Here is a 121896-nt window from a genome sequence, read left to right as displayed (position 1 = left end):
AGACCTCCATAATCATGATGAGAAGATCTCTTAAAACGGCATGCTCAGTCCGTACGCGCGCGCACACGCATCCCGTTTCAAATATAATGACCGTATTTAAGCAGCGGCTTCTGTCTGTCGGTGCGAGGGTGAATGTGTCACTGGTGGGTGAAGTAGGCTAAAACACATGGGTCGGAGGTTTGTAATCTAACAATGAAAAGCAGAGAAAAACAATGCTAGTTGCTACTGACTAGTGACTATACGATTGTGCCTAGTTAACGTTAGAATAGCAAGCTTAGGATAGCAAAGAAAAACAGGGTTCAAACTTGTCATTATCGACCAGATTAATTGAACTCGTAGAAATATAAAATTACACTTCTGTTGTTTATCTACAAAAGCAGTTTTCTTTTTCAGTCTATTCTAATAATTTTGCATATTTTCTTGTTTTCAATAAAATTTTTACTTACCTTTGTACAAAAACAAACATTATGATACTGGGCTGCCATATAAAATCTAGGTCTCGAAGCAAAGCCGGTCGAGACCCATTTGTGTTTGATGTCAGGGTTTATGGGTTTAGCAGTAACAGACCATCAGTTATAATTGCTTCATAAATCACCAGCGCCCTCTGCTGGCTCACGCCACCTCTTACGCGACAGCAGCAGGCCTTGTTATGTATTTCTAGAGAAGTTACATAACAATTACCCACTTGAAATGATAAATAGAGCACATCAGCATTGTAAGATAATCAGCTTATGAGAACATGCTGGCAGGCAAATGATGAAATTTGAGAGGTGCTTGGTGTCCGTTGAAAATAATATTGATCTATAAAAGCATCCACGACCAGCAGGGTTGAGTTTGGAATACAGTGTTCTTTCTGACAGACAGTAGAACACAGCGTTCATCTTTATTCTCTTTGCTTAGACTGTGATTATTGCCATGTACTGCAGAAATAGTGTTGCTGTTCCATTTTGAGTGCGAGATGTTTTAGTTCTCACTGAATAAATATTAGTCTTGTGACCTTCATGATCTGTGTGAGAATTTATGCAAAGAAATAAATATCTATTCATCCATCCAATTTCTCACTATGATTTTAATATTTGACATGGCCTTACTCAGTTGAGATTAAAGATATCACAGTTACATTTTCACAGTATGTTCTTTACCTTATAAAGGATGATTTTATGTAGAAAACAGTAATTCACAAAAAAAGTACTTTAGCTGGGTTTTCAAAGCCAGGATCATATACAGGTGCATCTCAGAAAATGAGAATATGGTGAAAAAGTTTTTTTGAGATGCAGGGATCATGTTTGTGACCGATCTTATTAGAGATACGCCAACATCTCCGACACCATGCTGAAATGCCATAGCGCCAGAAATGGACGTAATCACTACATTAACATATTTGGCAACTGGAAAAATGCAACTATGCAGCAGTGATTATTTGGGTCTGTTACAGCACTTATTAGGCTTATATGTCTCTGTTCATTTCCTATAAAACACGGTATGACAGCATGGTAAATAAAAAATAAAGAATATATATACATATATAATGTGTGTGTATGTGAGAAAGAGCGAGAGGAAAAATTACGCCTGTAATTTCAAAGTGAGGGCTTATAATATACCCTACTCTTAAAAGTGCTCTTTTATTTCCTCTTTAGACAACCAACCAATCACAGTCTTCAAAAGAATGTGTCATTCCTAGCAATAGGGTCAGTCCCGCCTCCTCACTAAGATAAAAGTTTTTGTCTTTTCCTCGCTCAGAGTTGCTCTCAGATTGGTCCTGAATCACTCTTAAGCTAAGACTCCTAGTTAGAAATTTTTAAGCTAAAATAGGAGCTCTGAGAGGATTCTTAGAATCTTTAGGAATACGGGCCCTGTTCTTTTTCTCCACAGCCCAGGTAAGATGCTTCTGACGTTGTCTCTGGTTCAGAAGTGGGTTGGTAGCCCTTTTCCTGAAGATGTCTGTGTGTGGTGACTCTTGATGGACTGACTCCAGCTTCAGTCCACTCCTTGTGAAGCTCTCACAAGTGTTTGAATCAGCTTTGCTTGACAGTATTCTCAAGCTTGCAGTCATCCCTGTTGTTTGTGCACCTTTTCGTACCCAATTTCTTCCTTCCAGTCAACTTTGCATTTAATATGCTTTGATACAGCACTCTTTAAACAGCCACACCTTTCAGTAATGACCCTCTGTGACTTACCCTCTTTGTGGAGGGTGTCAATGATTGTCTTCTGGATCATTGCCAAGTCAGCAGTCTTCCCCATTATCGTGTTTTCAGAGAACAAGAGATACCCTGAATTTATACTGTAGGGATGGTCATTAATTGAAACTCAAATGTAAATATTCTAATATTTTGAGATACTGATTTTTGACTTTCATGAGCTGTAAGCTCTAATCATCAAAATTAAAACAAAAAAAACATTTGAAATGTTTTACCTTGTAATGAATCTAAAATATATGAAAGTTTCACTTTTTAAAATAAGAAAAAAAATGAAAATAACTTTAATTTCACGATATTCAATTTTTTTTGTACCTGTAAGGCATATTTTCCCCTTTCCTCAGAAACCCTATAGAAATGTGCCTACCAGCTGGAAAACAACATTTAAAAGCCTTCATTTGCCATCGTTAGAAGCCTTTTTGTTCAAAATAACCCCAAAGCTGCTAGTGGATAAGTTTAAAATCCTTGAGTGTCCTGTTTGGTGAAAATACACAAGTGTTGCCAGCACTGACCACATTGGTGTAAATGCTTTATTAGTCTGTAGAGCAACAATTGTCCTGGCATCTGAGAGTAAAGAAATATGGATAAAATGAACAGTTTCTGCACAATTTTTCCTTTTTATTCACAAGGCCTAATAAGTAGGCACCCTCCTCATCACAGTTCTCAGGTATGAATTCACTATAGTTACTGTGTGACACATGCAATGAAAGCAAGCACCTACATTTTTGCTTGGCAAACAGTGTGTATGCTGCGTTATTGACCTACTCATAGCTTATGCCAGCTTTACTTAGCCTGAGCATGATTATTTTCCCTGTGAGGAACTTTATGCAGACAGCCAGCAGTAATCAGCACATTTATGGGCTGTGCTTATTTTGCAAAGGGGAAAGGTTAATGTTGCTCAAAACTGTGGGAAAGGAATTGACCCTAGGACAATCAGGCTCAGAGTGGGAACATTTCTGACTCATGTACTCATGATGCACGAAAAGCATGTATGTGAGTGAGAATGTGTGAGACAACCACTCAGGGCAACACACTGAATGAGCTGACACTATTAAAAGATGTTGCTGCGGGGTCCAGTGGTGCTGAAATCCTGATATACGTGAGCAGGCTGACCCATATATGAGTCCACACACATACAACTTAATATATATTAAACTGATCGAAAAGAGATGGTTTTGTAATGTTACAAAATATTTCAAATTAATGCTATTCTCTTTTTTTTTGTGATCAACTTTTTCAGTTTCAAATATTAAATAAATGCTATTATTTTAAACATTCTACTCATCATAGAATCTTGAATAGATGTAGTTTCCACCAAAATATCAAGCACAACTCTGAAGACTGGAGTAATGATGCTCAAAACTCAGCTTTTCCATCACAAGAAAAAAAATACATTTTATAATATATTAATATAGAAAGCAGTTATTTTAAATTGCAATTTAAAAATGACACTTTTTATTGTATTTCTGATCATAAAAGACTTCTTTCAAACACAATAAAATACAACAAATAATATTTAAGATGTAAAAGTAGTTGTGAATTGTAATAATATTTTACAATATTACTATTTTTTACTGTATTTTTGATCATATAAATGCAGCCTTGGTGAGCATAAGAGACTAAAAATCTTTTTTTTAGAAAATTTTGTCCCCAAATTATAGCTGAGTATTACACCCACACCCACACACACCAACATTTATTTACAGCCCCATATATTTGCACCAGCATGTGACCTCCGGACATGCACAGAATGAAATATGAACAGACAAATAAAATGCGTCTATGTATAATAATGTGCATGTGCTTACTGAATGTTTTTTTTTTCCAAGATGATTAATAAGAACAAGACTCATAGTAATTTGTATCCCTTTTAATATTGCTAGCGTTCGCATTAGATTAGTGATGGTGCAGAAAATACTGCCCTGATCCAATGTAATTTACTCGCACTACAGCACAAACAAACACTGTGCTCATTTGCATACATTTTCTTTGGTTAGACTGACATCTTAAAACAAAAGAAATACACAAGAAGAGACCATAATGGGTCCCATGGCTATCACTTTAAAGTGGTGTTGATTAGTACTGCCTTTGTGTAGCTAAAATTACTAAATGTGTGACATTTACAAGCAAGACCAAAGTGGATAAAATAGCATATTATCATACCTATTAACACCTTGCGTGAAATTCGCAGCTGTAGATGACATCATAACCATCTGGCCCCTTTTACACAGGCATCAGATATAACGTAATTCTCATCAGAAGAAATATGTCACTGATAAAACGTAAACAAGCAGTGAAGTCTTTGGTGTGAGACATTGTCCTTAAATACTCTGTAGGTTCATGCAAGCATCAAGACAATACAGTTCATATTCTCTATATATATTAGAGGATCTCGGTACCTAATCATATTATAACGTATGAAAATCTCTGCATTTTTCTGATTTAAAGCTACAATGTGACACACAATAAACTATAACATTACAATGTTCTCAAGTAAGATCAAGGTGAAGGAACTTTTTCTCATTCTGATCCCAACTTAGCGCACTCACTTCAACTCTAAACCCATACCTGTGTGCCATCCGTTCACAGAAAACAAAGCAATCTTCAATAAAAATGGCTGTGTAACAGGCTTAAACCTGGGCGCCTGTAGGCAGTTACGGACCCCAGAGCTGGAGCTCGATGCGGTCCTGTGGTTTTACACCACCTCCACGTAGTTAGCAGGGTAAAGGCCCTCTTTCCCTCCGTCCATCATGCCTCTGCACCAACCCTGATCATCCTCATCCTCGATCTTCAGAAACTCCTCACCTGAACACACACACAAACATAAAGCGTCAGATGTGGCACACGTACATCATACAGACACATAATATATTAATACACAAACATAAACATGGGCAGCTTACCTGCTTTGAAGGACAGTTCATCTGTCTCCTGTCCAACATATTCATAGAGAGCTCTGACTCTCACTCCTCCAATCATTACACTGAGATGAGGAGGGAAAACAGACAGTCAATAAAATAAGCCCCTTCTTAAAGATGTTACTGACCACTCCCTACCTTAGCAACCATCACGATCCACTAAATCAGCAGACAAGCCTTTGCTCTCTTCTAATGCAGATCTTGCATGTGTGGATAGTTTAATCAAAACTTGTTGCCTTTTGTTGGATAATTATGGAGGCCCATTTTTGCCACATAAGAAAATAATCATGCTTTGGTTAAGAGATAAAAGGTAGAAATTGTGACATACTAATTCATTAGACAGACACAATAAATCGAAATTATGACACTCGCAATTATGAGATTAGAAGTCACAATTATTACACAAGTCAACATTAAAACAAAAAACATAAAATAAAGTAACTAGACTATTACTGTCCTTGGATAGGTTTAAACAGAATGTTTCCATAAATGCCAAAAAAAATAAAATAGTTGTTAGCCAGAGCTCTTACAATACACAATAATACAGTAATAAGTCATGAAGTCTGTGGACTACATTGTGTCACCTATCATTCTCAAATCATGCAGAAGTACAAAGAATGTATAGCATTAGTAAAAATGTGCTCCAAGGATGTTGATGTTACTAGCTTAGCATCATTTCATTTACATAATTGAAGAGTTCAGATGCAAAAGCTTTTAAGTGCCATCTGAAATTTTCTTCTAAAATGAGCATTTTTCTCAGGCTTCTATTTATGTTCAGTTATTTCACTTTAACGGCAATGAAAAGAACCTATTCATAGTCATTAAAGTGAAATTACAGAATCTACACATAGGAGCCTGATAAAAATGCTCATTTTAGGAGAAAATTTAAAACGACACTTAAGAGGCTTTTGCATCTGAACTCTTCGTATTGATTCAGATTATTGGACTGTATTGTTGATAGCAATTAAAGGGTTCACAGTACCGTAGTGAATGTGTTGTAGAAACATTAAGAACTAGTGTAATGTTATCACTTGCAATGTCTTTTAAATGAAAGGTTTTTTTCTTTTTCAGTTGACTGTTATCAGCATTTGCCTCAATTGTGATTCACAGTCTTATTCACAATACTGCATAAATTATTGATTTTTGTAAAGAAAAACAGCCACACTGTTTTGCAATGTCACAATTCATTTCAGTATTGGATGTAATGTCCAATCAAAGTTTGCTTCTATATTTTACTGAAAATCACTGTTCAATCCCCAGCTCATCCCTTGTCAATCTTGTCTGAGCAATGTTAACCAAGGAGACTGCGCTTTGCAGTGGGTCAATACACAGCAGCAAACAATAACAAGGCCTGAAGTTCAAAAAGGCCCAGTTTGGTTTGTAGTGAATAACAATCAGGCAGCCTAGCGCTGTGAAGCCCTACAGCAAATATCACTGTAGTAACTGACCTTCTCTCCATCACTACTGCTTTCTGCTCCACCTCCTTCTTTCCCTTTTTATGCTTCTTGTCTGGAGTCCACTCCTGAAATAGAAAGAGCGAGAGACAGAGTGAGTGAAGGAGTAAATGTGGGTTTTGGCACAACAGAACGCAGTCTATTTTAAGTTGGGCCTCTGTGAGATACATAAATATCACAGATAACAACAAAGACGTCACTTTAACACCCTCAAGAATGCATTAACCTCAAAACTATACTTTAGTTTAAAACAAACCTTAGGCCTAAAGTGTTACAGTTTGTTTTTGCTACGGACATGAGTGATACTGTATCAATGTGACTGCACATTTCTCATCGCAGATAATCCACCTTATTTTTACTATAAGACCAGGTGCAATCATTTGTTACTTGAATGTGTGAGGCTTCCGATGTCAGTTGCTTCAAGCTGTACAAAAACAGCCACTTATGTTGCTTGATCCTGCAAACTGATATTTGTTTCACACATTGACAGAAAAGGCTTTACTTCTGTATTTCATAATAAAGTGGAAGGGTAAAGGTAACAGGTTGGGCTCTTTTAACAAACCAGCCAAAGCACCCTAACAACTGCATAGCAATATAATGGCAAACACCCACAACATCCTAACATTTTCTTTAGAAAATGTAAAAAAGTAAGTTTTAGATAATGCTTGTCAATTTAAATGTATTTGCAATATAAACTGCATGTATTTACCTGAAATTGAGGCCAGTCGGTGGGCATTCCTGGCCCGTGTGAATTCTTCCACCAGCGCAAATCTTCCTGCTCGCTGATGGACATCAGAGTGTTATGGAGCTCATTGTACACAGCTTTTACGCTAACAGAGCGGGAGAGAGAGAAAGAACTTGTATGATTTGCTCATTGTAATACTGAAATGGACAGAAACTGAGATTTGACCAGTACAGTATAACCCTTCTCACACACCTCTCATTGTTGGTGATATCCAAGTGTCTGTGGATGGACAGGAAAGCCTGTTTCAGGAAGCTTATCCTCTTTCTCTCCTCCTCTTGCGATTGATCAAAGATCGACTCCATTTCCTCCATGTAGCGTGGAGCATAACGTGTCACTTCCTCAAGAACCTTCTCATAGCGGGCTCGCACCTGCAAACAGGAATTTGCAGCCAGTTAGTCAGATGTGTTATGTGTATGTGCCACTTCAGATTGAACTGGATTTCGAATGCAGCTTCAAAACATTTTTTAAATTGTCCAAACAGTTATTTTTCAAACAATAAATACAATAGTTAAATTCTATACATAATTGTAAATATAATAAATTAATACAAATGCTGTTCTTTTGAATGTATTATTCATTACAAAATCATCACTGTTTTAAATATTGATAATAAGAAGATTTTTTTCTTGACTACCAAATCAGCAGTGAATAAATTACATATTAAAATACATTAAAATCGGAAACATTTATTTTAAGTTGTAATAATATTTCACAATATAAATTTACTCAAAAAATAAAATATTGGTCCCTATAATAGGTCAGATTTCAAACCGGGTCTTGAATGACTATCAAAAATGTCACATGACAAATAAGACTAGATTTACACGTACAGTATTAGGAATTACTAAATAGTTAAAACACAAGTACAGTCATCTTTTTTTTTTTCCCTTGCACCTGAGTTGCTTCTCCACATCCTCTCTTTTCTCTTTTTTGTTGCATGCCGTAGATTAAATTCTTGGTCATTAATGTGTGCAATATGTTGCATGATTTCACTGCATCATTATGAAGCTTGTAAATATAAACAAAGTTTTTTCTGCTTCCTTTTCCTGACTCGGATGATAAGACTATTTGACTATAACTCTGTTATTTTCTTTTTCTCTTTTTGTTTCTTTCTGACAGTCTCCCCCACACAGCACTCACTTTCTCTGTTTCCTGGTGAGCCAGTTCAGTCTCTTCCTGGATCTTCCTCTGTTTCTCAATGGCAATGTCAGGGTTGCCTTGGGCATGGGCCTCCCGCTCACGAGCTATGTGTTCCTTACGGCAAGCTTTGTGAAACGCTGACTTAGCCTTCTCTAGCTGCCACAAAAAAAAAAAAAAACACACACATTCAGGTCAGATTCATGTAGCCAGGGGTTAGTATTGCACACTCTATACATTCATTTTCAAAAATTCATTATTCAACAATTACCATATGTAAGCATTTATATAGAAAAATGTTTTTTGGTTTTGTCCCTACAATACTGTGTACAAATAAAATGAGTGAAATCTTAACCCCAGAACTGCAATGCTTGCATTACCTTCTTCAGTCTCTTGGCCCAGGGCTTCTGAGCACGTGAGAAGCCAGTTTCAAAATCCTGGGACTCCTTGAAACCTCCAAATATCTTCTTATGGAAAGTCTCCTTCTGCCATGTCCGGATGCGATCTCCATCCTCTGACACCAGAGCACGACAGATGGATGAGTGCAGCGAGGAGAGGCGGTCAGCAGAAGAGAGGAAGCACTGCCATGCTCGTAACAGAGAGCCATAGAGAGGACCTGGACAAAGATGAAGACAAACATATTCACGAAAGAAATGAGAGGAACATTTAAGGTCACAAAAAGAAACTTCTTCATCAGACACTAAACTAAAGATCTCATATAAAACACAGGTCACAGCTCCTTAACTATATAGTCTCTTATATTATGTTTGAAATAGCATACCACTCATACTAATCTTTTTTCAGTGTGTAGTATGTATACACAACAGTATGCATTAAAGACTCACATTTGCTCAAATGTGGTAAATACTGTAACCCACAATGCACTGCAAATTTGATTATTCATTTCCAGTGTGGTGTATAAAATATCACTTTCTCCTTCATATTATTTGCTTATTATTTGACCATTCTGTCAAAACTGAACTCATTCTTAGACAAAATCTGATCAAATAAAATTATAAATAATAATTTTTATTCCTAAAGTCACATTAGTTAATTAATTAAATGTAAACATAACCTCAATAAAATAATTATTGTTATTTACTGCACACTATATTTAAATATAGGATGCACTAGACAGTAAGCAATATGCTTAAAAAGGAAGCAATACATTTTTTGTTCAAAACATCTTGATCAAAACTGCAGTGGGCTACTCACTGGCATCCACTAGAGGTTTCCACTTGGTACTCCACTCACTAAGCTGCTGCGCATACTGTCTCTCGACCCTGGCCCTCTCCTGGAAACACACCACTATATCATTACATGCCTGGAAGGCATCTTCGGTCCTCTTCACTGTCCGGTGGTAATTCCCTGGCTGAGACACAGACAGACAGAACATGGATAAAACTATAAGGTTAATTGTAAAATATCAAGGGAAAAGAAAATGAAAGACCTGGCGCTAAAGGTTATGTTTCTAAATGAAACATGGCTAGAAGACAGCTGCAGTGCAACGGTCCTCAATGAAACTGCCCCTCCTAACTTTAATTTTATAAGTGTCTGCAAGACTGTTAGGAGAGGTGGAGGTGTAGCTGCTCTGTTTAAAGATGTTTATCAATGCAAGAAAGTGTCATTTGGTCAGTATTTGTCTTTTGAATACCTAAGTATTGTGCTGAAAGGAGCTCCACGCACTCTGTTTATCATTATTTACAGGCCTCCAAAATATTCTCCAGCCTTTGTTGAAGAGCTCACAGAACTGTTATCAATGATTTCCTCTGAGTTTGACTGTTTTGCTATTGCAAGAGATTTCAATATTCACATAGATAATGCAGAAATCAAAACTACAAAAGAAATTATGACCGTTTTAAACACTTTTGACCCGAGTAAGCATGTGCATGGACCCACACACAATCGTGGACACACTCTAGATTTACTCATCAGTAGAGGTCTAAGCATTTCATCCATTGTTATTAAGGATGTAGCACTGTCTTATCACTTCTGTATTTTATTTGATATATTAATCTTTGTCACCACTGAAACTAGATCTGTCTCCGTCAGAAAGAGATGCATTAAAGAGAACACCAGTGCACTATTTATGAAGGCAATATCTTTAACACCAAGCATTTCTGCAGATTCTGTTGGTCTTCTCCTGCATTCTTTTAACTCAAAAGTTAAGAATGTTATGATGATATTGCTCCGATAAAGGTCAGCAAGAAGACTGGCAGACAAAAATCATTTTGGAGAAAATCAACAGCAGTTCAGAGTATGAAAAAGACAATGCAGAAAAGCTGAGCGGATGTGGCGGAAGACGAAACTTGAAATTCACCATAGCATCTATAAAGACAGTCTTCCTGCTTTCAATGTAGAACTAGCCACAGCTAGACAGACCTTCTTCTCAAACATTATAAATAATAACTTAAACAACACTTGCACTCTTTTTGCGACTGTTGAGAGACTGACAAACCCTCCAAGTCAGATTCCCAGTGAAATGCTCTCCGACAGCAGTTTGCTTCCTTCTTTTCTGAAAAGATCAGTAATATCAGAAAGGAGATTGGTACATCCTCAAGTTATGCAGAAGTCACACAGTTTCGACTGCAATTTCAAAAAGTGACTGTCTGTTTTTGAAGCAATTGATAGCAAAATGTTGGAAGAAATAGTGCAGCATCTTCGTCAATCGTCAAATCATCAACCTGCTATCTTGACTCACTTCCCACATCTTTTTTCAAAAGTGTGCTTAACTGTTTAGAAGCTGATCTCTTAGAAGTGGTGAATGCCTCACTTCTTTCTGGGACTTTTCCAAACTCCCTTAAAACTGCAGTTTTCTGAAAAAGCGCAATCTTGATTGCACCATGTTGAGCAACTATAGACCAATATCAAATGTTCCTTTCATAGGTAAGATTATTGAAAAGGTAGTTTTTAATAAGCTGAACAACTACTTAAACTCAAATGGATACCTGGACAATTTTCAATCTGGTTTCCGAGCGCATCACAGCACAGAGACTGCACTCATTAAGATAATAAATTATATTCGCTTGAATTCTGATTCCGGCAAAATATCAGTCCTTGTACTATTAGATCTTAGTGCTGCGTTTGACACTGTCGATCATACCATACTTCTAGAGAGACTGGAAAACTGGGTCGGGCTTTCTGGGATGGCACTCAAATGGTTCAGGTCATACTTAGAAGGGAGAGGTTATTATGTGAGTAAAGGAGAGCATAAGTCTAAGTGGACGGCCATGACATGCGGAGTCCCACAAGGCTCAATTCTTGTACCGCTCTTGTTTAGCTTGTATATGCTCCCACTAAGTCAGATAATGAGGAAGAACCAAATTGCCTATCACAGCTATGCTGATGATACCCAGATCTACATAGCCTTATCTCCAAATGACTATAGCCCCATTGACCCCATTGCATTGATGAAATTAACAGTTGGATGTGCCAAAACTTTCTTCAGTTAAACAAGGAGAAAACTGAAGTCATTGCATTTGGATACAAAGATGAAGTTCTCAAGGTGAATGGATACCTTGACTCTAGGGGTCAAACAACTAAAAATCAAGTCAAAAATAGTGATTCTGGAGACAGACCTTAGTTTTAGTAGTCATGTCAAAGCAGTAACTAAATCAGCATACTATCATCTCAAAAACATTGCAAGAATTATATTTTTTGTTTCCAGTCAAGACTTGGAGAAACTTGTTCATGTCTTTATCACCAGCAGGGTGGATTACTGTAATGGTCTCCTCGCCGGCCTTCCAAAGAAGACCATTAGACAGCTGCAGCTCATCCAGAACGCTGCTGCCAGGATTCTGACTAAAACCAGAAAATCTGAGCATATCACACCAGTCCTCAAGTCCTTACACTGGCTTCCAGTTACATTTAGGATTGATTTTAAAGTATTTTTACTCGTTTAGAAGTCACTCAATGGCATAGGACCTAAATACATTGCGGATATGCTCACTGAATATAAACCTAACAGACCACTCAGATCATTAGGATTGAGTCAGTTAGAAATACCAAGGGTTCACATAAAACAAGGGGAGTCCGCTTTTAGCTATTATGCCGCCCACAGTTGGAACCAGCTTCCAGAAGAGATCAGATGTGCTAAAACATTAGCCACATTTAAATCCAGGCTCAAAACTCATCGGTTTAGCTGTGCATTTGTTGAATGAGCACTGTGCTATGTCTGAACTGACTGCACTGTTTTTTATGTATAATCATTTTCTCTTAACTGCTTTAAATTTATTTTAAATCAATTTCTATATCATTTTAAAATTCCTTGTTTTTATTGCTATTTTTAATGACTATTTCACTTTCTTTTATGTAAAGCACTTTGAATTACCACTGTGTATGACATGTACAATATAAATAAACTTGCCTTGCCTATCGGCTGTTTAAGTGGTGAAGAATGAGGAATTTACTATCAGACACAGTGAAGATGTCCCTCTCTCCTCTGAGGGACTGGCCTCATTTCTTTTCCAGAAGGGTCACGGGGTTTGTTTGCTATGGATTGGACAAGTTATCAGTATAGCGCAAGGTTTGTTTCTAATATAAACGCCTGAAGACAACATGTGGTGTGGAAAACCAGAGCACAATTCAAACATTATTCCCCTGAAAAACCCCCCCAAAAAACCCATCTGTGACTAGACGAGTACGAGCAAGTCGAGAGAATTCAGGCCACAGTAAGTGGGGCATCACATGGACAGCACAGTGAAAGGGGTTGATTAACTGCCATAACACGATAAATGAGAGAGAATGAGGGAGGAGGGCAAACATAATGCCATTTCCAGAATGGGCGTCTTGTTTGCTGATGTGGCACGTGTTCTTCCATTTTGTTAGCAGCTCCCCCACAATTTGATCAATTCATCTCTCTACATCTTCTTTCTGTGCTATTCTTTGTCGGTTCTTTCTCTTTCCCTCTCTCTTTGCTGTTAGGGTTAGGGTACCACGTATTTTCCCCAGTCTGAGAAAAAAGTAAAAACAGCTGAGGAATCTCAACTCCGGCCAAGAGCGGTGCAGAGCAGCACCTGCCAACCAATCAGAGAATCACAGAAATCAAACAAATAACACAATCCCTGTCAAACGGAATATAACATTTGAGCTGGACTCAAAGCTGCACATTATTTAAACAGAACTGTTTTACCGAACAGACAAGCCTATTTAAAAATCAACTCCGTTCAACTCTGGACGAAATGTTCTGCATTTCATCACTGCAATCTACAGTCAGTGCTGTAGTTGACCAATCACAGTGTCTAGGAAGAACACAAAAACCCTACAGCACTCAGTTCTGATCAGCGGCCAGCCAATTACACGGTAGGACATGCAACAAAACCCTTGCAGGCGATAGCAGTGTGGTTGTTGTAAACTGACTGAACATCATTGGTCGGAGCATTTCACCCCAAACCGTAGCACTGGCCAAGCTCCAGATGGGATGGCAACTCAGCAAAAAGAGCTGAGGCTAAATAGAGAGCTGAGGAGAATCTTAAACAGCTTCATACGGCTATCAAAGAGCTCTAGATGTCATTGATAATAACAACAAACCACCACAGAAAACGCCATAAATATTCATCAGATAAAACTCACCCCACAATGTTTATGTGGGATACTATTACATGCATATTCAATTACTGTAGATGCAGAATTACTTTTCAGCAATACTTTTGTTAATGATCATTTAGTCACAAAAAATAGTAAAACCCAAAATTACATTCTTTATGGGGACCAGCCAACTGCCCCCACGAGAATGAATATAAATCTATTTAATAAACAGATAAATAATATAGTAGTAATGAAATGGTAATGAAAATCTGGTTTCTTTTGGGTTTCCTAGGGGATAGAAAATAGCATTACTTTAAAATAAAGACAACAGTGGTGAAGTCTTTTTTCAGTATGATGCAGTAACAAGTGTAACTAACATCAATTTGCCCCAAGGGGGCCATCTCTGTAATAAGTATACTGTAAATCACTTTGGATAAAAGCAACTGCTAAATAACAACTCGCTATTTACTTTCTTACCGAACATGACAGCTAAGTGCCAATATGTAATTATATATACAGCATCATTGCATAATCACCATTATTAGTATCACAAGGACCTACATATTAGAAATATGTTAACTACTGCAGTAACATAAAACAGAAAACTAAATGTTAACATTTTGACGCACAAACAAATACACCTCATTTTTATCCATAAGGTGTTTTAAGGTTAACACAGAAAGACTTCTGAACATGCCAAATGTGAAAATACTACATGATTGCTACAGTCTAAAAAATACAACATTTATAAAGGTATTAAAAGACAAGGTTCTGCATGATTCCCAGCAGCACTGGAGGGCAGAACAGCAAACCAATTAGGGAGCTGAGAGACAAAAGCTGAGCTAATTGAAATGGGTGGAGGCACAATGGATGAAATTTATAGACTGAGATTAAAGGTTAAAGAACAATAAAACATGCTGCAGTAGTCTCAAAGAAGTAAAATAGACTTCACTCGAATATCAATCTTCATTTGGTTAATTTAGGGTGTTCAGAAGCTTTTGTGAAGCGGTCCACTTAATGTCCAAACAAATCTTGTCATCTGTTGTTGCTCCAACTGTTCTAGCTGTTAAAACCAAGTCAAGCTACATCACCCTCATGTATTTCTTTCTGCTAACACATACATAACAAAGCAGAAGTGGATGGTATTTTCTAGAGGTCCACCACCCTGTCTGAGTCACTGCTGTCCTTCCTCCCCCTCTCACTTACCATCCAGAAGCTCTGATTGTTGGCATCCTCAGGGCCCGTCTCTGCCGAGAGCGTTGACATGACGGAGTCTGGAATAGAGATATGACAAACAACATTTAAAGGTGCACTCATTTTCCTCATTAAAAACAGTTTTACAGAAAAACTAGTTAATAGTACCTTTGAAAAATGTTTAACGTTCTATATTCACATGAGATGACCACTGAAGTGTTTTAATTCACATATGGCGGGTCACCTCATGGAAGCTGCTATGTTGAGATCACATGACAAGCTAAATACTAATCACTTTACCTCAGTAGCCGCCTTTTACTGCATACTTTCATTTGTGGAATAAATGTATTCTTGCTGACTAATGTACAGGCTATTGCATTTCTACAGTGGCATCGATAACCAAAAACATTTGTTTTTGCGTGATGCTGCATCCACACCACCAAGTGTCAGTATAAGTCAAAAATGCCTGGTGTATCGAATAGTGCAACAAACAAAACAAAGTTACCGAAACGTCTTTAGAGCAAAATTTACTAGTAGTTATTTTTCTTCATTTAGCTGTGAGAATTAGAGGTCAGTAGTTGGGCTAGTACTCTCTAATCGACATGCCAGAGGGACAAATGGCTGGAATTTATTTCTAGCTTGTCTTAGCAGGCAGACAGTAGTCAGATATGTGTGACAGAGCTGAATCGCGTATGGTGTCTAATAGCATGCTTGGAGGGCGTTGTGTTTTACAAGCTTTCTTCTATTTAAACTACAGTTTACGAACTGTGTCGGAAAGCGCGTGGCTCCAAAAAACAAGTTTAATGGTCTTGAAGTCTAGTTCTTGAAGGAGGATAGTTATATACAAGGTTGTTTACAGAGGATCAAAGAGCTTTCTGTATGAAAAATGTGTTATTGACTAGTTAATGTGTGAAAAATGAAAAGGCTCAAAGCAGATGCGAGTGTTGAAGTGGGTTATAGACAGACAGATAGTGCTTAATACTCTCCACTGCTATCTGCCTTGATCCAGAGCGCTGGGCTTTGACATTTGAGCCATCCCAAAAATAAACAGGGGGTGAAAGTTCATAACACCAACACATACTCAAACACACACAAATACACTAGTTCTCTTCTGAAACCACACATGTTGAGCTCTTTGACACGTATGCTTGCAAACACAGGCACGTGGCTGGCTGACATGCCCACACAGGCACATGTCTGGGCTGCTCTGAACACACCCATGCCAGAAACACACGCCACAGACAGCACAACATGCTTGTGGCCATTTGTTTCTGTAAATGTAATACACCACATTTTGTCACAAGACATGGAGAGAGAACAAGATGACAGAAGGGAAGTGCATGAACAAGCTGTTATTTGTCTGTCTTTTCTACTCTCTCTCTCTCCCTCTCAGAGGGTTCATGGACCTCAGTGCATTATCCCACATTTTCTCTTCCCACTGCATGGGTAATGGGTATAGTAAATCACTCTATATTTGAACTTTAACCTCACTTCCTGTCCCCCCCTCTGTTCCTCTCCCTCCAGACAGTCTTGTGCTCTCAGAGAATATGAGCAGGGACGAGCTTAAAGGGACAGCCCACCCAAAAATGTAAATTCTCTTTAATTTCTTACGCTCTTGTTCTTCTAATTCTGTTCGATTTTTTGTTTAAAGGGGTCATCGGATGCAAAATTCACTTTACAAGTTATTTGAACATGAACGTGTGTTGGGAGTGTGTGTACACATCCACCCTATAAGGATAAAAATCCACCTAGTGTTTTTTATTTAAAATCCCTATTTTAAAATCCCCTTTCTCAAATCAGGCTGTTCTGAGGTTCCTGTCAGAATGACGTAGTTCTGTACAGACCGCTCCCCCGATAGTTGATTGACAAGGTTGTCTTACCTTAGACCCGCGCTGAGTGCTGTCCGCCATTGTGTTGACTCCAGTGCAGGGGAAGACAAGATGTCTCTGATTAAACAATTGAGGTGTTTTGTTGTTGGATGTAATAATGAACATAACAGTCGTCTTTAACTTCCGACATCTGAGCAGCTGAAGACGCAGAGGATTAACGGTACTTTAGTTTTTGAAGGGAATGCGACAATCTGCCGAAATGCGTTTGTGTTCGCGCGACTCATTTGTGATCCTGCTTCATCTGCAGAAGAAGTGAGTATAAGGGGTTTTTATGAATCTTTGCAAATCGCCTTTCCTAATAACGTGCTAGTTAGCAAATTTCGCAGCTGAAGTTTATAGTCTGCTCATCCCTCCACGGAAGAGAGGGGCAGGGACAGCAGAGCTCATTAGCATTTAAAGCGACATGGACTAAAAAACAGCTTGCTGAAAACAGAGCTGTTTTTGACAGGGTAAAAAAGGTGTTGTTTAACACTACCATTGACAAATCTTAACCAAAGTATGTTATAGACTTTTCATTAAGACCATAAAGAATATCAATTTGTGGAAAATAGGCATCTGATGACCCCTTTAAGACAAAATATGTGGTTTGTTGAACAGGCAATGAAGCTTTCAAGCTTCCAAAATGATGCAAAAGCACCATAAATGTGGTTCATATGGTTCTTACAGTATATATTCAGTATCGCCGCTCCCTATACGCAGAGCACACCGTTTTCGTTGGGCACCAACTCCCAGGGGGGCACATCCCAGTTGGTCAAAAAATAACCGTTCTATATTAATATTAACATGTACATATACATAAATAAAAATATAAACATATGGCATTTCACGGTGAACGCAGTAGGCAGTAAGCTGAGCCCGTGAAAAAACATCAGCAATCCGGCGTCGGAAAAGGAAAAATGAGGAAGCCCGTGCATTACATTCAGGTACGTTCATAATCCTGTGAAACTTTTTTGGCTGTTGACGTTAACAACGTTTTTTAATGTCTAATAATTCACCACCACCTACACATCTAATATTCTCTCAGAGTTTCCATGTTCTCTTATGAAAATTAGCCATGGTTTTACTACAAATAATACCAAAAATCATGGTTCTTGTAGCCATGGTAACCACAAATTAACCATGGTTTTGTTACTTCAAATAATAGTATTAGGCTAAGATAATGTTTTTTTGTGGTTATAAAAACAGACCTAAGCCAACAGCAGCCTTTAAAATGACTAAAAATGCATTATATAAAAGCAATGAGGCAATAATGATTAGTTAATTAATGGTAAATATAGTTTTATTGAATACCACTGTTAAAATACATAATGTAATACAACATAAACAATTTAGGCTATGTAAATTATATATTATTACAAATGCCTGTAAAGGGACCTCAAATCCTTGTTTAATATTGACCAAATATTTCATTCAACTATCCACTTAATCTTTCATCTTTGGCCACCTTTTAGTGATAGATGACACAATCTCTATAATTTCTTCAACAAAAACATCACAAACCTTACAAAAGTTAACCATGGTTTTATAGTAGTAAAACTGCTTAATTTTCTTGTGTGTGATTTCTGAATGCTTGAGACCATAAAATCAATCAGACAACTGTATTAATAAAATCATAGCCATAGGTAACTGTCTAGAGCTATAATTGTAATTTGTAAATAATACAATTTAATTACGCTTTATTCATTTATTTACTTTTATATTTAATTAAAGTTCTATTTTGACCCCTATAGTAGGTGCTTTTTTTTATATTTGTGGGAGGGGGCAAAACAATACATTTCTGCTTAGGGCACCCATTTGGCCAGCAGCGGCCCTGAGTATATTTCAAGTCTTCTGTAGCTTTGTGTGAGGAACAGACTGACATGCATGTTATTTTAAGTTGGGTTTTTAGAATAAATTGTTAATTTAGTTAGGGGGAGGGGCATCTGAATCAATCGTTCATAAACCAGACAGATCCAGTTCTAAAAGTTTCGATGTAACGGAAGTAATGACATTTCATTTTAGAGTGAAACAGATTATATAAAATGAAATAAAAAAAAAGTAGGATGGAGAAATTTTTTATCCACCAGTTGTTGATTAGATGGAGGCAGATGCAAATGCAGGTTTTTGGTCAACTGTAAGGAAGAAGTGAGGTTTATGCAGACTCAATGATTGGAGAAATTCTGCCATTTCACCAAAAGATTTAGATATGACATTTTGATGGATTAATAATTTAATACAACGCGTTTAGAAAATAGATATGGCGAATACTAAAGGGGAAGATTTTCACTGATTTCACTCATTTAAATTTCAATCCGTTTTTCACTCAAAACATGAATTCAGAAGACGAATAGAAAAGATATTGCACAAGCCAATTTCCTATACTTTTGTGAAGCTCTTCTACGTCAGTTTAGAAGATTAAATGATTTCCTCTGCATTCACAACTGCATGAAAAATCAACTACATTCATCAAAAGTTTCCCTGTTTTGTTCCAAAGAAGACAGAAAGCTATGCGGGTTTGAAGCAACTATGACTATGTGATAACAGTATTTTGATTTTTTCCACTGTCGCCTGTTTTCTCCAGGAGAGTTTAATCTTCATAACCCATGTCTGTTTAGTCTTCATAACCCAGAATAAAAACACAATTTTAAACAATTAAGAAGGATGAACACATCTTTTTGACTGAATTAAATGATCACTTGGAGAATGAACTGTAGAGGTGCTCGAAAACATCGAAGAAAAACACCATCTAGAATTGCACGTTATAAAGAACTGCATTTTGGAAAGGACAAAATAGTACATTCAAAATGGAGATCTGAAAGTTTTGAAAGATCATGTAACTGGAGAGGAGGGAATGACCCATTTCTCTGAAAATATCATCATGACGTTGCTGTGAATCTCTCTCTTCTCTCCTCTTATTTACTCTTTTCTCCCCCTTTTCAAAGCCCCTCAAACCCCCATACCCCTCACCCACCCTGGCTCTCTTTTTCTCTCCTCCCCCTGTCCCCATTTTTGAGCGTCACACATAACTCAACACACACCCACACACTGAAGAAATATATAGCAACTTATGAATCCATCAGACAGAAATAGTCTATGAATTCTGCAGGACTCATCAATGCAATGTGATCTAACCTGACACAGACACATGAAAAAATAAAGTAGGATAGAGAAAAAGGACACAACAGACTCACCTCTAACTTTTTCAGGGAAACTTTCCTTACAGTTCTCACTTTTTCTTTTCTGAAGTAACAGACCACCCCTTTTCTGCTGGCTCTTCCACTTCTATGTCCACAATATGGTTATGGTGTGTTCTGGACACTCTCTTTCTTCTCCTCTCTGTCTTTGACCCGCTGTCAGTGTTTAATGAGGTGGCTTCCTGTCACTTTCTTTCTCTCCTCTCCTCCCTCTCTCCAGATCCCCCTCTTTCCGAAGCAGCTGCAGGCGACCAGACTTTTCGCTCTGTCAACACTCCTCCCTCTCTCTCTCTTTCTCCCTCTCCCTCTCATTTAAACACAGAGTTGCTCCTTACAGTAAAGTGGTAATGAAGTGGGTTCAGTCCAGACAATTAGTTTGGATGCGTTTCATTCAAGAATGAACCTACAAAGAAAGATACATACCTGTTGCACATTTTTTCACTTACTCCCCTAATTAAAGATTTCATGGTAACAAAAATAAGGTTAAAATAAGGTCTCATTTTGTTAACATTTGTATTTTGTAACCATTACATTTATTACTATCACATTTTACCCACCTTAATAAATGCTTCATCTCACAGTTCCCATGGTCTCGGGAGGTCCACACAACAGCTGCCTGGCACTGGTATACATCCAGTGGTTCTTAGGGAGGGAGGGGAGATGAGATGAGAGAAGACCCTCAGATTGTGTTGAACAAAGCTCTGTGACTCAGTATTACAAACATGGCAGCTGTTGTACACACGGACAAGAGCCCATCCCAAATATCTCTGCATGCTCAGTTATATTTTTATAATCTCAGGAATAGTAATAGCATTTTGAGAATTAATAATGAACCATCTCTGTTCTATCGCTGTGCTATTTTTAAAGACAATGTGGTCATAATCGGGGTCAAATACCTTACCCTCATCACTTTCCATAGAATCAAATAATAACCTATTTATCTCTTTCCAGTATTTTACATATTTACTTTTATTACATTTAGCTGCTAGAAAACAATAAAAAAAGAAAAAAAATCTAAAAATGAATGATATGAAAAATATAGCCTACACTAAACAAAAATATATATAAGTTCAAATAAAGTTTAGAAATATCATAAAAGCCTCTGTAGTATCTGTTGATCCAGTGATTTGATTCTTGCTTTAAAAGGTCCAAAACCTGTCCGCGTATACAAATAGTTTTAAAAGTATACAGCTCTTGATGAACCAAGCAAAACTTTAAATCTCAAACTACTAATATAAAGTAGCCTACTAGGCCTACTACCCCAAATTTACAATTTCATTTGGAAATGTACAATTTAGAGAAAAGGCTGTGAATTACATTAACAACAAAGCCAAAATATCTAGCAAGAAAAAAAACAACAACTTCTTCTTTTGTTCTTTTGGCGAGTTACGAAAAAAATATCACTTTTAAACGGGCATGTTTATAACTGCACCACAGCTGTCTGCTTGAATTTTGTAAAGGCGCTATTAGCGGACGCCTAAAGGTAGGTCCTACTCAGAATATATAAACCATCACAGCGGGCGGAAAAGCCCTCAGTCTGTCGTGGTAGAAACTGATGTGCAGGGTGTGGGTAAGCGGCTGTTTGGAATTGGTTTTTTTATTGTTAAATATGCAACGTATTTATTGTTTTATCAGGGATTTATGTCGTAATAATCATCAGCATAAGACTACTATAGATTAATACATCTTCTATTCAGGTTTAGTCCGCTCTACCATCGCCACGTGCGCGTAGATGTGCCGCATGTGAGCGTATGGTGTGCTTGGTTATTTATATGATTAAGATATTTGCCTTTCAAATTGTTTTTAAGGTGCGTTTGCGGTGAGTATTTAAAAGCTTTTGTTCATGTTTGCCTTACCTGTGGACATCTGCTCTCTTTTTTCCCTCAGATCGAGTAACTTATAGTCCAGGACGCTTCCCTGCTGCTTTGAGGTGAGATGCAGCTGAATCGCTTTAGGGTATACGTTACTATGGTTTGTGAAGTGCTTCTGTGATGTTTTAGCACTGGGCTCTGAACTCCTGTGAAGACACAGTGCAGCTCTGCTCCTGACATGGCAGAATCTGAGAAGCGCTGTTGAAATTAAACTTTAAACAACAACAAAAGAATAACGTTAGAATGCGACCTGAGTAATAGAACTCTTCTCTTTTTCCTTACAGAGTGGAGTCTGGTGACGTGTGTGGCCTGTAGAGCTTCCGCGTTTCTACAAGCTGTTAAATGTGTGAAATTACTTCACTACTTTTGACAATACAAATGCTGGTAATGTGTGTAAAAAATGTATAGGTCTTGTGTACTTTTTGTGACTCTGCTCTTTTACTATTAAACGAGACTTTGAAACCAAGCTTGCCGTTTTCAGATTACATGATTTGGAAAATGCTGTTAAACAAGTGTTCCCACGAAGATTGTCAGAGCTCATAGTTTGCTACATTAAGTGCTGTAATTAGCTAAAATTATCTAGAACGGGTAACAGGCAACGTCGGTTCTGGAGTGCCAATGTCTTGCAGAGTTTAGCGCCAACCCTGGAAAACCCTCACCTGCCTGTAGCACTAGTGATTCTGAAGACACTGATTAGCTTGTTCAGGTGTTTGATTAGGGTTGGTGCTAAACTAACTCCGCTGGACAGCGGCATTCCAGGACCAACGTTGCCTACCACTGATCTAGAAAAACGTATGACTACGGTGAGAACCCTGTTAAACTTGGTAGTTTAAATTTCAGGTTTTACTATTGTTTTTACAAAATACATGGCTGCCTTTTCCCCTCACGTGATCTTAATTTGGCGGTCATTTAAAAAGGACAGGTTTTTTTCTTTACAGTCTGGGTTAAAGCTTAACTCTCGAGGAGCAGGCATTGATACCCCTGTTGCAAATAATTAAATCAATTTGACTTGTATAGTCCTTTTCATGCTTCATTGTATTTAGAAAATGTTTGAAAGAACCACTGAGCACGTTATTTGTTAACTTAATGAAGTCTCGGTATGTTTAGCTGAGGAAAGTAGGAGAAATTGAGCAGCAGGGGGAGCCCACTCTCCGGGCAGTCGACCCGCATTAAGATAGTAAAATATTTTTGTAGGAAAAATGTAAACATCTCACCATTAAGAATCTGCGCAAGACACGCATTAAAAGACGAAAATAATTTAGTTAATCTTGTGAATTGCCTTGAGCATCTATGAATGTTTTCCTCTTCTGTAATAGTTGTTTACGAGTCACTCAGTTCAAGTGTGAAGAGCTGACTCAAAGTCGGTTTTACATTCCTGTTGGAAATGCGTACAAGATGCTGGGATGTGCAGGACCTGGACGACAGCTGGCACAACGATCACAAAACATGCAAAAATCCTTGAGAACGCCACACACCATGTTAAGAAGCGGCTAATTTGTGTAAAATTAGTTATGTTTGCTTGTGTATTTTATGCAAACACTTATTTAAAATGCCCTATTAATAGAATTAACATTTTTTGCTATTACTTACGTCCATATAATATAAATGCGCTAGTAAACAAACCACAAGCCACTCAAAGTAATTCCTGCATCTTTTATTATAATTCTAACCTTTAGTCATTTCTTAAAACATTTGTATTTCATATGTGTATATGTATAAGCGTATACACATATGTATTCTGTTATCACATAATAACCTCTTATCTGTTCATAGTTAATTTTCTTCAGTTTAAAAGAAAAAAGATGCTTTCTGCACACCCTGGACAGCTACTGCATCAGTTGCTCCTGTGTGTGATCCGTGACCTCTTCCTAGGTCACACTGCCCAGACCCTTTAATGGCTATGTGATCTTCAATGTGCATGTATCCTCAGCATGATTATATCTCTGCAGTGTGAAAGCGTGTCTGAATACTGCTCTATTATTAGAAGCTGTAATATTGATAATCTGAGATGCAGAGCTTGAGGACTGAACAAAGACTTAAATATTTCCTTTTGCCAACCAGAAAAACAACTTTTTGTTTTTTTGGCATTTGTCTTTTGCATGGTCCAATCCTTCATTCAGACACTCGAATGAAACTGTCAGAGAGGTGAGAACTGTGTGACTTTTACTCCACCTAGTGGACAATATTGGAAAGTAAGAATATTTACCATTCATCAGAGTACACCAGCTGCTATTGAAGCGAATTAGGTAGATGAATTTGACTATGGAAAGATGAGACAACAGGATGTGTAGAAAGCATGATTCGATTACACGTTAAACTCATGTTAAACATTTGGAAGACAGAGATTCTTTAAAACTTGGAATCCTTTTTTTTTCCATCTCAGAATGATAAATTCTTTCATTGTCCTTACTGTTATCAACATCACTATACTTACCAGTCTTAAACATCAAAAATACAATGAGTTCTTCAATGGTTTTATCCAATATGAGTGATTAAGGTAAAGCCAGCACTGTGATGAATGATGCATGAATCCCACACTCATTCTGAGAAGACGAACAGATGCTAGATGGACAGAGGGAGATGAAGGGGGCAAAATCTTTACCGATGGTCCTGAAAGAGACATAGACAGGAAGGTAACAAAGGTGAAGGTGTTGGTGGGTTGGACTCGAGGTGACTGAAGATGAAAGGAAGAGAAAAAAGGATGAATAACTCATGAAAGGTGCAATGCGATGATGAGGAGCCCTTTTAATTGATTGAGCAACAATTTGTGATGTGGGAGATGAGGGCTGGGGGTCACTAGATTTACTTATAAATTCATGTGATGGAATTTGAATGTAAAGGGTATATCTACTGCCACACACAATACACTTCTTAATAGTCCTTGCATACAAAGTGATGACACAATAATTTTGATTTGGAAAGGAAAAGCAGGAGGGTGAGGGACACTGAAAGATATGAAAGTCTCATCTCTAATTTAAGTCCTAGAGGTACCAAAAATCTGAACATGTGGTCAAAAAAAAAAAGTCAAGCATAATCACCTGTCCAGCATATGCGCTCAGAAACAAACAAGAAACACTGCAGCTTATAGCGATAACAGCAAGGACGATGAGAACAGTGACTGCAATTAATAACATCTCTTGTTAAATCAACAACAGAACTCCAGACCCACTTAGAGTTTAAAAATTGTTATAGGAACAATCATCGTATTAAAACAGATATTAGCACATATCCCTCACCCATGTCAGAGTGCATGTTCGTCTTGCCTCGCCTCCATAGAAAGAGTTTTTTTGGAAGGAGAGAGGGAGAGTGACTTGGAAAGAAATACAGGCAGTTTGGTTTTCCCTCTCCCTCATCTCCATTTTGTCTCCTCTTTTAAAATGGAGCCTTGATATCGTTGATAGGTTCGTTGAAGTCGTAGTCACCTCTATATTTTGAGAGTCTGTGGTAAAAATGTTGATAAATTTTCAGTATATATATACTTTTCTTTTTACAATGTTGTATCATCTTCCGTCTTTAAAAGATTTTTTGCGTTATAACTATCTTCATCTTGTATCCATACATAGATATTTTATTGTGTCCCATTATGTGTTAAATAAATAAAAGAGATGAGTGTATCGTCATCGACAGGTATTGTCGTACGTTTGTGTATGTTGCTATCAGTAGCTGAGGATGTACTGAGTGCATGTGTGTAAGTGGTAGAGCGCTTGTGTGTCTGTTATGTTGGTCTGGGCACTTATTTTTGCTACGGGTTTGTAATACAGTGACCAGTCTGTATATGTATATATATATATATATATATATATATATTTATGTATATATATTATTTCATTATAAGACATGAGAAGGTAAAGAAGTTCTAGTGAAATACAAGATAAGCACAAGCCCCAATCTGGCTTCGGCAAAATAGAATCCCTCCACTGGTGAGGTAAAAACACATAACAAATCACGGTCATGCCTCTAGTGATAACCTTTCACATTATCAAGTACGCGCACACACGCATTCACACACAAACAACAGGAACCCAGGCATAAACACAGTCTTACCAAATAAGTGCCTGCCGTTAAATTGACCTCTATTTTAAGGGCTTCCCTAGTCATGCCAGACAGGACGTTTGTCAGTACTTGCCCTCCCTGCATTGGTCTCCATTGAACCTACTCTATAAACGAGACCATTAGTAAATATTTGCCAGTAATACAGATTCAGCTGAAAATCTGAGAAAAAGAGAAAGATAGCAAAGGAGGTTTCAATATCTCTCTTTCTCCCTATCTCTTCCTATAGAACTACAGAAAACAGGAAAGCTAAAGAGCATTTTGATTGTTTCCCTCAAATTATTTGGCTCAGTTATGTAGTATGTTACTTCTCATTCTGAACTTGGGTATCCTCGTAGAGTTAGTTTCCCCGATCTATTTCCATTTTGATCACCTTGTGAGTGCCTGCAAGCTCAAACTAAGTGTGTTCTGTTTAAATGTTGATATGTACGGATGTGCATGTGGGTGTTCATGTTTTCATTGTGTGAAAACACGCAAGCGCAGGCATGTTCACAGTTCGACAGGCCTTCAATTCTCTCCGTTTCTCCTGTATCTCTCCATCTGCGAGTCGGCAGTTTGATGTTGAAGTCACTTCCTCCTGCATTTTTCTTAATTCAGGGAATAATTTCTGATGGCAGCAGTTGTCATCTCATCTTTCCTGTCCTCTCAACTCCGGTTGGCCTCATCTCTCCTTCTGTCTGTCCGTTCATCTCGAGAGGCGAGGGCATAAATGGGGAAAGTGCTAGAAGACAGCCTGATGATAGGGGGGAAGGTGGAAAATATAAGGAAATAATTTTTCTCTCGTTCGCCCGCATCCCCCTTTCTGTTCTCCTCCTCTTTCCCCATGCCATCCTGGACCTCATGCAGCAGTCCATTACAAATGTTCCCAGAAGTTAGCAATCAATAGCAAATCAATGTTTTTACCTCATCTGTACTAGCTTTGTTTGTTCATGCACTACCCCTTTCTCACCCTAATCCCTCTCCATCGCTGTCCTCCCTTGTGTCTCTCTGCTTCCCCTTCTATCCCTCCTCTCACCTGTCCATCACTCTCCTGAGTGCCCTCTCTATGTTCATGCGATGGCCAACCCTGGTCACACCCAGGTCCAGGTAGTCGTCCTTGGTAAGAGAGGGCAGGTGCGTGCCATCAATCTCGTTGTCTAGGAATCGCTCCCTGTGCTCACCCAGGTTCAGGTAACCCAGCCAATCCGCAACGTCATACTTGGTCCAGTATGGGAGTGGTTTGGAGGCGAAGGGTTTGGTGGGTGAAGGGGGTGGGAGGTGGGGGTAACTCAGGCAAGTAGGTGGAGGAATGGGGTGGAGTGGTGGGGACGAAGTCCCTGACAGGAAGTGGGTGGGGGACAAGGAGCGAGAGACCACTAGAGAGGAATTTGGAGGAGGTGGAGCCCCCGAGGGAGCAAAGAGAGGGGGAGAGGGGGAGAAGTAGGGGTCCCCAAGAGGATTGGCAGGTGAGGGTGGAGTAATAGAACCACGGAGGTCATACAAGCTGCTATAGAGGGGCGTGGTGGGGAGAATGGGAAGGGAAGAGGGGCGTGGAGGGCCAAGCTTGGGGCGGTCAGAAGGAGAAATTAACGGGCTGGGTGCTCGTCTGCGCTGAGCGTGATGCGACTCTGCCTTTCGTGACTCTCGGCTGGGGATAAACTGGAACTCTAGGGCTTTGGTGCGGTAAACGGGCCGGTGTTTGGGTGAGGTGGGGTACGGTGAATATGAAGAGGGAGAAACAGGTGAGTGGGATCGGGGAGGAGGCTGGGATGAGGCAGCAGGGGGCTGAGGGGAAGGAGATCGAGCCCAGTTTGGGTAGAGCGGCTGGGAAGACGGGGTGGGGGAGGGAGACAAGGCAGGCTGAGAGAGCTGAACAGGAGATGGGGAGCTAGAGCGGACAGAGGGAGGACTCATTGCACCTGTGGAGTCCTCTGAGAACCTGAAATGAGAGAAAATGCAACACAAATTAAGGCAAACAAATAAAAGATAGGACAAAAAGAGAGAAAAAGGAAAAAAGAGTTTTGACAGTAAAGAGAAAGAGAGAGCGCGGAATAGTGCAGCAGTTACCTGTGTCTGATGTGAGACAAATAGACGTATATGGACAGTGCGATAAAAAGCAGAAATCACAAAAGAGAGGAACAGTTTAACAGATACAGTTAGACAGTACACACACAAGAGTTAATTGGTATTTGAGACACTGATAAAAAACAGGAGTTCCAAAACTATTTTCACGCATTCATGTTACTCTGAATATGCCAGGAGTATTTGCTGAATGGCTCGTATTTTGATTATGACTCATGGCACACCAAATCACACAATGCTCGTGCAGGTTAGAGATTTCCCATGCCACATGCCTCCTTTCAAGGCCACCATGCAGACATTAACACATAGTCATGCACATATACCTATACTGATAACACACAAATACCTATGTCTGCTCAGTGATCTCTGAACTCCCCAGTTCTCCGTTCCTTTGCTCCTCTGCTGTAATTTGGTGCTGAGTTCATTGATGATGCTTGCCTTCATACCAGACATGGGAGGATGCAGTTTACGTGCCTCCACATATGTCCCCCCAGTCTGGACCCCTCCCTCCCCCATGGACTGTGCTGCTCCGGCCGACCCATCACCCCACAGAGGTTTAATCTCTGGAGTGCGGGGCCGGTCAAAGTACATTACAGAGGAGCGAGCGATCCCTGGCCCTTCCCTCATTCCATAGCCATCGCGGAAATTCACGTCCTCCTCCTCTCCCTCTTCTGCCTCCTCCTCCTCCTCCTCCTCTTCCTCCTCCCTACGACGGTGGTATGCAGGGGGTGCCGTGCTGGTTTGGCGTCGAAGATCTCCAGCCCGGCTCCCTTCTCTGTACCTCTGTGTTTTTGGGTAGGTGGATGCGGTGCTGGCGGCTTTGGCATTGTGCATTTCAAAAGTCTGTCCATCAAGATAGCTCATGTAAGACTCTAAAAAGTCTGCCCCACTTGTTCTGTCGGCCTCTGTTGCTCCACCTCTCTCTCCAACTCCACCTAAGCTATCCATCCCTGCTCTTTCCAACCTTTCTCTGACCCCACTACCACTGAGTGCAAGGATGTTGTCTAAGTGATGGTCGCTGCTGCTTCGGCTGTCCAGCTCCTCAATACCAGAATCCACCACTGTCTCCTGGGACTCGCCACTCTTAGCTGCAGCTGCACTGGGTAGCGGATGATGCTCTGTGCTGGGCCGTCTGCTACCCCCTGTAGCCACTGTGGAGACAGTTGCAATGCATGTGTGTGGTGTGACAGCGGCAGCAGCAGAAGAGACGACAGTTGTAGAAGCAGTTGCGGAACAGCTTGCGGTCACAGTTGAGGCGCCTCTGAGAGATACAGAAGTTGCTGGGGTGGATGTTGCTGTTGGAGGGCCCCGGTAGGCAGGTGGAGCTGGAATAGAGAGAGGAGGTGGTGTAGGAGAAGAGGAGCGTCCGGCTGAATTTGTACTGTTGTATAAGTGTTGTGACTGAGATAGGCCAAACGGTCTATGGTAGGAGGTGGGTGGTGGCGGAGGTGATACAGAAGGAGGTGGAGGTAGCCCAGAGGGCTGCAAGGTGGAGGGGAAGGGAGGCGGTAGTGGGTTGGGGGAAGATGGAGAGGGAGATGGGGCTGACTGGGTGAGGTTGGCGACCTCACTGTCATAAGAAGTAAGGCTGGAAGTTGTGGAATCTCCTGCCTGGGGTGAGGGCAGCGGTGTATGAGGTGGGAACCCAGACATAAAGGAGTCTTTTGGAGGGGGAGGAGGTGGCGGGGGAGGTGGTGGTGGAGGTGCAGGATGAAGCTGCTGGCGGGCTGTCACATTGTGGGACATCATCGCAGAGTAACCCAAACCACAATCAAAACTATTGGCAAACTCCAGAGGTGGAGGGAGAGGATCAACAAACACAAACTCATCATCTACATCTACTGAGGGAGCTGGGGGAGGGAGAACCATCAGACCTGTGCCACTTGCACCTTCACCTGCAGCTCCTGCTGAAGGACGTGTAGGGGCTGTTATTGGAGGTGGAGAAGGTGGTGTCAAGGAAAGGATGTATGCCCCAGCCTCACTCTCCATCCTCAAGAACGAGGGGCGTCGAGGCTGCTGGGGCGTTGGCTGTGTGGACTGCTGCTGTAACTGGGTCTGAGCTTTTTCTATCTCTCTTTCCCTCTCTCGTTCTCTCTCTCTTTCTCGTGACCTCTCTCTCTGCCGCTCTCGTTCGCGCTCCTTGTAGGTGGGTTGATAGTGCTGAGACTGATAGTGGTGCGTGTGGACAGTTTTATCCTCAGAAAAACGAACCCTTAGGCCTTCTCTGGGAGCAGAGGTGCCAGCAGCCTCCCTATCTGCACGCTCTCCAACCCCTGCTTCCTCACCCCAGCTGCTTCCTGCTCCACGCAGGATCCTGGGAGATGGAGGCCGAGTGGATGTAGTGGTGGCAGCGAGTGATGAGGAGGTAACAAGGTAGGAGGAGGAGCTTGAGGACTGAGCAGCAGAGGAGGTTGCAGAGGAAGACGAGGCCATTGAGTAGGAGATGTGTGACGTTGGTTGTGCAGTGGACGAGGGAAAGGCCCCAATACTGGACAACTGACGGGTAAAATGATGTTCAGTGGTCCTCTCCCTGCGTATGCGACCATCATCTTTCAAGGCACGTTCCCTTGCAGCCAGCGCCAAGCCTAGTGGGGATGAAGGGTCCAGAACTTTCCCTGTTAATGGGTGAATGAAAGTTGTGGTGGAGGCTTGCTGCTGCTGCTGCTGTTGTCTGCCTCCTGCCCCATAGAAGTCAGCAGGTACAGACTTAGGCTGGTAATCCCCAGGAGGAGCAGGTGAGGAGTACTCAGGCAGGCCGAAGGCAGGAGGCATACTGCGTGTGTGGTGGATAAAAGTATCACCTGAGAACATGCCTTCATCTATAGATTTAGACGGTCGCAAGCGTGGTGAAGCCTGGGAACTCAGCTGCTGTTGGGAAGTCTGGGTCCGTCCTCCCGCTTCTCCTTCTCCACCCAACTCTTCCTCAGCAGAAAGAAAAAAGGAGGCACTCTTCCGTCGTGCTTCATGGAATCGTTCTCGATCCCTGCGAGCTGCCCCTACTATGGCAGCACCAAACTGGCTGATGAAGTCCAAACTCTCTTGAGTACGAAGTGATGGCAGTGATGGGGGTGGGGGAGCAGGTATAGTGGGTGCAGGTGGGGGAACAATAGGTTGGGGTTTAGAACTGTCACTCTCTCCTGGAGGAGGCGGTTCAGCCTCCATGCTGCTGCCTTGGCTACTTCGACCACTGCTGCTGGTGGAAGGAGCTTTAACGATGATGGTTGGGATAGGAATAGAGCTCTTCTCCACTGACCCCTTCCCTTCCAGTGTGCCCTGGCCCTGACGCAGATCCTCCACCTTTGACTGCTTCACCAAGGGCCCCTTCCCTCTCCGGGCACCACCTTTTGGTACGCCACCTGCCCCCATCGCACTGCGGTCCATCCTGGAAGGTTGGCTCTGAGTAGTCTGCTGCTGTTGTGGAATTACAGTAGCGACACTAGTGGGTGGGATTGCATTGCTGTAGCCCCTTCTCAATGCTGCTGCCTTGGCTCCTGGCGCTCCTCCAGCCCCTGCAAGGTCCCCTGTGTACCCAATCACCTTTCTGGAGGCAGTCCTGCTTGGCACAGAGGGGTGGGCTTGAGCATGGGAGTAAGAGACATCCCCGGTTCCGGACCCAGCAGGTGGTCCAGGGGACCTGTCCCTGGGTCCATGTGTGACATGTACTGACTGTGAGTAGAGCTGATAATGTCCAGAAGAGGAAGTGGATTGGGACACAGAAACAGACGGCTGCTGGGATGTCTTGCCCCTAAAGCCAAGAGGGGGAGCTGAGGAGAAAGGGGGCTCAGGGGGAGCTGTAGTAGGGGGAGGAGGGATGTCATCTGGGCCAGGTACTGAAAGACTGCGGGCAAACTTCATGGCTGGAGGATGAAGTAACTGCTTCTCTTCCTCTGGCACCCCTGCAGAAAAAGAAAACCAAAAAGAGAAAGATGAAATACATTTTATAGGAAATAAATAAAGGGAGAATGTATAGAAAGGAGTGTTAAAAATCAACAAAGACAAAAGAAAAATATGTTTGAGAGAGAAAGAGAATATACAACAGCAGGAAGTGAGAAAAGAGAAAGAAAGGAAAATATATCTTTATTTCCTAAAAATGAGCAGAGGGCAATACAATGGGATACAGAAATGAGACCATCTTTTAGTATGTCTGTCTGTCTGTCAGCTTGTCTGTTATTACCATAACTGGGCAATCTCACAGCAGTAATATGTACATATGTAATATGTAAGCCATTCACCTCTCTACTTCTGCAATGCTCTTTTGTGTCAGTGCAGACCAGTTTTAGTTACAGTGTGTTATTAAGTGTTATTACAGTGTTGTTAAGGACAAAAGCAATACACACATAAAATCTACCTGAGGACACAAGAAATTACACATACACAATAGCTTTATCTAATGCAAAATAAATAAATGCTCTTGTTTTTTATTTTTAATGTAAATAAAGTTAGCAACTGTGCAACCCAAGAAAGTGAACATGTTCATATTGAAAATCTAATCACATATTGACATTGACAGCATTACATATTTAAGGCATGGGACAGAAAGCATTTGTTATCATACAGACAGTATGCTAATAATCTTGGGGGTTATAAATGGGCTGTAAATTAGTAATCCAGTCAAACCCCTGACAAGATTCTTATGGACCGTTTAAAAAAACTGACATGTATGGTCTCTATTCTAGAGCAATAAAGCATTACAGACAATAAGCATTAAAGCAAACCCACAGCTGCACTATTTTGAGTGCTCTAAACGCACGTACCATAGACGTACAGCAGTATGGTTAGACAGACAGGTGGGCAGACAGACAGATGGACTAACAGACAGCCTCACCGATGGACTTCTGTCGCAGCATACCGTGCGGGGGGCCGTGGCCAGACACAAATTGACCACGGTCATAGCCTAGCCCTGCCCCAGATGATGTCATTCCCATTCCCGATTGGTCGAAATTTGGCTGCCAAAATACATGGAGAGAAATAACATTATGAACCGATTTTTAAAAGAATGCAATTTTGCTAAACATTTTCTGCAAAAAATATTGCTCAGAAAATCTTGAGTATCATCTAACAAATTTCATCTCATAATCATTATGATCTTAGCCATCTTTAATAACTGCTTCAGTCGTCTCACACATAAACACACCTCATTATAAAAGCCTCTGCCCCGTTCTCTTTTTACCCCCTGAACCCGGGGCCCTGGGGCCTCATTGGTACTGATGGTCTGCTGTGCTGCTGCTAAAATCTCATCCAGTTTATCTGCCATAGAATAAAAGAGAGAGAATTAATTAATTAATTAATTAATTTACAAACTATTTCTATTTTTAGCTTGAATTGATTTAAAAGTGATGTTTACCAAACAAATGATAATTCCGTCATCAGTCTCACCCATATATATATTTTATTTTGAAAACCATTTTTTCTTCCATGAAACACAAAGGGATTTATTTATAGCAGAATAGCAAAGCTGTTCTTTTTCCATACAATTAAAGTAAACTGTGGTCATGCCTGTCAAGCAAGATTTTCAATGAATAATAAAATAAAATTTCAGCCTATACTACACCTCACACAAAACTTTCATATGGTTTAAATCACTTGGAATATGGTTGAAAAGATTTGGAATATGACTATTTTTATGATGTTTCTTTTTTTCTTTTCTTTTTTTTTGTCTACATCTATTTTGTATTCCGCTAAATATCTCTTTGGTGCTCAGTCATACAATTTTTAATTGCGTAACTGAATAATTGATGACAGAATATTAATTTTTGTGAACTATCCCTTGATTTTTTAACTTTAAGTATGACTAGATGCATGACAGTCCCTCTGTATAAAACCAATGACTCTCTTACTCAAAGCCATCTGATAAACTGTCCTCTTCTTCTCTGTAGCTTGTGAAGACTCGAACTCTGTAACAGATAGACAGGTTTCATTCCATAAGAAATATTTGCAGACTCATTAGGTCAAGTGTCTCATACAAGACAGACAGAGCGGACAAAAAGCTTTACCTGATTTTTTTTTCCATGGGGCAGAGGCTGTGATCAAGCAAACAGAGAGTCAATGTAAGGTGGAACACCATCAGCCTGTGGTAATACTGTATGAGCTGTTAATGCTGTAATCACATTCCCATCAACTAACAAGTAGCAAGAGGTTAAACATTTTTTTAATTAGGTCAGGCACAAACAAACAAACAGAAAAAGCACTCTTTTCCAGGATGCACACAAAATGCATGAACACACGCAACTTTAGCAAAACACTTAAAATGAAACTGAAGTGTCTCTTACCTCTGTCCACTTTGTATGGAATGCCAGGACAGACAGAAAGATTAGGGAGGCTATAAGATAGGTTAGTTAGGGTTTCAATCAATCAACTAAAAAACAACCCGTGCGACAAGTGTGCAGGAAAGGTTCATAAAAGTGTGTAGGGATTGTGTATGTGTGTAGGTGTTTCTGTATGCATATAAAGCTGAGGGATTCTAGGGGAATTAGAGGAGGGGTTCATCTGCTTGCCTGTTAAAACTAATCATCTGCCCTTTTGTCTTCCTAGAGTTGTTTCTGTCTTTCTTTTTACATTTAGGTGCTGCTGCCTGTATCATACCAGTGCAGCAAGACATTCAGGCTAGAGTAATCTCGGCTATCTTTAGAGCATGGCAGTCACTGAGGTGTTACACAGCACCAGGTGGAGAGGTGAATACGTCTGAAAAGGTGAGAGTCCTTCACATTAAATAGCTGCATTTGAATAGACTTTGGGTATGAAATAACATAATACCTGCACACATTAAACACCTGAGACACCTTCAGTAAACTGAGAAGATACAACAGTAACACATTAAAAGCACTCTGATCCAGTTATCATAATGGAGTATTAACTTTAAAGCATTAAATGTAACAGCAGACATGATTACTCTTGTGCCCTATATTAGTCTCTGGACTTTTGGCATTAAGTCTGTTCTACACAGTAGCTTATTCTGGACAAAAGATAAAAAAACACCCACTTAGACAGGAAGGGGCCACTTTTTACTACATGTAAAAAAAATAGCCATACTTTTCCTTTTATATGTTTATATGTTTAGGGATGGGTAAATCTGATGATCCGTTGACGCAACAATAATAAACTGGTATGAAACAAAGTGGTAGTTCATTCAAATAATTCCATAACAATCCCTGTAAATGGTTCTAAAGTCATCAACAATGAAACTGTGGAAAATATTGTCTGAAAACAAAAGCTGAATACTACTGATGCATAGATGAAGGCATTTTGGTCAATGACATTTGCTGATAATTATATATATCTAGAATCCAATAATTCCAAGAATATATATTATTGGCCAATATAACATGAATCTACACAGCTGCGGAAACTTTCCTACAACATTCTACTAATATATTATAAAAAAAAAATTAACTATTGATAAAGAAATTAAACATACCTACGGTCAACTTTCTTTAATAAAAGCTGTTCTATTTATAAATGTTCTATTTATAATATATAAATGTAATTTAACTCCAGTAAATCATTCTAATAAGCTGCTTTGGTGCATAGTAAACATTTCTCATTATTACCAATGCTGAAAACAGTGGTGCTGCTTCATATTTTTGTGGAAAGTAGGACACTTGTTTTTTTCTTTAATAAACTCAACATAATAGCATTTATTTGAAATATAATGTCTTTGTAAAAATGAGCCAAAAAAAGACCATTGTGATCCTTTTTGATGAATTTTGATCACATTTTGACCCCTTTGATATTACTGACCCCAAACTTTTGAACAGTAGTGTGCATTGTTGGGGGTAACGCATTACAAGTAACGCAAGTTACGTAATCAGATTACTTTTTTTCCAGTGACTAGTAAAGTAACATTACTTTTTTAATTTACAAGAAAATATCTGAGTTACTTTTTCAAAAAAGTAACGCCAGTTACTTTGTTTTCCCATTTATTGACTGACAAGTCTCCTGTTCCCATGTCGGGAGAAATCGGAAGTACAGAGGCGTTGTGTGCGCTGTGTGAACATGATGTTACTGTAGTTCTAGACTAAATGTGAATGTGCATTAATTCATCTCACTGGCAAAAAACAGATTCAGTATTCATCAAAATGAATTAAAACAGTGAAATGCAAACTCAGAATATGACGCAAACCTACAATAATTAAATGTTAAATAACACAAATATATCTAATCTAATTTTATAGACCCTTTTAGGGCCGACGTCACAGTTACGTTGTTATTAAGCCTCTCATTAAAAAACCACAACTTGACCCCAAAGAATTAATTAATTACAGACCGAGCTCGAATCTCCCTTTTCTGTCAAAGATATTAGAAAAGGTAGTATCATCACAACTATTTTCCTTCTTAGAGAAAAATGATATATGTGAGGATTTCCAGTCAGGTTTTAGACCATATCATAGTACTGAGACTGCTCTCATTAGAGTTACAAACGACCTGCTTTTATCATCTGATCATGGTTGTATCTCTCTATTAGTGCTACTGGATCTTAGCGCCGTGTTTGACACTATCGACCACAACATTCTTTTAAATAGACTAGAAAATTATGTTGGCATTAGAGGAAGTGCACTGGCATGGTTCAAATCGTGCTTATCTGACCGCCATCAATTTGTGGCAGTAAATGATGAGGTATCATACCAATCAGTGCAGTATGGAGTACCTCAAGGCTCAGTACTTGGCCCCTTACTTTTCACGCTTTACATGTTACTCTTGGGAGATATCATTAGGAAACATGGTGTTAGCGTTCACTGTTATGCTGATGATACCCAGCTCTATATTTCTTCGCGACCTGATGAAACTTACCAATTTGCAAAACTAACGGAATGTATAGTTGATATCAAAAACTGGATGACCAGCAATTTCTTACTGCTAAATTCAGAAAAAAACAGAGGAGTTAATTATTGGACCAAAAACTTTTGCATGTAATAACCTAGATCACTGTCTAATACTTGATGGCTGCTCTGTAAATTCTTCGTCATCAGTAAGGAACCTAGGCGTACTTTTTCATAGCAATCTTTCCTTCGAAAAACATGTTTCTAGCATTTGTAAAACTGCATTTTTCCATCTTAAATAAAATATATCTAAATTAAGACCTATGCTCTCAATGTCAAATGCAGAAACATTAATTCATGCATTCATGACCTCGAGGCTAGATTATTGTAATGCTTTATTGGGTGGTTGCTCTGCACGTTTAATAAACAAACTCCAGCTGGTTCAAAATGCAGCAGCTAGAGTTCTTATTAGAACCAGGAAGATCACATTAGCCCGGTTCTGTCAACACTGCACTGGCTCCCTATTAAACATCGTATACATTTTAAGATCTTGCTAATTACCTATAAAGCCCTGAATGGTTTGGCACCTCAGTATTTGAGTGAGCTCTTATCGCATTATAGTCCTTCACGTCCACTGCAATCTCAAAACTCTGGCCATTTGATAATACCTAGAATATCAAAATCAACTGCGGGTGGGAGATATTTAGAGCCCAAACTCTGAAACAATCTACCTAACACTGTTCGGGAAGCAGACACACTCTGTCAGTTTAAATCTAGATTAAAGACCCATCTCTTTAACCTGGCTTACACATAATACACTATCGCATTTCTATAATTCAAATCTGTTAAAGGATTGTTAGGCTGCATTAATTAGGTCAACCGGAACCGGGAACACTTCCCAAAACACCTGATGTACTTGTTACATTGTTAGAAGAATGGCATCTATGCTAATATTAGTCTGTTTCTTTCTTATTCCGAGGTCACCGTAGCCATCCAGATCCAGACTGTATCCAGATCAGATGGTGGATCAGCACCTAGAGATGACCTCTACAGCCAGGACACCTAGATGAGCCCCAGAGACTGATCCCCAGTGAAAACCCTGTCTCCAAGACAGCCATCGGGACAAGACCACAGGAACCAGGTGAGTCCTTTGCACAATCTGATTCTGCTTTAGCCTAGATTTAAACTGCTAATTTTGTCTGGCCAGAGGAGAATGACACTATTTCGACAAACTATTTCCTGTCTAAATACTGTAAAGCTGATATAAAGCCACCCAGCTTTATATCAAGCTGATGTAAAGCTGCTTTGACACAATTTGCATTGTTAAAAGCACTATACAAATAATATTGACTTGACTTGACTTACGTCACAGCACTAGCTGGAGGCAAAACAAAGGGAAAACTGGAGGCGGCCAATTCAAAACAGCGCAGATTCTGCTACATAAGGAGCTTAAAATATCATCTTGTTGTGATGTTGGGTGCCAGATTCGATGTAGTAGAGGCTCCAATTTGACATTTTAACGCATACCTGCTGCCACTGCCAGACAAAAAAAATGACGACAGCTGTGGTTCAACGAGATAAACTGAGCGGACTGGACAGAAACTATCGTCAAAAATGCTCGCGTTTGCAGCGCACTTTTCTTATCAGAAAAGGTTCAATAAAGTATTGTGTTTTGTTGTTATGGGCGCGTCTAAAGATTTCTTATGCATCTCACCACTATGTCGTGTATGAAATAATGTCTGTGTGCATGTGTGTAAAATAACAAACTGACAATTTATAAGCTTAATCATATGTAATTGTATACATTGTTGTGATTAACTGTGGCTACAATAATAATGTAGCAGTAAAAATAGTTGCCTATTGAAATATATACATCTTCACAACTAGATAGACATGGTAAGTTTGTCTTAACTATACAGGTTAGATGTGAGTCACTCAACCGAAGGGAATCCTGCAAGATCGTCCATCCTTTGAGTAAAAGCGTGTGCGGGTCAGCCAATCTGGTTTCGTCAATTAAAGTTAACCTTTTCAAATAAAAATCGCGGTCCAGTGAGTGACGTTACATATGCAGGTAAAATTGGAATTTATCCAGTTACTGTTAAAAAAACAAGCTAACAAACTTCATAGCTAGCATTAGTGAAGCGGTCAGGGGAATCTTTCTGCCTCCAGCTAAGCTGGAAAACATCACAATGTTTACCAACAGCAAAAGGGTCTATTAACCATTGTCTTTGCTGCTGACCTTTGATGGTCCAGTTCAACCATACTAACAAGCAAAAATGACTTTACATAAACTAACAATTGTGCATCATTGTTTTTTAGTGTTGAAGAGTGTTGAACCTTCTTCTCCTGCGTTCTACCATACAGACGTGAATTTACTTTTCCTTCAGCCTGAGGTTTATTCATTACACTTTTGGGTGTGAAAGGGCTTTTACATTTGCTATGATTAGAACTTCTTGTATTAAAAACCATCAAGCCCTGCTCATATTTAAAAAGTAACGCACAAGTAACGTAACATTACTTTCCATAAAAAGTAACTAACGTAATTAGTTACTTTTTTAGGGAGTAACGCAATATTGTAATGCATTACTTTTAAAAGTAACTTTCCCCAACACTGGTAGTACGTATATACACTCACTGGCCACTTTATTAGGTACACCTTGCTAGTACCGGGTTGGACCCCCTTTTGCCTTCAGAACTGCCTTAATTCTTTGTGGCATAGATTCAACAAGGTGTTGGAAACATTCCTCAGAGATTTTCCACATTGACATGATAACATCACGCAGTTGCTGCAGATTTGTCGGCTGCACATCCATGATGCGAATCTCCCGTTCCACCACATACCAAAGGTGCTCTATTGGATTGAGATCTGGTGACTGTGGAGGCCATTTGAGTAAAGTGAACTCATTGTCATGTTCAAGAAACCAGTCTGAGATGATTTGAGCTTTGTGACATGGTGCATTATTCTGCTGGAAGTAGCCATCAGAAGATGGGTACATTGTAGTCATAAAGGGATGGACATGGTCAGCAACAATACTCAGGTAGGCTGTGGCGTTTAAACAATGCTCAATTGGTACTAAGGGGCCCAAGATCTGCCAAGAAAATATCCCCCACACCATTACACCACCACCACCAGCCTGAACCGTTGAGACAAGGCAGGATGGATCCATGCTTTCATGTTCTTTACGCCAAATTCTGACCCTGCCATCTGAATGTCGCAGCAGAAATCGAGACTCATCAGACCAGGCAACATTTTTCCAATCTTCTATTGACCAATTTTGGTGAGCCTGTGTGAATTGTAGCCTCCGTTTCCTGTTCTTAGCTGAAAGGAGCGGCACCTGGTGTGGTCTTCTGCTGCTGTAGCCCATCTGCTTCAGGGTTCGACGTGTTGTGCGTTCAGAGATGGTATTCTGCATACCTTGGTTGTAACGAGTGGTTGTTTGAGTTAATGCTGCCTTTTTATCATCTCTAACCAGTCTGCCCATTCTCCTCTGACCTCTGACATCAACAAGGCATTTTCGTCCACACAACTGCCGCTCACTGGATATTTTCTCTTTTTCGGACCATTCTCTGTAAACTCTAGAGATGGTTGTGCGTGAAAATCCCAGTAGATCAGCAGTTTTTGAAATATTCAGACCAGCCCGTCTGGCACCAAAAACCATTCCACGTTCAAAGTCACTTAAATCCCCTTTCTTCCCCATTCTGATGCTCGGTTTGAACTTCAGCAAGTCATCTTCACCACATCTAGATGCCTAAATGCATTGAGTTTCTGCCATGTGATTGGCTGATTAGCAATTTGTGTTACCAAGCAATTGAACAGGTGTACCTAATAAAGTGGCCGTTTGAGTGTATATTGGCCTATTTTACTTATCATAATGGTATCAATATGACATCTGATTTATTTATACTGTTTACGTTTGCACTGTCTACTGTACACCTGTTTACATTTGCACTGTTTACTTTTCTGTATCATTGTTTATATTTTGTTAAATGCACATTTTTGTATGTATGTGTGTACTTTCAATGTGAGAGCAAAAAAACATTTGTTGTACAGCTGTACAATGACAATAAAAAGCTATTCTATTCTATTCTATTCTATTCTATTCTATTCTATATTGTCCATCTGTACTGAATATGCAGTTGTGCACAAGGATGTCCTTTTTACATGCTACTAAGCGCATAGGATAAACTTTTAAAAATTCAATACCAAGAACTTAGCAAACTTGTTACGTCTAGCTCTTGTTTAGAAGTGTTCTTTGTAAACATGACTGTTTATGATTCAAATCTGTTCACCCCGATTTCCAGAACCTGCGTAGAAGCCGGCCAATCTGATTGAGTGCTATAATCAGTACTCACTATTACTGAATTGCATTACCCTCACACTAACCCTGACTACTGAATTATGGGAACTGGGCTGAGGAGAGCATTGAGCATTTACAGTCGACACAGTGCCACTAGGGACTGTGAGCTCTGAGAATATTGCTTGGGCAAAAGAGAAGGGAGAAGGGAAAACATGCCTCAATGGACTACAGAGGTGATTTTTGTTTTAAAGGTTGGATAGGGAAGGTGTATTCATCGATTTGGATGCAGATGACAATAAGCAGTGTTTGTCTTGGTAGTGGGCCGCTGAAATGATCTAGTCTGATTCTCTTGACGTGATATAAGCTTGACTGGTAAACTAAATGATTGTCAGTGATGGTGACATCTTGAGCCAGCACACACTGTGCCTTTCTAGCAATGCTACAATACTTCATCAACACACGCAGTGCTCAGAAACCTGTTTCTCTGAGAGCCAGAGGTGGTTTAGATTGAGGTTTAGGGTTAAAGCTAACAGGGGTTGCAGGTGTAGGATTGAGGGATAAGGTGGAAGGCGGGGATATAAGGTTTGGGAGGGGACAGTTTTTGGGGGGGTTACCTGTAGTGGGGGTGCTGGTAGTGACAGTGTGGAACTTCTGAAAGAACAGTGAAAGAACATTCTTAATGCTGTCTCTCTCTCTCTTTCTCCTCCTCTCTATCTCTATGCCATCCAGTTCAAACACTTCCCTCCATCCTTTCTACTTCTTTCAGTGCATGACTGTGATAGTTTGTTCTCCCATTCACTCCCTCTTCTTCCATCCCTCCCCCTTCTGACCGTTCAAACAATTCTATTTGGCTCTTTCATCCTCTCTTGAATTTCTCTCCTCACTGTCCGCTCTCTCTCTCTCTCTCTAAACCTTCTGGTTCTGTCCTCAAGTGCAGTGATTCCCAGCCGAGGGTATACAAACCCCAGGGGTTACATAAGCAGATTTTGCTTTTTGCTAAACCCATATGATAGAAATTACTCCTTAGAATATTAGGGCTGCTAATAGATTAAAATAATTGTTTACAATTAATCATCATGATTTGATTTGTACTTTTTGAATGTTATAATGCTAAATACACTACTGTTCAAAAATTTTATTTTCTTTTTTATAATTTTTTTATACTTTCATTCAGAAAGGATGCATTACATTGATCAAAAATGACAGTAAGACAAATACTTTTACAAAAGATTTATATTTCAAATAAATGCTGTTCTTTTGTACTTCCCATTCATTAAAGAGCCCTGAAAAAATGTCACATCTTTTTCCTCACACAAATATTAAGCAGCACAACACTATGTTTGATTTCTTAACTTTATGTATGACTAGATGTATGACAGCAAAATGTTTTCAACACTGATAATAATAAGAAATGTTTCTTGAGCAGCAAATCAGTATATTAGAATGATTTCTGAAGGATCATGTGACACTGAAGACTGGAGTAATGATGCTGAAAATTCACCTTCACTTAATTCATTTTCTAAATATACTAAATACAGAAACAGCTATTTAAAAATTTCATAATGCTTTACAATTTTCATGTTTTTACTGTATTTTGATCAAATAAATGCAGCCTTGACAAGCATATGACACTTTTTTTTTTTAAATATTCCTGATGAGCTCAAGCTTTTGAACAGTAGAGTATGTACTGATTAAGCTTAATATGAATTCAAACTAAACATTTCTAGTTTGTGTTGATTAAGGGGTAATTGAGCCGTAGTGAGGGGGCTGTAGGGGTCAAAAAAGGTTGGAAAACACTGCACTAGTCCCCCCCCCCATTCTTCTGTCCTCTCACTTCCCAAATCTTACCCATCTCTTCCAGTTCTGATGTCATGGATTTGGAGCGCAGAGCGATAGCCGGTGTGCTCAGCCTTTTACTCTGCTGTGGGACTGTATGGAGAGAGAGAGAGAGAGAGAGAGAGAGAGAGAGAAAGAGTGTCACCGGTGTCTGATGATGATCATCATGTAACGCTTCACTGTTGTCTCTGCTGTGTGAATTTGTATCTCTCACTTTTCTTTCGGACCCCTTCCTCCATATCAGGGTTCCGGGTAACCATGACAACCTTGACCATGAGGCTGTTGCCGCCTTGCCTGATCATATTGACCACCTGCCTGTGTCCCACCTTAACCACATTCTGACCATTCACCTGGAAAAGAGAAAGAAACAATATACAGAAAGATACAGAGAGACCTTGAGTAATGAGGACACTTCTAGAGAGATTGAAGTAATGATAAAGAGGGAAGAACAAAATATAAGTTCCATAATGCAGTTCTGCAGACACCTCGATAAGGAAGTCTCCCATTCGCAGACCAGCTCTCCAAGCCACGCCTCCCTCATCGACAGACTCAAGGTACTGCAGAGCTGGAAAGGCTGGGGTGGGAGTGAACTCTTCTATAGGGGTCTGAGCTACAAAGAGAGGACATTTATATAATCAGTGTAGCGTGTCTGTCCAGAATGTTCTATTGAGGTTGACAATACATGGACAATTATGAGAAAACACGAGAAAATTAAAAAGAAAAGATGAACAGTGATAAAAGATTGTGTCAAATGTTCTCATTCCAGTTCTGGAACGCATTAGTATAAATGTGTGCGTAGGAGATAAAGAGCAAGAGTGAACGTGCCCTCTTATGCAGTGTGTTCTTATTCAATGTGCAATTATTCAATGACTTTCAGGGGGGTCGATTTATTCAAATATTTTTTGACAGTAGTTTTTGGGGCACAGTCTTTTTTGGGTAATGTCACACAACTGTTTTTGTCACCTCAAGCCATCGAATTTAATAACATTAGATAGGGTTTAAACAAAAACAGAGATTTTTAGGGTGCAAATACGGCACTTTTAATTCTGGGACTTTCTGAACATATGCATTCATTATCAGGAGCACAACACAAACTGCTTGCATACAGTTTAATTACAGCCAAGAAGTTACTACTGTTATTCTGGAAGAAAAAGGAGTGTCTTTCATGTAAGTTATGGCTTGGAGAGATGATTTCTACTTTATTTATCTACTGTCTGAAGGGTAAATTTGAGCAGTTTGACTAAATCTAGCACCCGTTTCTCTGTTATCTTGATGGAAACTCTATGGACTAATGCATCATTTGTTAATATTAATAAAATGTTTTAATATATTTTCATCATACTTTACAATTTAATGCAAACAGGTCTGGTGGACGGGACAGTTTGTGATGTGGTTTTTTTTCTTCTTTTTTTCTTTTCTAATTTTGATTGTGACGAAATATGTAAGATTGCAAATTCATCTTCAAAATCTTTGTCTTTCAATAAAACTTATTTGACAAAAAAAAAGATGACAAAATTTGATGTGATATATGATCCTGTTAATGAGTGTCTATTTACCGCATAATGACAAACCTGTGATCTAACATTGTGGCTGATGAAATGCTGAAACATAAATTAATATATAAAAAATATTATGAACCCTGCACTTACCCTTGGCTCCTCTCAGCACAAAGCCAAAACCTTCATTGTCTTTTTTCTGCAGGAGGACTGTCTTCTCCTTGATTATGTAGTCACTGAATGAAAGAAAGAAAGGTAGAGAATAGAGAGATTTTGAGGTAGAAGAAGCAGATAAAAGAGGAGAGAAGACATGGTAAATATCTCCACTGCGTCAGGAAAACACTTAAATCTTGTACAAGCTATTGAGTGAAGGAGGTGGCTGGGGGAGGGTCAGAGGCCAGAGAAAAGCGGAGTTCAGTGTATGAACACATACATTACAAGACAGCCTGTACTGACTCTTTAAAGGTGAAGTGTGCAATTTTTTTCATTGCTAAAATTCTTCTATGCCAGTTTAATGTGCTTTTTAACAGTGGGGAGGCACAGATGTCACATATGAATGGAGAAAAAATATATATATGCTTACTATTTTGTTTTTGTCGGCAATGTTGCTTCTAAAAGCTGTTTTTCATGGTTATTTCAACTACATGCTGAAATTACCTACCTAAAAATACCTAAAAGCCAAGCTCAGCACTAAATTTGTGCAATATTTCCAAATAGCAATATGCAAGATGTAAAACATACAGCTTTGTTTTAAAATTAAAAAAGTGCCATATAATAATTTTTGCTATCATTTTCTAAAATATTAAAATATAGAGATGTACTATAAATATAAATTAATATTTAAATATATGTCCTCTCAGTAAGATTTTTTTAAGAGTGTTTTACAAAAGGTTTCTATTTCAAATAAATGCTGTTCTTTTGAATCTTCTATTTAACAACAATAACGGTTTATGACATGGCACAACTGTTTTCAACTTTTATAAGCATAAATGTTTGAGCACCAAATCAGCATATTAGAATTATTTCTGAAGACTGAAGTAATGACTGCTGAAAAGTCAGCTTTGCTATCATAATTATATCAAATTATATTTTAAAGTCTATAATAGAAAACACTACTTAAATGTAATATTAAATATTAAATTGTAAAATTATAATAATATTTTACAATATTAGTTTTTACTGTATTTTTCATCCAATAAATGCAGCCATGGTGACCATAAGAGCCTTCTTTCAAAAAAAATAAAAAATATCTAACTGACCCAAATTGAATGTTAAGGTAAGTTTAATACATACAGTGGGTGAAAAAATTATTTGATCCCCTGCTGATTTTGTACGTTTGCCCACTGACAAAGATCAGTCTATAATTTTAATGGTAGGTTTATTTGAACAGTGAGAGACAAAAAATCTTAATGAGTTAAATAAGTATTTGATCCCCAATCAATCCGCATGATTTCTGGCTCCCAGGTGTCTTTTATACAGGTAACAAGCTGAGATCAGGAGCACTCCCTTTAAGAGAGTGCTCCTGATCTCAGCTTGTTACCTGTATAAATGACACCTGTCCACAGAAGCAATCAATCAATCAGATTCCAAACTCTCCACCATGGCCAAGACCAAAGAGCTGTCCAAGGATGTCAGGGACAAGATTGTAGACCTACACAACGCTGGAATGGGCTACAAGACCATCGCCAAGCAGCTAGGTGAGAAGGTGACAACAGTCGCAAATGCAAGAGACACAAAATAACTGTCAATCTCCCTCTGGGGCTTCATGCAAGATCTCACCTCATGGAGTTTCAATGATCATGAGAATGGTGAGGAATCAGCCCAGAACTACACGGGAGGATCTTGTCAATGATCTCAAGGCAGCTGGGACCATAGTCACCAAGAAAACAATTGGTAACACACTACACCTTGAAGGACTGAAATCCTGCAGTGCCCGCAAGGTCCCCCTGCTCAAGAAAGCACATGTACAGGCCCGTCTGAATTTGCCAATAATTCAGAGGAGAACTGGGTGAAAGTGCTGTGATCAGATGAGACCAAAATCGAGCTCTTTGGCATCAACTCAACTCACCGTGTTTGGAGAAGGAGAAATGCTGCCTATAACCCCAAGAACACCATCCCCACCATCAAACATGGAGGTGGAAACATTATGCTTTGGGGGTGTTTTTCTGCTAAGGGGACAGGACAACTGCACCACATCAAAGGGACGATGGACGGGGCCATGTACCGTCAGGGCCAGGGCATTGAAAATGGGTCGTGGATGGGTATTCCAGCATGACAATGACCCATAACACAGCCAAGGCAACAAAGGAGTGGCTCAAGAAGAAGCACATTAAGGTTCCGGAGTGGCCTAGCCAGTCTCCAGACCTTAATCCCATAGAAAATCTGTGGAGGGAGCTGAAGGTTTGAGTTGCCAAACGTCAGCCTCGAAACCTTAATGACTTGGAGAGGATCTGCAAAGAGGAGTGGGACAAAATCACTCCTGAGATGTGTGCAAACGTGGTGGCCAACTACAAGAAACATCTGACCTCTTGTGATTGCCAACAAGGGTTTTGCCACCAAGTACTAAATCATGTTTTGCGAAGGGGTCAAATATTTATTTGACTCATTAAAATGCAAATCAAATTATAACTTTTTTGAAATGTGTTTTTCTGGATTTTTTTTGTTTTTGTTATTCTGTCTCTCACTGTTCAAATAAACCTACCATTAAAGGGGTCATCGGATGCCCATTTTACACAAGTTGATATGATTCTTAATGAAAAGTCTATAACATACTTTGGTTAAAATTTCTCAATGGTAGTGTAAAAAACACCCTCTTTACTCTGTCATAACCAGCTCTGTTTTCAGCATGCTGTTCTAGTCCATGTTGCTTTAAATGCTAGTGAGCTCTGCTGACTCCGCCCCTCTCTTCCGTGGAGTGACGAGCAGATTCGACAGCTCCAGATACGTTGACGCGTCAGCCATATTATTCACCATATTAATCATAGAATATTCAAAGATATACAATGCTCTCAAAGATTCAAAAAATGGCGGATGGCTTACGTATCGTGGCCTATAGAAACAAACGATAATGAGGCATCTAGGTATATACAGTCGTGGCCATAAATATTGGCAGCCTTGCAATTCTGTCAGAAAATCCAACCCTTCTCTCTGAAAATTGTTGCAGTTGCAAATGTTTTGGTACACTCACGTTTTTTGTTTTTTGTATTGGAACGACACAAAAAAACAGAGAAGAAAAGTCAAATCTGATACAATTCCACACAGAACCCAAAAAATGCACTGGACAAAACTATTGGCACCCTTAACTTAATATTTGGTAGCACCCCCTTTGGAAAAAATAACTGAAATCAGTCGCTTCCTGTAACCATGAATGAGTTTCTTACACCTCTCTACTGGAATTTTGGACCACTCTTCTTTTGCAAACTGCTCCAGGTCATTCAGATTTGAAGGATGCCTTCTCCCAACTGCCATTTTGAGATCTCTCCACAGGTGTTCTATGGGATTCAGATCTGGACTCATTTCAGATCTCTCCAGCGCTTTGTTTGTAACCATTTCTGAGTGCTTTTTGAAGTATGTTTCGGGTCATTGTCCTGCTGGAAGACCCATGACCTCTGGTGGAGACGCAGCTTTCCGTCACTGGCCACTACATTGCACCCCAAAATTCTTTGGTAATCATCAAATTTCATGATACCGTTCACACAGTCAAGGCATCCAGTGCCAGAAGCAGCAAAGCAACCCCAAAACATCTTTGAGCCTCCACCATGTTTGACTATAGGGACTGTGTTCTTTTCTTTGAAGGCCTCATTTCTTTTTCTGTAAACAGTGCCATGATGTCCTTTACCAAAAAGCTCTACTTTTGTCTCATCTCTCCACAGTACGTTTTCCCAGAAGGATTGTGGTTTTGTCACATAAGTTTTGGCAAACTCCAGTCTTGCTTTTGTATGCCTTTGTGTCAGCAGTGGTGTCCTCCTGGGTCTCCTACCATGGCATCCCTTTCATTCAGATGGCGACGGATAGTGCGAGCTGACACTGTTGTACCCCGTGTCTACAGATCAGCTTGAATTTGTTTGGAAGTTAATTGGGGTTCTTTATCCACCATTCGAACAATACTTCGTTGTAATTTTTCATCAATTTTGCTCTTCTGTCCACGTCCAGGGAGGTTAGCTGCAGTTCCATGGGCTGTAAACCTCTTGATGATATTGCGCATAGTGGACACAGGAACATTAAGGTCTCTGGAGATGGACTTGTAGCCTTGAGATTGTCCATGTTTTTCCACAATTTTTTCTCTCAAATCCACAGACAACTCTTTACACTTATTTCTTTTCTCCATGCTCAGTGTGACACACAACACTAAGTTTGACACAGGTGTGTCTAAATACAAATTACAGGAGCATCACATGCTTGAAAAGCAATTATTTCTTACAATTTTGAATAGGTGCCAATAATTTTGTCCAGTCCATTTTTGAGTTCTGTGTGAAATTTTATCAAGTTTGACTTTTCTTCTCTGTTTTGTTGTTGTCGCAGTGCAAAAAAAAAAAAAAACAATAAGCACGTGAATACCAAAACATTTGCAATTGGAAAAATTTTCTGAGAGAAGTGTTGCATTTTCTGACAGAATTGCAAGAGTGCCGATATTTTTGGCCATGAGTGTATATCTACGGAGTATACTAAACTTCAGCCGCGAAACTGGCTAACAAGCACATTATTAGGAAAGGCGATTTGCAAAGATTCATAAAAACCCTTATAATCATTTCTTCTGTAGATAAAGCTGGATCACGAATGATTTGCACGAACATAAACACATTTCGGCAGATCGGGGATTGGCGCATTCCCTTCAAAATGAAAGTAACGTTAATCCTCAGATGTCGGGAGTAAATGACGACTGCTATAGTCATTATTATATCCAACAACTAAACACTTCAATCACTTAATAGGACACATCTTGCCTTCCCCTGCACCACATCGACACAATGATTGACTGATGACAGCTCACCCAGGGCGGGTCTAAGGAAAGACGGCCTTGTCAATCAACTATCGTGTGAGGGGCCTGTACAGAACTACTTTGTACAGAACTTTCAGAACAGCCTGATTTGAGAAAGGGGATTTAAAAAAAAAAAACACTGGGTGGATTTTTATCATTATAGGATGGATGTGTACACACACTTCCAACACACATTTATGTTCAAACAGCTTGTAAAGTGAATTTTGCATCCGATGACACCCTTAAAATTATAGACTGATCATTTCTTTGTCAGTGGGCAAATGTACAAAATCAGCAGGGGATCAAATAATTTTTTTCCCCACTGTATATCATACAAGTAAGCCATTGGTTGTAGTATACTTCCTGCTGAAAATTGAAAGCTGTCTCACTAGTGGTTTCCATTCACAGCAGAGCCCATCTGACTGACACCACAGCTTTGTTTACAATACTCTGGCATCCATGCTCTTGCGTCAACAAGTGCACTGCAGTTCAGAACACAATATCCCCATCCTTCAGCTCTGTGTTCAGGAGACTTAACTAACTGTATCCTTTCACTGCCTGAGGACCAGAGGAGCGGGACTAGGGGGATGGACTGAGTCGATGCAAAACACAATGGCAGGTCAGACCGCACACGTCCATTCTCCTGCTGTAAACAGTGTTACAAGCATAATTTGGTGGGAAACCAGTTACAGAGGCTTGATTTGAAGGCTGTCTGAAGTTCATCCAGCAAACAAACCTTCACAACATTGTGCCAATCTTGAATGTAGCTCAAATGTCACACAGCAGAAGACGGGGCAGGACAAGTTAATACACGGCAATAACACAATCATGTTGTCCTGCAGTTAGGAAAGAGACTGCAGATCTTCTATGTGATGTTTGTATGTGCAATGGGCACTGTGAGATGTTGGCGGTTGCCTGAGCAACGGCCAGAACTGGATATAGGAACTAGCCAGACTAAAATGTAGACATGCACATTGAGTGATACAGTACACACACACTTGACAGCCATATTGAACAGAATTATAGTCTTTCAGCATTCCAATGTTCACCTCGAAGGGATCTCAACAAAACACCCAAAGCATAATGTTTTCCAAATCAAACCAGTGTAAGCTGGGCCAAGTACATAACTGGCCACAGCAAGAATATAAAAAATGGCAAAAGCCTGGTTGTTATGTCTGAGATCAAGTCTATATTTAGGCAAAGGACTGTTTGCTCAGAATAGTAAAAGGTGAAGCAATGCAATCTCAATGCATCTTTCAAGGGTTTGCAGAGGTAGTGAACATTTGACACAGAATCCACATAATTGTGAGATCTATATTTTATACATTTTTGGTTGCATATATATATTCTATTTTACATTTTTAAATTAACAATGTAAACAATATTCTATTTTATTAAAGCCAGGTATGAATCACATCAGTTTTTAAGCTATTTATATTTATTCCAAAATAATAACTCAAGGCAGCAACAATTTAAACAATATATTTGTGAACTTATGTTCAACTTTTTTATTCTTTTTAATATATAACTTGTAACTATTTTTTAACTATTTTTAATTTTTCAGATCATAAGTCATCAAAGCTCGATAAACATTGGTCACAGACACAGAGATTTACTTTAAAATATGCCAAGCCAATTACTCACTAAAAAACGTATGAGTTGTCTACTTACTTTATTAGTATTCCCAGTAATGCCATTATATTGTTCATTTAGACTGATTTGCGAACATGGGAGGCGGGATTTACTGCATAAACCAATCACAGCCAAACATAACCAGTCATATTCAATCATATTGCAATGGAGGCATTGCCTCCTCTCATGTAACTTTTTCACAAACCCTAGTCATGTCCCCGTTTGTCTTTATGCATTATTCTATGAAAACCATAGCATGTTCACACTGAAAACTTCAAAAAACAAAGTGTGGAATTTTGGACACTTCATACACTCAACTGTTGCCGTTTTCATTATATAGAGTCTTTATCAGATTTCAAAATTGGATGATAAAAACATAAAATTCATACACTCGACTAGACAGTTGAGTACACAGCATAAGTGCACTGTGTATAGTATGTCATTTGGTACACAACTCATATGTTTATGCTTCTTAATGAGTGTATACAGGACTGCAGAATGATTCACGAGCAGTTGAAATGATTCAGTTCCTTCAGTCATTATATCACTCAGTCATTCAGTCTCTGCTCTGATATATTTGTGAATGTGTGAACTCAGCAGTCAGTTATGCTGATACTTAGATGGTATATAGGTTTCAGTGAGTTAGATGAGTCAGTTACTGTGTTAGTGAGTCAGTGTGGTTGTTTGTCCAACAGTGTCTCTGCCAGTCCATGAGTCATTGGCCAGTGATTTCATGAATCATGTGCAGCAGCTCTGATAAACGCGATCAGAAACACTGCCTTCACAGCTCCAAACACAAATGATGCAGGTGTGCATGTACAGCCCAGAGCCATGTGTCTCCTTTCATCCAAGATGAAGTGTTTTGGGGAATCTTAATGTGACAGTGGCATTAAAGCAGCGCTTTCTCGACTATGAGGTCAGTGTAAGAGAGATTCAGGCCAGTGTTGCACTCGTGTTGTTAATGCACATTTGTGAGCTTGTTCAGTTGCAGTTGTGCAAGTGGGAAACAACCAAGCAAGCACACACAGAGTCCGCACAGGGACATATATTAGTAAGTGCACTGAATGTGTGAGTGTATTGAACTATATCACTCTCCTAGAATGCCCTTGGCTGCCCCGGGTTGAAAACCATGAAAATGAAAAGCCTGAACAGTGGTGTAGGATTTCAGGTATGGCACTTTTAAAATACTAATATTGTAAGTTCTACATTCACAATGCAAGAAATTCCTGCATACATTTATTTGCTACAGGAGAGAGCAAATTAATCCACAGAAATTATGTTAATTAAATGAATTATGTTAAATCATTTTGAGTTTAGTGAGCCTGCAAATGTTGTTATTACTTGCACAGTAAAGGAAGTGCCTTTTTTGTTTGAACGTCTGTTAAAACAGACAGTCGTGGCTTAATGGATAGAGCGTCGGACTTGTAACCCGAGGCTGCAGGTTCGAGTCTTGGGTCCGGCAGGAATTGTCGGTGGGGGGAGTGAATAACAAGTGCTCTCTCCACCCTCAATACCACGACTGAGGTGAGACCCTTGAGCAAGGCACCGAACCCCCAACTGCTCCCTGGGCGCCGCAGCATTGGCTGCCCACTGCTCCGGGGGTGTGTTCACTACTGTGGGCACTTGGATGGGTTAAACGCAGAGCACGAATTCTGAGTATAAGTCACCATACTTGGCCACACGTCATTTATAAAAAAAATTCAACTGTTCAGTTTGCAACATAGCAGGTAAAATATTTTGTAGTAAAAAAGGGCACAACTAGACCAAGCCTGTACACTGCCAAATTACAGTTAGTATAAAGGGAGGACTGAGAGGGCAAAAGTTAATACCATATGTTTAGCAATTATGTGTGTATATACATATATACAGGTATATTGCAAGTAAAATACTGGTATATTGCAAATTATGAATGTGATACATTTTGTGTGTGTGTGTGTGTGTGTGTGTATTTACATTTTATATTTAATAATTTAGCAGACACTTTTATCCAACGCGACTTACAAATGAGGACAATGGAAGTAATCAAAATGAACAAAAGAGCAATGATATGCAAGCCCTATGACAAGTCTCAGTTAGCTTAACGTAGTGCATGTATCAAGGTTTTGTTATTTTTATTCTATAATAAATAAAAAGAAAACAGACAGAAAACTATAGAGAAGCTAGTGTTAAGTTTTTTTTTTTTAAAGAAAACAATCAGTAAATGAATAGAGTGCAAGTCTTAAAGGGGCCAGTTTTTTTTTTTTTAAAGGGGTCATCGGATTCCCATTTTCCACAAGTTGATTTGATTCTCTAGGATCTTAATGAAAAGTCTATAACAAACTTTGGTTAAAATTTCTCAATACCCTTTTTACCCTGTCAAAATCAGCTCTGTTTTTAGCAAACTGTTTTTTAGTCCATGTCGCTTTAAATGCTAATGAGCTCTGCTGACCCCGCCCCTCTCTTCCGTGGGGTGATGAGCAGACTGTGAACTTCAGCCACAAAACTGGCTGACCCTTATACTCACTACTTCTGTATGAAGCTGGATCACGAATGATTTGCACGAACATAAACACATTTCAGCAGATCGTGGATCGGTGCATTCCGTTCAAAAAGGAAAGTAACATTAATCCTCTGCGTCTTCAGCGGCTCAGATGCCGGGAGGAAATGACGACTGCTATGTTCATTATTACATCCAACAACAAAACACCTCAATAGCTTAATAGGACACATCTTGGCTGTTTCTCAATATGCGTTCTTCAGCGATCTTGCGTCCTTGTGTTCTCAAGAATGCAAGTACAGAGGATGCATGAAAGTGCCCGGATGTGTTCTTGAAATCGAGGATGCATCGAGTGCAGACTTCAGAGAATCAAACCATTAGAAATCCCAGAAGACGCTGCGTTCAAACAAAAGGTGCTATCTTCTAAGTTGTGTATCAGATCCAGATGAAAATACCTGTAAATAAAAGCTGAAATGTTAATCTCTCATCTCATATTCATCTTTTGATGTCAAACCCAAATGTTTACAGTCTACAGCCAAAATAAAGGAATTGGCCTTACTTTTGGAGGGCACTGTATATACACACTGTGTGTGTGTGTGTGTGTGTGTGTGTGTGTGTGTATATATATATATATATATATATATATATATATATATATATTAGTAGTAGCACGGTACACAGATGTCACGGTTCGGTACGTACCGATCGGTTCAGGGGTCACGGTTCGATACGATTTCGGTACAACAGGAAAAAAACACAAATCTACTATGCTCGGTTTCTTTTCATTTATTTTGAACAGAGAGTAGTACTGTAGTAATACTAAATATTATATTACATTATATATATATATATAATCTGCAGTACATATATACATACAAGGAATAAATTCTTGAAACTATATATGCTGAGTTTCAGTTAATTTTTGTGACAGGCTTAATTTGTTCACAGAAAGGAAACTCAAATGGATTTGTTTTCATTGTGAGTAACGTTACACAAATAAAGGCAGACCTTTATGTGATGCATTATTAAGAAGACAAGTGTTTAAAGTTGATTCTGCTGGTATAAGGAAACAGTTGAAGTGATAGCGTCACACACACACACACACACACAAAACACATCAGTTCCAGCATTGCTAAAGTTGGTACTTTATCAAAATAAAATATAAACATCAGCGCACCCGCCTCTGTGTCCCCGTTGGAACACGACTGAAGTACAAAGCCTATAATTTACATAACAAATAATAGTTTAGCATTCAGATACGTTTCATCACAAGTATGGAAATATTATGGAATATTTGGATTTGTGCCAAATGAGAGAGGTAGGATACACGAGCACAAAGCCCCATTTCGCAAACAGTTGAGTGCACAAGCCTTTAAAGTATACTGCTTTGTCAGTCTATGCGAGAGACGCATTCAGAATCAGCACATGGTCACTGTTTAGTGGGCTTTGTTTTCAAGCGCGCAACTCACGGCATTCACTGTTCTTCTGCTGGCGGTGAGCAAATAATGCTGCATTGCTGCGGGCGCCCCCTTCTGGATTGGGGGTGAATTGCCTGTATTCGTTGTAAGGTATCATGCACCTAACTGAGATGCCCGTACCATGACGGTTCGGTACGAATACATGTACCGTGCCACCCCTAATAAATATATATATATATATATGCATAGATTATATATATATATATATATATATATATATATATATATATATATATATATATATATATATATATATATATATATATATTTACACACAAACACACAACTGTACAGTATGGTACAGTTGAAACAATATCTCACCAGCACCTGACTGGCACTGGACACACACACAAACACAAACACACACAAATTATGAAAATATGGCCTACCTTTCTATCTATCTGTCTATCTACCTCTCTCTATCTATATGAGCTATGTTAAAAATAAATCTTTTTTTGTCAAGTAATAGTATCATTTTGAAGCCTGATTGCCTGTGTTGCAAGTTTTTTGACTCTAAGTCTGTGTGAGAGCTTCTCTGTGTGTGTGTGTGTCCAGTGCCAGTCAGGTGCTGGTGAGATATTGTTTCAACTGTACCATACTGTACCCACATGCTGATAGTCACACTGTACACAGGCTCAGCCCTCAACCCACTCCATCTGTTCATTTCTCTCTCTCTTTCTCCTCTCTCTTTCCTTGAATGCTTCCAAACTCCAGCCTCCATCTAAAAGCCAAATGTAAAAGCTTTCAGTGAACCTCTTATAGACCACGAACCCAAGGCCAGGGGGTCGCTCATATCTCCCCGTCAACTCTTTCAGTAACTCCTCTGTGTGTCACCTCCTACCCTGCTTTCTATCTCAGTCCTCTCTTCTCTCCAACAGTCCGACCGCACTCCTCCTCACATATTTTCCATCGCGCCTGCACAGAGGGATGCCAACGGTGGCCATTCTCCATATCACCCACTCATCCCTGCCCAGATCGAAAACAAGCCAGGAATGAATTGATGTGCATAAAGTGATGGTCTCACTTCAAGTTGGCACTCACTTTTTAAAGTTACAGGCATCTCACACCCCGCCGAACCTCTCTGCCACACACTTCTTGTCGTCCTCTCTCTCTCTCTCTCTCTCTCTCTCTGTCTCTCTGATGTTTTGGACATTAAGTTCGTCCTATGAAGTGACACAGACAGTTTATACAGTAGCCGTATCCGAAACTACTGTACATCCAGTGATGACTACGCAATCTCAACATACAACTATTAAGACGTTACACAATCTTCATAGTGACAAACCAACAAACCGACTGTAACACACCACGGTTGTATTTGTCGAACTTAATGAGAGTTTCAGGTCTAAAAAGAGCCAACACATGATAACATCAGTGCACAAAAAAAAGCCAAGCAGACACTGTACGAGATCAGCACCACATCAAACCTAACACAATCCACAATAAACGCAGCAGGGGCTACGAGAAAACGGCGCAAACATCCCCTCCTGAGTTATCATTCATAATTTCTTGAATGTACACATGCAAATCACACAAATCACACACACACACCCGACAGAAGAACCCAACAGCATCAATCCCTTCCAGTGAAGCAAACTACTCAAAATCAGCAGCTAATAGAGCCCAGCACATTCTCTCTCTGTCCCACACACACACACACACAGAAACACAGAAACGCACACCGGTTTAGCATTCTGTCCATCAGAGCAGCAGTGTATCTGGCTGGAGGCAGACATTGTATTGTGAGGCCGTTAACAGAGAGTCAGAAGCAGCGATTCACACACACGCACGCATACGCATGCATGCAGCGCTGGATACGCGCTACGCTGGCTAATGCGTGAGCGAGCGCTCACTCTTCCGCACATACACACACGCACACGTCCGAACGCGCGCACACATGCATGCATTGCAACACATCCCTGCCTGTCGGTCCACTCCATCACTCTGGCTCGTTCCTTGCACACATGCGGCGCTCTCTCTTGCCCACCTCCCTCCCTACCAACCGTGAGAAAAACATGAAAACAGCCAGTACCTGTAAATGAACCAGACGCTGCGATTCATAGGGCCTAGCGACGGCCAGGACGACGAGAGGGAGAGGGAGAGAGAGAGATCCTCCTCTCCACATCCTCCCATCGCCATTTCCCCCCCCTCCTCCTCCTCCTCCACCTCCTACTGCTGCTCCTCTTCCAGCCAGAGAACAGCAAGCGAGAGCCGTGCGAGGGGAGGAGAGGAGGAGAGAGAGACGGAGAGAGTGAGAACGAGGGCCTAGCTCTCTCAACCCTTTCATACTTAAGACGGAGAGAGAGAGAGCAAGAGAAAGAGAGAGCGATGGTTCACTGTGACTGCGACAGAGGAGGAGGGAGAGTGAGCGAGGCAAGGAGAAAGAGAGGGAGGGAGGGCGAGATAGAGGGACAGAGAGAGAGAGAATGTGTGGTTGGAAGACATGGTTTAGCATGAAAGAGGAGAGAAATGATGTAATTTGATGAAGGGAGAGAGGGAGAGAGAGGGGCTTGAGGTGACTGAGTTTGTTTGCTGATTAGCTAATGCATGCATTGAATGTAAAGGACACTAAGAGGCCGTTCACACAGGAACCGTTTTAATACACCTAGGAACATATCGCAGGTGTCTTGTGACACGTTGGTACAGTTTTTGAACTGATTTAACACATCATTGAAGCTCAAAAATGCAACAGCGCTCATGGCGTGAGACGCTTAAAAAACAGCAAGGCGCACCGTAACGGTCAAAAGCATCCATCTAGTGCATGTTTAGATCGAAAATATAAAAAGCACATGGCTAATGCGTGCCTACGCACACCTGCTGCGGTATAGAAGATCAAACCATTTGGAAGGTGTAATTGAAATGCCAAGCACCAATTTCACTAGGGCAAGACAACTGTCACACACTCATCTGTCTCTCTTTTACTGTTCCCTTTCATGTACACATCTGCCTCTTCCACTCTTCTTCAGCAGCCATGTGAGTTGAACAGAGCGATGTTTCTATCACTGCCTCCACTAGTCACTGTTTTCCCATTCATAAAACTGGCAGCAGCCTTTGAGAGGCAGAGAGAGACAGGGAAAGAACGAGAGAGAGAGAGAGAGAGACAGCACTCTCTAGTGCTCTTGTCGGGTAGCCGTAGAGCACTACAGCTCTGAACCACCATCCGCCTATTACATCATCAATATCACCAGCTACTGAATGATCGTGTTTTTTATTTCTAGTTTCAATGCTGTTGCCTGTGGTCACACCTGATTCACAATCTCTGGATTCATTGTACACTGACTGACACATGATACAGCAGTCTGAGGCACTGTGATGTCTGGATTTTTTGTAATGTTTTAAATACAAAACAATGGCCAAGACAGCAGAAGTGTGAATTTACCAACTCGTGTCACAAACACTAGGATAAATATTGTTTTAGTATTAGGCATATTAAAATGAATTTGCAGCAAAACCTCTGAGATTGAATAGACACACATGCTAACTTTACTCAATTAAATGGTTATCTGCATTTTATTATGTGCATCTAACATGTGCATCTCCCCTGCTCTTACGACCAAACCCCCAACCCATTTTCAGCATACAATCCATCAGTTGAGAACAACTGATCTAAACCATACACAATGCAAGTCCACTACCGTTCAATAGTTTGGGGTTAGTAAGAATTTTATTGGATTTTTTAAAGAACTCCAGTCTTCAGAAATCATTCTAATATGCTGATTTGCTGCTCAAGAAACATTTCTTATTATTATCAATATTAAAAACAAAATATTTTTGTGGAAACCATGATTTATTTGAAACACAATTTGTTTGTAAATAATTTTCTTAATTATAGATGCTATTTACACTAAGTGCAAATAACAATGGGTTCAATTTACACTAAGTGCAAATAGCTTTAGATTCTATTTACACTATGTTAAAATAGCAGGATTTTCTGCTATTTATAATACTTATTGCAAATAGACGCAATAATCTGCACCTCAGTATTGTAGTACATTAAAACAGTATGCAGTAATTACGAATTGAGTGTAAATTATAGTCAATTTATTAAATGTTTGCTGCCTTATTGGGACAATAAGCGCTCCCTACACCTACCCTAACCCTAACCGATACTTTATATTAAACTTTTCAATTATTTCCTTCATTTTTATTGAAAATAAATGCCTTTCCGATATGATATGATATTTGAAAAGGGAGAAAAAAAGTTCAAACCCGGGTCGATCGCGTCGAAAAGAGTGGAACATGCACTATATCCTCTGCGCCACTGGAGGTGATGATCAACAGCTGTCTTTTGTAGTGTTGACTAGCCCAATCACACATTGGTGGGCGGAGTTAGTGTAAATAGCCTCTGCCAACTGCCAACTCCGAATTAGAAATGCCTTTACTGTCACTTTTGATGAATTTAATGCAAATTAATGCAATTTAATTCAAATCTTACTGACTACAAATGGCAGTGTTATATTGCTACAGTATACACTTCATGTAACAGTGTTAGTTTTTAGTGTACATTATTTTTATGGAAAAGCAAAATATACTTGTCAAAAATATCACCTGTAAGCTTTTCTTTGTCCTAGTAATTACCTTGTCTCTTGCTATGAAATCAGTTCTTAAATAATACCTTTGCAAACACATTGTACTCACGCTGGATTATAATTAGATAAAACATTTCTATTCAGTTTGAAAGAGACGAAGACCATACTCCTTGGATTAAAAATGAAAAATAAAAACTGGTTTAGACAATTGTTTTTTGTTTATAGAAACTAAAACTTGTGGGGTCTTTAAAACTATTGCAATAATCTTCCAAGTTATATGACTAAAGATACGTTCCAAAATGTATTTTAAAAGCATTTATTACAAGAGCTACTGCAAAACCTTAAAGAATTTAAGGGATATTCTCTATTTAAGACATTAACTTTTAAATGCATAAAATAAAACAATAAGTATTTTCTGCAGAGTTAAGTATGACTGGTTTATAATGAATAATTGAATAAAATAATTTACATAATTACATAAAATTAATTAACTGTCAAAAAGTAATTGGCATGTTAATTAGCTCAATGTTTGTAATGGTCCAAGAGTCCCTGCATGTTAATCAGACAAATAAGTAGACCATGGGTCAGTGACATTAGCCACACATGCTATGTGTACCATTGGTGCATGGTTGAGTAATCACTGTCACACAAGCAATAAGAGCGAGAGACATTAATATACATCTCACTAGCCACTGGACAGAGCCAAGAGGATCTGTTTACTTACACAACCGACTGTTTCTGCAACTATCGGGACAGAAAAGATTCATGAACAATCTCACACACTTCTTACTGTCTTTTAAAGTGTATGTGGGTATTGCTCTTGTCTGTGCTGTATATTTCATCCTCCACTGAACCTGTTGCTCTATTCCTGTCTCTGCACCGTGGCAGTATACACTTCCACACCCATCTGCTTCCTTTTCTGCCTTCTGTCCAACTGACCTTTGCTCTTTCCTCTTCCTCTACTTGTCTTCCCACACCTATCACACTCTGTCCCTCTCTGCCCTTTATTTTTTTCCTGTCTTCTCTTATTATCACAGTTCTATGCCGACACTGTCCCTTATTTCTGCAATGACCTTGAGTAGAGGCTAAAAACCCCTAAAATCACACTACCTTACCTTAAAGGGACCCAAAATGACAATTTTGTCATCATTTACTTACTGTCATATGAGTTTTTGTCTTCTGTGGAACACAAAATGTCCAAGCTGTACTTTTCCATACCATAAAAGTGACCACAACTACTAAGTAAGTTTTTCAGTAAACCACGACTTTGAATGTGAATCATGACTGTTTTTCACACAAATCTCATCATATATAAAATGACTTCGAAAATAGTACACAAGTTGTGAAGAATACTTTTGTGTGTGTGTGTGTCATTTCTGGAGCTTGACAGACCCTAGAACAGTTTTTCTCAACCTTTTGGACTCCATTCTTCACAAAAATATTCCAAGAGCCTACACTCCTAGTTTCAGTAAATTAAATCGGGTTTCGAGAATGTTCTCCGGGGTTACCAGTCTTTTTAACCAATGCATTTTCATGATATTTCCAGTTGTTCATGATTTACTGAATAAAATATATATCTATATATCTATATATGAAGAGTTCAAATGCAAAAGCCTCTAAGTGCCATCTGAAATGTTCTTCTAATATGAGCATTTTTATCAGGCTCCAATATTTATGTTCAGTTATTTGACTTTTATTGCATAGAAAAGGACCTATGTATTGCAATTAGAGTAAAATTACTGAACCTAAACAGGAGCCTGATGAAAATGCTCAATTTAGAAGAAAATTTCAGATGGCACTTACAGGCTTTTGCATCTGAACTCTTCATAAATATCTATATGTATATACATATCTAAGGAAGGGAAGTGGTGTGTGGCCAAGTATGGTGACCCATACTCAGAATTTGATCTCTGCATTTAACCCATCCAAGTGTATACACAGTAGTGAACATACACCCGGAGCAGTGGGCAGCCAATGCTGCAGCACCCAGGGAGCAGTTGGGGTTTCGGTGCCTTATTCATTATAAAAATGTCCAAGGACTTTTAATATTTTATTCAATTAAATGACCTATTTCAATTTATTCATTTACACCTTTTTCCATATTAAACTACCTCATTTATGCAGGTTTTTCAGGACTGTTGGAACCTATGTTCTTCAAAAGAAACAAACAGTTATGGGGACAAATTAAAATAATATGTTTCTTGATTATTAGCTGTTTTAGTTGACGTTAATGCTTGTTTTGTCCTAATTTAAATTATTTTAAGTCATCTTGAGGCCCCCTTAGAGAGTTGCTGATGCTATTTGAGAACTACTGCACTACACTGGGGAAAAAAATGTACTGATATAAATGAATGGTTTTAGGTCAACAATAATATTTAAGATCACTGAATTAACCAAAATACATTAACTTATACCAACAAAAGTAATTTTTATAGGGTAGATATTATAAAATAGAGTTTCCATTACTTTAAATGTATAAAGAAGCGAGCAGCTTGGTCATTCGGCTAAACTTCTCATAGTGTTCTGGAACAAAATGATGACAGAATTATCACTTAGGGTGAGCAATCAAGCACACCAATGTACCCACCAGACAACGCATGCACAAGAAGATAGCGAGAGACCCTTCCCCCTACCCCTGTCACCTCCCTCTCCTTTAACAATGTCTGTAAACAAAGCGGAACCTATGAATGAAGGAGGAGAGCAAGCGAGGGAATCGAAAAAGAGGGAAATGCACATCTCCATCTCTCAGAAGAAACACAGTCAGGGATGAGAGAACTGAGAAGCGAAAGACATGGACAAGAAGAGGAAGAGAGAGCAAATGGGGAGAAAAAGCAAGAACTCACATCATCTCTGTCAAAGCCTCTTTCGTTGGATGTCGATGCTGGTCCTCGCTGCCCTCCCCCTCCGTCTCCCTCTGCCTCCTTCGCTCTCTACGGCATTGCTGGATCCACAATCTACTGCCTTATTCCTCCTCTTTCTACAACTCTCACACTCTTTCTGTCTTCCAGCATGGTAGACTACACAACACCGCTGTTCATTCAGAGCATGTGTGTGATGAAGAGAGTGAGAGAGAGAGAGAGAGAGAGAGAGAGAGAGAGAGAGAGAGAGGAGGGGAGAAAGAGCGAGAGTGAGCAAAAGACAGGGAGAATCAGCAGGAAGAGAGGGGGTAAGGAAGTGTGGATAGTGGCAGAAGGCGTATGTGTGCCTGTACGGTACAGTATGTATTAGTGCGCGTGTTCCCATATCTGTATCGATGCCAGAAAACTTGCTGGCACGTTTTCAGCATAAGACTGCGCAGCCGTGTTCGAGCGGACTCATTCGGTGAACATTTACCTGAAATTATACTGTACGTCCTTGACCCTATTACGCAGATTACTGTCCTATAAAGAGATCACATGCGCTGGGAAGGGAAAAAGAGAGTGCTGCAGGGCACTCAGGGACAGGGACGCTGGAATTGTGACACAGTTGAGCTCGCACGGACTGAAGGAAGACAAGGAGCAGAGAAGGATGATGCAGAGAGAGGAAGCTGCTATTAAAAATGATTCGGCGAGGGAAGGACAATGACGGAGATGGTGAGGCGATGCCAGAAAGGACGTAGTGATGTGTGGGGTCCTGGAAAAGTGGGGCTGGGATGAGAACAGAAGAGCTGAGAGGTTGGAGGAAGAATAGAGACAGTTTGATGAGAATGTTTTTATAGAATTTAATCTAGCTAATATAATAGAAATAAAAAATTGTGTTATTTGATGTTTGTTCATAATACATTAAAGCTTATATAGAGCTAAAAAAATGTATTAAATGTATTAGTATAAGTAGAAATGTTGAACATATATATATATATACACACACACACACACACACACACACAAGTACATCTAAAGAAAATTGAATATGGTGAAAAAGTTAATTTTTTCTTGTAACTTATTTCAAAAAGTGAAACTTTAGTTTTAATTTTGATGATTAGAGTTTACAGCTCATGAAAGTCAAAAATCAGTTTCTCAAAATATTAGAATATTTACATTTGAGTTTCAATTAATGACCATCTCTTGTTCTTCTCCTCCTCTCTCTCTCTCTCTCTCTCTTTGAAACCACAATAATGGGGAAGACTGCTGACTGGGCAATGATCCAGAAGACAAACATTGACGCCCTCCACAAAGAGGGTAAGTCACAGAAGGTCATTACTGAACGGTGTGGCTGTTTACAGAGTGCTGTATCAAAGCATATTAAATGCAAAGTTGACTGGAAGGAAGAATTTGGGTAGGAAAAGGTGCATAAGCAACAGGGATGACCACAAGCTTGAGAATACTGTCAAGCAAAGCTGATTCAAACACTTGGGAGAGCTTCACAAGGAGTGGACTGAAGCTGGAGTCAGTGCATCAAGAGTCACCAGCTCAGACGTCTTCAGGAAAAGGGAGCATCTTACCTGGGCTGTGGAGAAAAAGAACTGGACTGTTGCTCAGTGCTCCAAAGTCCTCTTTTCAGATGAAAGTAAACTTTGCATTTCATTTGGAAATCAAGGTCCCAGAGTCTGGAGGAAGAGTGGAGAGGCACAGAATCCATGTTGCTTGAAGTCCAGTGTGAAGTTTCCACAGTCTGTGATGATTTGGGCTGCCATGTCATCTGCTGGTGCTGGTCCACTGTGTTTTCTGAAGTCCACAGTCAACACAGCCGTCTACCAGGAAATTTTAGAGCACTTCATGCTTCCTTCTGCTGACAAGCTTTATGGAGATGCTGATTTTATTTTCCAGCAGGACTTGGCACCTGTCCACACTGCCAAAGGTACCAAAAGCTGGTTCAGTGACCATGGTGTTACTGTGCTTGATTGGCCAGCAAACTCGCCTGACCTGAACCCTATAGAGAATCTATGGGGTATTGTCAAGAGGAAGATGAAAGACACCAGACCCAACAATGCAGATGACCTGAAGGCCGCTATCAAAGCAACCTGGGCTTCCATTACACCTGAGCAGTTTCACAGGCTGATTGCCTCCATGCCACGCCGCATTGATGCAGTAATTCATGCAAAAGAAGGCCCAACCAAGTATTGAGTACATAGAAATGAACATATTTTTCAGAAGCCTGACATTTCTGTTTAAAATATACTTTTTTATTGATCTTATGTAATATTCTAATTTTCGGAGACACTGAATTTTGGGTTTTCATTATCTGTAAGCCATAATCATCAAAATTTCAAGAAATAAAGGCTTGAAGTATTTCACTCTGTGTAACATATGGGTTTCACTTTCTGAATATAAAAATATTGACCTTTTTCACCATATTCAAATTTTTTTAGATGTACCTGTATATATATACACATACATACAGTCAAACAATAATTTATTCAGACACCTTCATCATTTCTAACATAATTACAGTTTATTCGCTATAGTTTAGAAAATGGTAATAAAATATGACAAGAACTCAGAGTTAAACTGTGACGGAACAACTTTATTTTGATAATGTCAGATAACTTTGATAGAAAGGTATGTAATGAATAAGTACATAATTAGATAATACCAATTTAGGTCAAACAATTACCAAGCAAAGCTTAATTTTGTTCAGTATGTGGTATAAAAATTAGCAGTTAAAGAAAAAACACTTAAGCAAAACATGGTCAGGTCAAAGTGTCTGAATAATTTTTGGTCCCAAATTTTTTATCAGTTTTACTGGTAGTCCACTGTATGAAGAATTTTTGGGTACAATACGTCAGTTTAATTTATTTTGCTATCCTCACTTACATAAATGAACTATAGTGTTCTGAACCCCCTTAAAAATTATATGGTTATTCTGGTGTCTGAATAATTTTTGGTTGAACTGTATGTATGTATATATATATATATATATATATATATATATATATATATATAATGTGTTTTGAATTACTACTGATTTTTACTACACTAACATGTTTCACACTTGTATAAAGACTTAGGGTAAGGTGCCAAAAAGTTTTTTTTCCCTTTGGTCATGTCAGCAGTTGCAAGATGCTTTTGCATCCATTTATTCAACTATGCATCCATGCATCCCTCTCTCTCTCTTTCCCTTCCTCTTTAGTGCCCTTCATAGTATGACCTCCAGATGGAGTCACCACAGGGGTGGGAGGGTGATGGAGAGAAAATGACAGAGTGCAGGGGGTGAGTAAAATGGGAGGAATTAAAAGAGAGAGAGCAAGCGCAAGAGAGAGTTGGAGCGGGACGAGGAGGTGACAAAGCCAAAAATAGAGGGGTGAAAAAAAACAATTACAAACTGAAAACACAGTAAAAAGTATCAGTCTGTGTGTTTGTTAGTGTATTTCTACGTGTGCGCGAATGGGAGTAAGCGAGTGTGACCAGCAAGTATAATGAAAAATATGATTTATTATGTGTATATTTGTATGTAAATCATTTGCTAGGCTGGTATTGTGTTGTCTTGCAGGCTACTGGGATGAAATGAGCGTGAGCTCTCTCCGTGACTGGGACAGAATGACATCACATGAGGCAGCTTTATGTTTACTGTGAGGTGCTAATGAAAAGAGCACAGCAGTGTTAATTTACCAGCACACGACTCACAGACAGTTAGACAGTCTGAGAGAGAGTGAGATTACAACATGGCCACCAAATACAGATATTACAGTCTTTCGTATTTCATTTCATCGGTGTGTAAGTTAAATTCAAAGGGACTGGGACAATATTTTTAGTCCCACCCTGCTCCCCAAGGCCAAGTGCGTAAGGCTACACCATAGAGGACCTCAGTAGCTCCCCTCATTTCCCCAAGCCCCTGGCAACATATGACACATTTTATGTGAACCATCCTACGAAAGTAGATTACGGATGATAGGGGCCGTCCACACAAGAATGTGTTTTTGCATTTAAATATGTGAGACACAGAGCAGTTGGTTAAAAAAAGGTTTAAGTTTTTAAAAGCTGAACTTTCTTATAACTTGACCATAAGCACCATGGTCAAACACGTTCATAACGCATGTTCACAGAGAAAAACATTCCAACATGGAAAAGCAGCATATTGGAATGTTTTAAATGAATGGCACCTCACCCTAAAAAAATTCAATGAATAAAATACGTAAGACATTAAGGGCTTTAAAATCACTCGTAAGATACAGTTAACACGACTCGCCCCCTTCAGACGCTCTGACAGACTTGTGCTGCGGACAGATAAGTTACTTGCGCTGTTTAATGCGTTTGAAATGTGGTGTTTTCCTCAGTGCATAACTTACTTTTCACAGGTATATTATTATCCATCTGTACTTGTTAGCAAGTCATGGAAATATTTCCATTGTGCTGTCAGGAGAGCATGAGCCTTCTGGATGCGATTCTCCGTCAAACATCGCAGACTTCAGAACGAGTGCCGCCACGCGCATGCGCGCCAAACAGACAGAGTGCAATACGACAGTAATTCGAATATAGCCATAATAGCCTATACATTTTTCTAAAATATTTGTAGTTGGACAATAAATATGCCATGTGTAAAATTTTAAACCTACAAGTAAGTGTATTTTATGACAGCAGTAACTGTAATGTGACTTTAATGGGGTAATCAAAATATAATCCAATTAATCTGTGCTTTTTTATTTCTTTTCAGTTAGTTTAGTGAATTTAACTTTTGCTTTAAAATGCATTATTTGTGTTTTTAGATTACAATACTACAATATTAGAATGTAATATATGTGTATTTAATTCAAATAGAAAATTTAAAATTAAAAATAGAATGAAACATAGAAAATACCAAGATATATAGGCCAACCGTATATTGCAATTCAGACAAAAAATACTGATATATGATTTTTTATTTAAATCTTTTGGCCATATTGCCCAGCCCTACAATCTGGGCATAGGTGTTTTGCTTGGTTATGGTTTACTACTGTGGAAATGAAGTCTACAACCTTCACCCAAAAAATTAAATTCTGTCATTTATTACTCACCCTCATGTCGTTCCAAACCCATAAAACCTTTGTTTATCTTCAGAACACAATTTAAGATATTTTTGATGAAATCTGAGAGTATTCTGAACCTTCACAGCAATGCAACTGAATCGTTTTATGGCTCAGAAATGTAGTAAGGATATTGTTAAAATAGTCCATGTGACATCAGTGAACAACTGTAATGTTATGAAGCTATAAGAATACTTTTTGTGTGCAAAGAAAACAAAAATAACAAGTTTATTCAATTATTTTTTTCTCTTCCGGGTCAGTCTCCACCGGCATTCAGGAAAGTACCTCAACGCATGCGTGTGATGCTCCTAATGCAGGAGCCAGCATTCTGATGTCGAACCCAGAGGCGCTGTGGTTTGTTGACAAGCAGAGGAATACACAATAGTGTTGGGTGAACTATACCTTTGAACACTACACTACACTTAGTGTACATTTAGTACACTACTCTTACAGGCAATATAAAGCTTGAATAGCAATGCCACACTTTAACCACTTAAATGATGATGACTAAATGTAAAGTACTGTAGTTAAATTCAGTGTCACATTCTTCAGCGCCAGTCTCAGCTATTTAATTCTAAAATTAATTTAACATAACAGACTTGCATCTGACTTCCAAAACCAGTTTCACAGGCCGCAAACTTTGAGATGCATGAATCACATGCTGGCATCTCTGTCTCCATGCCCGTCAGTCTATCACTCACACTCACAGCAGTGCGAGAAAAGGCGCCAAGGCCTCCTCAGGTGAGTCACTGCCAACGGCAGCATTTCAGAAGAACCGACAGAAAACTCTCCACATGCTGAACGAAACTCAGTCTAACCCACGAGACATGCGAGTAGATGATAAAGAATGAAAATTCCTTGATGGTTTCTGATAGTTGTGAGAAACTAATCTTTGTGGGAAGAATGCAACTTGAAAAGACCAGCATTTTAGATGCGTCTTAACCATAGTTAAGAATACACTCTTAAAAATAAGGGTGCTTAAAAGGTTCATCACAGCGATGCCATAGAAGAACCATTTTTGGTTCCACAAAGAAGTCAGTCAAAGGTTCTTTAAAGAACCATCTCTTTCTTACCTTTTTATAATCTGAAGAAGCTTCTTTACTTACAAATAACCTTTTGTCAAACAGAAAGTTTCTTCTGATGTTAAAGATTCTTTTTTTTAGGCACCTTTTTTTTTTAAGAGTGTACCTTAACCAGGAGTCACGTGACGTGCTCATGAACCTAGTCGCACTCGAGCAGAGCTCCATACGTTTGGCCTCTTTTTGCTGATTTTTTCGTTTTGTTTTCAATTTTATTAATTGGTGGTGCGTTACCTGATGGCATGCAGTTGTAAACAGCAGGAGTTGTCTCCATCGGCTTCTCCGATTAAGAAGAAATCCAAGCCACCGACAGCGAGCGATATGATGGACAAGATTGTGAACACTGTTACACACTTTGAGAACATTCTAAGAACCGAGTTGACTGCGATGCGGAACGAATTTGCTTCTCACATGTCAGTTGTTCAGTCGCTATGCTCTAAACTGGATCTTCTTACAGGGGAGATGAGAGAACAAAAGAAAGTTGTTGCAGATCACGATAGGCCAGTAGCCGCGCTCGAGCAACAGGTTGTGGACTTACAGGATCGCAATAGGCAATCTGGTCGGATTGCCTGAAGGTTCCGAAAAGGACGACCCTATGGGCTTTTTTGAAAAGATCGCTACCGACGTAGCTCCCGTCTCTGGCGGGCAAAGAGATTGAAGTGGAGCGAGTGCAACACGTGTACACAAGGCTCTCCTCAGATCATGCTAAACCACGGGTTTTCATCTTTAAACTGCTGCGGTACACGGACAATAAGCTCATTCTGCGGGCCGCCAGACTCCACGCCCAGGTGAAAACGTCCGATGGAGCAACGCTGTCTTTCTTTCCAGATTCTTCTCCGGTTACCGCAAAAAGAAGTGCAATTTGCGCCAATTAGGAAGGAGATGAGAGACGCTGGTATCCAGAATTTTCTCCTTTATCCTGCAACGCTGAAGGTCATTCTCAATCAAGGTGAACCTAAAATGCTACACTCCCCAGAAGAAGCGAAGAGTTTGTCTCAGATCTCATTCATCCACCAACTCTCAGTGAACTCCAGCTGGACATTTGCTGTCTAATCGGAGAAGAGATGCTCTAAATGGTTGGGTGACTCTGTGTCCATCACTGTTCACTTTAATGTCACTTCTTAATTCATATTTCATTGTGCATACAGTATCGCTTACTGATTGTGATATTTTATTTATTTTAGTTGTATTCTTTATCTCTCTTCTCTTTTTTAATTTTTTTTTTAAATAGAAATACTATCTAGTCAATATGTGACTATGGGGACAAATTTTGGTGCTACAGTAATGTGCAGGGTTTTGTTGACGCCACGGACCATGTTAAGGGGTGCTGGCAGATCAAGGTTTGTTCTTGGTTTGATCTGCCATAGTTCATGGGAATGTATTTATGTTTTTTTGAATGGTAACGGGGAGGGTGGGGGGTGGTTTAATGGTAGACTCAACTGGTTTTATTCTCAAACTTTTATTTTGTCTTATTATGCAGTAATTCTGTAATTGTCTTATTATGCAGTTTGATACCTATGACTGACCTTAATATTCTGAGTTGTAATATTAATGGCCTAAATGGCCCTCATAAACGTACAGGTTTTCTGGATTTTTTGCGAAGAAGAAAGATTGATATAGTGTTAGTTCAAGAATCCCATTTGAAAGAGGAGGATATATGCAGGTGTAATAATAAGTTTTATGAAGTGGTATCTCACTCATCTTCGGATACTAAAACCAAGGGTGTCCTAATATTGGTTCGGAGGACTTTAAATATTACTATTTTAGATAAAGGTTGTGATACATATGGTAGAATAATATATATAAAAACAATAGTGGAGAATAGGAATGTTGTATTTCTCTCAGTTTATGCCCCTTGTACTCCTGACCCTACTTTTTTCTCTGTTTTGTCAACCTCTCTCTTGAAGTTTTCAGATTTTGAAATTGTATTGGGTGCAGATACGAATTCTGTAATGTTGCATATCTTAGATAGATCTGGACCAAAGGAATCACGCTCTCAAGCTTTGTGTTCTGGCAAACTTCGGCAACGTGTACCCTCATCCTCGTTGGTGGACAGTTGGCGTTTATTAAATCCTTCTGCTAAGTCTTTCACTTTCTTTCCTGCTACTCATAATTCCTATTTGTGAATTGACTATATTTTCATTTCTACTTCTTTATCTTCAGCTGTTCGTGATGCCGATATCTGTTCCTTATCTCTGTCAGATCATGATGGAAATTTGTGCAGATTATCTTTGAGCCCTCGGCCATCTCGTGCCACTAGATGGCGATTTAACCCTAATTGGTACAGGATGAAAACTTTTGCAGTCAATGCAGAAATAAATTTGCTGAGTTTATTGAAATTAACCAAGGTTCAGTGGATGATCCTCGAACACTTTGGAATGCAGTTAAAGGATTTATAAGGAATAACTCAATTTCATATGCCTCTTTCCTTCAGAAAAACAGACACAAAAAGATAGTTGAACTGGAATCACAGCTCCAGAATCTGACTTGATAATCAGCGTTGTTTCTCAGACAATACACTCAGTAAAATCATGGCGGTTAGGGCCGAACTCAATTCATTACTGAGATTCAGGGCAGAATTCCTGATTCAAAGATCCAGGGCAGAATTACTATTTTCAAAGGAGTAGACCAAGCCACCTTTTAGCCCTAAGATTACACAACAATGAAAAGTTTGCTAATATTTCAGCTGTGAATCCCAATCTGGGCTCGTTATGACAGACCCAAAAGACATTAATATCGCCTTTCACTCTTTTTACTCTAACCTCTATACTTCATCCGCTGATGGTGACCCTGACTCTTTTGCATCTTTTCTGTCCAACCTTGATTTACCTAGACTGTCAGATTCAGATTCAGAATACCTGGCTGAACCGATCACTCTTCAGGAGCTGGAGTCAGGAATTCGATCTATGAACAAGGGGAAATCCCCAGGCATAGATGGCATTCCAGTCGAATTTTGTACTACTTTTTGGTCGGATTTAGGCCCCCTCATGTTACATATGATAGATTTTTCAGTTAATCAAGGCTTATTTCACCCATCCATTAATATAGCTGTTATTTCTCTCTTGTTAAAAAAAGATAAAGATCCGACTTCCTGTTCTAGTTACCGGCCACTTTCTTTGATAGGGACTGATGTTAAAATATATGCTAAAGGACTATCTTGTCGTCTAGAGAAATTTGTGAATAGGCTAGTTCACCATGACCAAACAGGATTCATTAAATCTCGCTTCGGATAATTTACGCAGATTATATCATATTATTAATTCAAAGAATTTGAATTCACAGTATTCACAGTATCCTTGCACAGTATTATCTCTAGATGCGATGAAAGCTTTTGACCAGCTAGAATGGAACTATTTATGGGCGGTTCTACAGCATCTGGGTCTAGGATCGATAAATATGATAAAATTTCTGTATGCCAATACAGCAGCCAGACCCTATTGGGGTTATTTGCCCTATACTTGGAACCCTTAGCTCAAGCGGTCCGACAATCTGAAACTATTTCTCCCATAAATAAAAGGAATACTCATCATCATATTTCTTTGTTTGCTGATGATTTCTTATTGTTTTTGGAGAAGCCGTCACATTCTATTCCTCATGTGCTGAATTTATTTGACCATTTTGGATCTCTCTCAGGGTTTAAAATTAATTGGAGTAAGTCATGTTTACTTCCGCTCAATTCTAAAATTGATTCCATGTCCCTTTCTATATCTATTCCATTGGTTCAAAACTTTAAGTACTTGGGGATAGATGTTTTTCTATACTATAATGGTATTCCAGCCAAAGTATCCTCAGATTTGGAAAATTAGTCCTCCGCCCTTTAGCAGTTTGGTTTGATCCTGCCGCTTCTGTGTCTTGGAGAGCAATTGAGGAATCTATTGTTTATTGTATAAATTGATGCATCTTGTTTTTTCGGGAGTTCCGCTTAGGCAGTGTAAATCTCGGTTTGGTCCCATTGTAACCCACCTCCTCTCCACATGGAGGGATGTTGAAAGACGTTCACAACTAGCTACAAAATGGCATAGGCATTCGCCTATTTTCCACAATAATAACCTTTTGTCAGGCAGTACTCAATTTCATTGTCTGCAATGGACTCATAGTAAATAAACACTCTGGGAGATATCTATGATGATAGTGGTTTAAAATCCTTCCAGAATCTTAAAACTCAATATAATCTGCCAGACACCTCCTTTTTTATGTATTTGCGCATTAGATCGGCCCGATGGGCATATGGGGTGCCTTGGAACTCAACTGCCTGTTCACCCTTTGTGCAAACTAATCCTTCCTTCTGAGGAATCTCCCTCCTCTGCTTCAGTCATCTATCTCTTTCTTCTTGAGCATTCATACAAACCTTTATCTATTACTACTGTTTGGGCTAAGGATCTTACTGTGGATGTGCGTGTTTTATTTTCCGATCAGGTATGGGGTATGTTTAAATTTTCTTCTAAAAACCCTAATCACCAAATGATTCATTGGAAATTGCTGCATAGGGTTTAATTGACTCCAATGAAACGTTTTTATATGAATCTGTCATCTTCTCCTAAGTTTAATTTCTGTTCCAAAGGAGTTTTAGACACGGTTTTGCATTTAAAAAAAACAAAAAACAGTGTATCTTAACCAGCAAGATTTCCTTTGACTGCAAGTTTTGTAATGTATGCTGTATTTTTTTGTATGTTATGCTTTAGCGAGTCTTTTACACTGGTCTACTAGCTCAATCAGCAACAAACCTGGATAAAAAACCTCTAAACTGGCCTTCTCAGCAGGAAGTCGTTCATTACAAACATATTGACATCTACATATCAGCAATGCGCATCCATAAATTTGAAAGTGTTCTTACCTGGGCGCGTCAAAGCTGTCGTAGGATCCAACAGTGTAATGTCGGAAGAGTCGCTTGGCTCTCTCGCTGCGGCTCTCTGAAAGACACACGTGCATCCACATCATCATGAGGTTGGGTGTGAGAGTGCAACTACATCATGACAGGAAAATACATGTCCGACTTGAAGTTTCCCGCTCTGACAGAGCGCGGTGGACCCAACCACGGTTAGTTTAGCCACCGTGAAATGGCACAATCGGTCTCTCTCACGCTCCAGTAGTGCTGTAAACTATTAATAGTCATCATAGCTGCTCTCCCTCACCAAGTCTGACATCACAACATCACAGAAGCTGTGGCAGTCCGACTGTCCTACACCTACATCTGGGACTATCAAAATGACAGCTCCGAGTGTAGCGTGGATGTCTTTGATACACAAAACCTGTGTGTAATGTTTGTGCGTGTGCATGAGGAGTTTCACCTGAACGGGACTCCAGGCTGCGGAGAGCCACCTCCTCCACACAGTCAGAGGGGAACCAGCCTGTGCGCCCGCGAACCGTCCCCTCCCAGTAACCTCCTTCACCCACACTCAACACTGAGAGAATCAAGAGAGAGAAACAACAGTGTGTGTGTGTGTATGTGAGCAGTAAACATATGAACAGTATACAGTCACAAAACAAAATAATATATAGACCAGAAGCGTCATGACCAGACACATTTTTTATCCAAATGAATTTTGAATAACCATCTTTTATATTTAGATTCCACGATTATTGTAGGTATATAAGTGTTTGTTTAAAATGCTGTGGCAGAAATCAGTCATGCATATGTCTACATTTGTCGAATCGACCTTTCACCACTCAAGAACTTCCACAATATGTTTTTACTTGCAACTGTATGACTTTTGTATGATTGTCCCACGATGACTGCTGGGAAGAATGTCACACACCAGTTGCTGAAATTAACAGATTTAAAACATTAAGTATTTGTGTACAAAACTTTAAAGTCTAAAAAATGGTCTCAGATTCGAGTCTAGCTCAGTGGTGGACCAGGCTTTCTAAATCAGAGAAATTTATATTGATAAATTTACATTCAAACCTATACGCTATTGTTCAAAGGTTTGGGGTCAGTAAAATGCTTTTAATGTTTTTAAAGTCTTTAATGCTAATCAAGGCTGCATATATTTAATCAGGTTTTAATACAATAAAAAAAGTAAAATAACTGTTTTCTATTTCAATATATTTTAAAATGTACTTTATTTCTGTGATGGCAAAGCTGAACAGTCTTCAGTGTCACATGATCTTTCAGAAATCATTGTAATATGCTGAATTGCTGCTCAATAAACATCTAGTATTATCAATGTTGAAAACAGTTGTCCTGCTTAATATTTGTGTGGAAAAAAAATTTTCAAGATGCTTTGATGAACAGAAAGTTAGAACTGCATTTCTCAGGCTGGAAATGACAGTTCAGTTTTTCATGACCATGGGACCCCTGTATAAATTCAATTGTATACAAAAAATAATATATAAAAATATATATAATACATTTACTTTGGAGATGAATGTGGGTCCCCTGCACACACTTATATTATGAACCATCAAAACTGTTTTTCTTTTTCTTTGGCATCATCTTATACCCCTTAGGGCACCAAAACAGCTTGGACTGCCCCTGGTACCCCTTAAAAACATAGGTGCATGACGCCTCTGATACACACTCAAAGCAGGTGCATATGACTTTCTTCATTCAGATGAATCCAATCGGAGTTATATTAAAAATTATCCTTGCTCTTCCAAGCGTTAGAATGGTAGTAGACGGGTAGTTTTTTTTCAACAGTCCAAAAGTAGTCAAATAATGCACATCCATCCATAATAAAATGTCCCTTACATGGCTCCAGGAGGTGAATAAAGGACTCCTGTTGTGAATCGATGCGTTTCTGTAAGAAAAATATCCACATTTAAAACGTTATAGAAACTTTTCTCTCATTTCCGCTAACTGTCGTAGGCGTAAGCCATTCCGCCGGTGACGTAGGATGCCCGGTGCTGCGCCGGTGATTAGGGATGAATGCAGAAGTACGACGGAGAAAGAGCAAAACAAAACGCCGCTCACGAGTTAGAAACACAAAATGAGGATTTGTAAAGAAGAAAGTCGGAGGATTTCAATATAAGCCAAGAGGAGACTGGTTTTCCTTTTTCTAAAGTAAAGAAACTGTGCTTCCTTTGCTCCTGTAAACAAACTCGAGAGACCAGCATATCTCACCAGCGTGTGCGGGACGCATACGTCCTATGTCATTTTATTGTGGATGGATGCGCTTTATTTGACTACTTTTGGACTGTTGAAAAAGACACCCACCTACTGCAATTCTTAACACTTGGAAGAGCAAGGATAATTTTTAATATAACTCTGACTGGATTCGTCTGAAAGAAGAAACTCATACACACCTAGGAACTAACCCTTTAATCACAAATCACATGCAAAATCACTATCACTTATGAGTTTACTAATTCATTAAGCAAATACGCAAGCTATGGTGACAGATGTAAACAGAGTGATGTACTCTAGAATTAAACACACATACACACACTCGCATGCACGTTGACATTTCTCGCAAACAGACATATACTGACATACCAACACATATCACCAGAATACATACACAGACAACGTTTATCCACACCTGTGAAAAACAGACAGAAACAAACAAACATTTAATGGCACTCTTGCTGACATACACAAACACACTCACAGAACGCATGTTCACATAGAGACACACAAACCCATTCACCTTTGACTTTGTCTCCCTTGTTGAAGCTGATCTCGCGGTCCCCCTGGGCCGAGTGCGAGCGGGTGGCCACAAAAACACGGCCAGGCACGGCACTGTAGAGACGCCGCCGCTGCCCGCTTGCTGTGCCTTGACTACTAATAGAGCCAGCCCTGTACAAAGGCACACGTTTCAGACAACAGGGTTAACATTAATTTATGCACATTACCGGCTCGATTCATTCAGGTGTCCGTCTTCACAAGACGTGAATATTGATGATGATTGAGGCATAGACTTCACTGAATGACCAGCTATAACCTTGTCCTTTCTACTCTCTTTCTCACCCTTGTCTTCCCCGTGTTTGCCGGCTCCGATCGTCTCGGTCGCCTGTTCGGCCACGGGATGGGGAACGGGTTCGTGCTCCACGGGGACTGCTGGAGCTACGCAAGGTGCCGCCATGCTTTAGACCCTGACAGATAGACATAAGCATGATGAGTAACAATTATAGTTTGAACATCCAAACCAACAGAATAAAACCATATTGTACACAGTGTCAAACCAAAAGGTCAGGGTTTGGATGGTCAGCATGGCCCAGTTAGCGCCTTAACTCCCATGCTAATGGATAGCTTTTATGAATTCAAATTTCTAATTTTAAATGTTTAATTTTCAAATTTTTACATATTTTTGCAGATTGTTTTAATTAATATTTTTTTATTAATATTTAAACAATATTACTGTTTAAAAGTCTGAGGTCAGTGTATGTATATATATATATATATATATATACAGTCCCTTGCGAAAGTATTCACACCCCTTTATTTTTTTTCACGTTTTATGATGCTGCCTTTTGTTAAACTTTTTTTTACGCATCAATCTAAACTCCATTTACCATAATTGTAAAGCAATAAACAGGTTTTTAACATCTTTGCAAATTTATTAAAAATAAAAAACTTAAATGATTCCATTGCATAAGTATTCATACCCTTATCTGGGACAGTTTAAATTTAGCTCAGGAGCATTTATATTGTTTGTAGATGTTACTACACTTTAAGTGAAGTTAACAAGTGGCAAATTCAATTGAATGGGTATGATTTGAAAAGGCACCCACATCTTAATAAAAAGTCTAACAGCTGAAAATGCATATCAGAGCAAAAACAAAGCCCGGACTTTCTCAGACCACATTGCTAAAACTGCCCGGTCCTGCAGATTTGCTTTATTCAACATCAAGAAGATCAGGCCCTTTCTCTCGGAACATGCTTCACAACTCCTTGTTCAGGATCTTGTTCTGTCCAGGCTGGACTATTGCAGTGCTCTCTTGGCAGGTCTTCTAGCCAGTTCTATCAAACCTTTATAATTAATCCAGAACGCATCAACACGATTAATTTTTAATGAGCCGAAAAGAATGCACATCACACCTCTGTTCATCAGTTTGCACTGGCTACCAATAGCTGCTCGCATAAAATTTAAAGCATTAATGTTTGCCTACAAAACCACCTCTGGCTCTGCACCCCTTTACCTAAATTAATTACTTCAGACTTATGTACCCTCTAGAAGCTTATGTTCTGCAAGTGAACGTCGCTTTATTGTTCATCCCAAACAGGCACAAAATCAATTTCACAGACTTTTAAATGAAATGTTCGCTCCTGGTGGAATGACCTGCCCAACTCAATCCGAGCAGCTGAGTGCTTAGCCATCTTCAAGAAACGGCTAAAAACACATCTCTTCCATCTTTATTTGACCCTCTAACTCTAGCACTCTCTTTTCTAATTCTATTCCTTAAAAACAAATTCTAATCTGTTTGTATTTTATCTATGTGTTTTCTTTTTATTTATTATACAATTAACAAAAGCAAAAAGGCCTCTAACACTAGCTTGCTCTATTCTTTTTCTATTCTATCTGTTTTTCTTTTTATTTATTATATCATTTACAAAAAAAAACTTGCTATGTGTACTGCGTTAAGCTAACTGAGACTTGTCATAACACTTGCATATCATTGCTCTTTTGTTGATTTTGATTGCTTCCATTGTCCTCATTTGTAAGTCGCTTTGGATAAAAAACGTCTGCTAAATGACTAAATGTATATGTAAATGTAAAATTTTAAGGAAAAACAAAATAAATTACCTGCACGGAGACCAGGTTTGATCCAGCAGCGTTGGGAAAAGCGATCCAGTCTGGCACATTCATGCTGTTGTCACTGTTGGCCCGCAAGAAGGGATGAGGATGGGGCAATCCAAGAGTACGAGAACTCTCCCTCCTCTGGGGGGCATACTTTGGAGACTCCAAAAAGGGAACTGACATCAAATCAGGAGAGAAACAGTCATATAGAGAGAGTACAGATGCTAAAAGAGACAGAAGTATGTTTCAATTGCCTAATAATGTCCTGCAAAATGCACAGGATATTCGGTGTACAATTGTACAATGCATGGGTGGTCTGCTAAAGAGAGACGGAAGTATCAAGCTCCAAATGTCACACAGTTTGAAGAGCAAATAAATTATCTCACACAGAATAAAAATACCGGCACAACCAAAATAAATCTCCGCTCCTTACCTATGGCTGATTCACGATGGTTTTTAATGATTTCTCCTAGCTCAAAATGGCCAGACATCACAGCCACCTAGAAAAGAAGTTCACACACGCTTAATATTTGCATCTGTGAATGACGCAGAGCGACGCAAGGCTTGGGAATAACACAATATTAAACACAAACACACACGCATTAACTTGCATCATATTAAACACAAATGCACGATCACAGTCACAGCTGGCTCTGTGGAGATGGCTGAGGTTAAGTAAAACTCTTTTGGCTCGCTGCAGTTTCACTCCACCTGAGACTCGCAAGCAACGCGTGCAAAAAGGATAACACACTACAAGCTATGAAACAGTCACTAGCATCAACAGATGGAAGTGCAAATATAAAAAAAGTTAATTTTAGACATTATTATTATTATTATTATTATAACTTATAGTCTAAACTGGGATGGGAGGAAGCATTTTAACATCCAAAAATTACATTCTTCACCTACAAGTTAACTTCAAACTACATACATGGTTGGAACAGGGTTTGTAGAATTTAGTTTTTTTTTATTAATTACTTGATTTAACCTGTTAATAATATGCAGAGCACTGAAAACCCAAATAACAACCTGCAAGTGTCTCAAAATTACCTGGAAGGAGGTCTGCCCACTGTTATTCTTTGTGTCCTTATTGGCTCCTCGATACAGCAGAATGCGGGCACAGCTCTCCTAAATGGTGAAATTAGACAATAACAGCCTGAAGACATTGAAGCCATCTGATGCTGGCCATAAAATGTAACAAGCATTATACATCATACAACTTTATACCCCCAGTAAATACACCACTTGTACACAAAATAAAGAAATCTTCACATGGACCTTTAAAGCATCACTCTGGAAAGACCATTCTGGTGACTAGCTTTACCAGCTGCTGAAGAGCATGGCTATGATTGACTAGCACTAGTTAGCACAAACCAGCCTGAAAACCCATGCTTGTGTAAGACAGACATTTTTAACATGAGATTTTATTATTTGGCTTGATTTTTGTGTCAGGACCAGCAGTTATACCTTGTTATATAAAGCACATATGTGCAGGGCAGTGTTTCCTGAGGCATTCTGGGATGAGGAGTCTGCACCATAAAAAAGCAGGTGCTCTAAGTGTTGAGAGTTCCCATTTTGACAAGCCTGGAGATAAAAAAAGAGAGAGGGAGAATAGGATAGATAAAGAATGAGAGGAGAGGAGGAAAGAGAAAAGAGGTGGATAGGAAGAGCAAAAACAGTCATTTGACATACGGAAGGGAAAAGAGGGAGAGAAGAATAGATTTTATACATTGTCAGAACAGACACTTTTGCTAATTAACACCACAGTGAATGTGTGAGTGAGAGGAAAAGAATGAAAGAATCAAAATAGATATGGAAATGCACACATGCACAGAGAGAGAAGCAATGATTCCCAACTGGTGGTACTTGGGAAAAACTCAAGATAGGATTCTTGAACTTGTTAGTCTCTATTGCCTTTATGTTTGTAATGTCTGTCTGCAACTTGTTTAGCTTTGATTATTATTAAATTCTGCCATAAAAGACTGCAAATGACTTTATTCTTGTTAAACATTCCATCTGGCTGTTAGGTTTTTAAAGGCTAAAAAGCTTATTAAGGTGATTTATTAAAGGGAGGAGAAACTTGGCAAGTGTGTTTTTCAACCACAATTTGACTGTTTTTAGTTTAAAAGTGAATAATTGTAATAATTCCCATAATATTACTGATAATGCTAAATGATATCTAGTGTAATATGAGTCAAATGTTAGTATCCATGAAGCCTTACTGATGGAGGTACTGTGGAGGCACTTAAAAAAAAGTGTATGAAGGCACAAAATTATATCTGAAAACTATGGTGGTGGTTGTTATTATTTTATTTTATGGAGTTTCTTATGCTTACCAAGGCTACATTTATTTTTTAATACAGTGTAATTTTTATTCTATGAAACATCATTTCCATTTTAATACAAGTAAATTTTTTATTTATTACTGTACATGCTGATTTGGTCCTCATGTAACATTTCTAAATATTTCCACAGTTTAACTAGAATTCTACAGTTGTGCTGCCTAATATTTTTGTGGAAACCATGATAACTTTTTGTCATTTTTGATCAATTTAATGCATGCTTGCAGAATAAAACAAACATACTGTAAACTTACTGTAATGGTACTGTATGTATCCAAAAAACAAAGACATAAAGACATAAAAATAATATGTAAATAATATGCAGGGATGTTCAGGGTAGATCAGTGCTTCCCATGACATATGAATGAATGATTCACAGATACAGCAGGCTACAAAAATCAGACCCTTAAATTTTTAAATTTTCTAACTGTAATAATTGACTGCAATAAAATTACATGAATTATAAAATTATTGTTACATATATATATATATATATATATATATATATATATATATATATATATATATATATATATATATATATATATATATATATATGAATATATATATATATATATATATAAATTATATGTTTAGAATAACACTAGACAATTGTTCTGTGGCACATCAAGTATTTCAGTTACAACAGTTGTCAGTTATACTTTTATTATTCATGTGTTTCCTGTATATGTCACAGTGTGTTCTTCTTAGCATTTTTTGTACCTGATGGGTTTCGTCCCAGCCATTCTCATCACGGAGCCCCAGCTTGGCTCTGTGGTAGAGGAGGGTCTCACAGCAGGAGGTGTCGCCCCCTATCAGCACAGTGTGGTAAAGTGGTGTCAGCCCGCGGCGGTCCTTATAATCAGGAGATGCCCCCAAAGACAACAGCGTCTAAAACCCCCCCCCCCCAGAAAACAGACAATTAGATTCAAATATGAATTTTTTATTACAAGCATAAATTCATCCTAATCATGGTTCTGAGGTGCTGTATGTGTTACCAGTAGGGCAGTGTGTGCATGTGCTCTGACAGCCTTATGGAGAGTGGTCAAGCCATCCTTTGCCCTGAAGTCAATGTGAGCTCCCCCCATCACCAGCACCCTGGTGATCTCCCCTCCACCTGGCTCCGTCTGTACGGCCAGAGTGAGTGGGGTCTCTGTCACACACACACACACACACACACACACACACACACACACACACACACACAATTGGTCAAATGGATAATTACAATCAATGTGATAGGATCTATATATATATATATATATATATATATATATATAATAAATAGAAATAAAGAATAAAGAAAAAGTAAATGAACTACTTTCAGTTTCTACTTAAATTGTCATGACATGTGATCTGATCTTCACCAATTTATGCAGAAAACCAGAAGATTGTTTAACTTTTTCCTGCAACTGTGTATAAGTATATATGTGTGTGCGTGTATGATTTGTCAAAACAGTTTTGGCCTCAAAGATCGATCAAGATCGTCAGAATGTTGATGTGATGATGTACAAACTAATGAATCAACTGATCCAGCCCACGAAGATTCATTCATAAGATTCATTATATCAGACTGATCCAGATTCCAAGTTCAACCCAGTGATTCAGCTGCAATGGTTAAAAGCTTTATGATACACATGATACAGTACATATTTTTCAAGAAATTATTTTAAAGGCATGCACTGTTCAAGTTTGAGATTTTGGGCTATTCAGCTTTTAATAACATATTGTTTTAGACTAGTGGAAAGAAATCATCCAAAATACACTTTTAAGTGTTTATTTTGTTGCACTTTATCTATATTTGTCTGTATATTTCAATTACTATACATATATTTAAAGGCAGTTTCCTCTGCCCACCCCATCACCCACCTCAGTTACATATACATAAACAAAACTTTCCAATTTGATTCCTATCTGTTTTCTGAAGAATTTTACAGAGGACTTTTGTTTCGATTTAATCATTTTAAACATTTTATACACTTAACATTTTATTCCTAAAAAGTGGTGATTTTTATTTAATTTTTCTTTCTGGCTGGTGACATTATTTTCTGATATATGGAGTGATAAAATGACATCAAAAACAAGAATTTTGAACCTGGCTTAATCCAAAATGTATGCAAAGTCTATGTTTAATTAGATAATGCAACATTTGCATATTTAAACACGTAAAACAAAAATTCTTTGCGATTCTTAAAGTAATGAATCAATTGGAGAAGTATGGTGATATCTGTTAATTAAATTAATTAATTAATTTATTTATTTTCCTTAAAGATGTTTGGAATGACATGAAGGTGAGTTAACAAAAAAATGAACTATTGCCTAAACTATCCCTAATTGCAACAGAAATTTTCTCTTGGATCAGCCTCCTAGTGGTTGCAAATAGTGCAGCAGTTCTCACTCCCTGTTAGCAGGGTCTGCTTCCAGAAGTGACTGTCTGTCAGCCTGGCAAGCACAACATCAACTCTGTGACAACGCAGACGACACAAACTGTGAACAACACTCAAGGTAGCCGTCTTGCAAGTCAAACTCTGCTGTAAACAAATTCTAATATTACTCTGCATTGTCATCTGGTCCATAAAATGGCTTTCACGGCATGTCTGGCCACGTCTCCAGCTCACCAAATGCTCACCAAAGCGCTAAACACTTGAATTAATATGCCATAAAAGATGCTGCCCCGTTACAAATACATTCAAATTATTCAGTGGTTTTCCTCTGTTGACATGCATTGAACTGAACCGTTGAGCTGCAGTAATTGTTTCATCTCATTAAGCAGCCCAAGTGTAGTAATTGGGTTTTTGTTTGTTTATTTAGGAGGCAGCCACTGAGTCTAATGTTAACTTTACGCATTTGTTGAATAATTTAAACTCCATATGACTTTTGTTGGCAACTGCATGGATCGTTTGAGAAGATGCAAATGTCCATTCCTGTAAATGCTCATTGAATATTCATTCAGCCCTATTTCCATATGCATATAGCATGTGTGTGGGCCAGTTTATGCTCTGCTGGCAGTAATTCATTATCCAGCTCACTAATGGGAAGTTCATTAAGTCTTACAGGAAGGGAACAGTGCAGTGCCTAACACCTCACCTCCCGTATCAGGGTCGTGGTAGTTGGGGTCAAGGCCTTTGTCTACAAGTTTCGCTACCTTTTCCACAGCCCCGGCCTGGATGTAGTCCATGAACTTCTTCAGACTGGCCTGTAGGGGGAGAAACATACAGTCATGCTAGGCAGTGCCCTGAGGATAAGCTCCTTTACTTATTGCATTTAACATACAGACCTAAGATGCAAGTAGCACACCTTGAATGTTCGCTTTATATTTCTGTTTTTTTAGAAAATTAGATGATTTCTGTGGTGACGCTTACCTTTGTGTGTAGTTTGGCCAGCTGTTTTTCATCTAGATTTGTCTGTTTGTACACCCTGGTTTTGTAGCGGAACTGTGTGAAAGAAAATCAGCCAAAATCAGTGAAAGACAGTTAGTTATCTGAGAGTCGTTAAAAGAAACTTTTGTGGAGGGAAAATTTTTTTACAGTATTGTAAGGAAGACTAATGAAATATAAGGAGAGTTAAAAACAAATGTTTGGTCGTTTCTTTTTCTTAAATAAACGTTTTTGTGATCAGTAAAGTTCTCTAAACTGTTCTTTGGAGGCAGGACTAACTTCTGTTTATGGCACAATTCATAGTACTGTTGTGTTGATCAATGTTCACTAAATTCAAAACTATTAAGATCATTTCATTTGTTTTATTATTTATTTTAAATTACCTATATTTTAAAAAATAAACTATTAAAAAATAGTTACAAGTCATTTAAATAATTAATCAAAGTAAAATATTAATATTAGATGAAAACATAAACAATGTTGACATGGCAACTATTGAAACATATATTTAAGTTGAAGTATTAAAACTACTAAAAAAGAGAAAAGAAATCTGAAAACATACAAATAAAATATTTTAATATAATTTTTTTTAAATATTAATAAATACTAACAGTATGTAAATAACACACAAAAATAAGTGATATCACCAACCCCTATTATCAACTTCAGATATAAAGGGGTTTTTATTAATTAATTAGATTTTCAGTTGACTATTGTTGTAATTGCCTTGTGTGCTACAAATAATAAAAAAAATAATAATAATTGTTTACATTGTAAGACAAATCTCCAATAAACCACATCAGGGTTATTAGGATTCATAGTTACCAGAGAAGCCGCTTAAAGAATTATTATCACCTAGGCAACAAACAATTTGAAACAGCAGTTTCCTAGCACCAACATTCACATTCAATTATAGAACGAGACTAGAAAAAAAAAAGAAAGAAGAAAAAAAGACAGTAGACAAAAATGCCTAAATTGAAGAGGACAATAAAAGGAAGGGTACCTCCAGGTAGGGTACTCCTTTCTCAAAGGATTGTGGGTATTCTCGGAGCGGCCTCTCTTCCTCCAGGAACTTGGCATCGTGCCCGTCAGTAGCAGGTTGGAAAAGGCCATAGTTTAATACATCCCTTAGAGATTCAGTTAGACTACACAGCACCTGCTGCTTTGCCTTCCATACGGTTGCATCAGGGTTGAACCTCAGACACTTCTACAAAAACAGAGAGAAAACAATGGCTGTTAGATAAACAAAACAATTATACATGTATTATATTATATTATATTGCATTACATCACATTACACTATATTATATTATATTATTATAAAAATATAAAGTAACACTTTAGTATAGGGAACAATTCTCACTATTAACTAGTTGCTTATTAGCAGGCCTATTATTAACATATTGGCTGTTTGTTAGTACTAATAAAGCACTTATTCTGCATGACCATATTCTACATCCCTAATCCTGCCCAATACCTAAACTTAACAACTAATAAGCAGCAAATTAGGAGTTTACTGAGACAAAAGTCATAGTTAATGGTAGCGAGAATTGGACTTTAAAATAATGTGTGACCAAATATTATATTGTAATATTACATTTCAGATATTTATATTTATAATATTTATGTTTTTTTGTGTGTTTTTATTTATATTATAGACACTAACATTGTTTGGGGCTGGTAAGATTTGTTTTTAATGATCTTGAAAGAAGTTTGAAAGTGTTTTCTGTTCACCAAGGCTGCATTTATTCAATCATAAATACAGTAAAACTAGCAATATTGTGAAATATTATTACAAGGTAAAATAACTGTTTTCTGTTTTTCTCTATTATAAAATGTAGTTAATTCCTGTGATACAAAAATATGAATTTTCAGCATCATTACTCCTGTCTTCAGTGTCACATAATCCTTCAGAAATCATATAATATGCTGATTTGCAACTCAAGAAACATTTTTTTTGGAACGTATTATTAACAGTTTAGCTGCATATAAAAATTCTAGTTTTGACACCAAACATTTGAAGAGTAGTGTGTATTATATTTTTGATTATGTTTATTAAAATTATTTTTTCATATATTTCCCATTATTTACTTACATACACATATATGCTTGATTTTATTTTATTTATTAATAATAACAAACAAACAATTATTATTACTATAAATGATTATTTATCCCTATTAACCCTAAAGAGAAAAAAAAAATTATAATAATGCAGTTCAATGCAGTTCTGTCCGATGTGCACTAGAGGGAGACGTTGTGATTCACTGAGGTGAAACATCACTGCTTGTCGGATTAGCAGACCCCTGACCGGCAACTGTCCATCAGCTTCATTAACATCCCATTATATTCACCCTGGTAGTGCTAAATGGTGATGCTAATTAATTAATTAGCCTGAAGTAGTAGCCAAAATCCACAGCCTGCCCAGGTACTGCAAGAGACGCTTATGGATTGCGATGTGATTTGTGACACACCCCACTCGGAAAGGACAGCTCGGTTCCTGCTACAACATCGCCTAAAACCCAAGGGGACAAGTTTGAGCACAAGCTCTAGGCTAAGGGACATGGTCGCTTAGAGCTGGATTTTGGGACAGCAGCACTGTTCCAGGAACTGTGAAAATGGGACAGCCCTGCAGCGGTGTGCTGGAAAGAAATCCCCTCCTCTGACCTTGAGGAGGTGCTGTGATTGGTCGGTGGCTGTGTTGAGGGGTTTAGTCCGAAACGGCCAGTTTCCTGCACTGTCCTCTTGTTTGTGTGTGTGTGTGTGTGTGTGTGTGTGTGTGTGTGTGTGTGTGTGTGTGCATGCAGTGGCACAGAGAAGTGTGAAATGTATTCCTCCCTCTGTTATTCAGTCTCTCACTTTGCACACAGCCAATCCCCATCACCATGACAACCAGTTCATTGGTGGAGCAAGCTGCAGGTTGCCATAGAAACATCTCAGCAGTCCCTCAGCGCGCTATGGTATGGTGTATGTTTCACTGTGATCTTATGGAGAGCATGTGCACTGGAGGGAGTTCTGCTCGAGAGGTCATGGTTGTAGTGGACAACTTCACAGACAATTTGGAATATCAAGACGTGTGGAGATCACTCACATTTCAGTACGTACAAGTCAAACATCTTGAATATGCAAGGATATGCAGAATAGTGCACCCAGAAATAAAAAATTCATCATATTTTATACATGCATCATGCCTTCCGAAACCCATGTCTTTTTTTCTTTGTGGAAGACAAAAGATGTTTATAGCAGAACATCCAAGCTCCTTTTTCCCATATAGTGAAAGTGGATGGTGACCATAGCTGTCAAGGCAAGAAATTTAGTAAATGGCTTCAGAAGACATTGAATTTGTAATTCAAAGGAAAGTCCTTTAGACTATTGTTATAGTGTGTTTTTTTGTGTGTGTGTGCAAAAATCAACATAACGGAAACAAGCTGCAGCACAACGAAATTAGCACAACATAACGAAAACAAGCTGCAGCACAACGAAATTAGCACAACATAACGAAAACAAGCTGCAGCACAACGAAATTAGCACAACATAACGAAAACAAGCCGCAACACAACGAAATTAGCACAACATAACGGAAACAAGCTGCAGCACAACGAAATTAGCACAACATAACGGAAACAAGCTGCAGCACAACGAAATTAGCACAACATAAAAGAAACAAGCTGCAGCACAACGAAATTAGCACAACATAACGGAAACAAGCCACAGCACAATGAAATTAGCACAACATAACAGAAACAAGCTGCAGCACAACGAAAACAAGCTGCAGCACAACGAAATTAGCACAACATAACGGAAACAAGCCACAACGAAATTAGCACAACATAACAGAAACAAGCCGCAACACAACAAAATTAGCATAACATAACGGAAACAAGCCGCAACACAACGAAATTAGCACAGCATAGCGGAAACAAGCTGCAACACAAAGAAATTAGCACAACATAACGGAAACAAGCCGCAACACAACAAAATTAGCACAACATAACAGAAACAAGCTGCAACACAACGAAATTAGCACAACATAACGGAAACAAGCCGCAACACAAAGAAATTAGCACAACATAACAGAAACAAGCTGCAGCACAACGAAATTAGCACAACATAACAGAAACAAGCTGCAGCACAATGAAATTAGCACAACATAACAGAAACAAGCTGCAGCACAACGAAATTAGCACAACATAACGGAAACAAGCCACAGCACAATGAAATTAGCACAACATAACAGAAACAAGCTGCAGCACAACGAAATTAGCACAACATAACGGAAACAAGCTGCAGCACAACGAAATTAGCACAACATAACGGAAACAAGCTGCAGCACAACGAAATTAGCACAACATAACGGAAACAAGCCACAACGAAATTAGCACAACATAACAGAAACAAGCTGCAACACAACAAAATTAGCATAACATAACGGAAACAAGCCGCAACACAACGAAATTAGCACAGCATAGCGGAAACAAGCTGCAACACAAAGAAATTAGCACAACATAACAGAAACAAGCTGCAGCACAACGAAATTAGCACAACATAACAGAAACAAGCTGCAGCACAACGAAAACAAGCTGCAGCACAACGAAATTAGCACAACATAACGGAAACAAGCTGCAGCACAACGAAATTAGCACAACATAACGGAAACAAGCCACAACGAAATTAGCACAACATAACAGAAACAAGCCGCAACACAACAAAATTAGCATAACATAACGGAAACAAGCCGCAACACAACGAAATTAGCACAACATAGCGGAAACAAGCTGCAACACAAAGAAATTAGCACAACATAACGGAAACAAGCCGCAACACAACGAAATTAGCACAACATAACAGAAACAAGCTGCAACACAACGAAATTAGCACAACATAACGGAAACAAGCCGCAACACAAAGAAATTAGCACAACATAACAGAAACAAGCTGCAGCACAAAGAAATTAGCACAACATAACAGAAACAAGCTGCAACACAACGAAATTAGCACAACATAACAGAAACAAGCTGCAACACAACGAAAATTAGCACAACATAACAGAAACAAGCTGCAACACAACGAAATTAGCACAACATAACGGAAACAAGCCGCAACACAACGAAATTAGCACAACATAACGGAAACAAGCTGCAACACAACGAAATTAGCACAACATAACGGAAACAAGCCGCAACACAAAGAAATTAGCACAACATAACAGAAACAAGCTGCAACACAACGAAAACAAGCCGCAACACAACGAAATTAGCACAACATAACGGAAACAAGCTGCAACACAACGAAATTAGCACAACATAACGGAAACAAGCTGCAGAACAACGAAATTAGCAGAACATAACAGAAACAAGCTGCAACACAACGAAAACAAGCCGCAACACAACGAAATTAGCACAACATAACGGAAACAAGCTGCAACACAACTAAATTAGCACAACATAACGGAAACAAGCCGCAACACAACGAAATTAGCACAACATAACGGAAACAAGCTGCAACACAACTAAATTAGCACAACATAACGGAAACAAGCCGCAACACAACAAAATTAGCACAACATAATGGAAACAAGCCGCAACACAACAAAATTAGCACAACATAACGGAAACAAGCCGCAACACAACGAAATTAGCACAACATAACGGAAACAAGCCGCAACACAACGAAATTAGCACAACATAACGGAAACAAGCTGCAGCACAACGAAATTAGCACAACATAACGGAAACAAGCCGCAACACAACGTAATTAGCACAACATAATGGAAACAAGCCGCAACACAACGAAATTAGCACAACATAACAGAAACAAGCCGCAACAAGCCGCAACACAACGAAATTAGCACAACATAACGGAAACAAGCTGCAACACAACGAAATTAGCACAACATAAAAGAAACAAGCTGCAACACAACGAAATTAGCACAACATAACAGAAACAAGCTGCAACACAACGAAATTAGCACAACATAACAGAAACAAGCTGCAACACAACGAAATTAGCACAACATAACAGAAACAAGCCGCAACACAACGAAATTAGCACAACATAACGGAAACAAGCTGCAACACAACGAAATTAGCACAACATAACGGAAACAAGCTGCAACACAACGAAATTAGCACAACATAAAAGAAACAAGCCGCAACACAACGAAATTAGCACAACATAACGGAAACAAGCTGCAGCACAACGAAATTAGCACAACATAATGGAAACAAGCCGCAACACAACGAAATTAGCACAACATAACGGAAACAAGCCGCAACACAACGAAATTAGAACAACATAACAGAAATAAGCCGCAACACAACGAAATTAGCACAACATAACAGAAACAAGCTGCAGCACAACGAAATTAGCACAACATAACGGAAACAAGCCACAACACAACGAAATTAGAACAACATAACAGAAACAAGCCACAACACAACGAAATTAGCACAACATAACGGAAACAAGCTGCAGCACAACGAAATTAGCACAACATAATGGAAACAAGCCGCAACACAACGAAATTAGCACAACATAACGGAAACAAACTGCAGCACAACGAAATTAGCACAACATAATGGAAACAAGCCGCAACACAACGAAATTAGCACAACATAACGGAAACAAGCCGCAACACAACGAAATTAGAACAACATAACAGAAATAAGCCGCAACACAACGAAATTAGCACAACATAACAGAAACAAGCTGCAGCACAACGAAATTAGCACAACATAACGGAAACAAGCCACAACACAACGAAATTAGAACAACATAACAGAAACAAGCCACAATGAAATTACCACAACACGTCGAAACTAGTCCTTTCCTTGTGTTTTGGCGATTTTGTTGTGTTGTGCACTACTGGGCCACCATACTGGACAGCCGCTGGTTCACATTTACTTTCACTGTATGGAAAAGAACAGTGTGAACATTCTTCAAAACATCTCCTTGTTTGTTCCAATGAAGAATAAAAATCATACGGGACTGAAATTAATTTAGGTTAGTAAAAATCACAGAATTTTTGAGTGAACTATCCTTTTAACATTAACAAAGAATAAAAAAAAAAGGTGCACAACACAGATGTAGACATGAGTTCATTTGAACCCATGTGATTAAAATAATTTTGTTGGAATGATAATCAACCTGGAAAATGATTTATTATAATGATATCTAATTATAGTAATTTGGCAGTTAATCTAAGAGCTATTATTTTCAGGTCCAAACCACAGACTTCTTCACAATGCCGTCCTCTCTTATTTTCCTCTGACAATAAGCGTGACATCCTGTGGTGTTTTCAAAGCGCTGAGGAACAATTTACAGATAAAAGTTCTAAACAGTTTAGCTAATTAAACAAAATGTACCTAAATGTCTTTGCTTGTATCTCCTGGTCTAATTGCTTTATTGATAAAGATTCTGTTTAAGAGCTACATCTCTCTCTCTCTCTCTCTCTCTCTCTCTCGACATTTTCAAACTTGTTTTTCTCTGTCCTTTAACTAATATTCTGTTTTGAGCCGATTACTATTATTCTTTCTCTCTCTACTCTTTCTCATTAAGCTCGGTGCCAAGAGGTACAACATTCAGTTAGAGTTAAAATATCACAAAGGCAACTTTGATCTAATAGTTTGGTTTAACTGTTCTACTCCGGTGACTTTGTTTTATGAGACTGGCCCTCATATCTATTTAATGTACATGTAATGTAAGTAAGTGGAAACCAACGTTTCAGATTTCATGGCCAAGCATGTTAACAATCATTTAACATTGCTGCACACACATCAGCATCTGTGTTACTTTATGTCTGAAAACCTTCAAGGGGAAAGAAATTGTGCATTTACATATGTGAACAAATCTGATTTTTTTGTGTTTTTGGCTGTCAGACCGACAAACATGTCTTAATCAAATACCAATCCAGCTAGAATAGGGTCATGTTAACATAGATGTGCTAACGTGGCCATTAAAAAAAAATTCACACAATTGAGTTTAGTTGTTCCACATTACCAAATGTCCTAGATTAGCCTGATTCAAACTACATTATTGATTCAGGGGGCTGGGATCCCTGCAGATTGCATATAATATACAGAAGAGAAAAATGCCAGATTTTGCTGATATAATACATAAGGACTGCTGTGCATGGTAAACCAATATTTTTACTTCACCCGGGATATGTTTGAACTATTACAGACATCCAATGTACAGCTGTAGGAAAAAGTATGCGACTGTAGAGATACCATGGGTTAAATGGCTTATACAGTTTGATCTCATCAACAATGGACAAACATAGTTTGCTTAACACAAAAATGTTTTCATGTCTTTCTGCAACATACTATGTGAAGTTTCACAGTGCAGGGTGGAAAAAGAATAGGAATAGTTGGATTTAATAACTCTTTTGTCAGTAATAACCTCCACCAAATGTTTCCTGTAATTGTGAATCAGACCTGCAGTAGGTCAGGAGGAATTCTGCACTATTATTCTTTACAAAACTGTTTCAGCACTGCAATATGCTTGGGATGTCTGGAGTGAATCACACTCCTGAGGTCATGTCAAAGCATCTCAGTTGGGTTGAGGTCAGGACTGGGCCTCAGAAGGCGTGTATTCTTCTGTCAAAGTCATTCTGTTGCTAATATACTCCTATGTTTTGGTTTGTTGTCTTGTTGCATCTCCCAGCTTCTGAAAACTCAACATTTTATATTGTTTTTAAAGGCTGGGCAGCTCTGACTGACAACTCATCGTAAAATCAGTGAACGTTTACATGGTGTGTTCAATTAGGATATAGAAACGTATAATTGTGACTTTATTTTTGTGACTTTATTCTGTGATATTTTTAAGTAACAGACAAAAACTAACTGAGCCAATCATGGAAAGACCTCTAAGCGTTCTTATATGCAAGCATTATGTGGTGTTGTAGTCTTACTGAAGTGTTTACTCATGTTTAACAAGTACAATGTTTCATGTAACCCTCTATGTGTCTCTCTCATTCTAGCAGCTCCCTCAGGCCCGTTTCTGCAGGGCAAGAGCAGGGGGGATTAGTAGACTTTAATGAGATCTATAGGGAAATAACCTTCACTGCCTCCCACTCCTCTATCTCTCACTCTTTCTATCACTGCCATCTTCATGACCACTCCCGCCTAGTCTTCACAATTACACATACTTATCATTTTCAACCATCTTCCTCTTCCACTGGAAAAAAATATATGTTTTCAAACTTCATGTAAGATTTTGAATAAATTATGTTCTTTTGAACTCTGTTTATCAAGATTCCTGGGAATTTTTTTTTACCATGGTTTCCACAAAATTATGAAGCTGTTTTTAACACTGATAATAATAAAGAAATGTTTACTGAATGTCACATCAGCAAATTAGAAAGATTTCTGAAGAGTCGTGTGACACTAAAGACTGGAGTAATGATGCTGAAAATTCAGCTATGAAATCACATGAATAAATTATATTTTAGAATGTATAAAATAAAAGTTATTTGAAATTGTAGTAATTATTTTATTAAATAAATGCAGCCTTGATGAGCAGAAGACACCTCTATATAAAACAAAACAAAAAAAAAAAAACATTAAAGGGGTCATGAACTGCCTTTTTTATTATTTTTGTATTGTTCTCTGAGGTCCACTTATGTTATCAAGATTTTTACATCAAAAAACTATTTATAAGTAATAGGCTATTTTCTGTCCTGTTTTGACCCCCTCATCAGACCGCACTGTTTGAATAGGCGTGGTGGATTTTAGACTCGGAAGTAAATGCCCACTGGTTATGATTAGCTAACAGTTGTGTATGTTTGACAGCGTACATTCCTCATAGATGGATGCTGCTGTGATTTAGGTCAAAAACAAATGAATACTCTGTACATATCAAACAATCTGTAATAACAATGCCATGGGTTAAATGGCTTATCTATAGTAATCGCGTAATAAAAATAGTTACTCACTCTTGTGTGGTGAGACATTACTGTTGGATCCAATATAGTCGGCATAGCATCGTCTTTTAGTTCCAATCTTTCTGAAAATCCCGTGTTGAATTGTGAAAAATAAAGTTAATCAAATAAAGCTTATTGTTTGGTTTCTGAATAGACCTGCATTTACTACATGCACAAATCAGTGACCAGGGCTAAACAGGCAGTGATGTAGAAGCAGGTGTTGATCATCTTCTGCGGAGGCGATGTTTAGCCACGCTATTAAATCATAAAGTGGCACATTCCACAAAAGATCAAGGGAATCTTGATTTCTCAGATAATGATAAAATAAATATAGGCAAAATACTGTAAAAGACTCTCTTTTTTTGCACTTTAGCAATACTTTCCCTCCCTGACTTGTATTATCCTCTTTCCATGCCTCTCACTCTCTTTCTTCCTCCATCTTTACTTCTTCACTGTTGCCCCCAGCTCTCTAAGTGATCACTGGTTCATAGAGATACAGGCAGACTCTGTGGTTAATGAGTGTGAGATGTGGGGTCGCTCTGATAATGCCCTGATGCCCCTCAGGGTTCAGCGCCCTGCACTGCCAATACATCTGTTTCACTATTACTATCACTATTTAGCATTCAGTTCCTATGCAGTTTGTGGTAATACTAATAAATTTCAATGTTTGATTTCGAGTGCATTTTGTACGATAAACAACTCTAGTTCTGTTTTGGGTCACTGCTTGATGTCTGATGGCAAATCTGTGTCCAAAAGCATTTAGTGCATTATGGGGTGAGTGGGTAATACCCTCGGTCCTACATTTGCTCGGTTGTGTTTGCGCACCTCCCGTCTCTCCCCGAACTCATTAAACCACAATTAACGAGCAATTGCAGTTTATTGAGGGTGAATTAGCTGGTATGTAGAGCAGGCCTAATGTACTGGGATTATGCGGACGCATTACTTCACACAGAAAAAAACAGAGAGAGACTCATAAAAGAACATGGTTTGAGGAAAAAGAGAAATCAGGAAGACATAGGAGAGAAAGACATGAAAGAGAATCTCAAAGTCAGACGTACCTTATTATAAGTATTTTTAATAAAATAACATTGACAGCTTTCAGCACCTGACTACCTTTAATGTATTAATGACTAATTAGTCGCAATGTAATGGAAGTAACAACAGATCTTTTATTCCATATTGTGACGTATGTCCAAGTGAAACGAATTATTGAAAAGGAAAAAAGTTGGGAAAGGACTTTGTTCTATTCATTGGTTTCTTGATTGGATGGAGGGTGATCTGAATGTGAGGTCAACTGTAGGAAATGGGCGGGACTTTAAGCAGACTAAATGATTGGAGAAGACTGGCATTCATCTTCAGATAGAAGTTCAAAACAAATACAAAAAATGAAACATGCATGGATAAAACATTCATAATAACATCAATAACATAGATACGGTGAAGTTTCTTTTAATATGATTTAAATTATTTTAATCAAAATTACTGTTAAAAGTTGGTTCTAATTTTATAACTCAATAAATCATGAATGCATCACTGTATTGCAAAATTTGACTCATGTATCATTTTTACACAGGCAGATATTGCAGATGGGCTAAAAATCACAAGAAAAATTTTGGCAGAGTGTTTCGATGCAGCTCAGATCACCTCCAGGTGTTACACTGCCATCCTGTTTTTTCTATCAACCAATCTTACACTAATTACAATTTGCTAGTGGCTTGTTGGACTAAATAGGCAGCTTCGAATAAATGGAACAAAGAAAATACCACTCATTGTCTCTCTCTTCCACTTGCACACAAACATACACAAACTTCCCCCTCACAAACACACACACACTAATGCACATATGCACACCTACATTAATTATACAATCCCACATTGGAAGAGTAATAAAGCAAGAGTAGATACAGTTTAGTTTTTAAAACACTGAGAATAAAAAGAGAAAAATAATAAAAATTTGCCGAAACCTTGAATATGCTCCCTCATCGGGCATGTCCAAATCCATCGTTTGAGTAACATCCATTCTACTAAAATGCCTCCATCTGGTCAATATTTTAATGCAGATATCCCACAATCCCGTGCGTGCGGTTTGGCAGTTGGTTGCAAGAATAAAAATGCTTTCCAACTGAGTGATTGAAACAAATGAATTGGTAGATAACGTCTTAGGTTACTCTCGTAACCCCAGTTCCTCGAGGGAACGAGAAGCTGCGTCGACGGCGCTTTGGGGAACGCCTACAGCGTAACCGGCTCTGAATACCAATGAAATCTGTCCAACAAAGAATGGGCGGGACGTCACGGGCGAGGTGACGTAATGACCAGCTGGTATAAAAGCACGTGCGGTGAAACCAGCGTCAGCTTCTAGAATGAAGCAAGCGCTGACAGGGATGCCGGAAGTGTGGCCCCGTGACACAGCGTCTCGTTCCCTCGAGGAACTGGGGTTACAAGAGTAACCTAAGACGTTCCTCTTCAGGAACTCAAGCTGCATCGACAACGCTTTGGGGAACGAGATACCCACGGCACCAGACTTCCAAACCCCTGCCCTGTGTGTATCCAAAGGAGCACAGCTAGGGCAAGAGAATGGAAGAGCCTGGAGTGGCTCGCATATCCAGGCCATAAAATCTGACAAAGGTCAGAGGCGTGGACCAACCCGCAGCTTTGCAGATGTCCTGAATGGGGACACCTGCGAGAAAGGCCTTGGTGGCCGCCACACTCCTAGTGGAATGAGCCCTGACTCCCAAGGGCGAGGGGAGGTCAGAAGACTCATATACCATCTGGATGGCGTCCACAATCCACCGACCAAGGGTCTGCTTGGAAGCAGGCAGACCTCTCTTAGGAGGACCGTAGCAAACTAGCAACTGGTCCGTCCTTCTCCACATGGCAGCTCTGTGGACGTATGCGTGCAGTGCTCGCACTGGACACATACGATTTAGCTTTAGCTGGTCAGGCTCCCGAAAGGGAGGAAGACTAAGGGCCTGCAGTACGACAGGCTGTGGTGTGACAGAAGGAATCTTGGGGACATACCCTGCACGAGGGTATAGAAAGGCTTTGGCCATACCAGGCGCAAAGTCCAAAATGGGTAGGGGCCACAGAAAGGGCCTGCAGGTCCCCCACTCTCTTAGCCTCAGTGCACCACAGAGGAAACATGTAACTAGGGGTTGTGCGCCCACTGTCAATCCACCAAGAGGGGTGTGGTAAGCAGAAATTGCCGCCACATAGACCTTCAAGGTGAAGTGGGCTAACCCTGCGGAGAGTCGAGCCTGCAGAAACTCCAGCACTGTACCTACTGGGCAGTTAACTGGGTCGAGCTGGCGATCTCTGCAACATGAAGTGGAGACTCTTCACTTCATGGTGCAGAGATCGCCAGCTCGTACAGTTTCCTCGTAGAGGGAGCTCTGGACTGGAGAATGGTCTCAACAACCTCGGTTGAGAGACCGGAAGCTATGAGCTGTGCCCACTCAGGGGCCACACCCACAGCTTCCATAACTCCAGGCAGAGGGGCACAAGGGTGCCTCTTGCCTGTGAGAGGAGATCCCTCCTGACTGGAATCTCCCATGGGGAGCCGTCGAGTAGAAAAATCAGGTCCGAGAACCATACTCGGCCCGGCCAGAATGGGGCTACTAATAGCAGCCGGTGTCCGTCCTGGCGCACGCTCTCCAGAACTCCGGGGAGCAGAGCGATCGGGGGAAAGGCGTACAGATGCAGCCTCGGCCACGTCTGTACCATGGCATCCAGCCCCAGGGGAGCTGGATGACGTAGAGAGTACCAGAGGGGACATTGCGCTGTCTCCTGAGTAGTGAAGAGGTCCACCTGAGCCTGGCCAAACACCCTCCAAATCTGCTTCACCACCTCGGTGTGAAGCATCCATTCCCCTGATAACACGCCCTGCCTCGACAGGGTGTCTGCTCCCACGTTGAGATGCCCAGGGATATAAACAGCTCTCAGCGAGAGGAGTTTGCCCTGGGCCCACACAAGGATCTGGTGTGCCAACCTGTACAGGGGGTGCGACCGCAGACATCCTTGGTGGTTGATGTAGGAGACCACTGATGTGTTGTCGGTGCGAACTAACACATGGTGACCTCTCAGGTCTTTGAGAAAGTGTTTCAGAGCCTGAAACACGGCCAACATCTCGAGCCTGTTGATGTGCCAGGCGAGATGACGACCTCTCCACCGACCGTGGGCAGGGTGGCCACTCATGACCGCTCCCCAACCGGTGAGGGATGCGTCCGTCGCTAGCGTTACGCGGCGACAAGGAGCTCCCAACACCAGGCCCTGGGACAAGAACCAAGGTTGTCTTCACATGTCCAAGGCATGTAGGCACCGCCGCGTGACCTTGATCATGCTAAGAGGGTTTCCCCTCGGGGAGAACCCCTTGGTCTTGAGCCACCACTGTAGGGGTCTCATGTACAGCAGGCCAATAGGCATAACGTTGGACGCAGCCGCCATCAGACCCAGCAGTCTCTTAAAGTGCTTGACACTGAGTGACTGGCCTTCTCTCACTCTCCCGACTTCTGTGAGGATCGACTCGATCCGACCCTCCATCCTTCTTTGGAACTATGAAGTACCGGCTGTAGAACCCGGACTCTCTCTCTCGAGAGAGAGGAGGAACCACCTCGATGGCCTCCTTTCTTAAGAGAGTATGTACATCTTGTTCCATTACCAGAGCCTGCTCGGGGCCCACAAACGTGGAAATCAGCCCGTGAAATAGAGGCGGACGATAATAGAGACTGGCCTCTGGTGTAGTCAGAGCGGCTAGTTCGGTGCCCTGAAGCGGCGAACCGGCAGGGAACAACCAAACTAGCTGCTCCCCCAAGACCCCCGAAGGGGTGGCGAGCATCTCAGCTCCGCAACGGTCCCGGGCGGAAGAGACTGAGACATGCGCTCGCTGGAGACCGCTGCGCCCTGAAGCACCGTAGGTGGCAGGGTTGGCAGAACAATCTCCTGAGGGCGCTGGGGGGCGACGATCGCTCTGCGTTGCAGCGATCGTCGCTCTGCCCCAGCGGGGGCTACCCTCATAAGCCCTGGTCCACCACCATCAGGGCTTCTTGGTCGTAGACCTCTTTGCCTGAAGCATGGTCCTCAGATCCTGCTTAGGCTGAGAGGTCCTCGGCCGCACACCCTTCTTTCCATCCCGCTTACGAGGAGGCGCACGGGTGGCCACGCTCTCCTTCTGCGCCTCCCTCCCATACTTGGTTTTGCAACCACGTTTAGACATGATACAGACAGACAATGGTAAATATGACTCACAAGACACAGAGCGCTTAGCTGAATGACAGAAAGCTGACGCTGGTTTCACCGCACGTGCTTTTATACCAGCTGGTCATTACGTCACCTCGCCCGTGGCGTCCCTCCCATTCTTTGGTGGACAGATTTCTGAATCATAGATTTTCGCTGTAGGCATTCCCCAAAGCATTGTCGACGCAGCTCAAGTTCCTGAAGAGGAACAAGATTGTTTTTCCCCCTAAAAAAATGATTACATAAATTATAAATTACCTAGAAAGGCTCTAAATATTTGCTTGGTTATTTCAAACAGCTCAGAATAATTATTTATATTATGTATAAATCGGTGTTGATCTTGATAACTAAAACTATTTAAAAAAATGTAGTAATCAAAATAAAACAGATATAAGCTTATACTAAAATAAATTAATTTCAAAATTTACAATAAAAACTATTTAGTAATATTTTAAAAAATAAAAAAACAACTAATAAAAGTTTAAAAATTAAAAAAGCACATATAATTACAAATAAAAATGTACATGAAAATGAACACTAAAAATGTAAACACAAAAGACTACACAATATATTAACATAAACTATAATAACATACAATACTAAAATAGCACTGGTATAAATTATATTACTGTGCCTTTGAAGGCAATCAAAATGCTCTGTTGAGTAACTGGGCAACGAGGCAGAAAAACTACCTTCAGTTTGATTTCCACTGAAAGAACACTCTGAGCCCAGGTCTACCCATTTTAATTTAATTATCAAGCATAATCATATTATTCATCAATCATTAATCTCCTGCCACTGCCCACGGCTTTAGGATGGGCCAAGGAGCATTATAGGAAAGTAAACCTCAGTACTGTCATTCAAAGAAATGAAGCACAACTATAAACACACTGTAGAATACTAGATGCTGTCATGTGTTTCTGGTCTGGGAAGAAGCAGCATCGTCGTTTGCATCCCTTTCGGCAAACATGTCCACAGTGACTTTAATTAAAAGTGCCTGCTTTAATTTGTGGTGTACAATAAACGGATTACAGAAGTGGTGATTTCATTCCTCAAACCACTGAACCTCTTAATCTGTCTTGTGAAAAAGAGCTTCACTTAAACACCATCACACACTTTTTACTAGGCTACTTTAAACCCACATCTTTCTTCCCCTCCTTTTCTCTCCATCTAAAACCATTGAGGTCACCTTGAGTCTGTTTCTATTTCTGTTTGCGAAGAATTTTTGCCATGTGGATGTTTAACTACAGTCCCTGCACTTACTTTCCCTTGTTTTTTTGTTTGTTTTTTTCTCCTCTCTCTCTCTTTTGCTCTTTCTTTTTGCTTTATCTGGGTGGGGTGGGGTGGGGGGGGGGTTGCCAACGTTTGCAAATCTGTATGGAGGAGAAGTATGGATAAAATCTACTTGCACACACATATGCGCGCACACACACTCGTGCAAGCGCACACAGACCTTACGAGCGTACGCTGGAGGGCAATTTCAGCAGATCCAGCCAGCGTCAGCCCATATTTAAATATAGATTCCTGAGCAATCAGAATCCTGTAAAACCATATACCATATCAAGGGAAGTGTGAAATATTGTATAGTTTAAAAGTTCAAAGTAATTGGACATGTCAGTGATTTATTTGAAACTCTCTCTGACAATACCAAATCTTGAATAAGTAAAATGACCAAGGCTGCGTTTCCCAAAAGCATCATAACACCGTATCTACACCGGGCTCGAGCAGTACAATGCGACCCAACAAAAGACAGTAGAACCCATAATAACTAAGTGATGCTATCCACACTGGATGAAAACTGATGCGTCATTCTATTTATGACCTACTGACACAAAGTACAAGTGATTTGCAACAGTCGCTTTGTTGCGTCCAGTGTAGACAGACTTTAGCAAAGTGCGATTGTTGTGTCCGGCGTAGATGCGGTGCAAGTCCAAGTAGATCATAGAACCATTACCACCAATGGTCTCTACAATCATCTTATCTCACGATGCTTTTGAGAAACGTGATGCTTCTGATCAAATATTCAGTGGTGAATCAATGGATTTAGTTCTGATTAAAACAATCTGAATGTGGCTGAACCGAGTTCAGTTGGATCACTGAGCAACTAAGTATATTTACACTACCATTCTAAAGTTTGTGATTGATATTTTAATATAGTTTCAAATGTAATTTATTCTTGTGATGGAAAAGCTGAATCTTCAGCATGATTACTCCAGTCTTCAGTGCCACATGATCCTTCAGAAAACATTCTAATATTATGAGCTGCTGCTCAAGAAATAGTTCTTAGTATTATCAATGTAAAAAAAAAAAAATGTTTTTTGCTGCGCTCTGGGCTCTATTTCAAAGTCTATTCACATTTTATATATGTATAAGGTACTGTTAGAGAAGTAAGTGTAAGTGTCGCGGTCCTACTCACCCCGCTCCGAGCGGGATTCGAACCGTGGTCTCCGCTGTGGGAGGCGGGCGCTCTAACGAGGAGGCTAAAGGCCACGGCGTCTGTCGCTAGAGCGCCACTTGAGATCGAGGAGTGAGGTTTAACCTGCACAACACTTACCCGCTGACCTCTGCTACACTCACCCCCCCCAAACTTCACTCCCATCCGGGTCACGGCACCAATGTTGCGGTCCTACTCGCCCCGCTCCGAGCGGGATTTGAACCGTGGTCTCCGGTGTGGGAGGCGAGTGAGGTTTAACCTGCACAGGTCATGTGTATTGACCAAGAGGTGTCTAGGAGAGCAAGTTCTGACCTTGCCATAGCAGAGCACATGCGCCAGACAGTTTGAGATAGCATTGAGTGCTTGAGAACAGCTTTTCCAAGTCTGTGTAATTCATTCGTGCCCCCTTTTTTAGATTGGTATACTTGTCATAAACGTGTATCACTCCCAGTATTCGCTTAATTGATTCTTTGAACGGTGTTCGGCGGCGCTCTTGACTGCCTGGTTTATATGTATGCTGTAGGCTCAACCAGGCATGGTTAGCAAAAGACGGATGTTGCATAGCGTATGACTTGGTAATTGGAAAACAGGTGTGGGTTTTTGTGTGTGTGTGTGACTAACCGTCTGTTTGATATCAGGAATGCCAATCCGAAAGACCATCATAGCTATGTGTGTGTCGTCAGGTGCGTTGCTTGAGCTTCGCTCTCGTAGCTTCCGCTGCTGTTGCGGCTGCTGCTGCTGATTAGCCGGTGCTTGGTGGGTGGGTCCAGGGTTGGACGAATACGGGTTGGCCGTGTGGCCCGGGTTGCCGGGTCTTAGCGGTCTGTCTCCTGGAAGTCGTCCAGCCATTGTGCCTTTTTGCCTGTGCCCCTCTTCCCTGCCTCCTCTCAATCGCCCTGGTCCTCGCCTGATGTCATCTTCGTCGTCCACGTCCTCTTCGTCATCCAACTCCAGCTCTCCGTTCTCCTCCTCGCCTTCCTCGTCCACGCCGTCATCATCCATTTCCTCTTCCTCCTCCTCTTCTTCTTCCTCTTCCGCCCCTGGATAAAGGTGTTGACTGTTTCCCAGCATCCTTTGCTGCTCCTCGTCGCTGGAGAGGGGGCTGAGCGGCATCGTCATGGCGACAGGGAGAGTGGCACCAGCGGCAACAGCATCATCCCCAGAGACACACTGTGAAAAGAGAAGAGGAATGTAAGCATGAGAAATAGCGAGAGGTGGATGATGAGAGGAGGAGAGAGCAGACTGAGAGAACAGAAGTAGGAGTTTGAGAGAATTTAAAAGAACAAACAATCCCACATCGCTCCATCACTCAGCAGCTCACACGCAGCAGGTCGTTCATGCAAGACGTGTTCATGCATTTGTGCCTTTTTAAATACACACTAGAGCGATGTCTTTGACAGTTGCGATGTGTCTCGCTGGTTTTCAAGCGTCTCGTGCCACAAGCATTATGTTTGAGACTCAGTGGAATGGAAATGAATCAAGATGAACTTCTCATAACTTGACACAGCTTCTCAAAAACATAGCATCGGACTTCAGTGAAACATGTCGCAGAGGTTAAGTACATCCACTAAAGTGCATGTTTACAAAGAAAAACACAAATAATTCTGTGAGAAGTCACTTAAAGGACTTGTTCTCCCCCAAATAAAAAATCTGTTATCAACATCATCATCATCCTTTGCGCTACCTTTACAGTTCAGTCCAGCTAAAAAAAAATACATTAAGTAACACATTTAAAACCAGAAAAAAAGCTGGGATTAATTCTATTAATTATATAGAAAATAATGGAAAAACTTTATATTTCTGACTTAATGGCTTAAATATTGTATTACTTTTTTACAATTATATCTAGATTTATAGGTATTTCCAATATATATATACATTAGTGCCGTGCAAAAGTATTTATACCCCTTCATTTTTTTCACATTTTAGGTTGCTGCCTAATGTTAAACTGCTTTAAATTACTTTTTTTCCACATCAATCTACACTCCATACACCATAAAGGCAAAGAAAAACTGTTTTTTAACATCTTTGCGATTTATTGAAAATAAAAAAACTATTCATACCCTTACCTTAGCATTCATATTGTTTGTAGATGTTACTACACTTTGAGTGAAGTTAACCAGTGGCAAATTCAATTGAATGGGTATGAATTGAAAAGGCATCAACATCTTAATAAAAAGTCTAACAGCTGAAAATGCATATCAGAGCAAAAACAAAGCCCTGAGGTAAAAAAAAAAACTGTCTGTAGAGCTCAGAGATAGGATTGCATCAAGCCACACATCTGAGGAAGATTTCAGAAAAAAAATCTGCTGCATTGAAGAAGCATGTAGTCTCTGTTACCCTTAATGGAAGATGTTTGAAACAACCAGGACTCTTCGTAGAGCTGGACTCCTGGCCAAACTGAGCAACTGATGGAGAAGGGCTTTCGTTAGAGTGGTGACTAAGAACCTGATGGTCACTCTAGTTGAGCTCCATGATCATATGTAGAGATAGGAGAAATCTACAGAAGGACAAACATCACTGCAACACTCCACCGACCTGGGCTTAATGACGGTGTGGCCAGACTCAGTCCTCTCCTCAGTGAAGACACATAAAAATCCACTTGGCATTTGCAAAAAAGCACCTAAAAGAGCCTCAGACTGTGAGAAACAAGATTCTTTGGTCTGATGAACGTCAGTTTCAAGCATCTTGTTTGAAGGAAACCAGGCACTGCTCATCACCTGCAGAGTACCATCCTAAAAGTAAAGTGTCCTGGTAACAGCCTCATACTGTGGAGGTGTTTTTCAGTGTCAGGGACTGAGGGACACATCAGAGTAAAAGAAAAGCTCAATGCACCAAAATATTGAGAAACCTAGTGAAACCCTAATGAAAACCTAGTTCAGAGCATTCAGAACCTCATGGGCAGAAGGTTCACCTTCCAACAGGACAATGACCCTAAACACACAGCAAGAGTGGCTTATAGATAACTCTTTGACTGTCCTTGAGAGGCCCAGCCACAGCCTGGTATTGAATCCAATCAAACATTTCTGGAGAAACCTGAAAATGTGCATCTGCCCCCATCCAACCTGACAGAGCTTGAGAGGTGAAGAGAAGAATGGCAGATAATTGCCAAATGCTGATTAGCAAAGCTTGTCACATCATACCCAAAAAGACTTAAGGCTGTAAAGGTGCTTCAGCTAAGTACTGAGTTAAGGGTATGAATACTTATGCAATGTACTTATTTCAGTTTTTTTTTTTTTTTTTTTTACATAGTTGTGACAATTCTGTTTTTTGCTTTACCATTATGCTGTATGGAGTGTAGATTGATGTGGAATAAAAAGTAATTTAAAGCAGTTTAAAACAAGGCAGCAACATAACAAAACGTGAAAAAAGGAGTATAAATACTTTCAAAAGGCACTGTATACAGTATATAAACATGGCTTAAATATTGTTTTTCACCAAAACAGGAGCATTTAGAATATGATCAGTTAGCCGCATTAACTTTTTTTCTGCTGATGCTCTTGGGTGCCTTCTTAAACATGAAAGTGAATCATGACAGACTATCATTTGATTGAATTCACCAAACTGGATATTCATTAAATTATCTTATTTTGTGTTCAGATGAAAAATGGTCACACAGTATTTACATTTTTGGTGAACTATTCCTTTAAGAACAGATCAAATTGTCAAGACATCAACATAATGTTCCAATTCCACTGCACACTGTCTAGCTAGTTATGAACACAAGAACAGTCTCCGTGGGAACGGCCCCTCAGCAAGAAGCCAATTCTCATTCACAGATTACCACCTACCCCTCATGTCCCACTTGCCCTTATGCAAAACAAACACACGCCTTACTATGACGAGAGTGAACAGTCAATGTACAGACACTCATGCACGGCTTGTATTACAGTAGAAAGATGTTTGGCTACTGCCAGCTCTGTCTCTACAAACACAAACTCATGCACCTCTTGTATTACAGCACAGACGGGACTCTTGCCACCGTCCCTGTTCACACACATGCCACAAACAGCACTCAACACAGAGTTGTAACTTCTCATATGTCCCAGATCAGTAACAAAACCACTGTAGCCCAACACTCTAAGGCACTGAGTGTCTCAGATTCAAACAAACCTCTTCAAAATAGGATTACTGTGTTTACCAGAGGGAGCAAAATACTTCTCTGTAGTGCCACTCACACCCAGCTGCTGTGTGGCTCAGATGCTGCACCCACACTTTAGATGTGGAGGATATCTTATGACAATGTGTCTTGTTCTGGTGCCAATCAGCTGTCGTATCCGAAAGTGTTCACTTATTAACCATAAAATCAAATATCTCACTCCATACACGGAACCCTAGAGAATGGGATTTTCAAACATTTTGATGCCAAGTACACTCATATGATTATCCCTGATGTGGTGATATTTTTTTATTTTTTTTACTTATTAAAATTTGTTTTATTTTTCCGGATAACATTTCAAGGAATATGCATACAGTTTTGTGAAAAAAAAAAGAAAAAAAAAAAATTAATAATAATAAATAAATAAATAATTGCAATTATCTTCTAATGTAATGTCTTAAGAAAGCAGAATAAAATAGTGAAATGCTATTTTAGTGATCAAATTGACTGAATATAAATGTAAAAATACTAAATCATTGCATTTAACACATTGCATAATATCTAAATTGCCCATGTTAACTTTCACAGACACAAAAATACATTTTGCAATGTTTTTTCTCTCTAAATATTTTTCACAGACCCCCAGGACGCCCTCGTGGCATCCTGGGTTCCCCAGACCCAGCTTGAAAACCTCTGCCATAGAGATAGTACTATAATACCTGAGATCACTAGTGACAATTCTTCTATTTCGCATCTTTCTACTTAACTAAAATTACCAGGAATTATCAACCAGTTTCTTATTTATTTCTCATTTCTCATTTTATGCCATATATTGTACCACAGATTCCCAATTGCCCATGTCTGCCATCACCTTAACTGAGTTTTCATTAGAAACACTGTGTTTTAGCTTGGCAAGATAGAAAGCAATTGAAGCACTGAACAAGACATCATTGCTTACCCGCCACCAGGGTTATTGACTCTGTACTGGAGGGCAGCTGGTATTAATGTCTCTGCAGACACTTAATTCAGAAGCAGTTCCTGAGGGTACTGCAACATAATTCCTTTATTTCACATGCTCATATCCTCAGCACAGAAGCAAACTATTCAAAACAATAGGAAAATAGCCCTAGAACATCTTAGCTGCACAAAGAATTTCAGTCATTCAATTAAAAAAAACACAGTGTAAAATATACTGAGAGCGGCGCTATCAAAGTTGACAACGTGCCAAATACAATTACACCCAATTTGCATCTTAAGCAAAGCACACAAATCATAATAGCTGTGAGCCTGTGGATTTGTTGTGAAGTGCCCCACAGACAGTCGGGAGACCGCTAGGCTTCCTGAAAGAGTATCTTAGTACTGGCTTAAGGACTTCCCTTCAAGTTCAGTGCAATATTTTGACCCTGAGGTTGTTGATCATCAGTCATTTAAAGCTTAAATGTGTTTATGAGCAGAGAAGTCAACTCGTGTGCGTGCGCTGCAATTACAACACAAATTGCCTTTTATTTTTTCAGAGGTTCACGTGTGCTTATGCATGAGCATGGATCAGTTTGCTGAGCGTGAATGAGTTTTATGCTATTTATGTCATCTGAAAAAGCACTTCAAGATTCAAGATTTTATATTTGTAATAAATATACACACGCAATTATACAGAGTGTAACCAGCAGTGAAATGTAGGACTTGCACTTGCAATGCAAAGTGGTAGAGGAACAGTATCTGAAGCAGTGTATACCTTTTAGTCGATGTTAAGACCAACAGCTTGCATGATATTTTGTACACTAATATCCACCTTATTTTTCAACGTGGAAGTAAGTTGAGCTGTTTCTTTGTGAATGTTCGAGACTTCCGGTTCATTAGCCGCTGTAGGGAAATAACAGGTGCAGTATGGTGAATTGTTTGCACTACAAACCAGTGTGTTCATAACTAAGATAATACATTCAAATAAAACGGTAAGACACACCAGTTTTACGTAATTTAATTACAAAATAAAAGTAATTGTAATTAGTTACAGTTACTAAGAAAAAATGTGTAATTAAATTACAGTTACTTATGAAAATGTTAAGGATTACAAAGGGGGCTACATCTGATTTTTTCACACACACTCCCACATACAGATTTAATTGATTTCTTTCATAAATCGCAGTGACTGCTCCAAAATATGAAACAGCAATGTTTCAGAAGTTTATAACATGCTTGTCTGATAACTCTTATACGTATTTCCTATATGGGTTTATGTATATACTTTAGTGCTGTCAAACGATTAATCACATCCAAAATAAAAGTTTTGTTTACATAATATATGAGTGTGTACTGTATATATTTATTATGAATATATAAATACAAACATATGCATGTATATATTTAAGAAAAATATGTTATGTTTAAATATATAATATATAAATATATAAATGTATATACATGTAAATATTTTCAAAATATATACTGTATGTGTATGTATTTATATATACAAAATAAATAAACACAGTACACATACATATATTATGTAAACAAAAACTTTTATTTTGGATGTGATTAATCACAATTAATCGTTTGACAGCACTAATATGCTTTTCTTTTCTTTTCTTTTTTTTAGATGAACTGTTCTTTTTTAAGGCATCGTTAGATCCCAGTGTTTCCTGTCATTGCTATGCAAAGATTTGATTTCAAAAACAGTATCATAACTATTAAACTATTTCTTGTGATTTTAAATCTGTATTCAACCTCAGAATGATTTTAAAGTAAGTCTGATTTTATGGTGGCTGTGCTTCAAAGGGGACATTGGATGCACATTTTCCACAAGTTGGTATGATTCTTTAGGGTCTTCTTAAAATGGTCTCAGTGGTCATGTATAACAACACCCTTTTTACCTTGTCAAAAACAGCTCTGTTTACAGTGACTCATTTCGGTGCATAACTCTTTACATGCTAATGAGTAATGCGCAAGTGTGAGACTTACTTCTTTTGGAGGTGCAGCTGTATCATGAACAATGGGCACTGATCCATCCTTGAGTTTTAACTTTTTAACAAAACATGCCTTGAATTGTCCCTCCTTAAGAAAACAGTCTGGAGCAAAATGATTTGTGTAGCCAGACATAAACAAATTTAGTGAAAGTGAAGTGACGTGGCCAGATATGGTGACCCACACTCAGAATTTGTGCTCTGCATTTAACCCATCCAAGTGCACACACACACAGCAGTGAACACACACACACACATATATTGCTGCGGTGCCCAGGTAGCAGTTGGGGGTTCGGTGCCTTGCTCAAGGGCACCTCAGTCGTGGTATTGAGGGTGGAAGAGAGTGCTGGTTATTCACTCCAAAATCAAAATGGCTTGATAATTAAGACTGTTTAGGTTTTTTGGGGGATTAAAAAAAAGGAGTGAATTTGTAATTGTAATTGTGAAATATTGTAGGGTGGTTGTGTCCGCATCCAATGTCTCCTTTAAAATTAAAATCTTAATTCAAGTGAAGGATTTCAAAAGTCTGACAGTAATCAGTGTTGAGTACTACTGTAAGGTTAACCCTGCCTGCTTTACATGTTTGAACATGATTAACAGTTGAACACATTAGAAATTTTGAAAAGTAATCAAAAAGTAATCAAATGTAATCAGTTACATTACTTTAATAAAGTAATTGAAAAGTTACACTACTTATTACATTTTAAAAAGGGTAACTTGTAATCTGTAACCTATTGCATTTCCAAAGTAACCTTCCCAACAGTGCAAGCAGCTAAACGAGCTTGCACAACTTGGAAACATTGCATGTCTCCAAGCAACACACAGTAGTCCTGTTTGATTTTCAAATGAATCATTTTTTAATGAATGAATTGAGTAAAAGAATCAACATAACTCTTAATAAATATAACTTATCGCCGCGTACTGGCGTAGCGATGCAACATGATTTTTGTGTAGAAGTTATATAGTAAAATATTTTAAAAGAAAACAGTTAATTTAAATTGTTTTATTTCATAATATTTCTTGTTTTACTGTATTTGATCAAATAAATACAGCCTTGGTGAGCATTAGACTTTCTAAAAACAAAATCTTATGTTTCCAAACTTTTGATGGTACAGTATATTCAAAAAGCATGATGTATCGCTACGCCAGTAGGTGGCGACAAGTCTGGGCCTTTTCACATTTCCGGGTTTCTCAGCAGCAGAAGTTGGCATAATTGGGTAAACGTTCAAGAGCAGTGAATGGGAAAGTACTTCCTAAATTTTTTGCATTCCCATATGCTCAAATAGCAAAAGAAAAACTTCACGATAATATTTACATGACTTTCAAAAAAAAAAAAGGAAAAAAATAGAGAGAGATTGATAACGGCAGTCAGAAGAGAGAATGATATCAAATTTACCGTCATGTATTAGAAACATCCTCACTTTAGCGTTAATTTGTTTTTTGTTTTTTAATCTGATGCAAATGTAATACAAAATACAGTCTTATAAATGTACATACATTTAAAAAAAAGGAAAATATAAAAAACTTTGGAGGATTTTCGATGATGATGACCATTAAAACTTATCATCACAGTCTTGTGAAAAGGGTCCATTATGAGTTGTTGATTCATTTACAAATTATTTACTATCGATTCATTCAATAACAAGGATTCATATATATTGTGCTAATATCTTGGTGCTAATCTCAAACATGTTTGCATAAACTTAAGTCTGCTTTAAAGAAGTAGGGTTAAAGCTGTCAATAAGATAATTCACGGACAATTTTGCGACGTGTGGGATTCGTTTTAGAGAACTATGCCAATGTGACTGGTTTACGTGGCACATGTGGCTTTCGAAAATGATATAGATGCAAGGCTTGACATCTCCTTTTTAATTAAAGCAATCACATCCCCACCACAGACTGACAGCACAGATCAGTAGACTGATACAAACAGTGAAAAGTTGTGCTGTTGGACAAAATATCAGCACTAAATAGACTATCAGAACACTTGGCCAAATTAATGGACTGGAACCAACTGCTTAATAATAAAGTATATAATTTACAGCCCTAACTTGGGGTAGTAAAGACGTGTTTGCAGTGAATGGTGACTGCATAAAACACAGAATACAAGAGAAGAGCTATGGAACAGGCCATGTTTGATGCATAATGACCAGCCTGACCAGATCTGACAATGAATGAGGGACAGAAAGAGGAGGAACAGCGATAAGTAATGGGGAAGATATGGATAACACCAGAGGGATGAAAAAGGGTGAAAAACTGACATGTGATAGGAACATTAAAGGGCTGTAAAAGAAATAATATGACTGTCAGAGAAAATAAATGACAATGGCTGAGAGAAGTGGAGTGGGAAAAGAGGGTAATATGAAAGAAATATAATAAATGAAGCACAAAGCCCTCTTATTTACAACCGAAGATCAAACTAACGCCCCTTTGGCAAGCTCTGTGAAATTGTGCTGCACCCTTAAACCATGAAACAGAGCGACAAATGGTTTGCAATTTAGGCAGGAACACTGACCATATTCATGCTACTGGTGACCCACAAACTCCCTGTTTATCAGAGCAATGAAACAGACAAAAACAACATGATTTAGGGACTATTGACAGAACAGAGAGTAACTAACAGGCTGGAAGGAGAAAGAGGAGAAACAAACAGCAACATTCAGCTGAGGTAGAGCAGCTGGCAGAAACTGAAAAGCATATGGGTAAGGACAAAATGAAAGAGTAAAAAAACACTGGCTGAAGAACAAAGTATATTTTTTCCTGCTGACTAATCACAGATGTGGGGGATTGGAGATGAGGGGAAGCGGGAGGGAGCTGAGATAGAGGGCAAAAGGAGAAGGGTGGAGAGAGCTGGGGTGAGAGGCTGAATGAAAGAGAGAAAGGCCAGAATGATGATAGAGAGGGATTAGTCTCGATAGGTTCTGAATCCAGGGAAGAGGAACGCAGGCACAGCGGGTGAAGAGAAATGTGAATTGAACGGATAGTTTAAAAAACAGAACACTGAGGAGCTGAACTCACATGTGGGAAGAGGTGCGTGATGACAGGGAAAATGTGAGAGAGAGTTAAAATAGAGAAAATTAGGAGCAAAAAACAAGAGCTAAAGGGACCTTAAAGGCAGAGTAAATTAAAAAAAAAATCATAATTCTGCTATAATTTACTCAACCTCATGTTGCTTCAAACTTGTATGACTTTCTTTCTTCAAAATGAGATGATTTAAAAACGTTCATGCTCTCTCTTTTACTGAAAAAGGGCTGTAAGGCTCCAAAACTGACAAAAATGCTTTAAAAATTATAAATATAATTCAGACAACTCTTGTGCTATTTCAAGCCTTTTAAAGCTCTATACTGTATATGATATGTTTGTTTGAAGAGCAGACCAGAATTAAATCTTTATTCATTAATAAATTTCACATTCCATGCAGCTTGCATCTACCCTGCAATTATATCCTGAAGAGGCATAATACTTAACACAGTCTCATCCCAACTCGTCACATATTGACGCTTGGTTTTTGCGTCGCTTTTTGACGCTCAAGGTACCCCTTTCGCGTCACTTTTCGACGTGAAGGGAAGGTAATTTTTTTAAATAGGAAACACTTAGCGTATATTAATCATTTTTAAATAAATTATGCCAGTACTTGCATCTGCCTCCTATAGCCTTGCGTTTTCTTCACAGATGGTAGGTTTAGGGGCAAGGGTTGTGTAAGTCACTATTTTGACTGTTTACATTCAAAAATCACACCTCTACATATACAGTTGTGGTCAGAATTATTGGAACCCTTGGTAAATATGATCAAAGAAGACTGTGAAAATTAACCTGCTTTGTTAATCCTTTTGATCTTTTATTTAAAAAATTCACAAAAAGCTAACCTTTCATTGGATAATAAGAATTTAAAATGGGGGGAAATATCATTATGAAATAAATGTTTTTCTCAAACACACGTTGGACACAATTATTGGCACCCCTAGAAATTCTTAAGAGTAAAATATCTCTGAAGTATACTCCCATTCATATTCACAATTTTGAGCACTCTAGGGTGATTATGAACATGAAATTATCCAGCCATGGCTTCCTGTTTCACAGAAATATAAATAGGAGGGAAAACAAAGCCCAAATTCCCTTAATCATCCATCACAATGAGAAAAAACAAAGAATATATTTCTGATGTGCAGCAAAAGATAATTGAGCTTCACAAATTAGTGAAGTGGCTTTAAGAAAAGAGCTAGAGCAGTGAAAATCCCCATTTCCACCATCAGGGCAATAATTAAGAATTTCCAATCAACAGAAAATGTAATGAAACTGCCTGGAAGAGGACGTGTGTCTATATCGTCCTAATGCACGGTGATGAGGAGAGTTTGAGTGGCTAAAGACTCTTCAAGGATCACAGCTGGAGAATTGCAGAAAATAGTTGAGTCTCGGGGTCAGAAAACCTTAAAAAAAAATTGTCAAACAGCCCCTACATCACCACATGTTGTTTGGGAGGATTTCAAGAAAAATTCTCCTAGCTCATCCAAAAACAAACTCCAGCATATTCAGTTATCAGACAGGACTGGCACTTCAAATGGGACTGGCTTCTATGGTCAGATGAAACTAAAAAATGAGCTTTTTAGCAGCAAACACTCAAGATGGGTTTGGTGAACACAGGGATAAAAAGTACCCCATGTGTACAATGAAATATACTGCTGTATTTGTGATGTTGTGGGCCTATATTTCTGCTGGAGGTCCTGGACATCTTGTTCAGACACATGGCATCATGGATTCTATCAAATACCAAAAGATAAAAAATCAATAAGTGACTGATTCTATTAGAAATCTTATAATGGGCCATGTTTGGATCTTCCAACCGTACAATAATCCAAACACAAACCTCAAAAACAAAACAAAAATGGGTCACTGAGCACAAAACCAAGCTTCTGCTGGCCATTCCAGTCCTCTGACCTGAACCCTGTAGAAAATGAGTGAGGTGAACTGAAGAGAAGAAGCACCGTCATGGAGCTGTGAATCTAAATGATCTGGAGTGATTCTGGATGAAGGAATGGTCTCTGATCTCTTGTCAGGTGTTCTCTAACCTCATCAGGCATTATAGGAGAAGATTTAGAGCTGTTAAACTGACAAATGGAGGTTTCAAAAAGTATTGAATAAAAAGGTGCCGTTAATTGTGACCAATGTGTATCAGAGAAAAACATTTATTTCATAATGATATTTCCCCCCATTTTAAATTCTTATTATCCAATGAAAGGTTAGATTTTTGCGATTTTTTTAAATAAAAGATCAAAAGGATTAACAAAGCAGGTTAATTTTCACAGTCTTCTTTGATCATATTTACCAAGGGTTCCAATAATTCTGACCACAATTGTATGCAATAATGGCAACCTTATTATGACGATAAAATTCCCAATAGCGCGTTAGCATATCGACGCGAAAAATTACGCTTCCCTTCACGTCGAAAAGTGACGCTAAAGGGGTACCTTGAGCGTCAAAAAGCGACGCCAAAACCAAAGCGTCAATATGTGACGACTTGGGATGAGACCGGGTTGTAATACTATAATAGAAATACTAAATATATATATATTTTTTGTCTTTTTCATTGCTTGGCAATGCCTGGTACCTATGAACACTACAATAACAACATAGCAACATAGAGGCGAGCAATTTTTCATTTTTGAGTATTCTGACATACAGAATCTGAATGAAACGGATTATCATAAAGACAAGAATGTAAAGCAGGAACTTGGTTCTATGCATCAGTGGTTAATTGGATTTCGAGTTGTGGGCATTACACCTAAATGAATGTGAGCTTGTAGAGGACTGTAAGAAAGAGGTGGGGTTTAAGCGGACTAAATGATTAGAGAAGTCTGAAGAGTAAAGTGTCATTAAAACATTAAATACTGTATATGCATGGATGATTTGTTCACAATAACATTTATAACATGCATTTACAAAATAGGGTGGATTTTAATTTAATACGAACTTATTCATACACTAATCATTTTTTTATAAAATATGCAGCATGGGTTTGGAGTGACATGGAAGTAAGTAGATTTGTCATTTTTGAGTGCATTTTTCCCTCAAGGTCATAGTTAGATAGGACATGAAGGATGTCAGAGCACACAATGAACTGAGCATATCTCAATTAATCATCAGCAAAGGGGGAGAGATGAATCAAGACAAAGGAAGTGATTGATGCCCTCTGTAGGGCAAGAAGGAAACACAGAGAGATAACAAGTACAAGATAACAGTATCTCTCCTCATCTCCTTCTCTTTCCTTATCCTCCCATGGGTCCCTTCTCTCATTTACTCTGTCCAACCGAACTTGCACTTTCGTATTTCTACAAAATTTTAATGAGCTTCAAGGTTACAGTGCCTGTTGAGCGATTATTCAGTATCAAGGTTTCTGAAGTTTGATGTGGCACCTCAGGTTGCATCACATTATGTAGCGTTAAATCTTTCTTACAGACCAATCTTGCCTAGTCCTGTTATTTTGAGTTTGTTTGCCTTTCCCTTTTGATCACTGAATGTGACCCAGTCAGGGTTGTGAATTTTTTTCCACATGCTGTGGAAAAAAAGCAATTACATTTTATCAGCGGGGCTTTTAAACCACAGATCCTATGACAATACGAATTACTTTAAATCTACATAAAACATACATGTCACATGTTAGATACATGTTACATGTTACATACAAATCTACATGTTAGATCAACAATATTACCCTAGTGTTGCCCTACTTGTCTAACAGAGTTGTCTGGACAAACAGTTTCATATTTAACATGTTGCTGATTTGATAAGGATTTGTGAGCTCCCAGGATGCATGGTAGCATGAATAAATTCTGCGGTTACATTTATTGGATTAATGTGTTGCTGATTTACTTTGGTGTTCTTGCCATAATGTGGTTTACATGCATTTTTACACAATGTGTTTGTTTATTCTCACCATTATATTTAATTTTTGACACGAATGAAAATGAGGCTGTGAGGGATAGAATTACAGTGCATTCCGTGGATTGTACTGTTGTTTAACAACATACCGATTGTTCAGATGACGAAACATCTTTCTTAAAAAAAGCTTTTATTAAACAAAACTTTGTGGAAGTTACAGGATCTAGGACATTTATGCAATGCGTGCCACTGTAAAGAATGCAAATCTATCCTTTACAGCCTTGTTTTCATCCGTGTTAAAATCAATATGGCATCTAACCTGATTAAGGTCTATTGAGGTTTGTTTTGAGTTTGAGACCTTCACCTTGCAAGATTTTAATGACTGCAGTAACGATTGCAGAGTTCACTTCATGTTAAAGAGATAGTTCACCCAAAAATGAAAATTCTGTCATCATTTATTCACCCTAATGTCGACCTCTATAGTTGCACTGACAAGAATTTATTGACAAAACCAAACAAAATATTTTGCATTTTCAGTGATGAATGAACAAATTCAGGTCAATCACAAAAATGTGTTACTGAGAGCTGTTATTAATGCCTTTTTTTTAAACTTCAGTGCAACGTTGATTCTTTCTCCTTTTTCTTTCTTTCTTTTTCTTAATCTGAACTTTATTATTTTACACTGTTGAAGCTTTCTAAAACAGCAATTATCTCCCAATAAAATACAGATATTTCTAAAAGTCTCTGTGTGAGCTCTGATGAAAAACATTTTAAACCAGCTTAAGCTTGTTTCCTGGTCTCCCAGCTGTTGGCTGGAACATTTTAGCTGGTCAAGCTGGGAGACCGCCTAAAACATGTTTGATTTAGGCCTATGACTCTTGATCAGGCTGCTTCTGAGGTGATACCCGTATAGCCAATGAGAGCGAGCAAGCTTCACTAACCGGATTTTGCATGCTTCTATAGCTGAAACTTGGTCGCCACAACCATGCAACAAAAGGTTGTGCTCCCTGTAAAGCCCCGTTCACTCCAAGCATGATAACTATAGATAACGATAAAGATATAGTTAAAAAAAAATCATTCTCAATATTAAAGAATAGCAGAGTTCACACACCACAGCTATAATGATAAAGGCACAGAGAAACAATATCGTTGGTTCAGAATGATTTTTTTCAGCTGATAAACAATCAAGATACATTGACAGCCAGACAGAATCAATCCTGCCATAACGAGCTTGAGAGTTTAAAGCAGCAGACGATGCACTTACAGACGATATCGTTCGCTGGTGTGGACGCTAATATCGTTATCTTTATAGTTATCTTGTTATGTTATAATTCTTGGTGTGATTGAGGCTTAAAACAAAACTCACACAAGCAGAACCAACTGTTGTTCATCCTCCACTTGTTTTTCTTTGCAAGTCACATTTGATCTTGCGAGTCTCTGTGAAATCTCATCTGGCTAAAACGATACTGCAATCGGCAGGTGTGGTCTCACCTGTAGTGTGTGTATTCGGAGGATCATAACGTTAAACGTCGGTTGAAACTATCCTTGTCTATGTCTCTCGTCTGTGGTCTCCACCAGATTTAAAATCGTTAAGATTTGAAAATTGTCTAGTGTGTACCAGGTCTTACAGTGATTGTTACATGCTTGGACAAACCTGTCAGTCATCAGCTCTTGTAGTTTCTTTATTCACCAACCCCAATAGTCAAGTGTATAGATAAAACCAACGGGTCTTTTCTGTCCGTCAAGACCTCCTGTGAGTTTTCAACTGTAAAATCCGAGTAGTCCTTCCTCCATCTCTAAAATGGCTTTTCTCTCTTATCACTCTCTGTCGTTTGCACACTCTCAGGTGTTCTGCCCTCTCTCTCTCTTTCACCCTCACTTTAATGTAGGACAAAGCATCTATATAGATAGATATTTTCAGTATCTCGGCCCCCAGGACATTATACTGGGAAACTTCCAAGGAACAGACCGCCCCACTTTTACACCATGAAACTGGAGCGGCCAATTTCTCTCTGATACACACACACAAATGCATAGGTATATACGTGCCTATTCACAGGCCAATGCTCTGTGTGCGAGAGACCATACGGGTAGGACAGGAAATGACGTGTGTGCACAATTACTCACTTCGTCTCTTATGACCTCACAATCTTGTGTGTCAGAGCAAATGTCAATCAGGCAACTAAAACACAAGCACGGCCCCTCAGAGAGTTTCAGTCCTCAGAGACTTATTCTGCAATCTCCTCCACATAATGAAAGCAAGTCATTTTAATTCCCTCTCTCCATCAGCCATCTTTACACGGGAGCACATAAAACAATAACTGACGCACCATATTTCATGACGTGGGTAATAACAGTGACCTACTTCCGAAGCTCTCTTTCCTGCCAATTTTTCTATATATTGTATTGTTGGGAATTTCCAATTATGTCACTGAATCGAATACTCATCATGAAACAGGCACGTCAAAAGATATCTTACAAGGTCACATTTGTACAGAAGCATATTCCCACAGATGGGAAAAAAAGATGCCAAAAGCTCAAATCTCTACTGTGTATTCAGTATGATTCTGGTCTGCTTATATAACAGCTGTACTTCCAAATACACGCACCTTAGGGGAAGCTACAAATCAAACTCCCCCTCTGAGTCGACAACTCTCCACCATGGGGCTAATTAAGATCTCAGATCCCACTCAGACTGTCTTCTCCAAAATGGCTGCAATTTCAAAAGACGTTCAGAAAATATTACAAGATCTGTAAAATATCTCAGACAGAGAGGAGAATATAACTCCCTCAACCACAGCAACCCTCTCTCTTTCTGACATTTCTAACAGATTTCACTTGAATGTCAGTAGACCAGGGTTATGTACCATTTACAACAGATAGATAGACAGACAGACAGACAGACAGTTGAAATGCAGCATATAGAAATTTGAATTTAGTTTATACACCACCATTCAAATGATTTTTTTTTATATATATATTAGTACTTTTACTCAGAAAGGATGCGTTAAATTGATCAAAAGTAACAGTAAAGACTTTTAACATTGTTACTAAAAAGAATTCTGGAAAAAATGTATTACGGTTTCTACAAAAATATTAAGCCGCACAACTGTTTTCAACACTGATAATAATAAGAAATGTTTCTTGAGCAGCAAATCAGCATATTAGAATGATTTCTGAAGGATCATGTGACACTGAAGACTGGAGTAATGATGCTGAATAAGCAGCTTTGCATCACATAAATTACATTTTAAAATATATTGAAAATAGAGAACCATTATTGTAATCATATTTTGCAATATTACTGTTTAGTTTATTTTTGATCAAATAATTACAAGAGACTTCTTACCGACCCCAAACTTTTGAACGGAAGTGTATATTTAATCATATTTAATCAATTAACTTTAGGCACCAAGGGCAGAAGAACACTTATTATGCCTGAAGACATTAGCGTGTTAATTTACTGTGTGCAATTCTGAAACTTCCTCCTTTTGTCATTCAAATCCAAATTCCAATTCCACTTATGAACTGATTAAGAGCCAATTCTTTAATTCTGTACTGTACTCTCACAAAAGACGCTGTTCTGAGTCAGAATCTGGCTGACAATTTTGAATAAGCTCACACCCTTAAAAATACACTCACGTATAAGATTAGTAAAATTGTGGCGTGTCAAGCGGATTGAAAAGAGAGAAGAAAGAGAGCTTGAAAAGAGTAGATTTCAAGGGCCACTAGTCTCATGAAACACCTCAGCATCATGCCTTCATTAAAGTGGAGTGATTTCATATTCTATTCACACAATGATGCTTCTGAGTTCAACATCAATCACCAGTGACCTGTGGTTCTTTAACGAGAGCGACGCAGAGCAGCGGCCCACATACAGAGTATTTATGAGCATGTTTCAAATAGACGGAGGGAGAGAATAAGCGAGCATGTATGGAAAGAGAGAAAGCGAGGGAGAGGGGAAAGGTCACCATGTCTTGTCAACAACAGAAACGATGGCAAGCGACTTCCACCTTTTCTTTGCTCGCGTGTGACAGTGATGTCACCTCATGGCCTGTTCATCAACCAGCCATTGGGCACATGACAGCCACATGACAGCCTCTTATTTCCTCTGGGCGCAAACCTGGCTCAACGGGCGCAGTGATAATGTCATAACAAGAAAACCGCTCTAGTCCCGGCCACCTCCGAAAGGCCGAACAATGCCTCGCTAGCCTGCCTTTTCTGACTAGACTGATAAAAGCACAGACATCTCAATGAGAAAGAGCTCGCCGAAACGTCCTGAATGGAAGCACATAAAGAGGTTACACACATTAGAGCGGAACGCTGCAGGGGGAGAGAGTGTGTGGGCTCTGGGTTTGATGCTTGGGTTTTTCATGCTTAAAAATGATTGGAGACACCATGCACGATGGCACAAACGCAGGATGGATCATCCCACTATGAACAAGACATATTAATGTCATGCTGCTTTTAGTTTGTTTTATAATATTGCAGAAGATATAGAAGATAATACAGACTATAGTCTTAAAGGGACAGTTCAAAACTCTGTTTTCTAGTGTTTTTATGGTAAAATTAAACTAGAAATATTAAAAATAGTTTTTGGTAATTGAAATAATAAATATTAGATATTCCATCTAATAATTCAATTTTTGATGGAAATAAATATTTGATTTTAGCTTAAATGTGAACTTAAAACTTGTTGGCAACTAACAAATAAGTTTATTTTGAAGTCCTCGAATTATATATAAAAAAAACAGAAACAAAAATGAAAGCTATATAGAAATATATAGAAAATTTCTATATAGAAAAAAAAATCTAATAAATTCACAAAAGCACATAACAAAATGACATAAACTCAAACTAAAATGAAAACTTAAAATTTCATTCAAAATATGAATAAATAGGCTACCATATTAATATATAAGTAATACTAAAATAACACTGGCTATTCCAAACCTGTATGACTTTCTTTCTTCTGTAGCTCACATAAGAAAAGTGCATACAATGAAAGTCAGTGGGTCCAATGTTGTTTGGACCACATTGATTTTCACTGTACAGAAAACAAACAAATATCAAAATATCTTTCATTTTGTTTTGCACAATATAAAAAATAATGCAGGTTTGCAACAACTTGAGGATAATTAAATGATTACAATTTTTATTTTTGGGTGAACTATCCCTTTAATAACATCTAGATTCCAACTCTAGTCCAATCAATCTAGTCCAATTTGCCTCATGAATATATAATGAGTTAGACAGCAGTGTGGGAGGTGCCATGCATAAACATATTAGGATTCTATTTGGCTTTAGCAAAGCAAACAGACAAAATGGCTGCATTAAAGTTATACTTGTTAAATAACACTATGTTACACAATCAAACTACCTCCTCTTATTTGTCAATAAACTCTCCTGGCCTTTCTTTTCCTTGCCTGTATGTCTGAAAAGACACCCTCAAGCGAACTTTAACAGAGCAGGACGCTTTGTATCTGTGCGGTCCACAAAGGCTTCACTGACTCAGCTGTTGTGGTCAGCGTGTAGGTTTTCTAAGCTGATGCACTGAGCTCAGACAGCTTTATCCAAAAGAAAAAAAAGACAAACTAGTCTTGACAGTCTGAGGTAAATCAAATAGAAAAATAAATCTTAGAAAAGACCAAAAACAAGTGGAATCAACCTCAAAATCCTTCACACGCACAAACTGCTGCATTATTGAGGTGTTCCCCGTAAATCCCTTAAACGCTAGCTGAAGATGTGGTTGTTTTGTTTTGCCGACTCTCTATCTTTTTCCATTAATACTGATATTTTAATCATTTCTGTGCAATAGCTCTTTAAACTGAGGAGATAAATCTCTTGTTATTTGATCTTGAGGTGGAGTATTTGATTTACAAATAAATGTGTTTTAAAGTATTAAAAACGAAACTGAAAATTCCTCTCAGCCAGCAATTGGTTTGCAAGGAAAACACCACTGGTGGAGTCCAAACTGATTTTCCTGCAAACTAAACCTCCACAAAAATATGATGACATACTTGGGTAAATCATAGCTGTATTAGCATGTCAAATAAAGCTGGTTTACTGTGTTTGAGACAGTGCTGTGTGGCGATGTGTCATCACCGTGGCCTGAGGGCTTCCTCCAACTGATGGTGTTTGACAGAATTGCAACAGTTCAGGCTGTGGTTTCCTGACAGGCCGCACTGCTGTTTTGCCACGGCTCCTTCAGCTGCAAGCCAAGCTGACTTGGCATTTTGTGATGGACATATTTTGCGATGATACAGCCGTCAGAGGGATTTGAATGGGCAA

General features: G+C 39.1%; 2 protein-coding genes and 1 long non-coding RNA gene across 3 annotated transcripts; 1 reads left to right on the top strand and 2 right to left on the bottom strand.

Annotated features, from left to right (window-relative positions):
• Positions 1 to 3625: 3625 nt before the first annotated feature.
• Positions 3626 to 22322, bottom strand: LOC306865098 (protein kinase C and casein kinase substrate in neurons protein 3-like). The gene is made up of 12 exons (XM_079409469.1): positions 22088 to 22322; positions 20789 to 20873; positions 20229 to 20634; positions 15182 to 15249; positions 9665 to 9821; positions 8830 to 9065; positions 8453 to 8608; positions 7505 to 7680; positions 7277 to 7397; positions 6562 to 6635; positions 5099 to 5178; positions 3626 to 5000 (listed from the first exon to the last, which is right to left on the bottom strand). The coding sequence occupies exons 4-12, from the start codon at positions 15239 to 15241 to the stop codon at positions 4891 to 4893; spliced, it is 1170 nt and encodes a 389-aa protein (XP_079265595.1). The 5' UTR covers positions 15242 to 15249; positions 20229 to 20634; positions 20789 to 20873; positions 22088 to 22322; the 3' UTR covers positions 3626 to 4890.
• On the top strand, positions 21763 to 22568 carry LOC306865105. Its single transcript, XR_013783839.1, has 2 exons — positions 21763 to 22161; positions 22387 to 22568. It is a non-coding gene; the product is annotated as an uncharacterized lncRNA (long non-coding RNA).
• A 4229-nt stretch (positions 22569 to 26797) lies between these two features.
• Positions 26798 to 102837, bottom strand: LOC306865424 (SH3 and multiple ankyrin repeat domains protein 1-like; the record flags this gene model as incomplete). The annotated part of the gene is made up of 25 exons (XM_079410008.1): positions 102295 to 102837; positions 85092 to 85295; positions 84074 to 84145; positions 83799 to 83907; positions 81710 to 81864; positions 81435 to 81602; positions 79837 to 79953; positions 79420 to 79497; positions 78803 to 78869; positions 78376 to 78545; positions 76599 to 76723; positions 76279 to 76427; positions 73978 to 74091; positions 73524 to 73599; positions 44753 to 44835; positions 43589 to 43713; positions 43318 to 43453; positions 43116 to 43196; positions 34207 to 34233; positions 34051 to 34107; positions 33348 to 33460; positions 33039 to 33159; positions 28554 to 32109; positions 27168 to 28070; positions 26798 to 26885 (listed from the first exon to the last, which is right to left on the bottom strand). The coding sequence occupies exons 1-25, from the start codon at positions 102790 to 102792 to the stop codon at positions 26798 to 26800; spliced, it is 7392 nt and encodes a 2463-aa protein (XP_079266134.1). The 5' UTR covers positions 102793 to 102837.
• Positions 102838 to 121896: the final 19059 nt, after the last annotated feature.

Source organism: Barbus barbus (assembly GCF_936440315.1).
Source record: "Barbus barbus genome assembly, chromosome: 4".
Lineage (NCBI taxonomy): Eukaryota > Metazoa > Chordata > Actinopteri > Cypriniformes > Cyprinidae > Barbus > Barbus barbus.
This window is presented reverse-complemented; position numbering and strand designations above follow the sequence as displayed.

What these genes read in the sequence shown, in the direction of transcription:
- LOC306865098 (XM_079409469.1), bottom strand. Translation starts at nt 15,241, where the DNA reads ATGTCAACGCTCTCGGCAGAGACGGGCCCTGAGGATGCCAACAATCAG. An exon ending in ACAATCAGAGCTTCTGGATG is followed by an intron (nt 9,822 to 15,181) that starts GTAAGTGAGAGG and finishes TCTGTGTCTCAG; the next exon opens with CCAGGGAATTACCACCGGAC. An exon ending in CTCACCAGGAAACAGAGAAA is followed by an intron (nt 7,681 to 8,452) that starts GTGAGTGCTGTG and finishes TCCTGTTTGCAG; the next exon opens with GTGCGAGCCCGCTATGAGAA.